At 34.4% G+C, this 140707-nt stretch overlaps 20 protein-coding genes, 4 long non-coding RNA genes and 1 pseudogene across 40 annotated transcripts in view; 15 read left to right on the forward strand and 10 right to left on the reverse strand.

Moving 5' to 3' along the window:
* Positions 1-3084: 3084 nt before the first annotated feature.
* On the reverse strand, positions 3085-4525 carry LOC103852763 (RING-H2 finger protein ATL54). The gene has a single exon (XM_009129662.2). It carries the CDS (start codon positions 4284-4286, stop codon positions 3204-3206), a length of 1083 nt encoding a protein of 360 aa, XP_009127910.1. The 5' UTR covers positions 4287-4525; the 3' UTR covers positions 3085-3203.
* A 1395-nt stretch (positions 4526-5920) lies between these two features.
* LOC103863406 (uncharacterized protein At2g29880) lies at positions 5921-10462 on the forward strand. Of its 2 annotated transcripts, XM_033285505.1 has the most exons (5): positions 6090-6557; positions 6789-6962; positions 7075-7187; positions 7428-7783; positions 7865-10462. In XM_033285505.1, exons 3-5 carry the CDS (start codon positions 7100-7102, stop codon positions 8432-8434), a joined length of 1014 nt encoding a protein of 337 aa, XP_033141396.1. In that variant the 5' UTR covers positions 6090-6557; positions 6789-6962; positions 7075-7099; the 3' UTR covers positions 8435-10462. The 2 variants fall into 2 exon arrangements, with proteins under 2 accessions (XP_033141397.1, XP_033141396.1); XM_033285506.1 differs by lacking the exon at positions 7075-7187 and having other exon boundaries at positions 5921-6557.
* Positions 9210-10331, forward strand: LOC117131945 (putative nuclease HARBI1). Its single transcript, XM_033285185.1, has 3 exons — positions 9210-9458; positions 9531-9759; positions 9844-10331. The coding sequence occupies exons 1-3, from the start codon at positions 9210-9212 to the stop codon at positions 10329-10331; spliced, it is 966 nt and encodes a 321-aa protein (XP_033141076.1).
* Positions 10463-15502: 5040 nt separating the features above from the next.
* LOC103852764 (blue copper protein) lies at positions 15503-16887 on the forward strand. Its single transcript, XM_009129663.3, has 2 exons — positions 15503-15760; positions 16369-16887. Exons 1-2 carry the CDS (start codon positions 15604-15606, stop codon positions 16749-16751), a joined length of 540 nt encoding a protein of 179 aa, XP_009127911.1. The 5' UTR covers positions 15503-15603; the 3' UTR covers positions 16752-16887.
* A 699-nt stretch (positions 16888-17586) lies between these two features.
* Positions 17587-19962, reverse strand: LOC103852765 (glycine-rich RNA-binding protein 5, mitochondrial). 4 transcript variants are annotated; one of them, XM_033284831.1, is made up of 6 exons: positions 19508-19962; positions 19184-19224; positions 18842-18928; positions 18675-18743; positions 18449-18552; positions 17587-18029 (listed from the first exon to the last, which is right to left on the reverse strand). In XM_033284831.1, exons 2-6 carry the CDS (start codon positions 19212-19214, stop codon positions 17874-17876), a joined length of 447 nt encoding a protein of 148 aa, XP_033140722.1. In that variant the 5' UTR covers positions 19215-19224; positions 19508-19962; the 3' UTR covers positions 17587-17873. The 4 variants fall into 4 exon arrangements, with proteins under 4 accessions (XP_033140722.1, XP_009127913.2, XP_033140720.1 ...); XM_009129665.2 differs by having other exon boundaries at positions 18842-18924; positions 19180-19224; XM_033284829.1 differs by having other exon boundaries at positions 18842-18924; positions 19180-19224; positions 19499-19962.
* Positions 19231-21111, forward strand: LOC117131882. The gene is made up of 2 exons (XR_004455313.1): positions 19231-19593; positions 19957-21111. It is a non-coding gene; the product is annotated as an uncharacterized LOC117131882 (long non-coding RNA).
* A 921-nt stretch (positions 21112-22032) lies between these two features.
* Positions 22033-30325, forward strand: LOC103852766 (ADP-ribosylation factor-like protein 6-interacting protein 4). The gene has a single exon (XM_033284832.1). The coding sequence runs from the start codon at positions 26482-26484 to the stop codon at positions 26884-26886; it is 405 nt and encodes a 134-aa protein (XP_033140723.1). The 5' UTR covers positions 22033-26481; the 3' UTR covers positions 26887-30325.
* A 395-nt stretch (positions 30326-30720) lies between these two features.
* Positions 30721-39448, forward strand: LOC103852767 (kinesin-like protein KIN-14Q). Of its 8 annotated transcripts, none has more exons than XM_009129667.3 (18): positions 30721-34189; positions 34274-34331; positions 34402-34566; positions 34632-35179; positions 35279-35450; positions 35616-35683; positions 35769-35979; positions 36062-36138; positions 36216-36315; positions 36420-36506; positions 36598-36774; positions 36855-37140; positions 37335-37496; positions 37576-37791; positions 37897-37934; positions 38048-38211; positions 38298-38423; positions 38503-39448. In XM_009129667.3, exons 1-18 carry the CDS (start codon positions 34109-34111, stop codon positions 39259-39261), a joined length of 3495 nt encoding a protein of 1164 aa, XP_009127915.1. In that variant the 5' UTR covers positions 30721-34108; the 3' UTR covers positions 39262-39448. The 8 variants fall into 8 exon arrangements, with proteins under 8 accessions (XP_009127915.1, XP_009127916.1, XP_033140716.1 ...); XM_009129668.3 differs by having other exon boundaries at positions 34408-34566; XM_033284825.1 differs by having other exon boundaries at positions 30721-34184; positions 34408-34566.
* A 2671-nt stretch (positions 39449-42119) lies between these two features.
* Positions 42120-43969, forward strand: LOC103852769 (kunitz trypsin inhibitor 2). The gene has a single exon (XM_009129673.3). It carries the CDS (start codon positions 43173-43175, stop codon positions 43851-43853), a length of 681 nt encoding a protein of 226 aa, XP_009127921.1. The 5' UTR covers positions 42120-43172; the 3' UTR covers positions 43854-43969.
* A 1970-nt stretch (positions 43970-45939) lies between these two features.
* LOC103249164 (trypsin inhibitor B) lies at positions 45940-46744 on the forward strand. The gene is given in 9 exon segments (NM_001301877.1): positions 45940-46375; positions 46377-46381; positions 46384-46481; positions 46484-46491; positions 46493-46521; positions 46524-46533; positions 46536-46544; positions 46546-46550; positions 46552-46744. Coding segments are annotated over 9 exon segments (663 nt in total). The 5' UTR covers positions 45940-45953; the 3' UTR covers positions 46629-46744.
* A 1168-nt stretch (positions 46745-47912) lies between these two features.
* On the forward strand, positions 47913-55024 carry LOC103852771 (kunitz trypsin inhibitor 2). The gene has a single exon (XM_009129675.2). The coding sequence runs from the start codon at positions 54257-54259 to the stop codon at positions 54890-54892; it is 636 nt and encodes a 211-aa protein (XP_009127923.1). The 5' UTR covers positions 47913-54256; the 3' UTR covers positions 54893-55024.
* On the reverse strand, positions 53302-53937 carry LOC103853377. The gene has a single exon (XM_009130298.1). It carries the CDS (start codon positions 53935-53937, stop codon positions 53302-53304), a length of 636 nt encoding a protein of 211 aa, XP_009128546.1.
* A 6141-nt stretch (positions 55025-61165) lies between the features above and the next one.
* LOC103852772 (tyrosine-sulfated glycopeptide receptor 1) lies at positions 61166-65238 on the reverse strand. The gene has a single exon (XM_009129677.3). The coding sequence runs from the start codon at positions 64603-64605 to the stop codon at positions 61372-61374; it is 3234 nt and encodes a 1077-aa protein (XP_009127925.1). The 5' UTR covers positions 64606-65238; the 3' UTR covers positions 61166-61371.
* Positions 65239-73083: 7845 nt separating this feature from the next.
* On the forward strand, positions 73084-74927 carry LOC117130546. Its single transcript, XR_004453906.1, has 2 exons — positions 73084-73535; positions 74154-74927. It is a non-coding gene; the product is annotated as an uncharacterized LOC117130546 (long non-coding RNA).
* Positions 74928-76734: 1807 nt separating this feature from the next.
* LOC103852774 (RING-H2 finger protein ATL3) lies at positions 76735-78405 on the forward strand. Its single transcript, XM_009129678.3, has one exon. It carries the CDS (start codon positions 77164-77166, stop codon positions 78094-78096), a length of 933 nt encoding a protein of 310 aa, XP_009127926.1. The 5' UTR covers positions 76735-77163; the 3' UTR covers positions 78097-78405.
* Positions 78406-80260: 1855 nt separating this feature from the next.
* On the forward strand, positions 80261-82665 carry LOC103852777 (translation initiation factor eIF-2B subunit alpha). The gene is made up of 5 exons (XM_009129679.3): positions 80261-80846; positions 81435-81587; positions 81671-81812; positions 81884-82125; positions 82194-82665. Exons 1-5 carry the CDS (start codon positions 80364-80366, stop codon positions 82398-82400), a joined length of 1227 nt encoding a protein of 408 aa, XP_009127927.2. The 5' UTR covers positions 80261-80363; the 3' UTR covers positions 82401-82665.
* Positions 82666-85015: 2350 nt separating this feature from the next.
* Positions 85016-86994, reverse strand: LOC103852778 (40S ribosomal protein SA). The gene is made up of 5 exons (XM_009129680.3): positions 86756-86994; positions 85960-86222; positions 85682-85879; positions 85398-85608; positions 85016-85304 (listed from the first exon to the last, which is right to left on the reverse strand). The coding sequence occupies exons 1-5, from the start codon at positions 86898-86900 to the stop codon at positions 85231-85233; spliced, it is 891 nt and encodes a 296-aa protein (XP_009127928.1). The 5' UTR covers positions 86901-86994; the 3' UTR covers positions 85016-85230.
* A 151-nt stretch (positions 86995-87145) lies between these two features.
* Positions 87146-93689, forward strand: LOC103852779 (protein PHYTOCHROME-DEPENDENT LATE-FLOWERING). Of its 5 annotated transcripts, none has more exons than XM_009129681.3 (13): positions 87146-87389; positions 87463-87598; positions 87699-87741; positions 87811-87875; positions 87947-88039; positions 88482-88562; positions 88971-89108; positions 89190-89288; positions 89375-90699; positions 90992-91209; positions 91293-91441; positions 91737-91775; positions 91862-93689. In XM_009129681.3, the coding sequence occupies exons 2-13, from the start codon at positions 87479-87481 to the stop codon at positions 93410-93412; spliced, it is 3921 nt and encodes a 1306-aa protein (XP_009127929.1). In that variant the 5' UTR covers positions 87146-87389; positions 87463-87478; the 3' UTR covers positions 93413-93689. The 5 variants fall into 5 exon arrangements, with proteins under 5 accessions (XP_009127929.1, XP_009127931.1, XP_009127932.1 ...); XM_009129683.3 differs by having other exon boundaries at positions 87959-88039; XM_009129684.3 differs by having other exon boundaries at positions 87962-88039.
* A 2358-nt stretch (positions 93690-96047) lies between these two features.
* On the reverse strand, positions 96048-97211 carry LOC103852781 (auxin-responsive protein SAUR78). Its single transcript, XM_009129685.3, has one exon. It carries the CDS (start codon positions 96600-96602, stop codon positions 96249-96251), a length of 354 nt encoding a protein of 117 aa, XP_009127933.1. The 5' UTR covers positions 96603-97211; the 3' UTR covers positions 96048-96248.
* Positions 97212-103904: 6693 nt separating this feature from the next.
* On the reverse strand, positions 103905-104843 carry LOC103852782 (annotated as a pseudogene).
* Positions 104844-107927: 3084 nt separating this feature from the next.
* LOC103852783 (protein TIFY 11B) lies at positions 107928-109584 on the reverse strand. Its single transcript, XM_009129687.3, has 4 exons — positions 109298-109584; positions 108920-109043; positions 108417-108755; positions 107928-108285 (listed from the first exon to the last, which is right to left on the reverse strand). Exons 1-4 carry the CDS (start codon positions 109449-109451, stop codon positions 108081-108083), a joined length of 822 nt encoding a protein of 273 aa, XP_009127935.1. The 5' UTR covers positions 109452-109584; the 3' UTR covers positions 107928-108080.
* Positions 109585-111714: 2130 nt separating this feature from the next.
* On the forward strand, positions 111715-118758 carry LOC103852784 (pollen receptor-like kinase 3). The gene is made up of 2 exons (XM_009129688.3): positions 111715-116371; positions 116558-118758. The coding sequence occupies exons 1-2, from the start codon at positions 115487-115489 to the stop codon at positions 117548-117550; spliced, it is 1878 nt and encodes a 625-aa protein (XP_009127936.2). The 5' UTR covers positions 111715-115486; the 3' UTR covers positions 117551-118758.
* Positions 118759-118975: 217 nt separating this feature from the next.
* Positions 118976-120722, reverse strand: LOC103852785. Of its 2 annotated transcripts, XM_033285362.1 has the most exons (4): positions 120239-120722; positions 119987-120152; positions 119838-119897; positions 118976-119746 (listed from the first exon to the last, which is right to left on the reverse strand). In XM_033285362.1, the coding sequence occupies exons 1-3, from the start codon at positions 120710-120712 to the stop codon at positions 119878-119880; spliced, it is 660 nt and encodes a 219-aa protein (XP_033141253.1). In that variant the 5' UTR covers positions 120713-120722; the 3' UTR covers positions 118976-119746; positions 119838-119877. The 2 variants fall into 2 exon arrangements, with proteins under 2 accessions (XP_033141253.1, XP_033141252.1); XM_033285361.1 differs by having other exon boundaries at positions 119838-120152.
* Positions 120723-124227: 3505 nt separating this feature from the next.
* LOC117132034 lies at positions 124228-125128 on the reverse strand. Its single transcript, XR_004455424.1, has 3 exons — positions 124942-125128; positions 124512-124590; positions 124228-124348 (listed from the first exon to the last, which is right to left on the reverse strand). It is a non-coding gene; the product is annotated as an uncharacterized LOC117132034 (long non-coding RNA).
* Positions 125129-138681: 13553 nt separating this feature from the next.
* LOC117132137 overlaps positions 138682-140707 on the forward strand; it is an 8666-nt gene continuing 6640 nt past the window's right edge. Inside the window, exon 1 of the long non-coding RNA XR_004455638.1 lies at positions 138682-140707. This exon is cut by the window's right edge and continues 3394 nt beyond it. This is a non-coding gene — a long non-coding RNA (uncharacterized LOC117132137).

The raw sequence follows: 140707 nt of genomic DNA on the forward strand, positions 1-140707 counted from the left end.
ATAACACCACACACAGCAGGAGGAAATAGATATGTATTTGTTCTGATCGATGACCACTCTCGATACATGTGGAGTATTCTCATGAAGGAGAAAAGTGAAGCGTTCACTAAGTTTAAACGGTTTAAAGCTGTGGTCGAGCAAGAGTCTGGTGCAATGATAAAAACGTTTCGTACTGATAGAGGAGGGGAGTTCACTTCCCATGAATTCCAAGAGTTCTGCGAGAAAGAAGGCATAAAACGTCATCTAACCGCACCATACTCCCCACAACAAAACGGAGTGGTCGAGCGGAGGAACAGAACACTACTCGAGATGACACGGAGTATCTTAAAACACTTAGATGTCCCAAACTGGCTCTGGGGAGAAGCGGTACGACATGCGACGTACCTAATCAATAGGCTAGCAACAAGAACTCTTCATCAACAGGTTCCATACGAAAGCTACAAAGGCAAGAAACCAAACGTTGATCACCTAAAAGTTTTTGGTTGTATTTGCTATGTGAAAGTGAACACACCGCACCTGAAGAAGCTGGACGACAGAACACGGATGCTTGTCCATCTTGGAACCGAGCCTGGATCAAAAGCCTATCGACTTCTTGATCCAACCAGTCGGAAAATAGTTGTAAGCCGCGATGTGGTATTTGATGAAGAACGAGGATGGAAGTGGGACGAAACAGAGAAGACTTCAAGCAACGGGTCTAGTGCGTTGAGCTTTAATTACTACCTTGGTGATCAAGGTACACGAGTAAATACAGAGGGAGTTGAGGAAAATAAAGATAACACTCAAGAAGCAAAAGAAGAAGAGGTTGGTAACGAAGCAGATACAGAGGATTTGCCAATGGAGCTAAGGCGCTCCACAAGAACGAGCAGGTTGCCAAGTTACCTTGAGGACTATGAACTTCTGTGTGAAGAAGATGACTTTGAGACGTTATGCGAAGCCGAGTGTGAACATCTTTTGCTTCTTGTCAACGAAGAGCCATGGAACTATGAGGAAGCAAGCGAATTGAAAGTATGGAGAGATGCATGTGATGATGAAATCAAGTCTATCGAGAAGAACAAAACTTGGAGTCTAGGAGATCTTCCTCCAAATTGTAAAGCAATAGGATTAAAGTGGGTGTTTAAAGTTAAAAGAAACTCTGATGGATCAATAAACAAATACAAAGCAAGACTTGTGGCTAAGGGATATATACAAAAGCATGGTATTGACTTCGACGAGGTGTTTGCTCCAGTTGCGCGTATTGAAACTGTGCGTTTGATCATCGGAATGGCTGCATCACGTGGCTGGCAACTTCATCATCTCGACGTCAAGACGGCTTTTCTTCACGGCGAGTTAAAAGAAGAGGTCTATGTTTCACAACCTGAAGGTTACATAATCAAAGGGAGTGAAACTAAGGTCTACAAATTAAAGAAGGCATTATATGGCTTAAGACAAGCCCCAAGGGCATGGAATGAGAAATTAAATGCAGTACTGCGAGATCTAAGGTTTGTGCGATGTCTAAAGGAACCATCCTTATACCGAAAAGAAAATAAGGAGCATCTGTTGGTCGTGGCAGTTTATGTTGATGATCTACTCGTGACTGGTTCAAGCTTGGAGATGATACTAGAGTTTAAGAGAGATATGGCGACAAGATTTGAGATGAGTGATCTCGGTCGACTAAGTTATTATCTTGGCATAGAAGTTTCACAGCGAGAAGGAAGTATTGTGCTAAGCCAAGAAAGATATGCTACAAAGATACTTGAGACCGCCGGAATGAAAGGATGTAACGCAGTGCATATACCGATGGATGCAGGCTTAAAGTTGTGTAGAGCCGATGACGAACGTGGCGTTGACGCAACCGACTACAGGAGGAACATCGGCTGTTTAAGATACTTGATACATACAAGGCCTGATCTGGCGTATAGTGTTGGAGTGTTAAGCAGGTATATGCACGCTCCAAAGGAATCTCACAAGGCTGCACTAAAACAAGTGCTCCGGTATCTACAAGGAACTTTGACGTATGGTCTCGAGTTTGGATCTAAGTCGCAGGAAGGTTTGATAGGCTACAGCGATAGTAGCTATAATGCTGATCCAGATGATGGCAAGAGTACAACAGGTCATATTTTCTATCTTGGTGGCAATCCGATTACATGGTGTTCTCAGAAGCAAGAGATTGTTGCATTGTCATCATGTGAAGCTGAGTTTATGGCGGCAACAGAGACAGCCAAACAAGCAATTTGGTTACAGGATCTACTTGAGGAGATCATTGGACGTGTGGGCAACAAAGTGATGATACGAATAGACAATAAATCTGCTATAGCCTTGACCAAGAATCCAGTTTTTCATGGTCGCAGCAAGCATATACATTCGAGGTTTCATTTTATAAGAGAATGCATTGAAAAGAACATGGTGAGCGTGGAGCATATTGCAGGAGTTAAGCAAAAGGCTGATATACTTACTAAAGCACTCGGGAGAATTAAATTTAAGGAGATGAGAGACTTGATTGGGATTCAAGATGTTTCAAATGGAGACTTCAAGATCAAGGGGGTGAATGTTGAAGTGAACTTGAAGTAGCTTAGGAAACAAGCTACCACTTTCCTATGAGATTAGGAAAGTCATATGTTAGAGTTATCTATAAGAGTAGTTTCCTAATGAGTTTAGGAACTTAAGATTTATATATAAGGATATGCAAGAGTGTTGCATAACTTGTGTGTGTGTTGAGAGCTTTAGTTTTGAGTTATTTTCTAAAGCATTGAGTGATTAATAAAGTGTGAGTTTGAGAGCTTGATTCAATAAAGTATCATTTACCCTTTTTATTAGTGTGAAGTATCCCAATCTATGTAAAGATCAATTTTCAAAGGCAAGAGTAATTCAAGTTCTGAATATTCAAATTAGATTCAAAACATTGTCTCACATCTACGTAGCCACAAAGATTTAGTATAGTGGGGTTGATTCAACCCGGAACACTTTCGTTTGGTTTCCAGTTTTGCAGGTATGTTATTTAGATTTTCAAACTAGCCATGTTAACATTGCAAAATCATATTATATCGTTGTTAAATTCAACAATATACGTATGTAGCAAATATTAAACACGAGCACAAGAGAGGAAAAGAAAACGAAAATGAGTGTTTATTTGCCTTTTTTATATGGATTTACATATACACTTGTGCATTCTTGCTTATGTTCTCTTCTTCATGTATTCGAAAAATGGTTTGGTATTATAGACTTTCCTACACTGGAAAAACCGAACTCTTGTTTGTACTGAAGCATGAGCTTCCTGCTGTCTTCATCGACATGCCTGCCTGACTCTTCTCTGTATCTTCTGTTTCTTCTCCGTTTGGCTCCACATTGAGGCCATTGTTTTCTTCGGAGCAGCTTGCTTCGTCTCCCACGTTTAAATCCATACACTCCCCCAAAACCCTAACTTGCTCATCCGCCTCTGTTTCGAACCCACCACCGTCGTTAACCTCGTTTACAGCTCCAATTTCAATCCTTACATCTGAACTCTGATCTGTGTTACTTGAACTCAACGTCTCTTTAGAACCAGATTCATCATTCTCGACCTCTCCACGATCATCATCAACCACACGAGATCCTGATCCTCCGGGAGGTACATCAACAGGACCAGAACACCGTGGAGTACTGATAGCTATACCAGCTCGACACAAAGGACAGTTTGTATGAGACCTAAGCCACGTGTCAATACAAGAGATGTGAAACGCATGGTTGCATTTTGGCAACAACCTAAGACTCTCGTCTTCTTCAAACTCGTTTAAACAGACAGGACAATCTGTTCTCTCTATCAACCCATCTCCTCTCTTGTAACTACAGATCGTGATCGAGTTTATGATCGATTGTTGCAGACCTGTTGTCCTGATCAACCAGATCGGATGATCTACTTGCTCCGTGTCTTGAAACTCTTCATCTATTGCACCGTCGTGGCCGTCTCTCTGGGACTGATAACTTTCGAGGTTGACTCTGTTAACGCTCTTTGTAACGTATTTGGCTACAAGAAAGAATCCTGTGAGAAGGATGGCTAAGACCGCACCGGTGACGGCGATGATGGTTATGGCGCCTAAGGATGATGAAGAGTCTTGAGATGCTTGATACACGGCTGAGATTGATGGAGATTGTGGTCTGATCGTCTGTGGAGATGACCATGGAGGTAGCTGTGGAGATATGGTGTAGTAATCAGGTTCTTGATAGCAGTTATAAGGGCAAACCGGGTCACAGATTCCTATTGAGCAATCAAATGTTTTGTTTGTCTCTGATGCTAATATTGGGAAGAGCTTTCTATGTTTTCTCTTGGCCATTAAAGAAAAATGGTATTGTTTCTTGGGGTACAAGGAACTAAGATCAAGAGAATTTGCAAGGGCATGTGAGAACTGAAATGTTCATAGAAATTTTAGGTTTTTGACAACGTAGAAGATTGTTTGATTTTATCTTTGGTGTTTCTTTCACATTCAAGAGAAAGGAAGATGAAAATGTCTTCTCATCTTAGGTATTGACTTGTTCTGTGACAAGGTGAAGCATCTTCTAATTGTTTAATTGGTGGTGAGTCTTAGTCATGAAAGCCATATATTACCTTTGAGCTTTTGACTCTTTGGCTTTTGAAGACTTAAGTAATGTTTATCCTTTGTTGGCCTTCGGCAGACTATAATATATAAATATATCCCCTATACATTAATCAAGGATCATTAGAACATGTTTTCGTACCCACATGACATTACGAGAATGATTCTTAGAATTGTTAGAAAAATAAGTTGGTCCATATAAACATATTATATGCTTTTATTAAACTAACTATCAAATTAATTAGTAGTATATAAAAGAATATTGTTTCTTTCCTTAAATAAAAACTACAGAATTACCTAATATGCTTAACATATATATGACAATTAATGATTATTATCAGAACCGGTGAAATAAGTAATTTGTTTTGTTGTTCTAGAATTAGATGATTTTTAGAACGAACTGGTGAATATATACTAGACGGACATTAATATTTCGAGTATGCACTTATATTCTATAACAGCTTGATATATTAGATTTGAAGACTAATATGTTAATATAGTTTGGCGGTGATTTTTTTTCCAAATTTTGATTCTTAGATATGTATCTGGAGTGAAACTAATTTTTAGAGATGTCTATTTTTTAAATTGACACTTATGTAATTCGCCGAATTCATAGAAGAAGTTAAAAAAAGAAATTTAACTCATATCAATGAAACAAAGACGAGAACGAAATCATAATTTTATAGAGGCAGAAAATAAAATCACTTATGGAGATTCAATAGTAAACAAATCGAGAGCAGAAAACTTAATTCCCTTTCGTTATTATACAATCGATGTTGCCTATTTTATTTTGGTGATTTGTGTCAACTGCAAAACTTAATTTCTTTTTGTGCATATGAAATCTTAAAAATAATTAAACGATGATATATTTAGCAGAACAACATTTGTATTCATTATTTTATAATCGATAATGATTTTAATGTTGCAAAAATTTAAAATTATTTAATAAATAAACATTATTATAAAAACTCAATCCTCGCATGCGCGCGGATTATCATCTGGTAGTTTAGTAATTTCTTGAAAATTATCTGATTTTAATATCACACATTTGCAGTGGCACAACGTGATATATATAGCATGTAACAAACACAAACTAAAATATGATATAAATTAAACCTTAAGTGTTTTTTTCTATTGAGAAGAAAAAATATTGAAATCAGACCAGGACAAATAGTATCGTTGCTTTGTTATAGTTCGAACTTCACTACCAAAATAGACATGCGTAAATAGTAGATTATAACTTTTCACTCTCATTTGCAATATGTATAACTCGTTTTACAAAGATCGTTCTACCAAAACTAATGTTTTACCAAGAATTGGCTTGCTGCAGTAAATATTAATAGTTTGGTTTTCGAATATACATTTTGGGGGGTGTATTGAATTGAGGATTTTAAAGTGTTTTGGTATTTCTTTAAAATCTCCTGTTATTCAACTAATGATTTCTATTTTTTTCTTCAAATCCTGTGTTATTGAATATGATATTTATCTAAAGTAGCTTAAAATCACTTGTAATCCACTGTTATTCAATTAACAATTTACTAAAAGTAAATCAAATCTACTGTTATTCAATGATAAACAATTTTAAAAGAAAAACTTTATGAAATGGATTTGAAACTATTTTTTTTGTTATTTTCAGTCAAAACTATCGTTACACAAATCCCACCATTGTACCTGTTATTTGGAAATACCCAAAATCAAATAAAAAATTGACCACACCTATGAGAACAGAGAGAGAACAAGAAAGCGAGAGATCAGAGACGAAGCTTTCCAGAAAAGTACTGAACTTTTGATTCCCTCTTGTTCATGAATCAATACCCAAGTCGACAATTTTGGAAGCCAAAGATTCGATTTTGGAGTCTCTCAAACCTGAAGGGAGCCCTTTGATTGTTAGATTTGATTTCGTCTCGAGCTTTTCGTTGGATCCGAGAAAAAGGTTTTGTGCTCTGAAGAATCTGAGGTTGAGCTAAGGCACACGTCGATTGATTTGTTCCTTTGGTGTTCTATCAAAAGGTCTGTTGTCAAAATCTTCTCTGTTTTGGTTCTGTTTTTAAAATCCCATATTATACACAAGACAGAGAAGATTTTGACAACAAACCTTTTGATCCTGAAGAGTGATCTTAGTCTAGTAAAGTTTATTTGTTCTTTTCATGTTCTACTCTATGGTCAACTAATGTTTGTGAGCTTGAAAACTATGTTAGGTTTTTGATCGTGACTCTCTTTGCTTCTCTATTTTTTCTACAGCTTTGGTTCACCCAAATAATCTTTGCTTCAACTCTCCAAACTCAAAAGGTTGAGGAAGTATTCTTCTACGAGACTGCTTGCCAAGTATGAAAGCTAAGGTAGTAGATTAGAGCTTTGGTTCTGTCCTTCCAAGTATGCAAGCTAAGGTACTGCTTGACAAGTATGCAAGCCAAGGTACGCAATGCTGATTTTCTAATTTTTGTTTTGGATAAATATGTATCTTGTTGATATCTTTATGGGCTGCTCCTTAGAAAATTGAATAATATGATGGGCTTTTTTCGTTTAGTTGTTTAATTAGGGTTTAGGTAGGTATGCACATATATATAAAATCAGTAACATGGAGAAGAGCTTACAAAACTGATAGGATACGAGCATCAATCATCTCTTTTATTTGTCAAAGTGAGTATTCATTTTCATCACTTTGGCTTACTGGAATGTGTAGTTTGAGATTGGTTTCATTATTTTGTTTAGTTTTCATGAATTTGGATGATGTTTGTCTTTGAATATTGTTCCTTTTATGGGTTTGAGTCTTTTGACGATCAATATAAAACCTGTTAATTCACTATTTTAGATATGGTTTTACAAAGACTATAGATTTATTATCTTGGTTCTTATAATCTTGTGGTGTTATATGACTAGTTACCTTCCAAACAATGGGAGATCCAAAAGACGTAAAAGGTAAAGGTCAATACCACTCATGGTCTGGACCTGAGCACAAGTTGTTATTGAGGTTACTAGTGGATGCAATCAATCAAGGTTTTCGTGATGCCAGCGGCAAATTCAACAAACTGACGGTCGAATCCAGAATACTAACAACTCTACAGCAAGAAGTTGGATCTAAAAAAACCTACGGTCAGTATAAAAATAGGATGAAAATCTTGAAGGGTAGGTACCAAGTGTTTGCAGATTTTCTTCGTTGTAGTTCTGGTTTTGGGTGGGACTCTGAAACGAAAAAATTCACAGCAGATGATGAAGTATGGAAGGTCTATCTGCAGGTAAAAAATTATAATATGAAATTCATGCTTATGTTGGTGCTGTTTACATATGATTCTTATTATAGTGATTTTTTTTAATAGGCTCATCCAAATAATAAATATCTGCGTGATGATTCGTTTGAAGATTTTGAAGAGCTAAGGACTATATTTGAACAGAATACTGCAACTGGGCAGAATGCTGTGGGACTAGGTGATTCTGTTGATGCAGGATCCTATCAATTTGAAGAGAACGAGAAGACAAATGATAATAATTTTGTCCACGTGATAGATGAGGGAGGAGGAATAGAACACCAGCAAACATGTGAACCTTCATCAAGAAAAAGCATTGGAGAAAAGCTTTCACATAGAAAGAAAGCTAGGACGGATTCATATAACTCGGAAAGGGTTTGTGAGGAAGTTACAGAAATCAGTAGCCAAATTTTTGACATGATTCAGAAAAGATGGGTGAAGGAAGCTGAAGAAAAAGAAGCTGAAGACAAAGCTAACAATGTTTGGGATGCTATCAAGGAAATTCCTGACTTGGATGATGATTTGCGTTATGAGGCGATGACCCTTGTTCACACCTTAGGCATGAAATCTGGTTTCGTGAATATGTCCATAACAGATCGTTGTGGATGGATTAAAAGAAATCTCCGTAAACCAAGTGGCTGAAGTAACATGATCGGAGTTCTAAAGATAGTTCGTCATCTTGGAGTTTTTATTTCTTTAAAGTTGAGTTTTTATTATTACTTTAGCTATGGTTTTGTTTCTTCTTTGCAGAATTGTTATGATTTTTGTTCTTTATATGTTATGGTTTTTGTTTTTTTTACTACAATGGTCTAGTTTTATTTATTTATATACGACACTATCTTCTTGTTTTCTCCTACAATGGTATAATTATATTTTACATAGGAAAGTAGTATATTCTGTTCAAAGTAAACATTGATTTTGGCGGCTAAATTTGGCGGCTAATTCGTTAGGATACGATTCCTTAATGATTTGTGTAACCTTATTTATTTGTTCTCTTCTTCTCTAGCTAAAGTTCATCACCGCCGCTTTATATTACGTGAGTATCTAGCATTATTTCACACTTTGTTCACCAATTAGACAGTTTCTTATGACTTGTTATTTATGTTTTTGTGCAGAGATTTCAATGGCTCATATTGTTAATGCAAATGAAGAGATACAAGTTAGGAAAAAGAGAAAAAAGATGTCAAATTTCAAGATAGACGTTGATATTCTCTTACTGGTTTTTTCTATCATTGTGAAGGTACGTAATGTCGCTTCACGTATTCCACAAATACAACGTGAAATTAGAAGATCAACTACAACACTTGGACATGAATACATACAAAATGCTTTGGTTGAAGATCCTAAACATTTTCGACATCTATATCGTATGTATCCGGATGTGTTTTTGAAGCTATGCTCTATTATAAGAGTAAAGATGGGATTAAAAGATACAAGATATGTTTCAGTTGAAGAAATGCTAGCCACCTTTTTGTTCATTGTTGGTCAAAACTCAAGGTATATTCAGGCTCAAGATAGATTCAAGAGGTCAAGATTCTCAATAAGTACGAGTTTTCATACAATTCTGAAAGTGTTAAACGCACTTGCTCCAAGTTACATGGCCAAGCCTGAAACAACAGTGCCTCCAAAGATAAGAGATAGCACACGATTCTATCCTTATTTTAAGGTACATGTAGTTCTTCTCTTATGCATTTTTTAAATACCGCAAAAAAATTTACATGTTTCTATATTTTATTAGGATTGTGTAGGAGCTATTGATGGAACACATATTCTTGCGATGATAAGTGGAAAGGATTCATCTAGCTACCGCAATCGAAAAGGACAACTATCACAAAATGTTTTAGCTGCATGCAATTTTGATTTAGAATTTATATATGTTCTTAGTGGATGGGAAGGTTCAGCTCATGATGCTAAAGTATTACAAGATGCTTTAACAAGAAATTTTAACAGATTACAAGTTCCAGAAGGTATGTCTGGTTCTTATGATTAAAATATTGATGTGTTATTTTTGTATTTTCTTAAAATTATTTGTATATGTTATATGATTTCAGGAAAATTCTATTTAGTCGACTGTGGATACGCCAATCGTCGTAATTTTCTGGCTCCATTTCGAAGTACTCGCTATCATCTTCAAGATTTTAAGGGACAAGGCAAAGATCCTGTGAATCAAAATGAGTTGTTCAATCATCGTCATTCATCCTTGCGAAATGTGATTGAGAGAATTTTTGGCATCTTTAAGTCAAGATTCCTCATCTTCAAATCTGCTCCACCATTTCCGTATAAAACACAAGCAGAGTTAGTTCTTGCATGTGTTGTTCTACATAATTATCTTCGTAAAGAATGTCGTTCAGACGTGTTTCCTGAAGAAGTTGTTGTCGCTGATGATAATGAAAGTGATGTTCAAGAAATAGGTGAAGATGAGAACATGGATGATGATGTTCAAAATGGCACTCAAGAACAACAAAGAGTGAATGCTAATAATTGGAGAGCAAATATAGCAGCAACCATGTGGACAGATGCTATGCATATGGGATCTTGATGCAGCAACAGTTTACGTTGTTTTTAGATGTTATCTCTGCTACTATGTTTTTAAATTTATCTTTCATGTTGTGGTTTATGAATTTGGTTTTTTGATAAACAATTTTGATCTATTATATTGGCTTTTAGTAAGTTCTGTAGCTTTCTTGATTATTGTCAAGAGACTGCTGTTCAAACTTGTTGCAGAGATTGAATTGGAAGAAGTACAAGACAAATTGATTATGTAATATGCCATTGGATCTTCTTGTTTTTGGGATCTCGATGAGTCAACCTCAGAAAGTTGGATATGGAAGAGTATCTGCAAACTTTGATCTATAGCTCTCTCTCTCTCGTTCCCACAAACGAAGGAAGAAGACAAAATATTGAAATTTCACGTTTTTACTCTGTTAGTAAAAATAGTGATTAATTCATGTTTTAAAATAATTGGACTTTGAAAAGTACTCTGAAATTTAAGTTCAAATGATCTCAAGTACTCTGAAATTTTTAAAAAATCCTATTCAAATCTATTTTCCTTTTTTTAAATCCCACCCATCGTTTTGGGATTTAACCCAAATCTCTTCAAACTCCAATATTTTTTCAAATCCACCCAAACTTTTAAAATCCACATTTCAATACATCCCCCTTTATGTTGCTGTGATATATTTCCTGTGTAATGAAATCTCTTTTCTTTTCAAGAATCTTAACAATTTTTTAAACAAGTTTCATGGGCCGACACTATACCCAATTCCACAGTAAAACAGGCACGTAGTCTACTACAGTCTGGTTTCAGAAACGAAAAGAAAATAAAATAAAAGCAGGTCCATAGTATGAAGAAGAAGAAGAAAAATTTGAGGTTTCTTGCAAAAGCCTAGGAAAAATCATGAATCATGGTATGGTTGATATATTGCTTTTATGTGGGCAGTCCCATGCCCAGTGGAATTAGTTGCAGGGTCACTATCATATCATATCCAAGTTTTGTTTTGCAGCTTTCGGTGAGATTGATTTCATTTTTCAAACAAACCACCACCTTTTAGTAACTTAGATATTAAATTTGGTATGACTAATGCATTGTTTAACATTTTTCAAAGAAAAGTATACATTTTGCATAGAATCGTTTTATATATTAATTGAGAAACATCATACCATTTTTTGATAGTCATGTGCCATCTAAATTTATGATAAGTTTTTTATTAAACTAACCATACATTCATTATTAATGTTATTTTTTCTAAAATAAAAATTACTCAATTGTCTAATGTGGCTAAAGTATATATGACAATTAATGATTTTGAATAATAAAAATTTGATAAAAATTAGTGTATCTTCTATCATATTTTTTTTAATTTTAAACTATTAAAATAAATTAAACACCCATATAAAAAAATTTAGATTTTTCTTTATATGTTGTATTCTTATTTATTTAAAACGTCTATAAATTACTAAAACTGTTAAAAGTCTCACATTCAAATTTTGTGATCCAAGATTAAAATATTTTGTTATGAAAGATAAAAATGATTACAAAATCATATAAGTCGAAAGTTTCATTTAATAAGTATTAACATTAAAAGATATATATATATATATATATATATATATATATATATATATATATATATATATATATATATCATTTAAAATTAAACTATACACCACATAAAAATATTTTAATTTAGAAATTTACTTTGAACAATTTTTTTGATAATTAAAAGCTTTGAACAAATATTGACAACTTTGTTTTTAAAAATTAATTAAATTACTAAAATTATTAATCCCAGTGATATATTTTATCAGTAATTTAAAGTTTTTGCTATAAAAGATAAAAATGATAAAAAAATCATATGAGTAGAAAAAAATATTAATAAAAAAATATACTATATATGTGTTAATATCATTTATATTTAATTATATACCATATTAAATAGAAAAAAATATTGTTTGGATTAATAAAATTTATTTATATGTTTGCACCAATTTAATTATATACGTAATAGTTACTGACTTTATAATTATTCAATATCTATTTATTATTTTATAATATGTAAAAAATATATATTACATAAAATAATTTATATATATAATATTTATTTCGCGTAAAGCGCATATCTTAACCAAGTTTATACTATTAAAAGAGACTCTCTATTAATAGGTGAGAGGGGTCTTTACTTCGTCCCACACAGTGTACTACTATCGGTCCTACCAGACAACATCTACCTACACAAGCTCAATCAGGAGAAAGGGTCATGCCCTTAGTTTTTATAGATATTTACATGGGAATGTCATTCCTATATTTATGTGACAATGATTCCTGCTAAATTTATATTTACACGTACGTAGTATACATATATAATTCCTATATACTTTCCAAAGAAATATTTTGTTACCATAGTGAATAAAAAAATTGTATACTACGATAGGATGTGTTTTTAAATAGGTGGAATATTTCTATTTAAAATAGATTACATTAGAATATTTATAATATTTGATTATATTATTACAAATTTTGCTTGATGTTTTTACGGTTAAAAGTTTTGTGGGTTATTCTATGAGACATATAAAATAATTATCAAATACAAAATAAACTGAACCAAAAATTTTGATCATTTTTATTATAACATATTAAAATAAGCATTAATCAATGTTAGAAAAATTAAAAAGATTAATTATACCTCATTTCAATTTTTAATCTTTTAAAATAAAACATAACCAATTATACTATTTTATTTTATATAATTATATTCATATGAACATACAATTATTACAATATTGAGTTTCATATCAGTTACCCATCGGTACAACCGCTTAGCCTCAAATTTTAGTGTTTTCTTTTGCAGAATTATTGGATTTTTAAATAAAAAATATTTCCTAAAATTCAAACTAGGTTCCATATCGGATCACCAGGTTTACCAATTAGACTGCTGGGTTGGATCGGGTTTAAAAGCATTGGTTTAAATTATTATTTTTTAAATAGACAAAATTTATACAAATAAAAAAAAATATTTGTAACATTTTTAATAAAAAAATTTATCATTAAATATCTCACACTATTAAAACGCGGATCATAATCTAATTGATTTTGAAAAGAAAAACCTCCTTTGTTTTTTTGTCATACTAATTAAATTTTAGGTACACAGTTTTTAGAAATCAGCTGTAGTCAGGGATGTTAAATCCAGGCTAGGGCCTAACCCGCAATTGTTTAATATAAACCTAATCCTATTTTAGCTCAGCCCTATTTTAACCTTGTTTTAACCAAGGGTTATGACTGGTACTCGGTTTATCTCATTTAAATAGAAAAATCTATTTTATTCATTTTTATCTTTAACTTCTAAGCATAAAATAAAAAAACCTAAGATATGATATGATCATCACTCGTTGCTCTCTTCCGACTTTTGACCATCATAACTGGGGCTTTCCACCAAAACAGCAAAATTAAGTTTTTTCGATAAAATTACAAAAATTAAGTTTCCTGCCAAAATCACAAAAATCGATTTTCCCGCAGAAAAAAAAAGTTAAAAAACAAAATATCTAGTTTTTCAAACAAAACTACAAAAATCAAGTTTTCTGCTAAAATAGCAAAAATCGAGTTTCCCGCAAAAATAAAAAAATGGAGGTTTTAAGACGAAACCACAAAAATCAAGTCTCCCGCTAAATACATAAAAATCGTGTTTCACGCAAAAAAACAAAATTCGAGTTTTTCTGCTAGAATAAAAAAAAATTAATTTTTCCGCCAAAACTAAAAATTGAGTTTTTCTGTCAAAATTAAAAGTCAAATTTTCTCGCTAAAACTGAAAGTCGACTTTTCCGATAAAATATAAAAATCAAGTTTTCACGCCAAAACCGCAAAATCAAGTTCTCACCGAAACAGAAAATCAAGTTTTCTCGCTAAAAACTAAAAACTCGTTTTCCCGCCCAAACTGCAAAAATTGAGTTTTCCCGCCAAACCCACAAAAATCGAGTTTTTTTCGCCAAAATCGCAACAACCGAATTTTTCCGCTAAAACCAAATGTTGAGTTTTCCCACTAAAATCAAATGTCGAGTTTACAGCAGAAACCGCAAAATCAAAATTTCTCTCCAAAACTGCACAATTGATTTTTTCCACCAAAACAGTAAGAATTCGATTTTTTGGTTTTGGCGATAAAATTCATTTTTCGGTTTTGGTGGAAAAACTTGATTTTTCGGCTTAGGTGAGAACTAGATTTTGTGGTTGTGGCAGGCAAAACTGGATTTGCGGTTTTGATGGGAAAATTAAATTTTGGGTTTTGATGGGAAAACTTATTTTTTTGGTTTGGGCGGAAAAACTCGATTTTGTTGTTTCGGTGAGAAAACTTGATTTTGTGGTTTTGACGGGAAAACTTGATTTTGCGGTTTTGACGTGAAAACTTGATTTTTTGTTTTGTTGAAAAAACTCGGTTTTGCGTTTTTGGCTAGGAACTTAATTTCGCGTTTTGACGGGAAAACTCTTTTTTTTTTTGTGGGAAAACTCAATTTTGCGGTTTTGATAGAAGAACTTGATTCTTTTGTTTTTGGCGAAAAAACTTTATTTTGCATAACCAAACAAAATTAAGTTTTTGCGGTTTTTGAGGTTTGAAGAAAAAAATCAATTTACATAATCGATCAAATTAAAAAAAAATATTTATATTTAAATATTATATAATGATAGGGTGAATCAAAATGTGTTAAAATTTAGGACAATGTTTTAAGGAATCAGCTTTAGGCCTGTAGTAGAGCAAGCTTTCGAGGTCTAGAACTCGTAAGACATAATGAGTCACATATCCACTATCACTGAAAAATATTTAAAGAAAATAATTAACGTCACATACTCGATTTCAGTTGTTGCAAAGCCTCAGTGATTGCTCGTAAGAAAAGTTAGTTCAGCTTCTTTTGGTTTGGTCGATTGTATTGAATCATTAAGGGATTTTGAATTTTTGATGACACATCGTGACTACTTTAGTTTGCATCATCATTCATCTTTTTACAAAGAACCCTTAAATGTGACTTTATGATCTGTCACCGAACCCCATGACCCATATTCTTGGGGTCTAGCATCATTTCCTTTGTTGAATATGTTTAAAGCTATAGAGGAGAGGAGGAACAAGTCTTTATTCCAAAATATGAAAAATAATTTCAAAACTAAAATGATGAAAACATTTGTTGGAGGGTAAGTGGACCTAATGCTTTACTAACTCCAACATACCCTTTTGGTTCCATTCTCTGTATAAATTTGCTTATAACTCACAAGGATTTTCCTTAGTCACATCAGTTTTCAATTAAAGATACTGTTACACTCATACAAAAAGATGGCAAACTTGAGTACACTCGTTGGTTGCATTGCCATCATCTTCTTCACTGTCGTTGCACCTGCCTCCTCAGCCACTCATTCTGTCGAATGGTCGCTTGGGAAGGACTATAGCTCCTTGGCTACTGGAAAACCTTATGCCATTGGCGATACAATCGGTATGTATAGTTTATAGAGCCTCTCGTATATATGCATGTCAAATGCTAATATATGCATTTGATTTACATGTGAAATTATCACACTAAGAGGATAACCAATATTTTTGTTTCTTAATGTTTGCATTTATAATTAATAAAGAAAAACTAGTTTGATGAAAACACTTAAATCGTGTTTCATTTAGAAAAGTGTACCTTGCAAACGAAAACAAAAATAACAACGAAGAGTTGGCCTACTATTTTAAACTTTTGGATCACCTAATAGAAATTTAAAAAGTCACATGTTCGATATCCGTTGGAAGAAGTCTTTCTTTAACAAAATAATTAATTTACATAGTTAAAGTCTCACTATAGAGAAATGAACCACCAAGTGGTCTTGGCCTAATTGTAAAAAGCTCACAGCTATGAATACTTTCATAGGTTTGAATCCCCTTTGCCATCCAGAACGCCTTAAATGGTAAGAAAACACGGATCCTGCTTAGAAATTTTTAGGATCAATTATAAAAAAAAGAAGAGAAATGTACGATCTTCACAGTCATTCAAAATAAAACAATAGAAAACATATTTATAGTTGTAATATATATGTATGTGTACATTGTGTCGCATAATAGTGTTCAACTACGGTGCGGGTCACACGGTGGACGAAGTGAGTGAAAGTGACTACAAAAGTTGCACATTGGGGAACTCAATTTCTTCCGACAGTAGCGGAACCACAAGCATAGCTCTCAAGACAGCTGGTTCACACTACTTCATTTGCGCTATCCCCGGCCACTGTGCCGGCGGCATGAAGCTCTCTGTCAACGTAGGTGCAGCAGCCTCTTCAGACGGTGGCGGTGACACTGGTGACGGTACCACCCCCAAAACTACACCTTCTCCAACCGTAGAGGGCAGGAAGGCTGCTCCTTCCGCTTCTGCCACTGCTATGTTGAAGCCGTTCAAAGCTTTGGTTGTGACTTGTGTAGCTGCATTATTATATGCTTTGGCTCTTTCCTAGTTGTTTTTTAATTTCTTGTTGATTTGGTTTGGCTCGTTTGAAAATCCAGGCTAGAGGCAGTGCTATGAGCCCTATTATTATTATACGCTTCTTGTTGTGATTAATTATTCTATGATATTTTCCTCTGTTTCGCATCTGCAACGATTCTGAGCTATTTAGGTTCCGATACAATGCCACTGAGCATGATCGGAGTGTTCTCATCATAATCACCGGACGTAATCTCGCGGAGAAACTAACCGTCTAAACGTAATCACATGCGATAAGTCAATCTACAACGAGTTTTTCTCAGATTCGTATCACATCGTATAAACCAAAAGAGAAGGGATTCTGAGTGGATTTAACTTCGATACTCGGAGAGGAGGAGGAGGAGGAGGAGGAGTATTTAGGGCTTATGAGGTTTTAGTGAATAGACTTTGCGCGCTAATCGATAAGGTCCAATTTGTTGCGAACATTTTAATTTCAAATTACAATTTATCAGAGAAATTAGTGGGTAAAATCGTAATTTCACTAATTACTTGCCGATTTGTGTAAACTCAAGTTCCCTGTAGATCTCGCTCTACGGTCTCTCTCGCTTCTTTTTTCTTTGCAATTATTAGATAGTGATTGCTCCAACTGAACCAAAATGCTCACACGTTACATTGTAGCATGTACCATCATCAGTCTGGGATCCCTCAAGAGAACATGATACTTGTAATTTGTAAACTGAGCATTAGCATAAAAATGCCATCGCTACTCATTCATCTGTGCATTGTAGGGTGTAGACTTGTTCATATGCTAAGCCAAAGCAGATTGGGTCGTTTCAGTTTTGAAAAAAAAAAAAGAGTCTTTTATAAGGTATTACAATTTTTATTTATTTATTTATGAAGATGATAAACAAACCCCAAATATCATGATCAGAGTCACGGGGCGGAATCTTGATATTTCGCTGAGAAACTAACCGTCTTTAGCGTAATCAAATGCGATAACCTAATCTATATAGAGGTAGAATTCTAGATGATAAACAAACCCCAAACGTTAAAAACATTAAAATTAAGAAACTTTCATATGTTTATTCTGAAACTGCAACATTATGGAGGGATTAAGCTCTCGTTCTCTGAACCACCAAACTGCCAGGCCAGATTGTCAATGGCACCAAACAGAAAAATCGTCAACGTAACCACACGGTAGAGGATCATCATAAAAAACAGCACCACCACTTGGACCACCCAACCCCCTTCCTCCAAATCCTCTTCCTCTTTCAGTAGCGAAGTCCACCCTAATTCTTCGACCATGAAGGTGCTGTGTTCCAGAAAACAAAAACAATAAATGGCCTATTGACAGACAACACGAAGCAAAGAAGAATCACAAATAAGCATTGCCTGAATCATCTATACACAGTCTGAAAACAGTGATTTATTTTAGAACTAGCTATAAATAGAATGACATCGCTCTCCGTTTCAGCCATTCATTAACGAAAGATTATTATTATTTCAGGCTAGATGATGCATGATGATACCAATCCTACCCCTATGTTGCCAATGTGTAAAGGCCAAAAAAAAAAACAAACACTTAATTGTTCTAGAAACATGCATTGTCCAGAAACAACCGAGTTGAAAAAAGGTCAAATTAATATGCAGAACAAGACAATGAATGAATGACAAAGGAATAGGCCAGATGACATCTTAGAATTAAAAGAGGCTGGAACATTTGTGTGTTACCTGTCTATCCAACTGCATGGCATTAGTAGCCTCCAGGTTAGAAGTAAATGTCACGAAAGCAAAACCCCTCGATCTACCTGTTTCACGGTCCACAAAAATTTTGGCTGTAAATTGATAAAAAAAACCAGTTAGCTACGAGTGAGTATAAACAAGAGAAACCATTCAGAAGAAAAAGGAAAGGCTAGAGTTTTACAATTAACTTAAAAAGCGAGAGATAGCAAACTACCATCAACAACTTGTCCATATTTGCTAAAAGCTTCTCTCAAGCCAAACTCATCAGTGCTGTAGGAGATACCTACCTAGACAACTCTGAGACAAACAAGCAGAGAGAAACAATACTAAAAAAAGAGAATACTTTAATTTCTCCCACAACCGAGATAGAGTTATAGTCACCTCCAACAAAGATTTTTGAGGAAGACATGCAACGGATGCTCTGTAGCATTGAGTTAGAGGCAGTGACATGGGTGCTAGTCTGCCTAAGAGCATCTCCAATGTAAAACTCCACTTTTTTCTTCAAAATGGAGTAAAAATGAAAATAGAGTAAAATTGCTCCAATCCTACTCCATTTCCCACTCCATAATGGAGTGATGAACAAACAAAAAAGAGATTACTCCATTTATGGAGTAAATTTCATTATGGAGTGAGATATGAAGTTGGGTTGGAGCATTCCTTAATCCATATTCACTTATACTCCACTTTAAAGGAAAAAATGGAGTAGGGATGAAAATGCCCTAAATATCCTTCCAACTTTACTTAAGAAAGCCATGTTGTGTATCCTGGAAGAAAAGAAAATTCACTACAGTGATTAAAACCAAAATACAGATATTGATTTCAGAAAAAGGCAGAATCGATGAAACAAGCGGAAGACCCATCAATTCAGTCGTAAATACAAGTAATAAAAATGCAGCCTTTCATAAAAACAAACAACATACAAACTTACACCGTGACCTGGTGACAAAGATTGAACCCAAGGTCAAACTCACTAAACCCAGCAAACAGAGAACAATCTATCAGCGAACGAAACATCAGAAAGAGAAGCATGGACGAGACTAAACTCACTCTCTAGGGTTTAATGGAGACACATCTCTCTGGAAGCGTCTTTCATTGAGGTTCGCTCATCCTGTCTGTCCGTTCATTATTTTGAGGTAATCTTAACCGTTGATTTGGATTCTTTCGCTAATCTTGACCGGTTAAACTGAACCAATGGTTAACCGAATCTAAATCGAGACCGGGTTATTAAAATAATAGCATTGTGGAAAAATAGTTAACGCGTGCCTTTTTGCAAAATTTCTAAAGTTAGGGCCTCTTTATTGCTTGCGTTCCACGTCTTCATCGTTGTCCTTTCTATTTCCGTTGGAAACAAAATAATTAATTTACAAAGTTAAGGTCTCAGTATAGAGAAATGTACGATCCTTCGGATCTAGAACTTCATAGTCATTGAAAATAAAACAATAGAAATCATATTTATAGTTGTAATATACGTATGTGTACATTGTGTTGCATAATAGTGTTCAACTTCGGTGCGGGTCACACGGTGGACGAAGTGAGTGAAAGTGACTACAAAAGTTGCACATTGGGGAACTCAATTTCTTCCGACAGTAGCGAAGCACAAGCATATCTCTCAAGACAGCTGATTCTCACTACTTCATTTGCGCTATCCCCGGCCACTGTGCCGGCCGCATGAAGCTCTCTGTGAACGTAGGTTCAGCGGCCTCTTCAGACGGTTGCGGTGATAGTGGTGACAGTAACACCCCCAGAACTACACCTTCTCCAACCGTAGAGGGCAGGAAGGCTGCTCCTTCCGCTTATGCCACTGCTATGTTAAAGCCGTTCAAAGCTTTGGTTGTGACTTGTGTAGTTGCATTATTATATGCTTTGGCTCTTTCTTAGTTGTCTCTAATTTCTTTTTAATTTGGTTTGGCTCGTTTGAAAGTCCAGACTAGAGGTAGTGGTATGAGCCCTATTATTATTATATGCTTTTTGATGTGATTAATTATTGTTGCATCTTGATATGTCTTAAATCTCTGTGCATCAGTAAAAACCCAATATTCGTCGGGTCGGACATCTGGGGGGAGGGGGTGCGGAGGCCATAGGCCCCTGCGGTATGGTATGCCTTTTCAGTTTAGGAAATTTACTTTTTCTGGATAAGTATGTATTTCTATAGAAAAAAAAGAAATCGGGTTTTGAAGCTACTATAAATACGGGTCTAAGGGTTTGTAAGATTATTGATTCACATAATAATAAAAAACCCTAAACGGATATTTGTCTCAATTTGTTTTGATCTTTCTTCAAAGTTGATTCACATTTGTTCACAACAATTATTCTATGATATTTTCTTCTGTTTCACATTTACATTTTTTCACGATTATATTTATGTATTGTTAGGAGCCTTTTACTGAAAACTACACCAAAACACATAGCTTACTAGTTGTAAGACTAATACAATGCAAGGTTATGAAAATTCAAATCGAATTATAAAAATATTTAAGCTAAGAATGTCAAAAGCAAGGTTGGTCAATGGTCAATCGATTATTCAGTTCACAAAATAATTTGGTTGGATTTTGGTTTTGAGTTTCTTGAATTCTAAGAATAGATCCTATAGTTTGCCAAAATAAAAGAAAGATCGTATTTTTTACCAAAAAAAAAAAAAGAAAGATCGTATTCAAGATTAAATTTTTATGCTAAAATTTATTAGCTTTTGGATTTTTATTTTCGTACTAGAAAATAAAGTTCTATTTAAATATGATAATATTATGATTCTGTTTTGGCAAACAAAAGAAAATCAATTATGATAAGTAAAAACCAATACAAATTTAATTTCAACGACACTGTGTATTGACAATCGCACCGTTCATAAGTTGCTGATTACTTGAACTTGTGAGGAATATATTCCCCGTTACGCAAATGAATGCACTGAACTGAGCCCGGAGACATCGGCGGAGCATGCCTATTCCGGGGCCGGTGGTTTTAACGCCAGAGATAGTATTTATTCAAAATGGGCTTCACACTTGCCCAAAATTCCAAATATCAAAACGAAACAATTGTCACATGCATATTCATTTTTGGCCCACAATATAATATTCATAATTGTGAAATTAATGTCCAACAAATTTTTTTTTGACAACATTACGTCCAACAAAATTCAGAGGATGATTATGCAATTTTACCCATTTTAATAGAATGAATATTAACCTCAAATAATATAAATTCTTTTAAATAGATAAAATAAATATGCTAAAATATCTTGAAATCTATTTACTTTTGATTTTTTTTTAGTCTTCAAAAGTTTTACGGGTTCCACGAACTTCATAATCTCAGTTTAATGACGGAGCCACATGCATCAAGATGGGGGCCACTGAACTCAACAAAATTTTGAAAATTAGTGTACATTATTGAATTTGAATCTATATGCTCCCATTAAAAAAGAAAGTTTGCCCCCATATTTTTGTTTAAACTTTAAACCCACTAAAAATTTTAGAAAAGATTATTATATTTAAGCCCACTTAATGTATACTAGAGTTTGACCCGCGCACCCGCGCGGGTATTTTTTCAAAATCAGATGTAATTGATATTTGAGAATGCACTCAACTTGAAGGTTCTTGTTTGTGTTGTCGGCGCATATGTTTTTGTTATTAGATTTATAGACCTTTTCAAAGTTTTTAGTTGATAAATTTTGTAATTTATCACGGATTCGCAGATGTTTTCTGTATTATTATATGTGACTTAACATTTGAGAATGCAATCAACTTATTATACTTGTTCGTGTTGTCAATGCATACATTTTTGTCTTGTTTTTAGATTTGTTAAGCTTCTTCTATGAGATTGGTACTCAACTTATTTTAACATAACTATACTATTAAGATGCAATATATTATTTTTGTAAGTACCTTTTATAGTTTTAGTAAATTTAAATATGGTTATTTAGATTTGAAATATGTATATTAAGTATAAATTTAAATTTATGATTATTGTAAACAAAGATATGTTTAGCTTATCTTACTATACTTGGCCATTTTCTTTGATTTTAAAGTAGGTCCAAATAAGCGAATTTATCATTACATAATGGACTTAATAATATAATATTAACCTAAGCCCATTATTTTTTTTTCCGAAAAAACAGGAAAAAAAAGCAGAAACGAAAGCAATCGACTTTTCTTGTTCGCTTGAATATTCCTTACGTGCATTCAATATGCTATCTTTGTCTTATCTTTATCATTTTTAATATATAATTATATTTATAAATATTAAAAATTTTAAAATAGTTTTTGAAATAGTTTCAAAAATCATTTTGATTTTTTTCAAAAAAAAAATTGAAAAGAAAAATCGAACCTTATTAAAATTTATAAAAGTTTGAATTTAAAAACATGTAATTTGAAATTAAACTATGAATGTGAAGAAAAAAGTCGTAAGGCCACGGGAAAAAAATTCATAACTTTGGTGGTTTCCCATATATTTTTGCTTTGAACTATGAGTGTGAAGAAAAAAATCGTAATAGGATTTCACTAAACTATGAATGTGAAGAAAAGAAGTCGTAAGGCCACGAGAGTTGATATAGAAAATAATTTAAATCATATTAAATATTTAGATATTGCTAAATTTTAGCAAAGATATAGGTGGGAATATCCTTTTCTGGTACTTAAAATCAATTGCCATATTGTCCATATTTAGGAATTAATCACGCATAGGATCTATATATTTAGAAAACAATATTGGCAAGTTAGTTGGTTTAGATGAGAATATTCTAGTTTAGATACTTAAATTCGTTTGCAAAATTATAGACCAATTATATGGCAAGATAATAAAGTATTTTGAATCGTTTTGGATTTATATGGCAATGTAGTTTTATATCTATATATATAAATACATTTGAAATAACTTGGAACCTTAAGGTTTTGGGTAAACGTATAATGGTTTTGATCCCAATTCGTGATTGATTTGTTAAATTAGGTTGAGATCAAGTAGAATGAAAAGTTCATCCCAAATGAACTTGATGGAAGCATCCGATTTTGAGCCATTTTCCAACGTTGCTTTGATAATTTTGTTGTTTAGGTTGAACATACATATATCTAATGGAATAATGGATCAGAGTCAACGAAGGAATCGTAGATTGGATAGTTGGTGACTTTCCAAATTTGGTAAAATGTTATGATTGGTTAGTGGTATTAATGATGATCAATAAATACAAATAGTTTTAGGTTAAGGAAAGTGTAAAACTACTGTGTTTAGATCAGTGGCATGTAATTGTAATTATTGTGCAAAACTCAGGGTTAAGTACTAAATGTACTTCTGTTTTAATAGTTTAGATGCCCCCAATAAAAAAATTTCTTGCCTCCGCCATTGTCTCAGTACGTAACATACATATCTTGATACCTAATATATCTCGAAATGTTCAATTGTTATCTCACATTTTTGTCTATAACTGTGTTTGGTTTATAATAAAAGATAATCAATCAAGTTTTTTCTATAAATAGTAGTATACTAGGTATTTCACCCGCACATGCATGCATAATTATATTACAAATATTTATTAGTAAATGCATTATAAATTTGAAGATTAGTATGATAGGTTATTTTAATGATCTTATTTATTTTCATGATAATTTAAACAAACTTTGGAAACACAAAATCAAAATAAGAACAAAAGAAATAAAAGATAAATTCAAAATTAAATTTTATGATAACTTAAAGAAAAACTTAAAAAAAAAGCTAATTGAGATAATGATATTATTTTCTTGATTTATTCTATAAATAGATATACACATACTTATCTTACTATCTTCTAAATTTGAATCTCTTATGAAGGAAAAATAGGTGATGGCAATTTTTTTTTGTTGAGAAAAGGCAATTTTATTATTGTAATTCATGGGATTGCCACATAAACCACATTTATAGTACTATTTTTCATGTTTACACTAACCACTTTTACCCTCACTTTTAATGAAGGGTGAAAAACATTTATATCCCTAAGATTAACTAATCTAGATTTAGGGTTTATAGTTGAGAGGGTTTATAGTTGAGGGGTGGAGTAGAGTTTTTGGAATGTAAAATTTAGGATTGTAATAAATATATAAATAAAAAAAAATTAAAAAAAAAAATATATATATATATATATATATTTTTAAAATAGTTTCAAACATAATTTTTGATTTTTAAACAAAAATTTTTGGAAAAAATATTGTAAATAAAAAATTATAAAAAGTTTGAATTTGAAAAATTAGAATTCGATAACATAATTTTTTATTATTATTATTATTATTATTATTATTATTTATATATATAGAGAACAAAGATATAAGAATCTTTTGCCACTTAATTAATAATGTATTTTGAAAATGTCTTTTTAGTGGTTATTTATATAGTGACAAAATATTCTTAAGAGTATTGATGATTTTAACCAATTAACTTTTAACACAAGATTTCGGAGCAGAAAAACATTTCATAAATAAAATATTTTATGATAACTTAGATACAAATTAAAAAAGAAAATGTGAATTTAGATGATGATAATATTTTCTTCGTTTATTCAATATATATATATATATATATATATATATATATATATATATATATATATATACACACTTATCTTATTATTTAATAAACTTTAAAATTTTGGAAAGAAAATAGGTAATAGTTATGATTTTATTATCACAATAGATTTGTGGTTAATTTTATTATTTTAAACCTAATTATTTATTTTGATGTTTAAAAGGGTTAAAAATATATATGTTAAATTATTAACATGAATTTATTTTTTATAATATACTATGTAATTCATCATAGATGATGATTCATTAATCTTGTAACGTGAGTATTTATTTAAGGTCGATTAAAGTTTATAAGAATCTTAGCCTTTCACAATCTCTAAAACCAAAAATTATTTTATTTAAAACATGTTCTAACTTTTTGATAATGAGAAAATATTTTTTCCCTTTTCGTAAAATCCATATTCCCCTTTTATTATACTTATTTAATATTTAATTTATGATCAATTGTAGAAAAATAAACATATTAATTAATTAATGATATTACCGATATTAATCATTTTAATTTTTAATATTAGAGTTTGAACGCGAAAAATCATTTCGCAAATAATAGTATAGATTATAATTTCTGGACTTTTCTAATAATAATTTAGGAGTGTGAATACTTTAAATAAAGTAAGACATAGGGTTATGATCACGAACGATCGTCTGAAGAATAATGGACTGACAAGTGTCACGAGTAATTGACAGTCTCGGCACGGCGAAAGAGACAGCCAGATAGGTACTTTGACATTGGAACACATTTTTATGGACCCGCCGGATCTCTTAAATGCATCTAAGCCGTCCATCTCATAACTAAACCAAACTAACAAATAACAATATAACAAAAAGTTTTGTCAGAATTAATAATGTTTACATCTACTTAACCGTCTTCAATAGTAGACTGAATTATAGAATGAACAATTGGAGCAAATCTAATTCTATAATAAAGTTACTCTTTTTTAGAGTGAAACATAGAATAAAGTTTTGTGTAACCATTGAAAATGCTCTTAACCAGCACTTTTTCATTCACATATACTAACAAAATCTCTATTTATCTTAAGTGTTAATAAATTCGAAACATCGATTCTGAGTGTTACTTGAATTAGAATATAAACATTTTTGTTAGTGTATTTACTATTGTGTCGCTAGTTAAAAACAAATATCATAAAGTCTATTATTGATTTTGTATTAATGTTATCACTGTCTATATGAATTTTAGACGAAAAAAGCAAAGAAAAATAGTAAATTGTGGGCTCATCCCACATTGATTTCACCTCATTCTAAGTCTTTTATTGTTGTTTTCTTTTTTTTTTCTCGCCTCTTTAAAAATGTAAAAAATTTAAGAAAATAAGAGAATGATCTCGGAACCTTCATGGAAAATCAAACACCAGCTTTGCATTAGTTACACAAAGACAAAGCAGCTATAAATAGTTAGATACAATCACGAGAAGGCAAAACAAAAATAACCAAAACAGAAAATAACACAAAGCTCACAAGATTTAATCAATGGCAAACATCTTCCTCATCGCTAGTGGATCGAGAAGAACAAGAAGAGCAATGAAATCAAAGAACCCTCAAGAAAAGAGATCAAATTCCATTTCAGACAATAACTTCTCATGCAAGAAGCACACGAAACATAGACAGTCTCCTGGAATCTGTTCCTTATGTCTAACTGAAAGGCTCTCTAAGATATCTCTAGAGTACTACGGGTACACTAAAAACGTAGCTAAGAAGGAAGCATCTTGCTGCTCATCATCTTCTTCTTCTTCCACGTCGGTGTCATCTTGTTACTCATCTTCTTCAGTCTCTTCTTGTTCCTCTCCATTGCAATATCGGTACAGAGAGAAGAAGAAGGATGGGAAGAAACATAGCTTTGTCTTCAGATTATTGCTCGGATCTATCGTAGATTAGTTCTTTGATTTATTTAAGCTTTTTATACATACTAGTAATATAATTATTTTTATGCATTCATTCTTGTCTAGTCAAGAAATGCAGAGAATCAGCAAAATTGCACAAGATTTTTATACCTACAAAATTCTCTCCTTTTTTAAAATATTGTTGTAAGCTAATAACGGAAGTGAAATTCATTTTTTTTTCTTTTTAAATGATACATCACAATTCACAAGTCTCTGGTTGTAACCTATGTCGGTGGTAATACTGTATATGTTTTGTTTAGTCACGACATTTTTACTTGTTAAAATTAAAATTTCACTAGATTATATTATCCCAAATTTTTTATTTTCGTATGATTTTTTTTTTCATTATTATCAAAGTGTACAAACTCGAATCCAAAGCCGGCAGTTTTACGGACATACAAACACCAAAAAGGAAACACAGCTCTAAATTATTAATCAAAAAAAGATTTATTGACTTTGCCACCAATTTTAATAGATTACTTTTAATAGTGAGTTTAGAATTTATATATCTCACGTAGAATGAATAAAGATCAACATAAACTAATTCTCGAGATATATGTTCAAAAAAATTTCTCGAGATATATAGAAAGTTGGTTATTTTTCAAACGTTTACTACTAAACAAAAAAAGAAACCATAACAATTTTCGTAGACAGTGTGATTCAATTGTGTTTTTGACATTCGTGACGAATCTAGGTCTTTGTCCTGTCTACGAAATTTGAGCCATTATAAACAGTTGAGTGAGCCAGGCCTTATTGGTCAATAACGCATCAATTTATCTAGATATTTGGGTGCCATCTTATGATAAAATACGTAGGTAACTAGGTAAATCTCAGGACAACAGTTGAAAAAGACGAATAATTCTTTTGACGTTCCATTTTTGTAGTGCACATATATGTGATCTGTATTAAGAACGTCAACAAAAAAAAGAATACACAAAGAGATCCATGACATGATAAGCTGGCGCATGACTTTTACTCTAGTTGCCAGAAATAATGTACGGTATGAGGACAAAGACGTGTTGTACTTTCATACCATATGATTCACTTCATATTACATACAGCTGTTCAAAATTTTAATTAAGCCGTACCAGTAATGTTTGTTGCATGCAATCATAAATATTTACAGATAGATGTGTATGTGTTCCGCGTCTTGGAACTTAGAATATACTATATAGACCACCGGTCCCGTGAAACTTCTTTGAACATTAGTATATATTTTTTAATTCACCAGCAATCATTAATTCGTTTTATAGTTAAGCTCAAATGAAGAACTATAACCCCCATAAGACTATAGTGTCAATGATTGACATTAACAATCAAGTACGTACAAATTCAAACAAAAATAAATTTGAGCCAACCAAATACGATTTTACGGATATGCATATATAATAAGCTATTTTGATTTTCTTCAAACAAATGGAACTCAAAACCGACCTATACTAGTCTATTACTAAGACCAGCCTCGTCTAGTCTTGTTTCAGCGTGATGCGTGAGATACATTACTGATATGTTTTGAGTTGTTGTTTAATTCACTTCCTTCAAGATATATCTATCTTCGACTGAATGGAGAAAAGAAAATATCATTAACCATGTGCCGACACAGATTTCATGTAATCCTTTGGTTTTGGTAAGACTAAAGGGTTCTTGGCCTGAGGGCACGTCTGCATGGATGTCACAAATCATCATAACAAAAGACTAAAGGCTTGGCCGTGGCTGAAAACTACTCCAAAACTTAGGCGGCGACTCTCATGCCAAGTATCAGTCCATTTACTGGAGGTCTGGAGCTTAAATTGCATTGTCGAGGACTAAAAAGAACAAAACAAAGGCTTGTCAATTTCTAGAAATGGATCATCTCAGATTTTTTAACACTTTTCACCTTTTAACGATACATTGAGCCTTTTTAGGAGAAATAAAGGAACCACCCTCTTTAAGACAATGTATCTCTTCTTCAACTAGTGTAACCTTATGCCGTGAAACTAGCAATTTTATTGAAGACTCCTCTCGTTGTCCTTCGAGTTATGATAAAGCTAACCTTGATTAATTTGTACTCTCCTTGGTTTTGCGACTTTCAGTAATCGTTCTCAGATTCTTGATGTCTCTTGCTATTATGTCTTCTAAGATGTAGTTCTGCTATATAAACTTCCTCTCATTCCAAATTTTGTGAAAATACAACAAAATCCATCTTAATAATTTTGAAAATTCCAGATTCAAAGGAAAAATATGTGCATATATGCATTTGTGCTTAAAGCCGCATCATAAAAATGTAATAGACTGGAAAATTATTCATAATTAACCTTGAATTTAAACTATATATATAATAGTGCACTAGTTTTTTTTTTGTTTTTTTGCTAAAAGATCAATCAATATAGTTAAAGCAGGATCATCCTTATATTTGGCCTCACAACTCTGTTGAATATTACTTTTGTGCCATTGAATCTACTTTAAAAGAAAATTACTTATACCATAAAGTGTGTCTTTCTACGCTTACTAGATATTTTTTTTGTAACCACCGCTTTGATCTCAAAATAAACGGGACCCACTTTTCTGTATCTAAAAAGTAAAAACTCTCAACAAAGAACACCGGTTAACAGTTACTAAATAAAAAATGTTGGTTAGTGCTACACCAACACGTACAAAGAGTTCACGGTTTGATTCTTATACGAATTGAAAGTTCATATGGAAGCAGTTGTAATCATATGTATACGTTTTTGATTTTCCACAAAATTAAAACTTAATAATTGCTATAGCTGGAATAAATTACGAGATCAGTATGACCTCATAAAATCTAAATATTCAGCCAGCTATATAAATATATTTTTTTTTTGGTTTTTCGGTTCCAGATTAATGTGTCTAGACCATATACTATTTTATATAAAAATTCATAAATAATTTATGTAAGTCTAAAAGTAAACCCGCCTTTTGATTAAAGAAAACAATATCTTAATCTTTCTTCCTACTGAAACCACAGGATTCTTCAACTCCAACAACTATCTCTATGGACCTTTTCAATTTCTATTGATTTTCAAATTCATTTTGATTAATATTTATTGCCTAATTGACCTTTAATAAGATAAGATCAATCTACATTTTTTTTCAAACAAAATAGTTTCTATAATTTGTTATATATTTTTATTAAAAACCAAAGTAAGTTTACAAATATAATGTGAGCAATTATATAATTGCTATAATTAGATAACTACTAAGAAAATATAATATGTTGCAAATTTTAGAAATAAAGTTTATAACTAATTTGTGAAATGCCTATGATACAAGTGTATAGTTATGCAACTAGACATATTCAATATAGTTAGCAAAAATTATATTAAATTTAATTAATATTAAAAATAAATATAAAAGTTAAATTTCTTGAAATAATAAAAAAATAAAACAAAAAATATACCCGCCTTTGTCAAAATCTAGTTTACAATTAAATTGCAGGAGAATCCCCTATATATATATATTAATTGAAGATCATTAAAACAATTGTAACCTTAAGTTTGTACTAATTAAAAAGAGACCATGCTTAGATGTCACTTAATTATGATGACAATTTAGCTTACCTGATAGCTTAAGAATCAATTGAAAAAAATATTGGTTCAATATCCAATTAATAGAGAACATTATATTAACCCAAAATATAAGAAATGTGTATTCTTTCCTTAAATAAAAGCTACAGAATTACCTAATATAATTAACATATACATAACAATTAATAATTATGAATAATAACGATTTGATAACAATTTTTGCATGCTTACTCATTTATGTTTAATTTTATAGTAATAAAAGAAATTAAACAATCACATTAACCATATAATATAAATTTTTTTTATCTTATATGTTATATTTTGAATTTTTTAAAACGACTTTAAATTACAAAAAATGTTAAAAATCCCTTTTAAAATTTTGTGATCAATGGCTTAATTTTTTTTGTTATAACAAGATACAAATGATCATACAATCAGATTAATATGAATTATTATTTAATATGTTAATTTTGAAACTTTCATTGAAAGAGTATTGGGACCTTAATATTTTTATTTTGAAATTTTCGTCAAAAAACACCACATCGAATTTTTTTGAGATTAATGTTTTATTTTTTTGACTTCAAATATACAAATGTCAATAAAACCATATGAGTAGGAAGTCTCAATAATAAATATTTATATTAAAATATATTATATATTTATGTCAATATCTTTGAAATAAAATTAGATACCATAGAAAATAAATAAAATGATTATTTTGATTTATTTAGCATAAATATATTGTAAATAAACAAGAGATATTGTTTTGGCTTATGTGATTACTATAATCTCATATATATTAATTGAGAAACAATTTTACTTTAGCAAGTGTAAGATTTATTAATTAATATTGTTTGAAAATCTCATAAGAGATCGATACAACTAAGACTTATTTAGAAGTTATTGAAATCACCTAGTGAGAACATGGATTGTACAACAAATTTGCTTTCCTAACCCTAACCCCCTTTATATTCGTCACAATACCGATATAGAAAATTTGGAAGTGTCAATTGACAATCTGAAATGGTAATGTTTTTTTAAGTTTAATCCATTGTTTTTCTGAAATGGGTCTAGAACAGTTTTTAATGATAACTAAATGAGCAGCGTACATAGTAAAATCTGTTTTGGTTTAAAAAATTTTGCATACCCAAAGTCAATATGAACCATCATCATTATCGTTTGAAATTTTATCACAATAAAAATATAAGGTTGGCCAAAAAATCTGAATCCAAAAAACCAAACCAAGGCCGATCCAAAGAATAGTACTAAACTTTAACTAAAATTGCTAGATATCCGAATGGGTTCAAAATTTTGGTATATAAAGAACCAAAACCAAACCCGATCCAAACCGTAATATTTTAGGTATTTGAATAAAGCCTAACAATATTTATATGCTCAAATATATTAATTATTTTTAAATTTATTATCTAAAAGAATATACAAAATATATAAGATTTTTTTAAGTTGTCTAAAATACTTGGAAATATATACAAATAATGTATAAGTACATGTTTAAAATAGCTAAACGATACCTATAATACCTAAAATATTTAAAATCTCTATTGAATTCCTATCCAAATATTTAAGCTAAATCAATTTTTATGTTAAGTTAAAGTATTTTGGCATACATTATTCAAAATTATATGTTATACATTATTTTTATTTTTAGATTTTGAAAAATTTAAACTATATATGAACTTTAATTTTTGAAAAAAAAATTAAATAGTTTTCTGAACCTAAACCCGAACTAACCCCGCAAAGATCCGAACCGAATCAAACCCTCGAGGATCCGAATCGAACCAAATGGTACTCGGATGTTCACCTCTAATCAAATGTAGAAAAAGTTATTGATAACAAAATATATTTTATTTATAATATTCAAGTATAATATGTTTTTTTAAATCCACCCGCGCGCAAATTATCATCTAGTGTGAATGTTACAAAGCAATTTAATTGCTTAGTGGCCAATTGGCCTTAGAACCAAAATTAAATAACCTAATCTAATAGTTAAGAGCCCATAAGTCTTGACGGACCTGGAAAAAAGCTCAATCTCAGAGTAAAACTCCAGCTCTAGAATCAGGAGGTGGAAGAGACAAAGTTTATATAGTGCACTGGTTTAAAGATCCGCCATGTGCGGAATGAATATTTTATATACACATTATTTTTACATTGTTATTTATTTAACGTTTTTACATATTATTAAAAAAATTAATAAATATATATTGAATAATTAAAAGCTAGTAACTGTTACATATATAATTAAATTGATACAAATACATAAATTAAAGAAATCACTTTTGTATCTTATTTAAAATCATTTTGTGGTAGAAAAATTAAAAAAAAAATATTTTCTCTATTTTCTATTGTTTGTAATTAAATTTAAATAATATTAACATAGATATATAATATTTGTTTAATATGACAATGTATTAAATGAAACTTCTTAATCATATGATTTTATGATCATTCCTATTTTTTAACAAAAATTTTAAACCATTAATAACAAAAATTTTAGTCTCGGACTTTTTATATTTTAATGACTTATATTTTTTTAAAAAATTCACGCAAATTTGAAATTAAAATATCAAATTCTCAATACTTGTTCAATGCAAGTTTGTAAATTTAAATATTTATGTAATTTATATGGTATGTTATTTAATATATATATATATTAATCTTCATATCTAGTAAATGTGATTTTTACTCATATGATTTTATGAACATTTATATCTTATTATAACAAAAAAAACTTAAACCATTGGTCACAAAAATTTCATTGTGAGACTTAACAGTTTTTGTAATTTATGGTCTTTTCAAAAAATGAAAATATAACATATATTAAAAAAAATTATTTTTATTATATAGTTAATATAATTGTTAATTTATTTTAAGAATTTAATATTCAACAAAACTAATAGAGGATATGTAAATTGTTATCAAATATTTCTTATTAAAATCATTAATTGTTAAATATATATTTTATTCACTTTTGGTAATTTCATATATTTTATTTAAAGAAAAAATAATAATAATTGTAAATTGTTAATTAATTTTCTGATTAGTTTAATAAAAAATAGATAATATATGTTTAGTGGACCAACATATATTTCTGTGGACTTTAGGAAGCATTGTAGTGATGACACATATCATAACTAAAATATATTAATGCTTCTCTTTTGAGGTACATGGGATGATTACCATTGAATTCAAATTTGGACGGTATTTTAGTTAGTAACAAAGTTCACAAGACTAATATATGTAGTCTTTCATTCTTAGTTGTTGTTTTTATGTCATCTGTAAATTATATTTAAATATATGAACGGCAGTCACACACACATAAACATAACTAATATGCAATGAACACATTATGTATCAGAATTCAGAACTTAAACTATAATATTCGTTGTCTTTGTGAGAACCAAACTAATAATTTCATTTTGGGTTAAGTCCACTTGGAATCCGTTAAAAAGCCACGTGTAAGTAACATAGTCTGGCCGTAAAAAGAGATCAATCACTGCCCGTCTGCCCGACAAAACAATTTCAAAATTTCAAAGTAGTAGTAACGAATCAAACGGTCATCTAATAAAATAACGTTAAGATAACCGTAAAAGGACGGAGAAAAAAGGATTCTTGCCTTAACCACAAAACATCATCTCCTTTTATCTCCTCTTCCGAATATTTGGATACTCTATGCTATCGATGGAGGATTGTTACGATCCACTTCTAGCAACCGATGCTTCTCCCCGACGCGAAAGCTTCTCTTGCTGTGAGTTTTCTTTTTCAATTTGATTCTTCAATTTATGAGTTGCCCTCACTCTGCTTAATTCCTTTTTCGTAATATTTTTCGTTCTTTAGGAAGCTACTACAGTATCGAGCTCAGTGACTATGACAATGGCGGATCTCGTTGAAAATGGTAAGTCAATCGGAAACCTTATTCAAATCTATGAGTAAGTTCTCTCAAACTTCAATAAATATGGATTTAGGTGTAGATGTTGAACAATCAAGATCAGGATTGATGGAATCGGATCAATCTAGTGATCCAATATCGGAATCGGAGCAATCTAGTGATCACATAGCGTTAAATGTTGAACGATCAAGCCCAGGATTGATGGAATGGGAGCAATCTAGTGATCTCATAGCATTAGATGGTACTGAAACCTTTTTTACATTTTCCTTAATCATCTCATGGAGTCTAACATTGATTGTGTTTCAGGAAAGCTTGTGTTAGGGTTTCCTCTAGCATCTCCAGATCTAGTTAATTGCGGCGGTTCACCTAGATATGGAGATTCACCAGATATTTCTCAGAAACTCAGATTCTCCACTGAGCTTTCTCTAGAGAATGGAATCCACCGCTGTAAAACTCCGTCTGTTAGGTTCTCAGCTATTAACCAAACTTTTGGATTTGAGTTGTCTCCTGGGTCTTCCTTTGAGTTACCTTCACCACCTGGAAACTATAGGGAGATTACAACACCTGTGATGAGTATTAACTCGGGTTCTACAACGATGGATGTGAGTGTGGATGATGTGACTTTCTTGAAGGATGAGTTTTTCAGTGGAGGTGAAACTTTCACCACTGATGCTGTTGTTGGCAATGAAGATGAGATTCTCTTGTATCAAACAGCTCGGCTTGGTAATTTCGCTTACAAGTTTCAGTCGTTGGATCCTGGGGATTACTTCATCGACCTGCATTTTGCTGAAATCGAGTTCACTAAAGGTCCTGCGGGAGTTAGAGTTTTCGATATATTTATTCAAGAAGCGAAGGCAAGGCCATCATCGTTACATTGAGCTTTTCTTTGTGGTCTTATTCATCACATATTTATCAATAATGATTTGGTTATGTTTGACTGGCAAATATTGCAGGTTATATCCGGTCTTGATTTGTTTTCCCATGTAGGAGCAAATACACCTCTTGTGATAGCTGATATAAGGATGCTCGTTGGTCTGGAAGGAGAGCTATCTATACGGTTAGAAGGAGTCACAGGAACCGCAATTCTATCTGGCATTTCTATTAGGAAGGAGGCAACAACTACTTGTATGTTGCTTTCTAACCTCTGTGTCTTCTACAAGAATTTTTTTTTTTTGGTTTCTTCCTCTTCCATGTGAGATATATGGTTTCATATGGTGCTTGGAAATTAGAGAACTATCTAACTTGGTTAAGCAAAACTTCAGTTTCTCTGCTAAAATTTTTCATTTTCAGATGTTGAAGACACTGGAATGCTAGCAGTGAAAGGAAACACTGACACTGTTCTGTCTTTGCCACCTCAAGTGAGAGATCTTGCACAATTTTGATGTTTCTAGTTTAAGTTTAAGATTACATAAGTTGATTATTATAGTGTAATACTGTTTTTAGGAAAATGTAGACTGCAGAACGGAAAAAGAGACCCACGAGATGAGTAATGACTGCGAGCAGCAGAAGAAAGAGATGGCAGATATGAAGAGAATGGTTGACGAACTTAAACAAGAGAATGAAAGAAAGAGTAGAGAATGCGAAGAAGCATTGAATTCTCTCCGTGAGCTTCAAAATGAGCTAATGCGCAAGTCGATGCATGTTGGTTCTTTAGGTATGTACATCCTTCTCCTTTTGCTTACGTCTTTCATTGCAAGGGTGAAAGTTGACATTTCAGTACCTTTTTTTATATCTAGCCTTTGCTGTGGAGGGACAAGTAAAAGAAAAGAGCAGATGGTTCTCTTCATTAAGAGATTTGACAAGAAAATTGAAGGTACATGGAAGCAAATTTAAGATACTATCACCAACTGCAAAGTCTTATGCCTCACTTAAACGAATTTGGATTCATAGATTATGAAAATGGAGCAAATTAAGCTGTTGGAGGAGGCATCCACATACAAATTGCTAGTCCAAGACATCAACGAGTTCAGTTCTCACATCCAGTCCAGAGGTGAGTCTTGGGTTTGCTGTTATTTGGACATACCACTAGCACTACAAAGATTTTATAATTTTGTGTTTTTGTGATTTTGATCAGTTGATATTTGTTTACAACAGTAATGCAGGACGCAGAATTGCATGAAAATCTCAAAGCTGGAGAAAAAGAAAGGAAGGAATTATACAATAAGATACTGGAGCTAAAAGGTCTGTGTTTATATCCAATATAACTTCTAGAGGGACTTCATTGGCTAAATATGGCAGTATACCAACTTACAGTGATCATTCTTTTCTTCAGGAAACATCAGAGTCTTTTGCAGGTGTCGGCCCCTAAACTTTGAAGAAATTGAAGCAGGAGCATCAATGGGAATTGATGTTGAGTCGACCAAAAATGGAGAGGTCATAGTCATGTCAAATGGGTTGCCCAAAAAAAGCTTCAAGTTCGATTCTGTTTTTGGTCCTAGCGCTTCCCAAGGTGATCATTGTCATCCATCACACCCTTTCCTACTTCCCTTGCATCATCTCACAACATGTTATTTCTTGTTCTTTTTATAGCTGATGTCTTCGAAGATACTGCTCCTTTTGCTACGTCAGTCATTGATGGATACAATGTTTGCATATTCGCCTATGGCCAGACTGGTACCGGGAAAACCTTTACCATGGAAGGAACTCCAGAGAACCGTGGTGTAAATTATAGAACACTAAAAAATCTGTTTGAGATTATGAAAGAACGAGAAAACCGCTACAGTTATGAGATCTCGGTCAGTGTCTTGGAAGTTTACAACGAGCAAATAAGAGATTTGTTGGTCCCTGCTTCACAAAATGTATCTGCAGCGAAAAGGTACATAAGATTTGTAGAGAGCATGCAAGCTCCATAGTTCTTTAGACTCGTTGATTATAACTTGGTGTTTCAGTAAGTATTACAAGTAACTTTTGTTGCTGTGTTTGAACTAAAATTTGGCGAAATGGTCTCAGCTTAGTTTGACATCCTTTATTCCTTTAACTGAAATTTTCATATCATGGTTTTTTTTGCAGATTTGAGGTAAGGCAGGTGGGTGAAGGAAACCACCACGTACCAGGATTGGTTGAAGCACGAGTGACAAGCATAGAGGAGGTTTGGGATGTGTTGAAAACAGGAAGTAATGCAAGGGCTGTTGGGAAAACGACGGCTAATGAGCACAGCAGCCGATCTCACTGGTTTGTAGCTCAAGTCTCCTTTTTCAGAAAAGGTTTCTGGTGATCAGCTACCTAAACGTAGTTTCTTTTCTCTGCACAGCATTTACTGCGTGATGGTAAAAGGGGAGAATTTGTTGACTGGAGAATGCACAAAAAGCAAACTATGGTTAGTTGATTTAGCAGGAAGCGAACGGGTTGCAAAGACAGAAGTGCAAGGAGAACGGTTCAAGGAGACTCAAAGCATCAACAAATCATTATCTGCTCTTGGTGATGTCATATATGCTCTTGCCAATAAAAGCTCTCACATTCCTTTCAGGTCAGTATGATTCATCCTTTTACTCGAGTTAGTGAGCAAGGTTACAACAGACTACATTCACCATTTTTCATCCAATTTGACGTTTCGTTTGCATTACCTTTGCAGAAATTCAAAGCTCACCCACTTACTTCAGGATTCTCTAGGTACTTTAACTTTGTTTACAAAGCTGCAGCCATTTTCTTTGCTTACATATGTTTCACTTTAACTATCCTGTAATGGTGCTTATGATAAAAAAAAATTGACTGGAATGTAACAGGAGGAGATTCGAAGACCCTCATGTTTGTACAAATCAGTCCTAACGAGAAAGACAACAGCGAAACGCTATGCTCACTGAATTTTGCTAGCAGAGTTAGAGGGATAGAGCTGGGGCCTGCAAAGAAGCAGCTAGACAATACTGAACTCTTGAAATACAAGCAAATGGTAAGCTAGACTCTCAAGATGACATCTCCACATATGTGTATATCCAATCATTCAAGTGTTTAATCAGGGCTGTGTTAAGTTTTTAGGTTGAGAAATGGAAGCAAGATATGAAAGTAAAAGACGAACAGATGAGGAAAATGGAGGAAACGATGTTCGGTTTAGAAGCGAAGGTCAAGGAACGAGACATTAAGAACAAAACTCTTCAAGAAAAGGTAAAACAATACTCCTCATAACCACACGAAGAACATTTTGATCTTTGCTGAAACCACCACATATCACTTTCTTTGCTAGGTTAAAGAACTTGAATTGCAACTGCTAGTAGAGAGGAAGCTGGCTCGTCAACATGTAGACACCATGATTACTGAGTATCAGACGAAACAACAGCACGGGGATGAAAACATCCCATCAAAGAGGCCACCACTTGCAACCATACCGTTGGGAAGCAACAAGAGCTCAAATGAAACCTCAACTTCGAAAGAAATGGTGAATCTAAACCGACCACCACTCTCAGAGAGCACCACCACCACCAGCAATGATCTACCGCCTTTACCTAACGGTAGCGTCAAGTACAACGACCTCATGGAGAAGGAGAACAACAATCCAGAAATGGCTGAGCGGTTGCAAATATCCAAGAGTACAGGGAGATTCTCCGTTTGTCCAAAGCGTATTCTACCACCTCCAGCTCCAAGAAGGAGCACTCTTGCCCCTATGCCATACTTTCCAATCACATTAACTTCACCATCAAGGCCTCATGAAAAGAGCGGCACTAGCCAGGTGCTACGCATCAGCCCCAAGATGCGTAAAAGTAATGGGAAGATGCTGAGCAGCATACTGAGACGGAGCATGCAAAAGAGAATGCAAATGAAACCTTACCAGAGACAGCAGCCGTTGAGAAGAGTTGGCATTAATGTAGGAATGGAGAAAGTTAGGTTGTCTATAGGAAGCAGAGGAAGGTTAGCTCACAGAGTTTTGCTAACCAATGCTCGCAAGGCAGGTCTAAAGGAAACACCACTGAAACAGATACAGAAGGAGAAAGAGAGATGGATCTGACCTTAGGACATAACTTCTCATGTGTTGTTTGTGGATTTGATTTGATCCTACTGTATAGATGTATTTGATTGGCCCTTGTGAGTTTAACATTGGAAATTATTTTATTGGGAGTCTAGTTGATTTTCATTAAGACATAGACTCTATTTTGTTAAACATTTCATATAAGAAACAAAACTTCTCAGACACACACTGACATATTTTGTTAAACTAAATACCATTATCTGTGTCATCGTTATGCGTCCATGGATTATTAGTCTCAACCCAACCTCTAAACGCTATGTTATCTATAGTACGGTCAACCTCAGTCTCTGGACATTCGCGCACACTACAATCACGTAAATGACACATTCCACCGTCTGGCCAGAATGGGCAGTCACACCACAGCTTAACTGATCGCCGAAGAAGAAACTGACATTAGAAACTGTCCTAGAGCTAACAGCAACAGAAAATAGCACAACAACCAAAGTAGCCAAAGGCCATCGTCATGTTCTTCTCTTCCCTTCGCCATCTTCTGCATTGATTGCACCACCTTTTCCCATTACTATGACGAAATTCTAAAAAAAAACAGAAAAATGTCTGATCTTTTCACGATGAACACGTTTTTTCGTCTTTGGACAATTATAAAAACACCAATGTTGTTGTTGTGTCTGAAGATCGGCTCATATTAAGCAAGCAAGCAAATAAGAGTCATGTAAAATGAATGAGTTTGTTTGGTTTTGACATTTTAGCAGCGCTAAGCAGGGTCTGAGTAACGCGAGTTACATTTAGTCAGCGCGTGACATTTATTTCGTTTGTCTGGTGACGTGCTTTAGCCAAATAGGATCCACTTAATCCTAACATAAACATCTTGCTGTTTCAACACGTCTCAGTCAACGCATTGTCGTTGATTTTTTTTTTAACACTAGTTAATTATTCTATTACAAACTATCAGAAACATTACATAAACAATATTAAAACCTACAAATCTATTTACCTTAAGAAGACTTCCGTCTAACTGCATCACCCAGAACCGCCATATGACATCCATTCCTGACAGTACGCCTTGTGTCATACCGAAGATCTCTTGTAAACATTTTTTTCAATATTCTGCATAATTCAATTTTTTCCGAAAATTGAAATTCAGACCTCCTGATGTAGAATCATTAATGAATTTTTGGTCAAATCACTGGACCAATGCGCTTACACAACATAGTCGTTGACTATTATTAGCTTTTATCTATATCCTTTGAGATGTCTATATACTCAAATCGATGAAATATTCGTAAATTTTGGTTCGATTTGATATATGTTTCGATTTGAACCGAAAAATACAGATATCCGTAATTCTAAGAAGCAAAAAAAAAAATTAATATGCATTATCTGTAAAAAACGACACAAATCACAAATATTAATATTGTTATGAATGCATATCCAATCCATTATATACATATATACACATATATTTAGAGAATTTTTTATATTACTTACTTTAATACTATATTTATACAAATTTTACAATATTTTATTTATTAAATTTATTATATTAGTTATTAAAATTAGAAAAGTAAATAAGTTTTTATTTTTGCAATACAATATTGTTATTTTGGATTTTCTTTATAGATTTTTAAATTTTTACTAAGTACGCACTGGATTTTATGACTTTCACCCTGTTACGATTAGGCTTGTTAATTCATTTTTGGGCTTTTTAAAAACTTTATAGTTTGGCCGAACTCTTTTTTCCAAAATTTAAAAACATTTCATTAATCATTTCGAATGGCCATAAACAAGGGAATACAACCATATGACCTTAGACTTGTTAATGCAAGATATATGAGCTACACGAACTAGAACACACAGTAACACATAGATAATTCTTTCCAAAAATACAACTAGATTAATCTTTTTAAAAGTACATACAAGTTCTTTTTAAAAGCAATCCTTCAATCAAGCTCATGACAAACCTTGATTTGTTGACTAGTTTCACTCGTTCACAGACTTATAACAGTCTATGAACCACTCAAGCTCCTAAGCCCTAGATGCTTTGCTTCTTCTTATTCGGACTTACAAAACTCTCTCTTGCTAAAAATGCTCTATGTGCGTTAACCGGCCACCCGGTGCCAAAAGTCCTCTTTATACTTTAGAGGAAAATCCTAGACTAAAAGATCTACCCAATGAAACTTTCCATATTTGGTTCTTCAGTAAATAAGACAAGCTTCCTTATTTCATAAGATCGATTGCTTCTTCTCCAATATCTTCCTTTATACTGACTCCTCAGTTAATTTTCCTATAATGTTTTTTACTCGACTCGTCTTCCACTTGTCTCCTCATCTCGTAACGTAATTCATGTCGTACTTCATGAACTACTACAGTTCCGCCTTGATCATACATCTTCAACACTGTCTCACTACACTTCTGAAATACACACAAACAAGTTACTTTACAAACTCCGGACACAACACTAACAAAAGGCACACAGATGAGTCGTTTTAAAACTTAGGACTCGACATTCCTGGCTGGTTTTTGGCAGTGTTTTGGTTCATATCTTCTATTTTCCAATATAAATATATTTTTCATTTTTTCATTAAAATAAACCTTTTAAATATTTGATTAATTTCGTATTTATTTAAAATAAATGTAAATTTCATTTTTCACTTAAATAAAACTTTTAAATATTTAGTTAATTTTGTGTTTATTTAAAAATTAAATGTATATTTCATTTTAACTAAAATAAACTTTTTGAATATCTAATTAGTTTTGTTATTATCACTAAACTCATGTACAATTTTGTATTAATTTTTTTGAGAAATTGTTTAAGATACCATAAGTTAAGTACCAATTTTCAAAAATACTTTCAATCAAAAATATAATATCATTTGAGTTTAGGCTTTAGTGATTATTTTTAGGGTTTAGTACCAAGGGGTTGGGGTTGGGTTTAGAAATGTTTTATAAATATTTAGAAAAATTAGCTTAGTGCTATTTTATCACAAATTTAGGTTATTTATGAAAATATTCAAGCTATTTATGAAAATATTCATTCATTAATGGTGAATTTGAAAAGTAGTAACAAACCGGTGGTAGAATTGAAATTTTTCCTAAATTTTGATATTAATTTAATATACTACTTTTCAATTAAATTTTTTACCTTTAACCAATAAGATTTTCCAATTTAAAATTTTGTATCACATGATTTAAAATATGCTATCACTGAACTATAAAATTATTGTGTTTTAAAATGCTATATTAAACAATTAGTAATATGGTAAATATTACAATAAATCATGAATTATTTTACATTAACATTTTAGGTTATATTTGGCAAATCTCAATTTTTATTTTATCAATAAAACCTTAATTCAATAGTAAAGTCTGTTATAATATTAATTTTATGTAGTGAGGAATCTCATTTAAAATACAATGGAGGTGCTCTTATGTCTTTTTTTTTTTGCAAGTGCTCTTATGTCCTAGAAATTGTTTTCTCGTTGAAATATTGTTACTATGCTGTATTAAATTGACAGAAAAGTTGTTGGCAGAAAGAAAAGCAGATTTAGAGAATCATTCATCATTGGTTTTATGATTTTATCATTCGTAGCTTTCTGTTTGAAATGTTGTCTTAGTTCCCATTCATTTGATCATCCTTTACAGTGGGCCGTTTTGTTAGTTACAGTGGACCATTTTGCATGTTCCTCGTGCTGAAAATCAAAGTTTGAGTCGGTTACTGATGTATCAGAACTGATGTGGTAATGTATTTATTATAGAAATGAGAGACTAGTCTTTTCTTTTTACTGTCACACGCGGTTATAAATTTTAACTGCGGAAATGTCCTATTATAAATATAGGTGGCAATGTGCCTGATCTCTGCAACACAAGTACACAACTCAAAAGTAAACAAATTAAAAAAACTCATCAAACCCTAAACACAAATATTAATCATAATGATGTCATCATTTCCATTGGTCTCCTTTCTCATCACCCTCATGTTGGCTGCAGCTGTATGCACCCAGGGATACGAACCTGCGCTGGATACGGCCGAAAATCCAATTCTAACGAGTGCACAATACCTGATCCAACCGTACTCCCCGAGGAGTAACGGAGGTGGTCTCCTCCCAGTCCCTGTTAAACTACTTCCCCTTTGTCCACTTGGCATCAGCCAATCCTCGGTTACAGCCTTACCTGGCCTACCGGTTAGCTTCTCATATCCATACCCGCTCATGGACACCTATGTTAACGAAGGGCAAGCTGTAAATATCGAGTTTAGGTCGGAAGCATGGCCGGGCTGCGAAGAGTTTTCCAAGTACTGGGAAGTAGATGAATCCTCATCGGCTTCCGAGGAGCCTGCGATTCTCGTCGGTGGTAAGAAGCGGGAACGAAACAGCTGGTTTAGAATTGAGAGAAAAGAAAATTTTGTAGGAGGAAATGCTTACAAGTTGACCACCTTAGCCGGAACCATTGGAACCATCCCAGGGCCTTGGGAAAATGCACCACAACTAGTTCTCACCAATGATACTGCTAAGACCTTCCTCGTCAAATTCCACAAAGTTCATGGTGATACTACGGCTACTACATCTACTTCACGTCTGGAGAAGTTAGGTCTAGGGATGTTCCCATTCTACTAGTCAACAAGCTAAGAATCATGTAATGTAAAGCCTGGCCTAAAGTAATGGGTTGAGATAATACCCTCATGCATGTACCTGAATTTCCATAAATAAAACAAAACTATGTTTGCCAAAAAGAGACACAACTTTTCATCAAAGCAATGGATTAAAAAAATACACAAATTCTTTCCATATCCTTTTTCCTTATACATAACTAATCAAAGTTTAATTGAACATCCAAAATAAATAAGAAGTCAGTTGTATATTTGAATTTGGCTTTTGAAACACAATTTATAAAGGACCTTGAGATATTTTCTCAGGTTTGGGCTTAACTCAAGTTTCCATTCGATTGAGATCGTAATATTTCACTATATATAACAGTTTGAGATTCTATCAGCTTTATGTTAGTTGGGATCCTGGGGACGTTTATAGTTCCAATAAACAAGAAGAGCTTCCAACTTCGAATCCAAAACCTGTTAGTGAAATTGTAAACTAATGCTTTTCGCATGAGTGAATAAAACCCACTGAGAATACAAAACTGAAAATTCGTCCTGTTGTAGGGGAAAGGTCTTAACTTTTTTGGTAAAGTCATTGGAAAGAGATCATAAGGATCGAAAACAAACACAAAAAACAAATTTCTCTAGCATCAAATAAATAATACATATATGCATGATAATTTGTCACCGAATGTTGTCTGGTCTTTTTTTTTTACCTAGATGAGTTCGGTGTTGATATAATACTGAATGAGATAGACAATCTTGAGGTTTAGAGCGATCATGAGAATAAACATATTGTGTTCAGTATAACCGATGGAGAAAGTGCTGACTATTTCGTGACAAGTTGGTTTAGACTTGTAGCCGAAGCTAAGAACCTCACCATAAGAGCACAGGTCAATCATGGCCTTACATTCATTGCATTAAATTGATAGAACTAATTTGTTGAACTTAGTTCATAATCCATCGAAAAGTAATACTATAGGATATCGAAAAACAGTTTTTATAATAAAAATATCATACAAAGAGAAACATGAGTGGAATAATATTCATTATATGATAAAGCATATATAATTAGGGTTATAGGGGCTTAGCGTTTAAAAGTTAGAATTTATGGTAATAATTTCTTTAAATAAATCTATTTTGTTAATATTTCAAGAATATTTTTTATATTAAATGAATTATAGATAACTTAGTTTTTCCAGATTACTATTTATTTATATGTTATTTTTATAGTAAAAAAATATTTTTTCTGCTCTTTAGGAGAATTGCTCAATTTTTCATGTCTGTGTATTTTGCAAAGTGGTCCAGTAGCGCAAACTCTATTTTGAGAAACTCTAAAAAAGTCAAAGATATTTTCCAATTTTAAAAATTATTAAATAAATACTGAAAGAATAATTATAATAATAATTGATCATATAATTTAAATTCAAGAGTATCTATATATTTTCTGATGAAAATTTTATGTGTATGATACATAAAATTCATTTTCAAATAATAGTTTCTTAGTTTTTCTTATACAAAATATCATTGGGCATTGTACGAAGTTTCTTAGTTTGGATTTACCAGACTTATCACTTATTTATTTTCTAGTAAAATAAAAAATCGTGGTAGACATCATTTTTATTTTGTCTGGTATGGTGTTTTAAATTGACAAAAAAAAATTTAAAAAAAAATTGACAGAAAAAGTTGGAAGCAGAAATAAGATATCTAGGGAATCATTTTTCTGCTTCCAAAATTTTTAGTTGTCAATATATTATGGGTGCACGTGTCCCCATTGTTATTGTCCTGGCTTGGCCACTGTCTATACATTCATTGGTTGTTCAGTATAGTCTCTTTCTGTTTGAAATCTTGCCTGGTTCTCAGGAATTACTTGATCATCCTTTATAAGTTAGTTACAACGGACCATTTTGCATGTTCCTCGTGCTGAAAATCAAAGTTTGATTCGGTTAACCTATGTAGTAAATTTTCAATAAATATCTATATAGAAATGAGAGACAATCTTTTCTTTTTTACCGTCACACACGGGCATATAATTTAACCGCAGAAGTTTCCTATAAATATTGGTGCAACGTTTCTGCTCTCTACAGCTTAACTCAAAAGGAAACACACACAAATATTAATCAAAATGATGTCATCATTCCCATTGGTCTCCTTTCTCATCACTCTCATGTTGGCTTCAGCCGTATGCACCCACGGGGAAAATCGCGTGAATGACACCGACGGAAATCCACTTCGGACGACTGCACAATACTTGATCCTACCACTCTCCCCGAGGAGTAACGGAGGTGGTCTTCTCCCAGTCCCCGTTAAACTACAGCCCCTTTGTCCACTTGGCATCAGCCAATCCTCGGTTAAGGCCTTAACAGGCCTACCGGTTAGCTTCTCATATCCATACGCGATCATGGACACATATGTTAACGAAATGGAAGCTATAAACATCGAGTTCAAGTCAGACGCATGGCCGGGCTGCGAGGAGTTTTCCAAGTACTGGGAAGTCGATGAATCCTCATCGGCTTCAGAGGAGCCTGCGATTCTCGTCGGTGGTAAGAAGCACGAACGAAACAGCTGGTTTAGAATTGAGAGAAAAGAACCTTTTTACGGAGGAGTTGCTTACAAGTTGACCACCTTAACCGGAACCATTGGAACCGTCCCAGGCCATTGGGACCAAGCACCACAACTAGTTCTCACCAATGATACTGCGAAGACCTTCCTCGTCAAATTCCACAAGGTTCATGGTGATACTCCGGCTACTACTTCACGTCAGGAGAAGTTAGGTCTAAGGATGTTCCCTTTCTACTAATCAACAAGCTAAAAATCATGCAATGTACCTGGACTAAAATAATGGGTTGAGACAATACCCTCATGCATGTACCTGGATTTCCATAAATAAAATAGAACTATGTTTGCCAAAAATAAGACACAACTTTTCATCAAAGCAATGGATGAAAAAAGGACACAGCTTTCCGTATCCTTTTTCGTTATACATAACTAATCAAAGTTTAATTGAACATCCAAGTAGTCTACTTCAAAATATACTGCTTCTCAATACATTTTTCTTTTGCTTCTCAATACATATGTACTGCTATTTGACAATACATATATATATACTAGTTGATTTCCCCATTCTCATGCATGTGTATAAATACTTATGAAATAAGTATAGCATAAAATTTTTAGAAATGTTTAGTTGTGTTTTAAATCACTTTGTAATTTAAATTAATGTATGATTTATTTTAAATAATATTTTGTTATTTTATTTAGACATGTAATTTTGGATGTATAATATATAGTCTATTTGATTTTTACTTGGATATTTTGGATTGCATTAACTTCTCCAAATTAAACCATAGAATATTTTTTTTGTTTTGAATAAATTAAAATTTTGATTAATTTGGTTATTTGCATTTAGAATTTTATTTTTAGGTATAAAATTTGGATTGTTTAAGTAAATCATTTTTCTAGGTTATATTGAGTTACAAGAAAAATTGCTATCAAATAATTATTTTTAGTTATTAATAAAAAAATTTAAAATTTCTATTTTTACAATTCGTAACAATACCAATTTTACACTTCTTTTGTTAATTAAATAATTTTTAGTATCATGTTCTTCATCAAATACTCTCTTAAAAATATTACCAAATAAAATTTTACAATTCTCTTTTGGTTATGACTTAAAAATATGATACAAATTTCTTTTTTTTTATGATTTATTTTATAAAAAAAAGAGAACAACTATCAAATATTCTTTTACAGTTCTTAGGATTTTAAAAAAGGAAATTAATATTATATAATATTTTACAATTATATTTTTCTAGAATTTTTAAAAAATATTTCTATCAAATAATTATTTCTAGTTAATATTAACTATTTTGAAAAGTTGCCATTCTAAAAATTCATTTTTTTTTCATGATAACTAATATTTTAACAAATTTTCTTGTTTATTAAATATTTTTTACTATCATGTTTATCATTAATATTTAAGTAAAAATAACAATTAAATAAAATTCTACAATTCTCTCTCGTCAGATTTTTTTTAAAAGAAAATAAATCTTAATTGATTAAGATTTTTTTTTTTTTAGAAATCTCTTTTATTTAGAATTTAAAAAAAAAAGAAGAAGTTATTTTCACATAGTGAAATTTTTTATTGACACATTCACAATCTAATTTTTTAATTGACACATGTCGCAATCATATCAACTGAAATATTTGAAGTTAATTTTGGTTTATATTTTTTTTAACACAAAATTATTAAAAATTAAAGCTAGTTGATTATAAGAAAAATAAAATTATTTTTACATTTTTATTTTATTTAGACTTTTAAAAAGGAAATTAATTATTTTATAATCAGTTTTTTCTTTTAGATTTTTGTACAACTATTTTATTTTAATAGAAAAAATTATGTTTATTATTTATATATTTTTTCTTATACATACAAACAAATATTCATCATATTCACACATACTCATGTACGACAACAACATCAAAATTAAAAATTATTTTAGCATCATTAGATGTAATGAAGATAATAAAAAGTTGAGTTGTATCATGAAATTAAAAAAAAATACTCAGGTAATACTTTTCATGTAAATACTATTGTGTTTTGTAAAAATAATATGTGAAAGCTTAAACCTAAATATAGATGTGAAACATTTATAGCTATTTTGGTCATAATTTTTAATATACAATTATCTATTAAGAAAAAAAAAAATTAGTTACTTATAAGAAAATATTAAGAGTACTTTCACAATTTTCTATTAACCAAGCTATTAGTTACTTATTAACCAAGCTTTTTATATAAATAATAATAATAATAATAAAAATAATAAGACAATTAAATATTATTTATAATTAAGAAAAATCTTTTTTTTTCTTATTTTAGTATAAATATTTTTAATTATGAGACAGTTTAACATATATTACATTTTTAATATGTAACTGACATGTGTCACAGTCATATTAATTAGTAATTTTGAAAAATCAAATCGATATAATATTTTATAATTATATTTTCATTTAAATTTTAGAAAATGAAACTTTTATTAAATAAATTGGTTTCAAATCTATTTTGTAAGATATTGAAAAAGGAAATTTTCTAAAACAAATTACTACTAAATACTTTAAAAAAAATCGTTTCTACTATTAAATAATTTTTAAAAGTAGTTTTTTTTTGAAAATTCGTTTTCTATTATCTTATTATATATATATATATATATATATATATATTTAATCATTATATATTTAAACACATGTCACAATATGAGAAGAAAAATTATTATCAAATAATCTTTTGCAATTATCTTTTGATTAGGATTTTAAAAATTGAAAATTACTATTAAATCATATTTATAATTACTTTTTAATAAAATTCATTTTTGTTAATATCTTAATACATATATATTTTTAATTATGAGATAGATTAACACAGGTCACAATCTTGAAATATATAATTGTCATGTGTCACGATCAGGTTAATTAGCAACTTTGAAGAACCAAGCTTTATATAATAAGAAAGATATATATTTTTCTAATTAAAGTACAACTATTTTTTATTCTTGTTAAACAAATCTGATTAGTTTTATTTATTGCATTAGTAAGTCTTTTTATCTGATTATATTTCCATAATTATTTTTTATAATTTGAGATTTATTTTTTTATAAGAAAAATAAAAAAACTAAAGTGAAGATAAGTTACAAAGTTTCATAGATGAACGTTCCCTATAAAAAAAATTAAAATTCATAAATGGATATCAATATTTACAAAATATTTAATAGTAAATATTTTGTAGATTCTAAGTAACTTTATATTTTTAGATGCTTAAAACATAAATTAAAAATATCCCAAATAATTTTAACCATGAAAATACATATTGGTTTATGTATTTTTAGTTTATGTATATTATGTTGTATAAAAATATTTATCTAGTCTGATAAAAATTAGATAAAAATTTAAATCGAAGTTAAAAATTTCACAAAAACAAATTATGAAAAAAATGAATAACCATCTCAATTGCAGCACTAATAAATATTTTTTTTTTATAATTGCTTTATAAAATTTCTTTCCAATTTTAAATTCATTTGTACACTATATTCTTAGTAGTAAATCTTAAAAATCACTCAATATTCTCTTTTCAATTATAAAATTAGGAAATTTACTTGATTAATATTTATTTATGTTTTCCTGTCTTTCAATATTAATATTTGGTTATATGTTTCTGTTTTTTAATATAAAAATATTTTATTAAATGATATTTTCAGATAACCACACAGTTTATATATAGGAATTTTTAATTTTTAATTTATTTTTAGATTTTGGATAATTCTTATTATCATTAATTTAATCACTTATCTAATCAGATTTTTTTAATTTGTTTATATTTTGTGGTTAATATATTTTTTTCATTAATGGTATAAACGATATTAATCCCCCTAACTTTCAACGGGAGAGCTTCGTTCTGAATATCATTTCGCCAATAATAGTATAAATTTCAAATCTAAACAACCATCTTTAAATTTACTACAACTAGCAAATGTACTTAAAACTATAATATTTTGCTTCTTAATAGTATAGATATGTTAAAATAAATTGAATACCAGTTTCATAGAAAAAGGTTAACAAATCTAAAACAAAACAAACGAATAAAATAAAAATTTCTCCGTTCAGCATGTCGTAGAACCAAATCCATGAATTCGCTTATACCATCTGCATATTCTTGTTTAAGTAAATTTGCTTTTGGATTTATACGAGATATATCCATCCACGAAGGAAAATAAGTAGAAAAAAACATGTTTTGTGTTTTTTTGGTGAATAAAATAAAATAGTATTAATTTATAGATAAATTTGGATCACTTCTTGATGGATTTTTATGAAGAAAACATTCATCGAAAATTTTGAACTTTTAAAACGGCTGTATAACACTTTCGTCGGAAATACCCGACGGATGCTTGACGATCACTGTAGAATCTTGACAATATTCAAATAGTTAATAAAACGTTCTTCTCACAATTTCTATCATATACAATTTGTAAGCAATATCAATCGTATAAATTCCAAAGGAAGGTTTCGTACGTCAAACCGACAATTCTGCTTATCAGTAACTAGTCCTGATATATATTAAATGTCCAAGAGGGGATCCAAGTTGCTGTGCAGACCAAACCACTCCCTCCAACAGGCATCTCCTCCACACATCTCGCTGCTTGGATCATCTGGTCAATCTGGATTGCAAGGAATCAAAAAATCTTTTAAAATCGAATCTTCTCGGGGCAAGACACACTACTCAAAGCTCTTACCAGCGCAAGGGAATGGCAAGAGGCTCAAAGCTACGACCTAAGAACACAATCCCGCCGCCCCACTCCGCAGATCGAAGGCCACTCTGATGCAATCATATGCAGATCTGACGCAGCCTGGCGATCTGGAATATCGACAGCCGGTTTAGCGTGGAGCTTCTACCGCGCAAATGGAGAGATTATTTTATCTCATAGTAAATCAACCTCTTTTGTGATTTCGTCTCTTTTGGCAGAGGGATTAGCACTGAGAGAAGCCATGGAACATGCATGGGCCCTAGGATTGATGAAAGTGATCTTCGAATCTGATTCTTCTCAACTGATGGCAGCAGTTGAAGGCGAATCAAATTTCTTCGATCTTCACGGAATCGTCTCCGATGTTATCTCCTTCGCAAACTCTATGGAGCTTGCTCGCTTTAATTTTCGTAGTCGCATTAACTTTGTATTGGAAGATGGCCTAGCCAAACAAGCGCTTGATGCGTATCTGTACCAACCACATTGATTTCGAGTTAATGAAATTTTCTTTTGACAAAAAAAAAGTAACTAGTCCTGATGATTACTGCCCCGCGTAACATATAATTCATTTTCACAAACGTAAGTATCTAGAAGCTGCAGGCATAAGCAACCATTTAAAACAAAAAAAAAACTATTGAGTTGCTCTACTTTTTATCTTTCGACTTTCGAGCATATCTAGTCTGAAACAATGGGGATTTGGGCCTATCCTACAGGAAGTCAGGAACCTGTATATTGTTCGAAGCAAAAAAAAAGAAGTGAAGAGATCGATTTAATCTGTACAAGATTATTCCTTAAAACTTCTTTGTTCGACATCTTGTTGGCATATATGATACATCGAAGAACAATTAGACTACTGATATATCAGTATTTTTTCTAGCTATAACATATGTTTTGGGATTTTATCGGATCAAATTATGTTTTATAGTCTTTAAGAGTCTTTGGTGTTTTTGTGTTTTGCATTTGAAAATAATATTTGTGAGCAAATTTTTTAACCAACGAGAGCTGATGTTATTGTCTTTTGTGAACCTATCGAAAACTCAAGGTAAAAGACTCTAGAGAGGGCGGAAAGTTTATTCTTCCGTAGGCGTAACATAAGGTAAAAGACAAAACATGTTATGACACATAAACAAGAAAATGTACATCATAGAGTCGTGGGTATAAGTTGTAATAAAGTTACATGTAGACTAACGACATCTTGCTAGAATATAACCTAATGAATTCTAGCTAAAATAGAATATACAAAAAAGTTTTGTTTGCGTTATATACCTATGATAGATCTATGTATAATACTTAATATCCGATTTCTAGATTAAGTAGATGGCCATAATAAAATATTCTATCCCGAGTTATGATATAAAATAAAATATGATTCCACTATTAAGAATATTAAACATATAAATAGTCATATTTATGTTTATAATAGTTATCATAATTTTTATATTTTAAAATTTTAGTTTACTATTTTTTCCATTACAGGAGAGTAAAATATGTCCAAAATGACTAAAAATATCAAAAGTCTTAAAAGGACAAACAAAAGTTGAGAGTGTCTATTTTTCTAAATTTTCCTAATTATTTTATGGTTACCTTTAGAAAAACAATACCAGTATTCCGTCTTATCTTTACTTTATTCTCATAGATTTGTTGTGTAATCTAGTTTTTGTGGATTCGATCCCTTCTATTATACGACATGGTGATTAAAGGGTTATAACTCTTGAGCTATCAACAACAGATTAAAGCAAGTTAATATAAAACTAGAGAATTAAAGAGTTTAGAAAAGCAAAAGTCTCGAACACAAATCTTATTTTTTCTTTGAAACTCATTTTGAAATTCGTGCATAAGTGTGTGAAAGATACAACGAATATGATAAGAAAATATTTTGATACAACTTTTGCATCCCACTGCTTATACACACAAATGTGCTCCTTTGAATTATTCCCATGGACTATTTGATCTTCCTTTATATGTTAGTTTTTTTTATAACACTGAATATTATTAAGCCTTTACGGCAATGATCAAAACAAGGTATCACCACCAAGGGGGGAATAAAAAATAAAACCAAAACACAAAACCATACCAGTAGGTAGGTGAAGTTTAAACAAGAAAAATGGTTGTCACAAAGACACAACACCTTAAACAACCACTCACTACACAGGGGAAGTGAGACGGTGGTGTTACCATTTACGAAAGCGGAGCATCGTTCCTTGCTTCATACGCAATGAGTTCCTTCAACCAGTTAGGTCCTCCTAAAGCAATGTAGGATTGATATCTATGGTCAACGGTTACGCTAGTGGCAATTCTCTGTGCTAACACATTTCTTGTCTCTAGGACATGGTCCAAAGACCAGTGTTGAAACCGTTGTACCAAATCACAGATGTTTCCAACAATTTCCCTGGTTTCACTGCATGAGCTTGGAGATAGGAAGCAAGCCCTTGCGCGCTCACATGAAGATTCAAAGATGATCTTATCCTTACGCATGGAATTCATGCTCTCGATGGCCCAAAAGATAGCTAGGAGTTCCGCAAGTTCTGTAGACTGCACAGATGAAAAGGATCTCCTGCCATGCATTAGGACCTTTCCTCGGCTATTCCTTACAATCCAAGAAGCTCCACTCATACGGGACGTATCAGACCATGAGGCAGCTATGTTACACTTGACAATGTCATCAGCTGGTGCCTTCCAAGAAGGTGTGATAGTTCCTAGCGAGTTACTGGGGGTGGTTGCTCTAGCGTCAGGGTAGTTAAGTTCAAACCAAATGTTGGATCCAAGTTTTGCATGTTCCTCGTGCTGTAAATCCAAGTTTGATCCGGTTACCATAGAGTTTAAAGTCTAATCACCTATTTTCAACCCTGGCTGTACTAGAAAGTTTGAAACCAATGATCATGTACTTTCCCATCCCGAGAATGAATTATCAAGATGTGATGTGAGAAAAAAGGCAATACACATTTTAAAAGCTGATAAAATTAGGGTTTATTAACAAAATTAGAGATTTATCTTTTCTTTCTACTGTCACACTCTGTTTAATTTTAACCGCAAAGGCTTCCTATATATACGTGTTTGCTCTCCATAACTCAACTCACTCAAACACCCCAAACACCAAACCCTAAAGGCTAAAACACACAAGATCATCATCACAATGAAGATCTCTTTTCTCATCACTATCCTCTTGGCGACAGTGGCCTGCACCCACGGACAAGAACCGGTGAAAGACACTGCCGGGAATTCTCTTGAGACAGGTCAGCAATACTTCATCCAGCCGATCAAGACCGGGAGCAAGAACGGAGGTGGTCTTGTTCCAGCCGCCATTAGACTCATTCCCCTTTGTCCACTTGGCATCAACCAAGCAGCCTTTACGTTCTTACCAGGCCTACCGGTTAGCTTCGAGTTTTCTGACTTCGTCCCAGAACCCATCGTTAAGACATCTACTGATGTAACCATCGAGTTCAAATCATGCAAGGAATTTTCCTTTATATGGGCAGTTGAATCCTCATCGGATTCCAATGAGCCAGCAATTATCCTCAGTGGTACCCCGGGGAGCCAAAATAGCCGGTTTAAGATAGAGAAAGCCGGAGAAAGAGCAGGAGAAAACACTTATAAGTTGACCAGCTTAGGCGGGACCGTTGGAAACGTCACGGGGATTTTTCTGGCACCACAACTAGTTCTCACCAATGATAATGCCAAGACCACATTCGTCAAATTCAACAAATATAATGAATCTATTACATCTGCTTCTCGTGTTGAGAAGTCAGGTCTAAGGATGTTCCCATTCTGATAGTCAAGATAATGTAATGTTAAGCCTAAGGCTCGTCCATGGCCAAAAATAAGGGGTTGAGAAAATACCCGCACGCATGTTTTTTTACTTTCCTCATGAATATATAAAATGAAATTATGTTTTATAATGCTTTATGAGACGCACATAAAACTTTTAGAAAAAAATTTTATGATAATGTTTTTTAAGTTTTTATTACAAAAATAGTCATCAATGAAGAAAATGACCAAAATAAGTTTTATTAAAAAGTAAAGATGTATTTTTACCCTAGTGATTATTAAATATTTATTATTTGAGCGAATGTATTCAATCTAAATGACGGCACAATTCATTTTTCTTTTGTATGAAGTATTTAAACAACATTTACCATAAAATTCTAATTGCCCGTTCTCCTCAAGAATTTGCGGTCAACTTTTTCTTCTCTATTCTTGCGGTAGTATCCTTAAAAAAACTAATCATGTTTTGGCTTATGGTCTACTATACTCTCAAAATGTTTTTTTCACGGAAATAGAGATGTAAAACCTCACTGATTGGTTTATTTACTTTTACAAAAGAATTGGTGATGAGTTTGATAACAAGGAACTAATATCTTTCTTTCCGGCACTCCATTTAATTCTGAGTACACCCTCCCCACCCACCCCCCCCCCCCCCCAAATTTATAATTATTCAGAAAAGAAAGCCTTCGAATAGGGTAAGGATAATTAGTCCAGCCAAGAAAATCAAATCTTATGTTACGAATAAAACACTGGATATAATCATCCATTTTACGAAAATTATGTGTTTCTTCTTGATTTTGACTGGAGCAATGAAGATCATAGTAGGGGACATGTACGTGTTTTTATAACTCTAAATCCTTGATGCCATATGTGTTAGGTTTTTCTTTCCAAAAAGAATAGGATCAGATATTATTTGTAAGTATTTATGCGCGTTGCTCTCTACTTCTCAATAACTCATTGAGACAAGTTTTACATCAATCCCTTTCTTCTTCTTATTCTTGTGGCTTTACGGTTACTTACATAACAATGGCTCTGGCTATAACGACACAGATATGTCTAAATCATTCATACGTTGGTTCCCCCATCCCTATCAGAAATATTGTCGTCATCCCATTAATTATTTGACCATCCTTTATATGTTTGTTAACATGATCAATTTTGCATGTTCCTCGTGCTGAAAATCAAAATTTGAATTGATTAGAGCCCCTTATTTTCAACTCTCACTGCCAAAACCAACCCATCACGATTCACGACAATGATCCCAATGTGAAGTGAGGATTAAGAAAATAACAAAAAAAAAAAACTTGATAAAGTTGATTAAATGTAAGGGTTTATTTAACACAAATAAAAGATTAATATTTTCTAGTTACTAAACGACGTTAGATTTAACCGCAGAGGCCAGCTCCCTTTCTACACTTGCGAAGAGAACGCATATTAGGAGGAATAACCTAATCTTCTGTCTCCTTTTATTCCCTTTTCAACAAAGATATATTGATTACATGATAGGGTAAACCAAGATCAACTACAATTTTATGTATTTCGTTATATGAACTAGGTGGATCATAGACCTTTCAAATTTCCCGAATTCTAATAATCTTATTATACTGATAAATAGATCATAGACCTTTCAATTTACGAGTTTTCGTTGTTTCGGGTTGTCGTAAAACCAACTTTCATGAATTCACTTATACTATTTGCATATTCATGTGCAAGTAAATTTGGACAAAATCATGACAGATTCCCAATAATAAAACGTTCATTAAGAATTTTAAAATGGCTATAACGACTATATTCCATCGGAAATTCCTGGATCCCTAACAAATACGGTAGAACTAGGTTAAGACCAGCGCCTTGCGCGGAATGAACATTATATATATATAAATTATTTATATATTATATGTTTATATAATATTATGAAATAATAAATATATATTGAATAATTAAAAAGTCATTATCAACTACTTATATAATTAAATTGGTGCGAACATATAAATAAATTTTATAAATCGAAAAAATATTTTTTCTATTTGATATGATATATAATTAAATTTAAATGATAATAACATATATATATAGTATATTTTAATATTAATATTTATTAGATGATGATTTTTGCTCATATTTTTTTTTATCATTTGTATCTGTTATAGCAAAAAGTCTAAATTAGTGATAACAAAATTTTTACTGTGGGATTAATGGTTTAAGTAATTTATAATATTTTAAAAAATTAAGTTGTCAATATTTTTTCAAATTTTTTTATCAAAAAAATGTTCAAATATATTTCAAAATTAAGATATTTATGTATTTTTATATGGCATATAGTTTAATTTAAAATGATACGTATATTTATATATCTTTTATTTTTGATACTTATTAAATGAGACTTTCAACTTATATTATTTTTTAATTATTTGTATCATGTCATAACAAAAGTTTTAAATGATAGATCACAAAATTTGAATGTGAAACTTTTAACAGTTTTAGTAATTTATACTCGTTTTTAAAAATTCAAAATATAATATATAAATAATTTTTTTAATTTTTATTATATGGTTACTATGATTGTTTAATTTATTTTAATAGCTTAAATTAAACAAATATAATTATAATACACACTTATTTTTATTAAATATTTATTATTCAAAATTATTAATTGTCATATATACTTTAGCCACATTAAGTAATTTCATAATCTTATTTAAGGAAATAATGAAGCATATTAATAATGTATTTATTGTAGTTTAATTAAAAGCTTATTATATATTTAGATGGACCAACCTATTTCTCTAAAGATTCTAAGAATCATTATAGTGATGACACATGGCTACAAAAAAAAATTACAATGCTTCTCAAATAATATATAGGGGATCTTAAAAAAATCATCTGCTAATAGCTAATGAAACGTTCTTCTCACACTTTCTACCATATACCATTTGTAAGCATGGCTATATCCAACATATAATTTCCAAAGGATGGTTTCATATTTTTTTTTGGAAGATGGCAGGAGACAATAGTCTCCTACTTTTTATTCAAATCCAAACTTCGTTACAAGACAATCTGTCTAGCTCTAGCAATCCCATTAATATCATCCGACAAGATGGAAGCAACGTACTCCGGAACAAACTCAAAATAATGTAAACCGTAAGATAAAGAAAAAGCATAGTTAGCTAATCCATCTGCTAGACAATTAGCCTCCTCATACACATGCGAAATTTTGACTAACCAGTCTCTTGATATGAAGCCATAGCACAAACATACTAGGAATGACAGGGGATGAGAATCCTGAATCCATGTCTTAAGAAAACCCACCACACTCTCGGAATCAACCTCCACTTCTAGCCGTCGGATCCCCTTATCCCATGCTATACAGAGGCCGTAATAAACACCCCATAACTCCGCCAATGGGGCTGAGCAAATACCAATATTGATCGCAAAGCCTCATCTCCACTCTCCATATTCATCACGCATAGCCCCACCTGCTGTAGCCAGTCCCGGATTTCCTTTAGAGGATCCATCAGTATTCAATTTGCACCATCCATTTCCCGGCTTACACCATGCGATCTGTCTCTCCACATGCCCACTAACGGTCGAGCGGGGCCGCAGTTTCTTATTTGCTAGTATCACCTCCTGAGTCTTATCTTTAACAAACTGCATCCTATCTCGACACTTCCCAGTTTCACCGAAGACATACCCACACCTCCATTTCTAACACCACCACACAGTCAACGCAAACATTGTGGGCCATTGATCTCTATTAGCCGACGTATAATTTGTGAGATTCTCATACAGCCATTCTAAAAGTGGTTGATTAGAGAACCGCTGTTATTTTCTTAGGTTCACAAGTCTTCTCCATAGTCCCTTTGCAGCAGGGCAATCTCGAAGGACATGAAGGATTGTCTCGTCTCCATTCTTGCACAGTTGGCACATTCCATTATCACTCAAGTGTCTACGCTTCTACTCCATGCTTGTCATGATAACTTGGTGCACAACCAACCATAAAAAAAATCTAACTCTTTCTGGTACTATGGCCCGCCAAACCCGACTGTAGAAAGCCTCCATATTTGGTCTTGGTGCCTCGTCTTTTGTCAAAAGTGCATACGCTGATTTCACAGAGAAGAGACCATTCTTACTTCCTCCCCACGACATCCTATCCCTAGCTCTTGTGACATCATCGATCATCACCGAAGCTTAACGTAATCGATTTTCCGTCGATATGTATGGTTCAATTTGTTGTGCTAACCAACCTAAAGGAAGGTTTCATATGTCAAACTGACAATTGTGCTTAGCAGTAAGTAGTCACGATGATTAGTGCCCAGCGTAATAATTCATTTTCACTATCGTAAGTATTTAAAAGCTGCAAGCATGCATAAGCAACCATTCAAAAAAAAAAAAATAGAAAATTACCAAAACGGAATAAAAAATTTAGCTTCCTCGTACATTTGGTATAAAACATTTTTTGTCTTTTTTGTCTTTTTTTACCTTTTCTATTGTTAAAACTTAATTAAATAAATAGTTTTATGAATAAAAAAAATAAATAGATAAAATACCCATATACACAAAATGGTTTTTTGGGTTAAAAACTTGTTAAATTAAAAAAATTAAGGGAAATTTGCCAAAACAGAAAAAAAATTCAGCCTTTTATCCCTTTGGCATAAAAACATTTTTCTCTTTTTTACCTTTTTCATTTTTAAAACATAATGAAATAAATAGTTTTATGACAAAAAAATATACAAATTAAAGCAATTGATGAAACACCCATACACACAAACTAGTATTTTTTGGTTGAATAACTTATAAATTAAATTTAAAATTATGTTCTAAGAAAAGTAGATTTCATCATCTATGAAAAATGGGTTAGTAGAAATTCAATTCTAGATTAAATAAGTTCATCTACTTGTTTTAGACCGTACAATCAACATTTAATTAAATTTTTTAATATGTGGAATGCGAATTCTACCAATTGTAAAGATAACTATATTTTTTGTGAATGCAATTTCTACTTCTATGAAATATTCTAAAATTTCAAGAATGCAAAATCTAGATACAATTCACATGGCTCCATATGGTAGAATCTACTTATGTAATTTTTGTCTTGTTTCTACGCAGTGTATAAAGTACATTCTACGGATAAGAATGGTCATGTTTATTTACCTATCGTGCGACCTGCGACTGGTCACATATCGACCAGTCGCAAATCGATTAGTTGCAGGTTGTTGTTCGTTTTGCTGTCGCGTAACATGTGACCTGCGATTAGTTGCAAGTTGTATGTCGCAAGTCGTTGTTCGTTTTGATGTCGTGCGACTGATCGATTTTGGTATAGGCGTCCGGGTTTTCGGATCGATTTTGGGTTGGTTCCTCTCAAGTTTAGATTTTTTAGGTCCTAAACATTTGGACCCAATAGATACTTGTAAATTTTCGATTTGGATTCAGATCGAATCGGTTCTACAATTAAAATACTTGTACAATATTCGTAATTTTCGGATCCGTATCGGGCTAACTGAAAAAAAACCTGAAATACCCAAACTCCATCAAAATTTATTCTAAAATTTTTAAAAATAGCATAAAATTAACTATTAATAATTAAATAAAACATTTTTGAACTCTAAATTTTATATTAAAAACTTCATATTACTTGAAAATGCTATAAAAATAATAACAAAGATTGTTAACAAAAATATATTTCAACTAAATCATAAAATAAAAATATATAAAATAGAACACAAAAAATTATAGTTTTGGATATTCTTATTTTTAAGTCGGATATCAATCAATTATTATCGGATCTGGTTTATTCGGATCGGTTCTTTTCGGTTCCAGTTCTTTTGGGTTTAAGAAATTTGGACCCAATAGTTACTTATAAATTTTCAGTTTAGTTTCGGATCGGATATTTTGGGTGGTTTCCGGTCGGGTACCTTTAAAGTCCAAATTAACAGCAAACCTCTGTTTCTCTCGGTCTCTGTCTCTGTCTCTGCTTCTTCTCCAATCTCGATTGATGTTTGTTTAGGTATGTCTCAGATTCTTACCATTTTTTTACTTCCTCTGTCTCGGTCCTCGTACTACTCTTTAGTCTCTGTTTTCTGCCTTGCCTGTTTTTGTCTCGTTGTCTCTCTTCGGTAACTATGCACACCAGCTATTCGATTAAACGCCGCTAACAAAACCCACTTCGATTTCGTAATCATATTCTAAAAGAATAATAGATCTATAGAGAAATTCAACCAAACCCAGTTTGTTTTCTTAAAAAAAGAACTGTTTTATTTTTTAATTCAAAGCTTGTGTGATAAATACATATAAAGAAATTGTTTTGAAAAATACAAGCTGCAAACTTTCTCATGTTCTTTACATCATCAAACCTTCTATTACCATCAAAAATTAATTTACATGAAAATAATGGTTTAACATATGCATTTGACAAGAAAACAAAAAAAATCAAGTGTATATTTACTTCATGCAAGTATGTGTGATGAAAGTATAAAAAAGGCACACAAGTTACATCGTCTCTTCTTTGGCTTCTTCTTTGCTTACATCGTTAAGCCAGTCCACAACTTGTTGGATGCTTGGTCTTCTCATAGGGTTCTGGTTCACACACATGCAGGCTATATCAAGAACACGTATCATCTCTCTTTCATCACCACCCTTCTCTCTCAGCAACGGATCAAAGACCTCCTCAAGTGTCCCATCCTTCCTCATTTGATGCACCCACGCCACTATCTCTCTCGACACCTTTGGTTTAAAAACCTCCATTGGTCTTTTCCCTGTTAAAAGCTCGAGCATGACCACGCCGAAACTGTACACGTCACCTCTCAAGGTAGCCACCCACGCTTGTCCATACTCTGGAGGAATGTAGCCCAGTGTGCCCACAAGCTCAGTTGTGACGTGTGTCCGGTACGGAAGGATCAGTCTTGATAACCCGAAGTCTCCGAGGTAGGCCTTGAAACTCCCGTCCAAAAGGATGTTGCTGGACTTGATGTCTCGGTGTACTATATGTGGTTCGCATGCCTGGTGCATGTAGGCTAGTCCACAGCTTGCTCCTCTCATGATGTGAAGTCTTTTAGACCAATCCAACTGAGCTGGACCTTCGGGGTTTTCGTGCAGCCAAAAATCTAGACTCCCGTTCTCCATGAATGAGTAGATGAGTATCCGTGCACCTTCATGGACGCAGTAGCCTTGTAGATCGACCAGGTTTTCATGTTTGGCCCTGGAGAGGACTTCCACCTCGGCTTTGAACTCTTTCTCCATCAGACCGTAGTCTCCTGTGAGTTTCTTAACCGCCAGGTTCGTCCCATTGTCCAATGTAGCCTTGTAGACAAGACCAAACCCGCCGCATCCGATAATATTAGCTTGGCTGAAGTTGTTGGTAGCTTTCAAGAGCTCGAATATGGTCAGGTCTTTTGCTTCGTATCCACTGTTTCCGAATAGCAGCACGAGGCTTATATCTTTCTCCGAATCTAAAGGAACTTCAGAGTACGAGGCGTCGGAGCTTATCTCTAGCGCGGCGTGCTCAGAGTCTCCTGGATTAACCCTCCTCTTCTTGTCCATCACCCAAAGAGCAAGCATCACCAAAACCAAACTGACGCCGAAAAAGATCCCAATCACAAGCCCCACAACAAGGGGTGTGTTAACTTTTTCTCTCGTCTTTGTAGAAGAATGCTGAGTACTTGGAGCCGTGCAGGAGGTTAGCAGTACACCACCGCACAACAATGGGTTTCCTTCAAAATATGATTTTGGGAAAGCATCAAACTGAGCCCCTGTGGGTATCTGCCCACTGAGAGTGTTGTTGGCAACATTGAAGTAAGACATGAAGTGGAGTCCCGTGAGCGACCAAGGGATCCTACCGGATAAACCGTTGTTGGAGAGGTCCAGCCGCTCTAAGTTTGTGAGGTTTGACAACTCATCTGGGATGTTGCCAGTGAAGTTATTAACTTGAAGCTCGATGACAATGAGAACCTTTAACCGTCCAATCTCCACCGGTATAGTCCCGTTGAGATTATTCTTATTGACGTATATAGCAGGTGGGAGGCTGGAGATCTGATTGTATTGCTGATTAGAGGTGACATTGTTGGGACTGACGAAAACAGGCAGCTCTAGATAGCTCCTCTCTGTTGCATCGTACACCTTTTGGGACATGAGAGCACTCAGCTGAAATAGTTCCTTTGGAAGCTCTCCTGTAAGAAGGTTACTAGAGAGATCCAAGTAAAAAAGGTTTGGAAGTGTTCCTAGCCAGCCAGGAATCGACCCCACGAGCTGGTTTTGTGAGAGGTCCATGAGCTCCACGCTCTTGAGCTTGATCAGCCAAGCGGGTATTACTCCTCTCAATCTAGATCCGCCAGTACCGAAGATTTGGAGCTTTGGAAATGCGCCTGGCGCTAGAAAGTCCTCGTTGCTTGGTAGCGTTTCGTCGTAAAAGTTCCTCGCAATGATGAGAGTAGAGAGCTTTTTACAGTGTTGAAGAATGCTGAGGGCGCCTGTGATGTTGGTCATTTGATTTTGTGAAAATGTGAAGAAAGAGAGGGACTCCAGCTCCAGTACTTGTGGAGATATCTGTCCTGTTAGCTTGTTCCCTGCGAACCTCATCGCGGTGAGGTTCTTGCAGGAGTAAACCGTCGAGGGGAAGTCGCCGGTGAAGCTGTTGTTTCCGAGGTCAAGAACGCTGAGGCTCTGGAAGCGAGAGAAGTCTACATTCGACAAGGTTCCTCCCAGAAGGTTAACTCGTAAGTTCAGCTTCACAAGCTTTGTGCAATTGGATAGAGAGACGGGGACGGAGCCTGTGAGGTTGTTGATATGGAGCTGGAGTCTGCGGAGATTGAAAAGCTTACCTATGTTCTTTGGTATCTCTCCTTGAAGTTGATTGAAATAAAGGTCAAGCAGTCTCAGTTTCGTGAGGCTAGTGATCCCATCATCGATGTTTCCGGAGAGTTGGTTGGCTGGTAGAAGAAGCTCCTCGAGGTTAGAAAGACTGTAGATTTCTTTTGGGATTTCGCCGGAGAGTTTGTTGAAGCCTGCTCGAAGAACGCGTAGCCTGGAGCATCTGCCTAGTCCTTGAGAGATAACGCCTGTGAATTTGTTATAAGAGAGATCCAGTTTGGTGAGCCGCGGTGAAGATGTGCAGATGAAGGAAGGGAGTGGACCGGTGAAGCTGTTGTTGCTGACATTGAAACTGGTTAACCTGACAGCACCCTGAAGGAAAACAGAACCGGTTAGGATGTCTCCTTGGAAAAGATTGCTGGAGAGATCAACGGTCTGAATTGGGAAGTTTTGGTTGCTTTCATTGGTTGATGATTGTTCAAACGGCGATTTACCGTTGAAACTGTTGTAACTGAGATCAAGAACCGTGAGCTGGTCAAGAGCAGAGAAGAAGCCTTGTGGGAGAGGACCAGAGAGACGGTTGTAAGAAAGGTTGAGTTGAGAGAGACGGCGGAGATTCAAAACAGAGGGCGGGAGAGTGCCGGAGAGTCCTCTAGAGGGCAAGAGAATCGCAGTGACTCGGTTTTGGGGAGAATCATCGCAGGAGATTCCTTCCCAGGAGCAACAATCAGTAGACGTGTTCCAATGCAAAGGAGAGAGCGGAGATGATACGTTGGTGGAGAACAAAAGGAGAGAGTCTCGGTCTTGGAGGTTGCATACAGCTTCTGAAACTGTAAGAAAGAAGACAGAGAGGGAAAGAACGTGAATAAGAATCACAAGGAGACCAGTGGATTTTGATCTCATCTTCTCGTCAATCATGGCGAGAACAAGAGAAGAAGAAGCTGAGAAAGATTGAGTAAGCGTAGAGAAGGAGGAGGAGGAGAAGACAAAAGAGAGGGAAAAGTAGCAAAAGACATCATTATCCAATCTGGGTTTCTGACTTTCTGTGTCCGAAACTTGTAAAATGGTTCGTTGACCAAAGGGAATAGTCAGACCAAAGAGAAGAAACTTTCTTGTCACACCCAAAGTTAAATTTTCAATGCTTTTTGTTATTTTATCGTTTTATCTGTTGACCCGGATTGTGCTTTGTGGCCCGTGTCTTGTCACTTGTGTGTATAGATTTTTGCCCTAAAGTTTTTTAAAAATTATTATTCCTTTTGTAGTAAAAGTCTCTAAATTTTATTATTCCGCAATCAAGTACAACCTTATACATATGCAACTATTATTATAGACAAAATTGCAAAAGTTGCACATTCAACCGTTAAACATAGTTCACAAAGATACGAAATTTCTAATTTGGACAATAACCTAAGTTAGGTGTTAATATTGAAGTCATCGCTCTGTACATTCATATTTAGTTTAGGATTCATCCTTTATATAGATACTTATGAAAATTAATATAGTTATTTTGTGTGGTTATATTTTTTTTCATTTATTCATGTTATGAAAACGTTGTTTTTGTCTATATGCGTTTTAGTTATTGGTCTTCTCAGATTTATTTTAGGGGAGAGGGTCATTTCGTGCTTGAAGATAGAAAGGTCTATACGTGCGTGCTATGATGTTGATCATGAAAATTGAAATTTGAAGAATATTATAATCATGACGGGCACCAACATTATGATATGAAAAAAGGGAATAATATAGGATGGTTCAGGAATAATCTTCTATTTTTTTTCTTTCTATAAAAGATTGAAAGACGTTTACCTTTTGGGGCGGCATGTTAGTAGTGGTAGTGGTGTTACACCTTTTCTAATATCCCTCTCAATGTTTGTATTTTAGTTTTTCTGTTATTTTATTTTTGTATTTCCCCTTTTTAGTTTTATTGATTTCTTGCATATCTTATGTTTTCTATTATGCCAAGCGGAAGGAACAATTAACATTAGATAGTGGTCATAAAGATCGATTTGCTATTTTTGTTAGAAAGGGCAAACTGTTTATTTTGTTTGACTTCTAATTTTTGTGGATTATAAAAATCCTCGATGCTGTTCAAGTCTTGTTTAAAAATAATAATAATTTACTAATGGGCAGATGGCGTAATATACTAATATGGTAGCTGACAAGTTCATTTAAACAAATATCTATACTATACTAAAAGGGGATATAAGCCATGGAGAGGGTGTCCACATAGGATATAAAAATCAACCAATCAGAGAACCCGAAATTGCCATGTCATCTCATTTTTTTTCGTAAAAAATAAAAAAACAATGCGAAGGTGAGACTCGAACCCAGGTTAGTATGATATATATATAGGACAGTTACCACTAAGCCATTGAAACTTTCTTGGACACATATACAAGAACCACTAAGTATATAATCACAAACTCTTATGTACATTTACAATAATATGAATTCAACTTTCAAGACTCCGATACTTTATTTTGTAAAAAAAAAATAAGTAAGTGACTAAGCTAATATATTCTTAGAAAGTGTGAGAACGTTGACAAGTATGAAAAAGCATAGATTTTTGTTTTCGTGACAAAGTTAAGAATTTTGTAAAAGTAAGTTTAACATATAAATTTTCGTGATAAATATGAAAAAACATAGATTTTTGTAAAATTTTGACAAAACAACTCATAACATACTTCTCTAATGTCTTAATAAAATATTATTTAAGGGTGCAATAATTAAATATATTAATTCAATAAATTTTGTAATTTATAGACAAAACAATAACACAACAAATTTTGAAACATTTGTTTAACCTATCGATTTTTTTTTCATGAGAATCCAACTAAACAAGATAAAAAAATAATTAGATTTACAAATATTTAATTACCATTTTATTCAATTTTGATTAATTTCAAATTATCATAATGTATCTTTTTGAAGTTACAAATATGAAAAAGCATAGATTTTTGTACAATTTGACAAAACAACTCAAAACATATTTTTCTAATGTCTTAATAAAATATTATTTAAGGATGCAATAATTAAATATATTAATTCAACAAATTTTATAATTTATAGACAAAACAATACCACAACAAATTTTGAAACATTTGTTTAACCAATCGATTTTTTTTTCATGAGAATCCAACTAAACAATTAGATTTACAAATATTTAATTACCATTTTCTTCAATTTTGATTCATTTTAAATTGTAATGATGTATCTTTTTGAAGTTACAAAAAAATAATGTTCTTTCTTTATTACACTAGAATTATATATAGATTCTATATACACAAAATAAATATAATATAACAACATAAATTTACTTTCCCCGATTCATATGAAAACTTTTTCAGTTATCCACCAAAGCAAATTAATTAAATCAATGAAATTGTTAAAATACAGCAAATTAATATATAATTTTATTTTAAATTAAATTATTTAAAAAGTGTATTTTTGTTAAAACAAAATAATAAATAAGTAAAACTGATTTGATGGTAATTTTATGATATATATATATATATATATATATATATCAATTCTGTGAAAGAAATAGAAGCTTAATATGGAAAAAAATCTTAAATACAAAAACCTCTAAAAATTAATAAAAAAACTAATAAATTAAACTATGATATCACTTAAAAGCTTCTTAGACCATATTAATAAAATATTTAAGCGATAATTAGACAAATTTGATTTTTTTTCCAGCAAAAAGTTTATTATTAATTAGCATCAGTTATTTCAAGATGTTTAAGAAATGGTGGACAAAAAAATAGGATGGACATTAATGATATATGAACTATGAATAGTACTTTGTGAAGCAGACTTAGATAACATATATGCACATACATTTTCAGTCCTTTTTGATGCCTAAATTCAATTTCTTCAGAGTAATTATTTCACAAATAGATCGTATGAGATATTGTTTTGATATGTAGATTTGTTTTTTCAATGTTAAGAAGATTGATAACTGTAAAAATGTCTCATTCGTATATGATATGTCTATAACCGAGTCCCCAACATGAGACAAGTTTGTTTAAAAAGTAAATAATTTTATTTTTCTTATATTATATAATAAATATATATTATTTACTGATAATAAAAATATAGTTATTCATCTATCACAAATATCTATGCAAATATGTGAATCAAGTACAACAATCAAACAACATAATGATTTCCACAAAGAAAATTTAAAAAATATATTTATGTTATGTAATCATATTTTATATTTTTTAAATAATATAATACAATATTATACATTATTTTTTAGAATTGAGAAATACATATAATATCTTATCCGCGCGTAGCGCGGTTAAAAAATCTAGTGGTATTTAACACCAGTAAATTTAAAGATTCAATTCGAAGAAATAAAATTCAAGTTGCTATTTAGATCAAATCATAACAATAAGTCAATCCTACTATATAAAAGGGACTACTATATAAAAGGGACTAAATTCAAATTAGCTTTTGGGACTATCCACCTCAGCCAAAATATTCTCATCAAAAAAAAATTAGAAATAAATGTTATTTAAAAGATAATTAACTAACATACAACTTTCGATATTTCTAAAAATTTCAAATTTGTAACTGCTAATTTATTAATAGAATCATATATCTATATTGAATTATGTTCTATTTTTAATCGTTAGACTTCAAAGGTAAAAAATTATTAATTTATAATATATATAGTTTATAACTTTATATTGTAGTTATAAATAAAGAGAAAATAACAGGGGAGAGTGAAGAAACTCATGTAAAATTATGTAATTAAAATGGTAAAATGGTGAGTATGATGAGGTGAATCTAAGAAAATTTGTTGTACAAATTATGGTGTTTTCTTCGTCCAGTATAATGATTTAAAATAAAATATATATTCACATAAATAAGCCAATATTTGTTTTTTTTGGTAAGATGTTAAGATTATCATTTTCTGAAAGGTTACACTGTTGTTTTTAAACAACTTATTACAGCAAGGAAACAAAAACAACCAACAACAACTCAAGGAAAAAAAACCTTAAGAAAGTCTTATACAAGAAAGATAAAAAGAAGTAGAGAAGAGGAGAAAGAAGAACTTGCCGGATAAGAGAGGAGACGGTCACGCATCATACGGTCGAGAGAGGCAAGGATGACAGATGAAGGTGAGGACACAGCTGTGAACACACAAGCATTACACTCTTTCCACAGCAAGTAGATGGCTGACTGAAAGTAGAGCTTGATGAGTGGAGTAGCATGCGCATCTGCGTTGATGCGAGGTTGATTGATCCAGGCTGCAACAGAGTGTAGATCAGCCGGAGGAGAAATCCAAACTTCAGCAGCAAAAGGCTCCCATATTATGATGGTGAGTCTCTATTTCCAGATTACAAAGGACGCACGTTCTTGAGACATTTAATTCCCAACGCCTCAAACGATCCTTGGTTGGCAGTCTTCTCCGCAAAGCCAGCCATGATATAAACGCATTACGTGGAATATGTTCCTTGAACTAAATAGTCTTGTGCCAGTATTTGTTGTTGATAGTGTTTATATTCTTTTCTGACATTAGTATCCATATTTTTTAGTAAACTGATCCAAAGAGATTAGTTTGTGGAGTTAACCAAACGAGGATTATAGTGTTTACTTTGGAAAAAATAATAGATTGAATGATAGATGGCTTTTTCACATGGAAATCTGCACATATATTAAAATTGTAAGATTTGAATCATAGAGAAAATATAATGTATATGACTGAAGTTGGGCCATTCTGAAACTAAAGATGGCTAAAATTCTTCTTTGTCAAAATGCATAGATGTGAATCTTATATGAATAGCGTTCTCCATTGCTTATAGCAGTGTAATAACTCCGTGTGTAAAGGAAAAAAAATGTTATATAAGTGAAAACAAAAATTATGATTTTTTTTCTTGTGCCTATAGGCTCTTCGCAATTTGAAGAAAAAATAACATATTGTGTGAAAATCTTTGGCTCGGTCAAATTTTATCCAGTTGTTTATAAAACTATTGTTATCTGATTCATGTAATTTTTTAGTGTTGATTTAAAAGCCCAAAAAACCTATCTATACTGACTTTTTGATATATTTTTTTGTGATTTGAATTTAGAAAGAGATAAAACTTTCGATAAGTTATGTAAACTCAAAACAAGTATTTAGCTTTAGAAAGCATTTACATGTTTCAAACTTATAATATATACATATATAATGTTTAAAATTATGCATATAAAACCTGTGTAAAATGTGCATGAATATGTTTATCTTCTTTAATGTGTTAATCGTACTATATATAACATTATTTTAAAATTTCAAAAAGTTTATGTCACATACAAAAAATCATCAATAAAAAATATAATTCTCCATCTATAACAAGAAAAATAAAAAATTATAAACATATAAATTTAAATTAAGAAAAACTAATATTGGAAAAACAAGAAGTTAATGTAAAAGAAAAAAACTGACAAATAATATTATAAATAAAATAAATTTATAAGACACAATCCGCACGAAGCGCGGAAAAAATCTCTAGTAGTATGTAAATAGAACACATATATAAGCGTTTTGGAATTTGATTGAAGCTTAATGATGTCATTTTACAATAAATAGGGTTTAAACCAAAATTATGATTGTGTTACATTAGAGAAAATATTTGGAGTCTAATCAAAAGAAGCTATAATTAGTTATTAACACGTTTAATACTTTCATTAGGGTTTAGTAAAAGTAAGAATGGTGATATGTTACACCAGAAAAAAGAATGATGGTGTGAATTTTTTTTTATGTAACATATTTACATGAAAGATTTTCGAAAGACAGAATTTATCTTTGCAGTGGATTATAAAGAGCTTCTTTTTGCTTGCTTTATTTATCTCTATCATCTAAAATAAACAAAATCCCGAGGCTGGTATTAATAAATTGTTAAACAACTTTGTTTGTGAGTTGTGACTTTACAACACGATAACATAATACTATTAACCCATTAAATCTAATTTTTCATGTAAATAATAATAGGAGCATTACTTTATCTCCGTTATTGTTTTCCCACTGTACTCTTACAGGTTAAATCAAATATAGGGAGTCTCTAATAGTTTATTCTTAATCCGAGTAATTTGTTTTATAAATTGACTAATATACCTCAATACAGGTTAAATCTAGATTGTCGTTTTCTCAGCTCACGATGGAATGAGGAATAGCCAATATATAGCTACTGTATTTTTATTTTATTGATAACTTTAAAAATAAAAAATTTGATAACTTGTTTTCGGCTACTTACTTAGAAAATGTATCCATTTCAGAACACAGCACATCAACTTATCTGTACTATTTTTTTCCCAGCCGGCTTATCTGTTTACCTAGCTTGAAAAAGGGAACTTATCCAAATATTTTTTGTTAGTCTGACAAATTCTTCTCTTTTTCTTCTTAATCTATAATTCAATTGTTTCTCATTTTAAAAAATTTATAAATAAAAACAGCTCAATTCGACGACTTGGATCAGGATATTCCATTTTTCTGCATACAATTCAACTGAAAGATTATAACATGTCCTGGTTTAGATTGTACAATTCCACTAATGAAATACATTTATTTATATAATTTCCAGATCTAGATACAGCTATTTATTATTAGAATATGATATAACGTCACCATTTCAGAATTTTGAACCATTCGCATTTTTTTTAAAATAAGGGTAATAAGATTTGCAGATATAGTATTTTAAGTACTACTTGGAATTTTAAATAAATCAACAGAAAAATACAGTCAAACGGTAATAACATAAACTCTTTTGTTTTGTACGACATGTATGACAGCAATATTATGTTATGTATATTTTCTAACGACCTGAATTATATGCTCTCCTCGTGAATTTTCATAAACCAAGGGAGAGAAAACGTTTGACTTTATGCAAAATAGTAATTTATTTGCATTCATATATGTCTACACATACAAAGTTGTTGTATAGCTTATCTCTCATACATTGATGGTTTAATAAAAGACATATTTTTTTTTGAAGAAGAAGAAGGGTTTATAAAAGAAATAAAAATAGTATATGTTTGAGTCGGACCGGTAAGATCATGAAAAGGAAGAAAATCTAACAAGTTGGCTTTTAAGAATAAAATGCATATAATTTGTTTGTGTCTCCCAAATTATTGCCTTTAATGGCTGGCTGTACTTGTAGATGTCTTTGTTTCTATTTGTGTCTTCCAAACACTTATATAATCATTCAGCCTCTTTTATTTAAGAAAATATATCCTAAGAGGTAGGAGTACGTTTTAGAATTTTAAATTTAGTGTGCAGGTTTCGAACTTAAATTAGTTTGTATTTTAGGGTATTTCTCAACTTTGTCTCATTTTATTTTCATGAGCATGGTGAAACAATCCTAAAAAGATAACATTGAAAAAACGAATACCAGAAACCTATCTAGAAACTAAACCCAATAAAATGTTTGATTATGTGATCAGTTTCAAAATGTTTTAATGATTATGTGTGCAAGATTCCATCTAGTTGGTATATACCCAAACAAATAATGAGATGAGTGAGTAAAGTGAAAGCAAAATTAGCCATATATATAGTTCGATCACCCTAGAAAAGAGCCAAAAAGAGGAGACAACGGAGTCCAGCGACCATTTTGAGTGCAAAATTGACTTCTGAAAAGACGGGTCAGTTAGAGACCGACCCGTTAGTTCAATTAGAATCTATTTAGGCATAACGAGATCCGGCCCACACAGTAATTGCGATATCTACTTGCCACTTGTGGAACTAATCAGCCATGATCCATTTAATAAAGCCTGTTAATGTTCAATATAAAGCCCACATAAAATAAATGTAAAACATGTTTATTCAAGTGGGTTGTTGAATTTATAATGCGTCAATGTCCATCATCCATGGAACGCATCGGCATCACCAACGACAATACTTATTTTTTCTCTCTTTTCTTTTTTTGCTAAAAACCAACGATAATACTTGTCGGTAAATGTTTATTAGATGTTTATTTAATTGGAGTGATTACAAGTTCTTTGTTGCCAAACTATTTAATATCTCAAAGTGTTGGCCGTAGGAATATAGGGAGAATGAGTTAAAGATTAAAGAGGAGAATATGTTACAGGAAGGAGGTAATCATTCTAATCTCATCATTTTGCCTAGTAACCATATTCTTTTGACTTTTAAGAAAAAAGTATAGTTATGATATGATTGCTCGCAAAGTATAGTTTCCTAATTCCTTTATGGTAATGAGAGCATATGGGCAGTGAAGACTTATTAAGCCACTTTTTAGAATACGAAGTTGTTGCTTTTAAGGTTGATGATATGTTTGTAGGTAGAACTTTGATTATGATCTGACTTCTCGCAAAATCTGACTAAAGGTTCAACTGACTGAGATACCTTTTTATACAAAGTTAATTACATGAATGTAATTACAAGCGACGATAAGGACGTCGCTGAGGGCTTCTTTCTCGTCATGTTTTCCCAACAACTACCCTGGCCTTTCGTTACTTACGGATCTGTTTCGGTGCTTTGAATCTTTCAAAGGGTTTCGTGCTGTTGCCATGCGCTTTCTTCTTCGCTCCAGAGCTTGGTCCTTCCAACTCTAGCGGTTGTTGATGAGAGCCTCGTTCTCTTCAGTCTCTTAAAGTTCCAGAAGGGTGATGGCTGCAACCTTCTCTTGCCGTTTCAATGTTTTGAAGCTAGAATCTTTTTGTGCTCTGCTCGCTAGGAGGGACCAGAGTCGAACCACTAAACCTCTCCTTGCTCCTGCTAGTACCCACCAATGCTGGTATTTCCCCTGTGATGGCCGGACCAAGACTTTGTCAACCTTGCTTCGCCTCTCATCCTTTGGGAGTCGCCTTCGGGACAATTTGTGGTTCTTCAGATTGTTCTCCGGCTGGTATTTCTCTTATGATCCTTGTCCTTGTTGTATGTTCCGGCAATCAGTCAAATCATGGATCTACTGGAACGCAAATGGTTGTTTATGGAATCATGGTTTATTAGCAAAGCTTTAATCAAAATTTTAGGGGTTTGATTAAACCTTTCTCAATTTTAGATAGTCTTTTATCTTTTTTGGCAGGGTCTTTAAGACCTCTGATTTCATTACCTTATTAGATGCATTAAGATTTGATATCTTAGAGATTAATTGTGTCCCTTATGTCATTATTTGATAATGAAAATTCACACATACTTATCAAAAAAAAAAATCTAAGATTCAAACTTAGGCTGATTATATATTTGCTGTTGTTATTTTAGTAATACACCATTTCTTAGAAGAAAAAACTGCAAATAATTAACTTTAAGGTTCCACTTCATGAAAAGACAAGATCCTTGAACATAGTACTCAAGCAGGAGGATTGTTTTACATATCTTTTGATCTTGAAAGAATAAAAATGTCCCTCATTAGCTCAGAATATGTAGATATAATATGTGATTTAATCATCTAATTATATAAAGTTAGTGCATGATATATTCACATTTGACTTACTTTGCTTGCTTATTCAAAATTTTAACGCAGAAAAAAAAAGAGAAGTAAAAGTAGTGGAGGATTACCGATATGCAGTGCCGTGCTTAGCGTAATAGGGGCCTAAGGCAAAATAGCTAATTTTATTTTTAATAATAAATATCTAGTAATTTTAGTATAATAATAGTATTTTTAATATACGTTGACAAATAAACAACAGCTTAAAAAATTATCAAAAACTTAGATTGAAAACATTATATGTCTTGTTATTAGCAAAATTCTACATAGACAAAGAAGTTTTCAACATTAATAAGAAAACCAGAAGTTAATGCTCAAAAGAAAATATAAATTGATGTTTGATTATTAAAAGAAAGCATATTATCACGTGTTTATGTCATAATCTATAAATTTGGGGCCCTAAAATGAACTAATATGATAAGGGGCCTGAGGCCAATGCCTCAAAATCAATAGGGTAGGCACGCCATCATATTACCTTATAGCACTCCATATTCTTAGATTATTTTCTTCTTTAGAAATAAAATAGTTGACATTCATGTTTGTTTAACAACAACTTGACCTAATGTCATCCATAAGCTGTAATTAGAAAACTATGGTATGTTTTAATACTCAATTTGCATGTTCAAACATAAATAGACTTAAAGATTTCCAGTATATAACTCTCTTTTTTTCTTTTCAAAATGGAACAATTCCATAATAGAGTTGAATTGAATTTCACTAATCTTATTTCATTTTAAAATAATATGTAAAAGTAATTTTATTACTCTATAAAAATAATATCATGTTTTACTTAAATTTGAAAAAAAAATATAGAGAACACTTTACTTTAAATTTCATTTTAAAATAAAAGAATGAAATGGACTCAGCTCAAAAACGGCAATGTAGTGATTGGTACAACCGCACAAGTACTAATTAACGGATTCACATTAGCAAGATGCAAAATGGTCTTTTTAGTATTCATAGATTAGTAAAAAGAAAATTAAAAACATCTACTTCTTATCTATTAAAAGAGAAGTCATGACTTCTCATTCATGTGTGATTTTTTAAAAAATGAACTATCTACTAGAGTTGGTCACATTACATTATTAATTTGGGTATTAAATAAAAGACATTATTATAAATATCTTTTCCAGAGACATATTGATTGATTATTCACAAGATATTTATGGTATTGTTTTTATTTGCGCTTAGACGAGAGTGTGTGCACGGTTTTCATGTAATGTTTGACATTCACAGATGTCTTCCCAGATTATTTGTTTAATCATTGTGTTTTTGAGTTTTGTGTTTGCAGACAATAAGTCACAACCATGATTCATGTGTGATTTTTTTTAAAAATGGACCTAATGGACCTATTCATAGAAATTCATACTATATTTTAATTCAGACTAATAATAAATATAATTTTTAAAATATTTTAATCATAGTATCTTTTGATATCTTTTCATTTTAAATATAAATATATTTATTTTAAAATTCTAACAAATCTGTTTAAAAAGATTTTTACAAGATCTTCATTTTTGAAATTATATTTAAATATTTTCACTAAATTCGAAATTAGTTTAAAATATTATTATACATTAATATATTCAGTTATATAAAATGAAAAATAAAAAAAATCTATAATATTTTAGTTATTATATAATCATAATCAATCATATTAAATTAAAATTATTAGATTGAGCTAAATATAATAAAATTGTATTAAATTTATATATTTATATATTTTATTTTAGTAATTATAAAATATTTATGTTCAAAAATAAAATCTAATATGTTGGTAAAATGGGTTAACATTATCAAACTATATAATGCATGTATAAAAATTAACATGTATTTCTTTAAAGTTAATAATATAAAATCTTTGTAACTACTTTAATCATAATATATTTTCATTTTAAATATAATATATATTTATATTATTATATTTTAAAAATTCTAATAAATCTGTGTAATATTTAAACAATAACTTAATGTATTTTAAGTTATCGTTTAGAAATGAAAATAAATAAATTATATCATATTTTATCTACTTTTATAGTCATGATCATGTTAAAATATAATTATTATACTAAAATAAATATGATAGAATTATATTAAATTGATAAATTTATAAATTTTATTTTCATAAATATAAACTATTTAGTTAAAATATAATATGATGATAGAACAACTTTAAATTAACAAACTATATATTACATGTCTAAAAATTAGCATATCTTACACTTTTATATATACAATAATAAATTATCTAAAATGAATAAGCATAAAAATATTGGTAAAAAGAAATCCAGTTTTGAAATACGGGTCAGAATTTAGCATAAATTAAATACAAAATATTTTTTTAATTTATTATCTCATGAATATATTAATTTTCTTAATAACTAAATGCAAATACAATAAGATAAATATATAATAAGAAGTGGCAAATACATAAGGTTTAAACAATTAATTAATTATAACATGTAAATTATAAAATTATTGTATTTGAAATAGTTATATAAATATTTAAGTATATGATTAACATTAAAAATATATACCTTTTTTGTTTTAAAACAATAATTTATGTATAGAAAAATGAAAACAAACACCCGTGCGGTTGCACGGGTCAAAATCTAGTTTTACTTAAAATTTCTTTGTTTACTAAAATTTAGCATTTTACTTTACAATGTTTCTAAGAAAAACATTGTCAAAATATAAATAAATAAGGCTCGCTTCCGGTTTTCTATACTTAAAAGTCTAAAACAACAATCAGAAAATAATAAATAATTTAAGTAATTTGTAATGGAGAAGAGAATACCAGAAAAAACTGAGTTTAAGTGGAGGAATTAAGAAAGCATTAACGGTGGAGTAGAGATTTTATAGGAAGAGTAGCTGCCCCAACCCCATGAGCTTCTATGGGGCCCCTACTCCTCGACGTCATCTTCCTCTTTTACTTAATTCACTTGCCTTCTTCTTCCTTCCATAACCATGACCACTGCAACACACCAGATCTTTTCATTCTTTTGCATTTAACTCATCTCTTTAGCTTTGATCTTTTCAAGAAACCATGGATGATGATGGATCTGCTCATAGCTCACTGTTCGGAGACTTATCCACCGAAGAGGTCACAAGCAAGGTCATTCTCACAGCAATCATTGTTCTCTTCATGGCGGTTCTTGTCGTCCTTATCCTCCACCTTTACGCTAAACTCTACTGGTGGCGAGTAGACCAGCTCCAACAACAGCAGCAGCAAGAACAAGAACAAGATGACCAATCTTCCATAGCTCCAACTGTAACCACTCGCCGCCAACGACGCCGTTTCATCTTTGTTCCAGGGCAAGACGGCCTGTCCAGCACCGGTGGTCTGACCCCTTTTGAGCTCAGTTCATTACCGATTGTATTTTTCGGACAAGATGGTTTGGAGTGTGCTATCTGCTTGTCTGATCTTGTCAAAGGAGACAAAGCCAGACTGCTTCCAAAGTGTAACCATAGCTTCCACGTTGAGTGTATTGACATGTGGTTTCAGTCTCACTCAACTTGTCCCATTTGTAGAAACGCTGTTCTTGCTCTTGAGCAACCTATCTCAAAGCAAATCCAACTAGTTTCTAACAATGCAGTAGATGCTTTGTCTCAAATTTCGAATTCTGTTTCAAGTTCTTCTCCGGAGTTCCCCACCAATGTCTTGGTATGGGGTCGTCAGGACCAGGTAAGTACCAGAACCACCAATGTTGGGTCTCAAGAAGATGGTACTACTGGCAATGCTGCTTCACAGAGTCAAGATGATGTTGTTCTGGATATCAATGATTCTACAATTAGTACTCATAATGTACCGTCTTCATCATCATCATCATCAATGAGGTTTATTGTTGAAGAGGAAGAACCAAAATCTCCAATGACAACGAGGTTGAGGTCTTTAAGGAGGTTTCTGAGCAGAGACAAGAGAGTCTCTTGCAGCAATAGTGGTAGCTCCAATGCTGCTGCATTTTCTGTTGATCCTTGAAGATTATGATTATATTAGCTGAGTTGAGTTAAAACAAAAAAATTGCCTGTATATGTCAAACTGTGTAGTGGTCTGGGCTTGGCTTTGTGTTTGAGAGAGCTTTCTTTGTTATCCAAGTAATATCATGTATCTATTCCAATTTGGAATTCAAAGCTTTTGTTCTCTAATTAACTCCTGAGATTAGTAGTCATCAAATGATTGCAGGAAGCTACACTACACTAACAAAAGATATTTTAATGTAAAACCATATGATCTTAAGCTAAAACGTTGCTCAAAGATTATCAACTCTAACAATGAGCTTACCATGAGTGAGACAAGAGAACTAGCAACCGGCTGGTAAAAGACAAAATCAAAGCTTGTAATTGGAAAAAAAAAAAAACAGTAGGTGATTATTATAAAGACATGTTCTATAAACCTGCAGTCTCATGAAGGTGGACTTAACTAATACTATTAGAAAGAGCATCAGTAACCACGTGCCTTTTCACATGATCCTCATCTCAATGACATATACTTTCTTGGCTAATACGTGTAAACAAATGTAGTATGCTTATATTAATAACTAATATGTATATGTGAGGACTAATCAATCATCAGTGAATGCTCTGGAAATCATCAGATCCAAGATAAACATCCTCACTCACCATCTGAAACACAATTGAGAAAAAGGTAACATTATTGGCACATGAGTCAAACCAGATCACGTGATTAGATCCCAAAATGTAACTTAGGACAACAATAAAATCCACAAAGCAGCAAGAGTTTCAATCTCTCTGTCTTCCTTCTTAACTTCAAACACAGCTAGCTACTCAAAAAAAATTCTCAGTTGCAGTCTCAAGAACAGAAGAACCTAAGAGCTCCAAAATAAGAAAAGAACAAAAAAAGAGGATTCACAATGAAGAGATTCCTTACATGGGAGTCGATCTCAACAGCTCTGATTCTGTTGCTTCTAGCTTTGTATATCAGCAAGAATAATGTAGAGGGTCGTCACATGGCGCCAGCTTCAAGTAAAGCAGTGAGAGATTTGCAGATAAGCAAGGAGATGAAGGAGGAGTCACTAACAGGTGAAAAAAATAGCTTCAGAAGAATCCCAAGGAGTGGCTCCAGCCCTATACACAACAGGTAAAAGACAAACCACACCCATCAACTTTCAATCTTTATTCAAATGGTTTTTACTTTTCATATATCCCTCTGCTAGAGTTTTATGATTGACACCAAGATTTTGTATTTTTTTTGTACCAGCTACGTCCCTTAGGAAGTAGAAAACAGCAGATAACCGCAAGAGAACCATAGTAATAACTTTTTTTCCCTCATGAATCTTTATAATTTTTTGTTTGTACTGTACTATAGGGTATTTACACTTAATAGTGGATGATGTAATGTAAATGAAGTATAAGAAAGTTTCTTATAAGCTTTGTACTGTTAACAATCTCTAGAGTAGGCTTAGATCTCTACAAGTTTGTTTGGTAATGTAATATTGAAAAGACTGTTTTAATTAGCATTCTTGTGAGGGCAGATCAAGCAAGAAAAAATTAGAAGGATCACGTGATTAGATCCCAAAGTAAGTTTTGTGAATAAGATCTTACCCATCGGTATCTAGTTTCCTAAGCAGAAAAGACCCTTGCTTTGTTTTCGAAAGATCAGCTTTCACATCCAACAATTCATTTCCTATGGCTTCCCTTAGTGTCAAGTTACAAGCATCAAAGCACTTCTCAACGGTATATAAGTCAGATGTGGGTAATGAGAGCTCGCCAAAATGTCCACCTAACCTGCCAGGAAGTCATCGCTGAAAAGAAACAACTGCTTGAAGAAAACTAAAAAGTAACCAAGAGACTGAATAAAGAAAAAAAACAAAATACAATAGGATTCTAAAACACAAGCAAAAACATAATACAAGAAGATTCTAACTTCCCAGATATTCCCTATGCTTCAGTTTTGTGTATTGTAAATCATATAAACAAAGCTACACTGTGGAAGCTGACGTTCTCAAGTAGACGAATAACATAAAGACGCAAATGCATACTTTATAATTAGTCGGCGCTTCTGTTTTGTAGCAGCATTTGAGGCAACAATGGCCTCGATAATAACATTTTCTCCGCTGGAATCTTTTGCTGTTTCAATCGTATGTCTCCCGCGTCGGGTGTTCGGATTTATGATCGGGTCGGGTCGAATTAAGTGGAGAAGGAGAACCATTTATTAGCGGTCTGTTAGATCACCGTTACGTATGACCGCTTACACGCACACTGACCTCGCGGTTGAGTAGGAGCTTAATGGGCTTATTAACGGGCCTCATGGATTTTCTCGAGAAAGCGACGGAAACTCATCTTCAAGAAATTTTCTCGAGAAAGCAACTGAAAAGAAAAAAAAAAAAAAATCAAAAATCAATGTGGCGAAGGTCAGCGTCGTTTATCCTCGACCGAAGCTCGAATTCACCTCCCATGGCCGACACCACTCAAAAACCTGACGCCATCTCCGCCTACTACCAAACCCGAGCGGCGCATCACGGCGTCATCACAAGCGACTGGCTAGCCCAGGCTCAAGCCGCCGTTGAGCAGCCTGACTCATCAGTCTCTGGTCTCGGGCCTGCGAAGTCGTTTAATGTGATCGATGAGTTCAACGGATGGAGAAAACAGCCTGATCTGGCTGAAGCCGTGGCAGCTATCAGAGCTATGGCTGCTGTTATTCGTGCCAGCGAGGCTACCACCATGATGGAGCTTGAGATTGAGCTCAAGAAGGCTTCTGATACACTCAAGGTGAAGAAAAGATTGAATCTTTATCATCTATTCTCATGCTCTAGTGATTGAAAAGAAAAAAGACAAAACTGAAACTAAAACTTTCAAACTTAAAAGACTTCGCTGTACTAAAAATTGTATCCTTTTTCTTTTTATCAACTTTTCATTCTCTAGTGATGGATTTAGACATAACTTCTATGTTCTGTTTCGGTTTTGTTGTTAGTCATGGGACAAAACTGAAAGTAACTTTGCAACTTAGGAAAGATTGTATCTGTTATCATCTCTTCATTCTCTAGTGATGGATTTAGACATAACTTGTGTGTTCTGTTTCACTTTGTTGTCAGTCATGGGACAAAACTGTAACTAACTTTGCAACTTAGACTGTGGAAAAGATTGAATTTTTATCATCTATTCATATGCTCTGGTGATGGAAAAAGACAAAACTTGTGTGTTCTGTTTCGGTTTTGTTGTCAGTCATGGGACAAAACTGAAACTAGCTTTGCAAGTTAGACTTCACTGTAGAATAGATTGTATCTTTAATCATCTATTCAGTCTCTCGGGTGATGGAAAAAGACATAACTTGTGTGTTCTGTTTCGGTTTTTGTTCAGTCATGGGACAAAACATCAATCTCCTTGACTGCTGGGTGCGATCTGTTCATCAGATACGTGACGAGAACGTCTGCTTTGGAGTACGAGGATTTCAATTCAGCCAAGTCTCGTCTCCTTGAACGTGCTGAGAAGTTTGGTGAAATCTCTTGCAAGGTTTGTGAGTCCCCTTGGCTCACATGAAAATCCATTTTCATAGAAGAAGAAGAGGATCTAAAAAATGTTCGCTTTTGTCGCAGGCTCGTAAGATTATCGCAATGCTTAGTCAAGACTTTATATTCGATGGCTGTACCATATTGGTTCATGGACTCTCTAGAGTTGTTCTCGAAGTACTCAAGACAGCTGCACAAAACAACAAACTCTTTCGAGTTCTCTGCACAGGTGCCTTCTCTTGTTCCTTGTTCTCATTAATTAGCATCTTGCTGAACCCTTTTTGAATGAAAACATTACAGAGGGAAGGCCGGATGGAACAGGAGTTTTGTTATCTAACGAGCTGTCAAAGCTCGATATCCCGGTGAAGCTGCTGCTTGATTCAGCTGTGGCGTACAGCATGGACGAGGTAGACATGGTGTTTGTGGGAGCAGATGGAGTTGTGGAAAGTGGAGGTATTATCAACATGATGGGTACTTACCAGATCGCACTCGTTGCTCACAGCATGAACAAACCGGTCTATGTCGCTGCAGAGAGTTACAAGGTAACCAAAACGGTTCTTTAAAGATTCAAGTTAATGATTAATGATACAAAGTTGTTGTGTATTTGCAGTTTGCTAGGCTTTATCCGTTAGACCAAAAGGACATGGCTCCGGCGCTGAGACCGATCGAGTTCGGTGTAAAGATTCCGGCAAAGGTGGAAGTAGAAAGGTCGGCTCGAGACTATACTCCTCCTCAGTACTTAACGCTACTCTTCACGGACCTTGGCGTTCTCTCTCCCTCTGTTGTTAGTGATGAGCTTATTCAACTCTATCTCTAAGTTTTAACATCCTAATTAATTTTTGATTTTGCGTCCACTTAGATTGTGCTCCTTTCAAAGTTTCAAGTTTTGGTCTATTAACCTTATTTTTGTTTTTGGATTGACAATGAACCGGTACACATGTGGCCTATTTGTTTTTTTCTTTTTCTAGGGTCGTTCTTGTGTCACTTATTTGATAATATTTTAAATACTATCATATTTTAAAATGTTTGTAACACAATAATTAAATACTCCTTTTGTTTTAAAATGTTACATATTTTAGATTTTTTACACATTTTAATAAAACATAATGTCCACAACTTTTATCCACAACTTTTGTGATTATCTTTTTTCCATAATTTTAAGCCAATAAAAATCTAATAAATACAATTAAGTTTTTTTGAAATTTACAATTAGTTAATAAAACATTCATTAAAAATGCAAAAAATAAATCATAATATGTAACGTAACTTTACGGAGGAAATAGTATACATGTAAAAAAATATTGACCCATACGTCATACTAAACATTCAACAAATATTGATCCATTTATATCAAACGAAATTGTTTCTCAAATATAATAATATTTAAAATATTTTGATTAGATATATGCCATATTGCGAGATTTGAATATCTCAAAAAATGAATATTCAGCTATAAACATTAAATATTATTCTACAAGTAATTCAATGATATTTAAATCTTAATATATATAGACTTTATTGTTGAAAATAATTAATAGTGGTTAAAAATATATGTTAGAAATATTAGAAATATATATATTTTAGGTGAGATTTAGATAGATTAAAATGAATATTCTGTTATAAAAAATCCATATTATTCTACAAGTAATTCAAAAATATTTAATTCTTAGCATAAATTCATTGTAACTGTCAAGTAAAAGTCTCATTGTTTCTGTAGATTTATAAACACAGTTTAGTTATAAGATATTTTTGAAAACTAAAGTTATGATGTTTAAATTTATATAGACTAACACATACCTTTAAATACTCGTCCCACACTTCATCTGGAGCAGTATACTTTTTCAAGTCAGGATCCCATCCAAATCCAGAATTGCAGCGTTGAAGATCCAAATGGTTTTGGTATTTTTCTCTCAAATATTTAATCCTACTTAGGTAATGCTTGTGTTCTTTTTGGCATCCAAGTTTTTCATTGAGAACAGGCAAAATTTTTTGTTCCACCGTGAACTTATTTATTAAACCATTAGCATCACGCCAATTTCGATGAATTGCATCAACAAGTAAATCAATCAGAAGTTTTGTTTCCTCTGGTCCCCATTGACTATACCCACCTTTTTCTTTATTCTTTTGTGAATCCCCCATTAGCTAGTTATATAATAATAGTATCACAAAATCAACATAAGAAACTAGACAAGAACCATAAATGAAATATGAATGAAGAACTAATGCATATAATCATTGAATTATACATGACATAAATGTACCTCAGAGCTGCAAATTTTGGAGAAGCTTCTGAATTGTTGCGTCTTCACATGGATATAATTTATAGAAAACGAATAGCCAATGCAAAAAATAATGGATAATTACGAATTCGTTGCAACACAATATTGTAACACGATACTATCTTCTTTATTATGCAATACTTCAAGATAAACTCTACAAAAGTTTATTATTATCTCCTCCCTAGAAATCTACACTAATCTATAAAACTCTCGGTAGAATTCTAAGTAAATCTAAATTCTGTTAAAATTTGGTAAATTGTTTTTATAAAAATAATCATTAAAACTCTATTATACTCATAAACCAATAACAGCCCCTAAGTTGAAAATAATTAATGGTAACCGAAATGGTTAAATATATATTTTTGGAATATTCGAAATATATATATTTTAGGTCTTACAATCTAAATGTGTGGGGATATATGATACTTGGAACTACTATTACATAATATTATATTTGTAATCGTTGTTTTCAAACTTAATTGCCATATCTAACAGCGACATACCCCTATAGGTTGAGGTTAACAACAGGTCTTTGGTGTTCTATTTGTACAAATGAGTTCTTGTTCTGCTTGTGTGTACCGAATGTCTTGACTCTTGAACTGTTGTTCTTCGCTCTTGTCAGTGACACACTTTCTAGATTTGGGAGTGGCACATCTCTCCATCATTTTCTCTATGACCCATCCACATTGCATACCAATCACCTGTGTGAGGAGACTAGTTAACCAAGGTTAGGGCAGAGGAACATTCACATGATCCTTCTGGCGCACTGAGCTTGCTGTCGATGATCCCATATGCTCCATGGCCTTCTCATTTGCAGAAAACTGCATGCCATTTTAGATGAGCTAATTTCTCATTTTCCGTATCCACCAAATCATCCAAGGACAGAGCTTCGAGGTCACTATCTTCCAGGGTGATTGTGAGGGATGAAAAAAATAAACAGCCTGTGAACTGTATCTACCATCACACCGTTTGGAGGACATAACTAGTAATAACTCTTGAACTAGTCCGTTTCTGCCCTCCATAGCTACTGGAACAATGATAAAATCGTAGATCCACAACGGTTAAATCCCTTCTTCTCAGTTTCAATGCTTCAGATAAATTATAAACGTTTGATTTGTTTTGGTACCATAGATCAGAACGTACAGAGTTGATATAAGTTAAAACGAACCAGAAGCTCAATTAAGACATAACGAGATAGATATAGTAGAAATTTCATTCAAAACAAAAAGCGCAAAATAGAACCAATCTAAGTGTTTTTGTCTTGAAAGAAAAGAGTGCAAAAAGAGAAACAGTTGCGGTTTGAGAACTCTTCAATCCCAACAGTAACTAAAAAACAATGTCTATAACCATTGTAAAGGCTTGTCAACTTTACTCCCAACCGCTAACTGCAGCATTTGTGGGTGGCACAGCCGTGTCCCATCCACCTTCTGCTGCTGGAGCCGCTGGAAAAAAAAACCAAAATAACAAAACATTAAAATCAACATCCAGAGAGAGGACCCAAAATAGGGTTTCAGGTTGTATCTGTCACTACTCACCGCCTGATTCGTTCCATGAAGCACCGGCAGGAGCAGCAGCGATTGGCGCCTGGGCTTCTCCAGGCCATGCAGCATCAGGGATGGCAGCAGTGGTCCACTGGTCACCACCACCATACTCAGGAGCAGGTAGTCCAAACTCTGCCTGAGGGGCAACTTCATCCTCATCCTCTGGCTTAGCCTCTTCAGGCTCCCTGTAGAAGAACAGGTCAACCTGCACAACACACCATTTAAACAAGTCACACACCAAACATGAAAATGACTTTAAAAAAATGATTTTCTCATACCATGACATCCCACTTCTGAGCAGGGCGGATGGTTCCACGCATCTGAAGGACCATGCGAGCAAGAAGCCAGAAAAGACAACCAATGCTGTGCTTTCCCTTGTTGTTGGCGGGGATACCAATGTCAACAAACCTCATAGGAGAGTCAGTGTCACAGAAGGCGATGATTGGAATGTTTCCCAAAGCACCTTCCTTGATGGGCTGCAACACACATACGCACAAGATCCATGTTCAGACAACACCATCGGTTAATACAATTTTTTATAAAGGAGTTTTTTTACCTGGTGGTCGGTACGTGGATCAGTAAGAATCAACAGCCTGGGCTCGCTGAACGAGGTCTGCATCTGATTGGTGAAGGTACCAGGAGTGTGCCTTCCAGCAATGGCGTTGGCTCCAGTGTACTGAGCGAACTTGAGGACAGCTCTCTGACCATAGGGCCTAGCTGACTGAACAATGATGTCCTGTGGGTTCTCAATAGCAACAATAACTCGTGCAGCCATCTGAAGCTTCTCCCATGTTTTGCCCAGGTTAAAGATGTAAATACCTGACAAGGATAAACAAACATTAGAATACAATGCTCGGTTTAAGAGTTCATAGAAAATTAAATCAAATAGAAATAAGAAAATTACTTCAAAAATAATTTCTTTTAAAACAAAACATCAGTTGAAGAACTCAAACACAGCTAGCTTCAGTTGAAGCAATTTTCCAATTTATAAGCTTAGAATGTTATTTAAGAAATGAAACCCATGTCCCACTCGTAACTTCATACAGACAGAAACCACTCGAGCAAACAAGAACAGCACTATTGTTGTTATCTTCTAGACTTATTATTACAAGAAACGATGATAGAAGTAGCAACTATTTTAGGTCCATGGTGGCGGGTAAGCTCTACGTTATGAACTAAACGACTCATAAATTACAATCACACATCTAAAACAACAGTACCAAATCACAAACAGACAAAGGGCACATAAGCATACAAATGGACCATACCAACACAGAATCATCTAAATCATCTATATACGCACATACATATAACATAAAGTGAACATTTTTAAGAAGAGGAGAAAGTGGTACCGTCGTTGCGTCTCTTGAAGACGTAACGCTCCATTTGGTAGTTACAGTTCTTGGTTCCGAGGTGAACTTCAGCAGCACACATCATCTTGATGTCAGCTTCCTTCTGTGAAAGCTGTCCCGTCGTAGCTGATCCGTTAGTCGCCATTCTCTCTGAGACCTAACCGCCGAGATAAGCTTTTGCACTTTATAAATCAAATCAAATCACACGAGAGAGTGGCCAAAGAGCCGCGAGGGAGGGAGTCACCAATATATCTCAACCAAAAACCCTAATCCGTTAAAAGCCCATTTTACCCTCGCCCTTCAATTAATACAAACCGGGAATTAATTAAATTGACTAAACCGTTAATTATAAAACAAAGTTTCCGGTTTATATCTTAAACCGAACTCCAAGTGTGCATAAACTTGTCAGCAAAATCACTCTCTCTCACTCTCTCTCTCTTTCACAGACTTCGTTTTATTTTTGTTTTCTTCCTGCAGACGTTAGAACCCTAATGATTTCTCTACCCTTTCTCTTCCGATCTCCTCTACTGTGCTTGAAACTCCATCGCCGTTTCTGATTTGCCGACCTTTACATCTTCGATTCCTCTCCGATCGAGTTGTTTTATGATCTTCTCCGGAACGAGCTCATAATAAGGTTTCAATTTCACACTCCGATGCGAAATGGTTTCTTCAATTCTGGGTCTCTCATAGCTCTTTTTTGGCAGCAGGGGTTGAGCTTGATCCATGGGTGTCACGTTTAAGATTTCGAAGATCGGTAGAAAGTTCCGGCAGAGGGTTTCTTCTGAATCGCCTGCTCCTGACTCTCCAAAGCCTCTGAATCCGATTCTATCTGGGAAATCAAAGGTACCTTCACTGAGAAAAAAGTTTCTAAATTTTGAACGCTAAGTAAGTGAAACTGAGGTAAATTTTATTCTTTCTTTTTTTTTTTCTTGTCTTGCTTCAGGCCATTGATGCTCTGCAGCCATCTTTGCCTGATATATCTCCAGGTTAGCAGCATCTAAACCAACTCTCCTGTGAGCTTTGTTGAATTGAGTGCATTTGCTTTCTCTTTGCAGATCATGAAGTTTCCTTCGTATTGAGCCTCTATCCGAATGGTTACTCTGTAGTAAACTCCTCTGAGGTATGTCCTGAGAGTCTATACCTGTTTGTTGTTCTTTTGTTTTTTTTTGTATTTAAATTTATATCCTTTAGATATGTGAGAAGCAGGCTGTGCAGCAGGCATCCTTTCGAGATACTCCAAAGGCCTTACATCCGTATGGTATGGCAGCAGAGACTCTACTTTCAGTAAGTATTTCATTTTCACATGGGGAACTAGTATGAATTCAGAAGAGTATTATTTTTTACCTGATTCGAATATATTGCTTACTTTTTCGGTGAGTGACTTCAAAGTACTTCGAAAATAATATTTTTTGTATTTGTATTTGTATTGTTGAATGGAGCCACTAGATCTGTATTCTTAGTGTTGAGCTGTGGTTTTGCTCCAAAAGTTTCTCAGGTCTCTATTATGACCCCGTCGGTTTCCAAGAATTTATTTTGAGTTGTAACGCTAACAGCTGGTATGTGTTATTCCAGTGAATGCTAATTTCTGTAGTAAATTAGAATAAGTGAGGTTGATGTTTGTTTTCTCTACTTTGATTGCGCTGCACTACTTGCTCTCGTTAAACACATTTTCAAGTTCTCATTCTACTGGGTAAGTGTTTTTACTTCCTCTGGTTGCTTTTTATAGGCTATTGAGGCTGGCAGACTTCCTACTGACATTTTGGAAGATATACCTTGCAAATTTGTGGATGGAGCAGTCATATGTGAGGTCAGTTATCTTCAGTTCAGTCGTTTATTTGGATAGAACCTAAGCCTTCCCTGACCTGCCATCTAGTCGAAGTATATTAGAAGTCCCAAATTTTCGTCCCAAAAACTAAGAATTTTTTCCTGAGGTTTATAAGATAAAAATAAAATAAAATAAATTTATAAGTGCATGGGAGTTTGACTTCCAAACTCATTCTTTCCTCTTCTTTTTCCTTTCGAGGCAGATAAATTATTTGATTGTCTGTTGATTGCTCCTATAATGTTTAATTTATGAGCTTTCGAAACACGCTGGAGTAATTGGAATCAGAAGAAAACATAAAATGAGTTTTATCATATCTCTGTTTCATTGCTGAAGTGTCATCTTACATAAAATTATGTTTAAAAAAAAACATTTGGGTACATGGTATTGTAGGTGCATGACTATCGGAAACGTACCCCAGAGGAAGCCTCTCCTGTGATAAATAAAGTGCGCCTTAAGATGTCACTTGAAAATGTGGTAAAAGATATTCCATCAATGTCGGACAGCTCATGGACATATGGTGATCTCATGGTAACCACGGTCACTCTTGGATTACAAGTCGAATATCTGAGCACTGAAACTTTTCTGTACTAATCCTTTCATTAACTGTAGGAAGTGGAATCAAGAATATTAAAAGCCATACAACCTGAACTTTGTTTGGATCCTGTACCCAGACTTGATAGGCTGAGTAAAAAACCTGAGACCGCCAAGGTAATAGCTCATTAAAATTTCTACGTGTGCTTTCCCTTATCATTTGCTTTTATAATGTCTAAAAAGGTTTTGTTTATGCTCCATAGCTTGATTTGTCTCTTTCTACTTTGCGGAGAAAGAGACTGATGCAAATGACAGAAGCGACTGTTATGTCTCTGAACAAGAGCCATGGGAAAAAGGTTTGCATTGATCGGCTTCCGGAAAGTTCAGAGCGTGTAAATATGCCAGGACATTTGTTAATGCATCAAACCCATAACAACCAGGCTATTCAAAATCCGGGTACTAATATACTGGTGGGATTAAGAAATCAGACCATGCAAGATGCGGCAACTTCCTCACTGCCTTTGGTACCACCTCAGCAACAAAGGTACCTGGGAACTGGACATATTAGAAACATTCAAGATCAAGGATCAAATTCTGCCAGTGTCTCTGGAGGTTTAGATGCAATGTTGCCTTATGGCTCTGATAGTATGAACCCAGGTGCATCTTTCCAAAGAAAGAGACAAAGTCAAGAAGCGCAAGAGTCTTCTATGCCTGGTTCGAATAAGCGGACAAGGGTTTCACACATGGGTCCTCATGGGGTTCCACAGCAACAGCCGGGGCAACGCATGGATGGCATTCAGGGAACCGATACAAATTGGAAAAATGCGGTTCTACAACAAGATATACTAGGCAGAAGTAGTCAATATCCAAATCCAAGTCTTCAGAGGTTTTCACCACAGCAAATTGAAGGAGTAATGAATCAGGAAGGTGGTCCCATGCAGTTTCCAGCTTCACAACAGGGGACATTGCGTTACACTTCGAAAGAGGAGCCATTTGAGAGTAAAATTGATGGTAGTGTCAGAAATGATATGCCTGGGGTGGGAAGCGATGCAAATAATGTGGATCCGCGTATGCAGTCAAGGATGCCCCATAATGGATTGTTAAGATCGAATTTCTCTCAAGCATCCTGGAACGTGAACCCAGGCCAGAAGATTGAAAAAGATCTGAGAAAAGAAGAACAGTTCAGTAGAAGGATATCGGCTCAAAGCCCTCGTTTATCAGCAGGCGCTCAACCACAGTCCCCACTTTCATCGAAGTCTGGTGAGTTTTCTGGTGGTTCAATGGGGACCCACTATGGAGCAGTTGCAGCAGCTCAAAAGGACAAGGCTGTTACTTCTATTCCTGCTATTGGTGCTACTCAGTCAGTGGGTTCTAGTCCTAATGATGCTATGCAGCAAAGGCAACACCAAATGGTTGCAAAACGGAGGACAAATTCTCATCCTATGACACAAGCTATTAACACTGTTGGTTCTCCTGTTAGTGTCAATACTGTGAGTGCCAATGCTGTTGGTCCTCCATTGGGAAACCAAACTACTGGCGATCACGCAATCCTCGATAGATTCTCAAAGATTGAACGAGTTGCTGCAAGGTATGAATCTTATAAAACCTGTTTTGTTGAGGTTATATCCATTAAATTCTTCTTCATGTGGCTAGTGGTCTGCTTTGAACTATATGCCAGCTATGATTGAGAAACAAGTAATAGAAATAATTGCCTTTTATAATCATACTTTTCCTTCTGATTTTGGCTTTACATTAGACCATTGTCGGCATTGTCCCGCCATCCTTATCTCATTACATACATCCATATAAATTAAGAACTGTTACTGAATGAACAAGTTTTTAATGCTGTATGTTATGAACTTTTTTTTGTCTATTTCTAGGTACCAACTAAACTGCAAAAAGCATAAGGTGGATGAGTACTCGCGAAGACCTCGCTCTTATGTTCCTCAGCGTCTGATGGTTTGTTTTTCGGGCTTGTCTAACAACGAGGACTTCAAAGACGAAGAGAAAGCCTTGTCAAAATCTATTCTTGGTGGCAGCATGAATACATGCAAGACAAGAGTCATAAACTTCCTTCGGATGGAGCGTGTGATGCAAGGTCGATTTTCTGCTCTAACCAGATACCTGGCGATTGATACATTTTTTTTTTTTTTTTATTGACTCTCGACTCCATCTTTTCAGGTAATGTGCCTGCCGCCGTCCCTAAAATAGTAACAAGACTGGTGATGTCAGAGAAGCCCGTGGACGGGACAGTAGCATGGTATCAAGGGGAAATAGATGATGGTGATGGTTTTCCAGCTGAAGATCATATGTTAGGATTGCCCAATACTGTAAGTTCACTGGAAACTTGACACCCACTGCATTTTTTTCCGACCAGCAGTATATCTTCAACTTGCATGCACTAACAATGAATGTAATGCTGACATTACATTCATCATTGTTTATTGGTTGTTGGGCCATTGAACGCTTTGTGTAATTTTGAACATGGTTGGTTTATGGACACATCTCTCTTGTTAGTTGCTTCTGTTTGTTTCTACTTCTCTTCCATGATCGAAAGGGGGTGGACAAAGGATGAATAATTCTCCTCTTACGCTGACTTGTTTATTTGTCGTCACTTTGTTACAGCACATCGCCGATCTACTTGCTGCTCAGTTTAAATCACTGGTAATTCTCGAATTATGAATCGATTATGTCAAAATCTTGGTTCGAAGAGGAAAGCTACTTACAGATTGATTTATATGCTTATGCAGATGGTCCGTGAAGGATACCGCATAGATGAACATATTCAGGAGAAGCCAAGTCGCGGGGATGCTGGTCCAACCAGCAGTCAACAGAATTCTGCGGGTGGTGTTCCAAGAGGCAACTCTGCAAATGAAATGCAACAGTATGGGGATGCCGTTGCTGGACAAGCGCCCAATGAGGCATCGAAACAAGGGAATGCTGGAAGTGCACCTATGAACTCAACCCAGAATGTTCTTGCAAATGCAAGGATGCTCCCTCCGACAAATTCTCAGGCTTTGCAAATGTCTCAAGGACTGTTGTCTGGTGTCTCCATGCCTATGCAACCACAACAGCATGACCCACAACAGTCTCCGCTATCACAGCTACAACAGAGAAATCAACAGTCCATGTTTACACAGCAGCAGCATCCACAAATGCAGAGAGCGGCATCTATGATGTTGCCTACAAATCCTCTATCAGCGATCAACTCGATGAGCCAGAGCTCTGGCATGGCGCTGGGTGGTCAGATGACCAACAACCATTCGCCTCATCAACTGCAGATGTTACAGCACCACGCGGCGATTCAGAGGAAGATGATGATGGGGCAACAGGGGTCAGGTGTAGCCATGAATATGGGAATGGGAAGCATGGGCAACAGTATTGCTGCGCTTGGGGCTTTTGGCAACCAAATGAATATGGCGGGAAGAGGGCTTGGAGGAACCGGAATCACATCGTCAATGTCTCTTCCTGGCATCAATAACATGGGGCAGAACCCAATGAATCATCCAGCGTCAAATTTGAATGTTATAAGCCAGCAACTCCGATCTGGTGCTTTAACACCACAACAGAGTGCCGCTGTGTTTACAAATCTTAGGTTGGCGAACCGAGGAGGTGGAATGGGTGCTCCCCAAGCCGGGATGAGTGGCGTGTCAGGTGCCAGGCAGATGCACCCCAGCTCTGCTGGTCTATCTATGATGGATCCGAATACATTAAACCGAGCTAACCTGCAGCGAGCTATGGGTAACATGGGTCCACCTAAGCTGATGCCTGGAATGAATCCTTACATGAATCAACAGCAACTCCAGCAGCAGCAACCCCAACAGCAACAGTTGCAGCATCAGCAACAGCTACAGCAGCCTATGTCTCAGCAGCAAGCTCAGTCTCAGCAGCTACAACAACATGAGCTGCCTCAGCAACAACAGCAACAGCAGCAACAGGCAACAGCCTCGCCTCTTCAGTCTGTGCTATCACCACCCCAAGTAAGTTCGCCATCAGCTGGAATTACACAGCAGCAGCTGCAACAGTCCAGTCCCCAGCAAATGAGCCAGAGAACTCCGATGAGTCCCCAGCAAATGAACCAAAGAACTCCAATGAGTCCGCAACAAATGAGTCAAAGAACCCCTATGAGTCCTCAGATAAGCTCGGGTACGATGCACCCCATGAGCACAAGCAACCTGGAGGCTTGTCCAGCAAGTCCACAGCTAAGTTCTCAGACACATGGATCTGTTGGTAGCATCGCCAATTCCCCAATGGAGCTTCAAGGTCCCAAGAACAACTCTGCTAGTACTAATAATCCCTAATCAAGAAACATAATATGATTAGTTTAAGAAAAGCCATTTTATCTTCAAAACATGGGTTGTAATTGAACTTAGGGACTAGCAAAGCATTTGAAGTTTTTTGTGTCACAGTTTTAAGTTTTGCGTGTACATAAATTAATTAAGCTTGTGCTTGTAGAGAAAGTAAGCAATCCTTTGTGCTTTGCAAGTGAAAATGCTAGCCGCTATTATTAGGTTGTTGATATGTAATGCTATCTAGAGATTTTGTTGAAGCTAGATTTGTAAAACTGTTTTTGGTTCATTATTATCTTATAACTATAGGATTTTCATACAATGTATCACCCATTCACGGAGGCTTGCCACAATGGACTAAACCGTGACATTCTTCTGATGTTCCTGTAGCACTAACTGGTCAGTTGATTTCCCTATACGATAATAGGGACGTCATGCGATGGCTGCAAGTTCTAACATTTTATCATGAAATCATACTCGCAACCTAGAGACCCTGTAACAAAGACTACAGTCCCAAAGGAAAATTGAGCAAAACTGATTGTAAGCAAGTATAGTTTAGTTTAGCCCACTAAGGCGGTAATGTTATGTTTAAAACTTGTTAAAATACTTAGTGAATGAAATATTTGCCGACTAATCAGATTTAGGCCCAGTCCACTTTCTAATTATTAAGAAAAAGAGACCAACCTAATATAGACATAACAATATAGCAGAAGAGTGTAATGACAAGACAGAAGTAGAAATCCCCATGAAGTTTGCGGAAAGGACACACCGACTGACTTTTCAATCATTAGCATGTCGGAAGCAATTAATAAATTTCATTAAACTTAACAACCATACTTCTCCTCTTGTATAAACGAGTATATTCTTATATCTATACTATTAAATCAGAATTCTAATCTCTTTTTTATCTTAACATGCCATTTTCTTTACTAACATTGTATGTTTCATTAAGGGCAATCAAGTAATATTAATAACACATCTATATTGGATCATTTTTTCGGATCTAACCCACATCAGATCTCTCTTAGGCCATTTAGACCGATTAAGAAATCAGATCCAATTCTCACATTTTTTTTTTGGACCATTGAGTCCAAGTTCAAATAATTTTTTTCAACTATTCTTAATTATTATTTTTTTCTTTTCTTAATACAATTTAGGCATTCATAAAAAAAATTGAATTTTTTCATTGAAAAGTATAAATCTTTATTAAAAGTATATAATTTTTTTTATTAAAATATTAACCACATAATAAAATTAATTTATCAGAGTTATACCAACTTAATTCATTAAAGAAATAAAGTTTAATTTTTTAAACATAAATAGTCATTTAAAATGAAATACGATAAATAAAGATACAAAGTTTAAGTCTTTTATAAAATAAAACACAAATATATGAAAATATGACATTTACTAAATATTTGTCAATTGAAAAAAAAAATCTGCGCTTTAAAAGCGCGAGTCAAAATCTAGTAATAGATTTAAAGCATATACTCATTATTTTCTCTTATTTATTACTTTCTGTTGAAATAAAATCTTCGAGACTCTTAAATAAATATTATGTGCGCCATTATAGTCACGAGTCCATGACATTTTTCAGCTTTTAATTAACAGTTTTTTTGCTATAAAATTTATACATGTATTAATGTATGTTAAACTAATGGTAAGTAAGTATTATTAACCATGATATTATCATGTTGTCATGTTGAATAATTAATCAGTAAACTTTTTTTTATAAATAGTAAATTTTATATGGCTAGTAGTTTATAAACATTAAATATAGAAAAAATTTTCATCTCTGGTATTAGTTGTAAGGTATTCCGAATTCGGACCAGACATTATGATAACCAATCTATTTTGTAGTATTTTTTTCTATCGAAGTCGACTGAATCAGCCAATATGATTTATTAGAAAAAAAAACTAAAAACTAGAAAGAAGAATAGGACCATGAAATTGGGACCAGGTCACCAACGCGTCATGAGAGCGACCATTATCATTTCCAATTAAAAAATTACAATCTTAGTTTATTTGTTAAACAAAAATATATATTTGAAATGGACACAATATTACTTATTACATATCACAGAGGAACGTGTCTCAGATATGCGGAGTTTCGACGTTTTTTTTTTAAAATAAAAATTGGGGTTTACTATTAATTAACGTTATAAAAACACAAATAGTATTTCTTTCAAATAATCACAATGTATTTTAGTATCTTTTTGCATTCATTAAAATTTATTTTTATATAAAATGGATCTTTCAAAATTCTGAATCATTTTAGACTGTAGTGCTAATGTATCTGTATGTTTTTAGTAGTATTTTTTTAAAGAGAGAAATATAACTTTAAAATCTAATTAATTTCGACTAGTCATCACATTCAACCAATTTTTTGTTAATTTTTTTTAATTCAAGCTATTTCAAACATTGCTAGAGTCCTTTTTATTATCATGAGACTCATGACTCATGGAGAAAGATTCCGTTGCAAAAATAGAAACACAAGTTATAAAACCGCGACACTAAAATAAACAATATAAACAAATGCGACCATAGATTAAGTTTCTCTAAAATTATCATCCTCGTTCAGTTGTCTATAACAGTTAAGAGATATATAAATTAGTATATATTGAGAAGCAAATATAAAGATTTGTTGTGAAGAGAAAAATCATTATTTGTTGGTCGTAACAAAGTAAGAAGCTACATATGCTCATCATCATCATGATAAAATTTACGTGATCACGTTTGGGTCACACACCGCATCGAAACAAATTACAAATCAGCAGCAACAACAAAAAGACCAATAAACATAGTATATATTATACGAAAGAAATGTGTAGAAATCAAATGGTCGATGTCAATAAGTATAGAACTCAGCCAATTCTTCAACGGATCCTCCTTCTTGACCGGTCTTGAGCATCCACAACAAGTGCTCGAACAAAACAACTTCACAAGATACAACAATCTCACGATCTTGTTCCATGGACCTCGACCGATCCACGAGTTCTTGGAAGAGTGGGTGAGAGATGATGTCGGGTCTAAGCATGTAAGGTCTTCGAGTCGGACCAACATAAACAACATGGAGATTGTTGTCCTCTGAGAGCTCATTGGAGACAGCGGCCGAGGAAGATGAGTGGTGGTGGTTCTTGGCGAAGGAAGGCCATTTCTTTATCGCCGACTTGAGCTTTGTCAGCTTCCCAACTTTGGACATTACTTATGAAACTAACCTTTTTCTTGGATTTGGAACAAGAGAGTTGTTGAAACTAGATAGGGTTTAGGGTTTATGAGGATATATATATGATTATATGAGTGTGTGTGGGTCAAAAGATTGAATGAAGAATAGAAAATGTTTTGAGATGTTCTTGGGAGGAAACAACGAGGAAGGTTCGTGTATATATATTGAGTGAGATAGAGAAACGTATAGATGCATTGCATGACCCACCGATTGATGCATAACAGCTAGGAGAGATGAGGACATAAATAGCAAAACTAGTAGTATCTTCTTTTGCCATTGTTTTTCCTTTGTTCCTTTTATATCTTTATAATCGGATTTAAGAATTTACATAAATAAATTTTGTAAAACTATATTTTTTGCACAGTAATTAATTTATTGTTATGCAAAATATTACATCTTTTAGTTTAAAATAGATTGTATTAAGTAATATTGATAACATGAATGATATAATATAATATACCATACGAGATAATAATACTTATTTAACATAATATATATTGGATTAGTATATAAGTTTAATTTCTATAAAACTCAAAAATATATATTACCCACACGAATAAAACACTAACTATATATATATATATATATATATATATATTTAATATAATTTAAGAAGAATATATTATATTTAATCTATATTAACCGGAAAAAAAACTCCCAAAAAACTATTGCATTATATGTATAGTATTATTCTAGCTATGACATTTTGTTTTGTCTACATAGATGCCACTTGTCATAAATCGGAATTTGAAAATATTTGATAAACATATAGTACATGTTTACTACTATTTGTTGTATATTACTGTATAAATATAATAAGTTTGTAGGTGTGTACATATACATGTGTAGATGTGTAGGCAACCTCTCATTGCGTGTTGTTGTCTAATGATCGACAAAGAGTGATAATTTTTAGATAACGATTACATCCTGTCCACAATTTTGTTGAATATTACCCCATAGTGCTAATTGTTTGTCGTTCATATATACCAAAACAGCAAATATAATCTTCGTCCACCGACTAAATTTATTTATTTATCTGTATGAACTAAACATATGTTATATCCACATTTTCGAAACCATAAATCCAGTGACGAATCCCAAATTATAAAATCATACGAATAAAATAAAAGATTGTAGTTAAGCAATATATGACGGATGCAACCACCAATGACATTTGATTTTTTGGCAAAATACAATCCTCTTATTTAGTGCAAAAGCATATTTCATTATATATTAAAATATATGGTATTTATCAAATGTGTGTTAAATTATTTAAAAATTCGTTAGTTTGGTATTTCTGAAGAATTAGGTAGAGAAGACCTTAGTACCTTACTGTCTGTCTTTATCGAAGGAAAAAAGTTGTGGATGGTAAGCTAATCATTCGAGGAATTTTAAATACTTGAAAAAATGGTCGAGAAGATATACTTATTTATGGCAAAATAAATCAAATAGTAAGATAGTTCTGGCGCATGATTAGAAATTAGATAACTGTCCAATGTCATATACTTATGTTATGTAGACATCAAGCTAGGCCTAATAATTTGATCAAGGGTGTTTTTTATTAAAGCACGTCTTTGTCTAAGGGGCAATTTACTGAATATTCATAAGGGCAATTTACTGAATATTTATCTTAACATTTTACCAAAAAATATTTTTACTGAATATTCATAAGGGGTCTAAATATGAAGAATATAAGCATTCTACAGTTTAAGTGATGAGACAATTAGTGCATAAAAGTGACAGTAATCTCCAATAGCAAGTGTGCATGAAATTTGACAAAATACATTATATATATTTGTTAACAAAAAAAAATTATATTTAAAATTAAAAGACATCAAAAGATATTATGACTAAAGTAGTTCAAAGATTATATATATTATTAATATTAATAAAATACATTTAAGATTTTTTTAAATGGTTCTAATTAAAAAATCACACATGAAAGAAGTCATGATTTCTATTTTAATACAATTCATTACATATACATATATATATATATATTGGTTAAATTATTTAAATCGGTTCAGTATTTTGAACTATACAATGATTTATATTACTACTATGTATAATTTATTAAGGAATTAAATATGTGTTTGTTAATCAATCCGGTTTTATAGGAGTCGGTTGTTATATTAGGAATGATATATTATTAAGTCATATTAGTAGGAACAAATAAATCATAACTGATTTCTAGTGAGAGTATATTTTTAAAAATATCACACATGAATTAAGGTTGTGACTTCTGTTTTAATATATAAGATGGTTGAACAAAAAAAATGAAAAAAATTGTAACATACTATATTATTTCATTAAAATAGAATAGTATAATTATTTATAATATGCGATATAACTAGTCGGTTATTCGAGGAGAACAAATAAAAATATAGAAAATATAAGAAAAGATTTAGAAATTTGGTCATGGAACTCTAAACAAATCAGTTCAATCAAATTTTCTACAATCTATATATCTATGACTGTCCCAACCGAAGAGAAAATTAAATTAAACTATATCAATTTATAATGTAGTATAGACTTTAAAACTCGATTTTCTTAATCTAACATGATTTGTCAAATTATATATATATATATATATATATATATATATGTGTGTGTGTGTGTGTGTGTGTTGTGTGTGCGTGTGTGTTTTAAAATTTCCAAAACATATCATAAACAAAAATATATATATGGTTTTATGAGTAATATATAAACTTGAATAATTGTTTTTTTAAGAAATCATAAGTAATTACGCAAATGGGAGGAAGCATGTAAGAAGAAAAAAGAAAGATTAATTAGTATACATAAAGGTAATATGTCAATTAATACATAATATATATAGAATATTAGCACATGACTTGTTAATTTGTTATGGTTATTTACTAAATTTTAATATTGTTATGGTTATGTGATCTTATATCTCTTTGTTTAATGAGATGACTTTATTGAAGATTAAGAAAGGAAAATGACAGTACTTCCTTCTCTCAATGGTATCAAAGATTACATATGGTTGCTAGACACAGCTCCGAAGATTAAAATGTTTCTGTGGAAAGCGGTTAGTGGAGCTCTTCCGGTGACTGATAACCTTTTGAGTAGAGGTATGAAGATTGATTCTAGATGTCAGGTCTGTGGTATGGAAGGAGAGTCCATAAATCATGTGCTGTTCACTTGCACTTTGGCTAGACAATTTTGGGCCATTTGTAACTTTCCTCGGCCTCACTCGGACTTCTCTGTTTCCTCTATATATTCGAACATTTTCTATGTTCTGAAAGCAAAGGATATCCCCTCCATCCCTTTGAATATCAGTAGAGCGGGTCCTTGGATCATTTGGAATATCTGGAAGAACAAAAACTCTCATTTCTTTGAAGGTTGCGTAACCAAAGCTCCAGATTTCCTTGAGAAAGTGTATGAAGAAGCAAATCACTGGTTCCTGATCAAGACAATTGAAAAAGAGGAAAAAGCCATTGACCTCGATCGGAAGAAGAAAATAATGTTTGGTTGGAAACCTCCACCTTCGGGTTGGATCAAATGCGATATTGGTTCTGCTTGGAGCAGTTCCAAAAATGAAAGTGGAGCTTCATGGGTTCTTAGAGACAGCGATGGAAATGTTTTGTTACATAGTAGAAGATCCTTCTCAGCTATTTACAGTCGTATGGATGCTTCTATGGAAAGTTGGTTATGGGCTATCGATAGTCTCAAAAACCTTCACTTCGATTCAATTATTTTTGCAAGTGATGATAAAGATCTAGTTGCGGCAGTTACTAAACCATCTGCTTGGCCATCACTTAAGTTCTACTCTCAAAAGATCTGCATCCAGCTTCATAATTTTTTGTTCTGGCGTGTTCAATCTTTGAAACGCTCAGATATCAGAGGAGCTTCTCTGATTGCTGATAGTGTCATCAAAGAGGATCGCTATCAATTTTACATTGCTGCTGGATATCCTGGTTGGTTAAGACATCTCTTTGTTTTATCATAAGGTTGGTTTGTAATGTTTAGATTCTGGCTGATCCTTTTGAAAAATTCTATCTGATCGATACCATGTATTTGTAATACCTTATTTCAATGAAAAGTGTTAAAAAAAAAAAGAAAGGAAAATGACACACACACATGCATTAACATGAAATAGACAAACAACTTGAATTCTTGAATACTAATGACTTCTGGTTCGTAATCATTGTAATGATTTGCTTAAATCGAATTATGATATTTAAAACAATAAAAAAGTGGCGTCATAATTCATATAGATATTACTCAATATTCTAAGGTCATGTTTTTAATATACAGTGAAACCTCTATAAATTGATAATATTGGGATCACATCAAAACTATAATTTTTTTATTAATTTATAGAGATATTAATTTATCGATATACTAATTGAACTAAAAACTCAATTTGAGACTATAAAATTATATTATTTTATAGAGGTTTTAGTATGAATTAATTTATAGAGTATTAATTTAAAAAGATTATATTGTATCACTAAAAAGGTTAGAAACTTATTTTTTTTTTTTGGTTGAAAGGTTAGAAACTTATTTAAGAGATATACTTAGCTCATATCTTAAACTAGAGTCCAAAAATTAAGTAGCGACAAGCCAGTTGGGATGGTGTTGTTTATGGAACTCTTGTTTATGTAAGGGCGCGACAATTGTGCAACTAATCTACTACTTTTTTCTAGACTTGGTCTAAATATAGAAATCTGTATTTCATACATTTATTACATGTCTCATAATGAAATAACATAAAGTTTCGTTATAACTTAATAAGTTATTGTTTTCTTAAAGTATATGTCTATAAATGCTTAATGTAGTAGTTGTGATATATTTTTGCTGTAATTGTTGCCGGATATAAATGTATGTTATGAGTCATTAATATATTAATATAAAAGTCTACTGGTTTATATTGATTTGACCCATAATACATACATTTGTGAGTTTGGGCGAGCTAATTTTCTTTTTTTTGTACTAAAATAAATGTTTTCAATTCTACCTTTTGATGATGGATAGGTTTGCAAATGTTTTAAAACTTTAAATAAGAGGTGAGCTTCTTCCCCCCCCCAAAAAGAAGGATTTTAAGGTTAGACTTGATCTAAGCATGTCTTAATCATTACCACTCAATTAAAGATCTAAGATGATTTAACTAACCACCCAATTACTTCTATATCAACTTGAACTTGAACTCGCACGCCTGCCCATACAAAGGGGGAACTGCATCAAAAGTCAATATAATATAATATGTACGTAAAAATTCTATAAATTAATAATGACGAAACTATATTATTTTATTAATTTACCAATTTCTTAATTTACAAAAAGTGTTTTTAGATTTATATATTTCAAATTATGTTTTATATAAAAAATAAGAAAAGAGTTAATTTCTAAGGTTATATATTGATTAAATTTTATAAATTCAAAATTGTTTTTATCAAATTATTTGGTGTATAAAAATTATGTATCTCAAATTTCAATGCATTTTAAGTGTAAAATAATGAGATGCCATTAAACTATTTGAAAGTGTTTTAAAATTAAATATACTCCATCGTGAATAAAAAAAATACAATACTACAGTTACAATCTATAGGTTATAATACATAAAATTTATAATAATTAATTATTAAATTATGTTTATATTGATCAGTGTAAATATTAACTAATTATTTTATCGAACTGTATCATATTTACACTGATCCAACTTAGGATTGAAATTTTTAATTTAATTTATAGAATTTCTACGGTGATTACTGTGAATGTAAATAATAACAACTCAAAATTAATGAAACATTTATGGGTGAAAGGATAATTGAATAATGATTTCAAGTAGTAAGTTATTAAATTAAAATATACTTAAATAAAACTTGTAGTAGAAGAAATTAAAAAAATAACATACCACAAAAAAAAATAGATTATAATTGGCCACACTGAGTTCGCCCTAATATTCTCCCAGGCACGAACTCCAAGGCGCCTCCAAGACCAATGCCCTTCGGCACCGGCGACGCGTTTTCTCGCCGGCGCTGGGCCCGCGTCACTGGGCCTCCTCGCCGGCTCTGCTCGTCACCTTCACCCTTTGCTTCCTGTTTCACGTTTTTCTTTATCTATTACCGGTTCATTTTTTGTGGATTGTCGGACGTGTTAGATCCCGGCGGATGCTACGACGGAGACAAGAGCTTCGACTCTTCGTTGGGCTTCTTCCGGTGGTCTTCCCTACCGGTTTGGCCCTTCCTCCAGCGATGGTCGAGAGGATTCTCTCGCCGCCGCCGCTCTGCTACGGGCTTCGGGTTCAGATCCCGTAGTACCTCTGTATGGTTACCGTCGGTCAAGTCAAGCTGTCGACTTGGTCCAAATCTTTCAACCGCGTATGGAGCTTCGTTTACAACTGCCTAACTCAATCTCTCCGTCACTGGAAAGACTTGAGTCACACGGGCCACCGTGCCTTGCTGCTCCTCATCTCACCGGTACCAGATCTCAAAGCACCACAAGTTCAGATCCGAATCTCTTCGGTGATGCTTCAGTTTCTCCAGCCTATAAAGTGATGCTCTCTTCCCCCCGTGGTTCATCCTCGACAGTGGTATGATTCCGCTCCGGCGACCACCTGGTTGGTGCCGATGTACGGTACGTTTCTCCTCGGGTTGTGTTGACAACGCTTTACAAATTGATATCCACTTTAACTTGGGCCTGTCCCAGTTGTGGAATGGAACCTGTCAGCCCAAGGAACTTCCTGACAAGACCCAAATATTTAGAAAAAAATGAGATCCAGCAATTTGTGGCGTCTGGGTATTGGGCTAGGTTTTCAGAGATTCCGGTTGGGTTTACCGGGATCTCACCTCGGTGTATACTGTCATATCTTTTCTCTAGGAAGAAATTACCCCTGGATTCAGGGAACACAGTTCTATTTTGGAAATCCTCTTCTTCCAAAGAGAAATCTCTATCAGCACATCCTCTTCCTATGGCAAGAGGTACTTTTTTGGATTTGTGGCCGAGTGTTTGTTTCAGTTTCTGCATCGTTTTGTTATCTTGCGGAGCGGTTTCTACGGGACCAGAAGATACAAGCGAGACTATCTTGGTAGTTCTCGTAGATGGGGTCTGGACTCCAACGTTACTTGTGACTATTCTCCAGCTCTCCGACATTGTCGTGAAGTTTTTACCGACGTATTCGAGCATCGTCTCGAATTCGCTGTCATCTTCTTCTGAAAACCTATCTTGTTTAGCTTATTTATATGTTGTAGTTTATGCTTATTGCCAAAAAGGATGGATAATTCCCTTTTGCCCTTGTATTGAAGAAGATCAATATTGAATGAAAGTCAGTTTGTGTTCAAAAAAAAAACACCACAAAATTGGAGTAATTATCTCCAGTGTTTCTGTATAGTACTAAGACAAACGTAGGAAGCCTTGAATAGCAAGCTATCAACAACGCTGAAACTTTTCTAATCTAATGTTTTGGTCTAAGTTGCTCAAAAAAAAAATGTTTTGGTCTTCTTCTCTGCTGTTACTTTTCTTTTAGACTTTGAATCATCTATCTCCTCTCGGTCTATCAAATGCTCGTACTCTTCAAGACTTGCAAGTGGAGATTTACGTTTTAGTTTTTCTTTCTTTTTCTTGTTACCACCAAGATCATCACCACCACCATAATCATCATCAACATCCTCACCATCAAGCATATCCATTTCTGTGTCCATCTTTGCATCACTCGCATCCGCCACAAGCTCATCATCATCATCATCATCATCATCATCATCATCATCATCATCATCATCATCATCATCGCCAACTACTTTATCTAGATCATCATAATCATATTCATCATCATCCAACATATTCTCAATCTCCTCATTGTGACTCTCATCACCAGCCTCGAATTCAACATCACTATCGTAGGTTTCCCCCTTCACCATCACCATCATTCACATCGTAAAGTTCTTCAGCAGCTTGTTCTTCAGGTAGCTTCTTCCTCTTCTTCTTTTTGTTTGATTGTTTTGTACTACTCATCTTGTTCACATAGAACTTATGGAAGACTAGATCTTCAGGAGACACATCCTCTTCTGCTAACTTGATAATCTCAGATCCAATCATATGGTTTGACATTTCAAGATGCACATAAAGAAGAAGAAAAAAAGCATTACAGGTGAGTAGATAATTAAACGCAATGTTCAGAAAAATCGCGGTGGTTAGGCGCCAGGATAATTTAAATTGATTTTTTGAATGCGTAAACTGATTCTTTTTTAAAAATCGGTTTTAGAAAACTTGATTTGCCATTGAGTAACATGAGAAACCCATCGATAAACCTAGTCCATTATTAATAGTAAACTTTAGAGATAACACATAAATTTTCAATAGTGTTCTAATGGCATCACTCTTTATGTGTTAACATCATTAATCAAGATAACTAAAGAAACAAGATTCTTGCATATATTCATGTAACCAACCTGCAAGACTCTTTTGGAGATACCATTTCCTTTATTATCCTTTTGGTTGTAACTAATGAAACAAAACTCATATGATGAAGCATTAGGAGTTACCAGTTTAAAATTAAAGCACCAGCGTCAGGGATTGAATTATATCATCTGCCTCGTCAGTGGAAATATATGGAAAAGCTTTGTTAAACTCCCTGCAATAAAAGGATTAATCAGGTGAGCTGTAAAGTCTCAAAGCTCTGTTAAATTGCATAAGGTATGCAAAAAATAAAAACACATCAGGACTAACCGTCAGTAGAGCTGATAGGATTCTGGAATCCAACTCAAAGGAAGACATTTGGGGGCAGTAGAAGTCTCAAAAATTACAAATAGTCCGAGAAGACCGTCAAAATAAGCTTCAATTTTGCACTCATATATAGACTTTAGACGCCAGTTATATTACCTTAAATAGAGCAAAGTAATACATCAATCAGGCGTTTTGCCACCTTTGGATTATCTCCTTTGTGGCTCAATCGAATCTGACTCAAAAAGTTGACCTGTGAAATTTACAATGGCTAGTAAGCATGCATGGCTGAAGATAACAATTTGATAATTTCAGTAGGCGATAAGCGTGAATGAGGACAATAAAGCGTGGTACTTTGCACGTACGTAACCTAAGATGAGGACGAAAGAGAAAGGAATCAACTTCATCAATCCACCACAGCCTGCAGAAAACTTAACTTACGTTTTAAGCGAAAGAGAAGAACCCAAACAACCAAATATATATGTTAAAAGCCATAAAGATTGAAATGCCGCAGCTACATATTAGGATATCAGCGAAAAGATTTGTTAGGTGAGTAATCAGCATTAGATGCACTCTTGTTTTGAGGATCTCCCAACTGTGAAAAGTAAACAATTAAAGGGATCACACAGTTGATAAAATTTGATTACATATAAATATTCCGAAGAATAATTGACACAAGCAAGTTTCGCTCCTGTTCTGATTTGCTTGTCAACATGAAATATATAGTCTGAAACCAACAACAAATAACAATTACTGTGGTAAAGATTCGGACCATGCAAAATAACCCATCAAATCTATTAGCAACCAGACAACTACCATGAAATCTTGCATCATCCAGTAGGCAGAACTACATTTTATATTACTCAAATGTCTAATATGAATATATATTATAAGTTATAACTCATCAAGACTCAAAACCTGGAGAAGTGTGCTTAGTAATGAAGCTAGGGGGTGCAGAGTGGTATTTAAGCTGGTAAAAGGATATACCTTTGAGGTCACCATTCCTTCCTGCAATGAACATCTCCAACCAAGTCAGCAAGTAGATAACACAAATGAGACATCAACATCAACTAAAGTAAACCTAGACATACCCAATAAGAAATCAAGAGACCTAATGTTAGCAATGGGATTCTTTCAAACCATGATCTCCAAGGCAGTGATTTTATCAGCCACCGTCCTTGACTTCTCAGAGCAGGGATCGCCATCTTCATATCTCCACTCCACTCCTAACTCCTAACTCCCTCTTCTTCTCCACCTCCCCTCCTTGTTCGTCCAGTTACCTCCTCCGCCTAAAACCTTCTCCTCAAGCTCCTCTGCATCATTGTACCACTCCAAGCTCAATAAACTCGCTTTTACTAACGGTAACTTAGGTAAAATCTTGAAATTTTCGAAAAGTTTTGTCTTAAAAGGCACTGTTCTCATCGTCTACACACACACACAAAAATCAGTCTTTGGCTTCTTCTTTGTGTCTACTTGTGTAACCTTGTTCTGTTATTGTTCTTCTGAGCATTGGTGAAGAGATAGTATCTGTGCATCACCTGGGGGTACTTGATGCTTGTCATGTTGCAACTGGGCTCAGCAACTCTCAACTCCAGCTATGGAACTCTGCATCCAACCGGTAACTTAGAACATTTGAGGCACAGCCGGATAAAACATTCTCTTTGACATCAAATTTAAAATAGTCAATATACATAAATTTAGTGATCTATAAGTTATAAAAAAAAAACTATTTAACGTTATACTAAAATATTTTTACTTTCCAAAATCTAAGGATGGACCATGAATGGAGGGTGTCCAACTGTCTGTCCTGTCACCATCAGTCTAGAGTTGGATCATCGACATGGAACAATCACATCATTGACAGCGGAAGGGATGGATGGACAGATAATTGTAACAAGTAACAATGATATCCATAAGGTCACATGTTGTAGGAACTTACAGGGGGGTCACACTGGAAAGATATGTGTGCTCTGGAAAGCAGCCAGCAGTGAGGCAACGACAATTTGGTAGTCAGTCTGTTGGGTCCTCAAATTCGACCACAATATGGCTGCACATGCTTGAAGAAGATCCTCTCTTGTGGAAGCTCTTTACGTGGTGCCTTTTTCAAGCGAGTTTGCTTGCAACCGGTAAAGCCGGTCCTGGTACTATCACATAAGAGCTTTGCTTGAATTCGATAGACACTAGCTCTCAAGTATGTTCTTTGCAATAGAGCAAGAAAGAAAGAAAATTGCTCAGCTCACATGGTAGAGCTGGTCCTGGTAGCAAAGTAAAACATTGGTTCTGGACTCCCGAAATTTTAAGGGAATATATATATAACTGCCAAATTGTTTAAATTTTTTTCAAAGTTCTTACTAAATATTCTTTGCCTTTAAAATCTGAGGACCAGCCTTGCACATGGATTTACATAGAATTAGCTTATGCTTTTGAAATGCACATCCATGCATGGTTAAAATGGCTAAGTTCAGTGGTCATACAACAAGTGTTCTATGTATATTCCAATAAGTTTTTTTTTTTTGAACACCATATTCCAATAAGTTGTACCGTCACTTCAGCAGCTGGAGACGAGACTTCGGGGGTTCTATAATGTTTTTGGAATAGATTCCACTATCTTCCGTCACATAAGAATATAAACGACAATTCAAATTATAAACATATATTTAGAAACGAGTATGTATGTATGACTACGTAATACAACCTCAAAGAATCTAAACATTTATTATGTGGCTTCGAATCCTAAATAAGTTAAACTCCAAACATGACCTTTTATATGTACTAGAGCTTGAGTTCGAGATCTTTTGAACACCGTCCTTCTTCTCCATCCACTTCCATCGACGCATCGTTATGTCTCTTTGGTTTTGAGGGAGTCTCAGGCTGTCGCGAGGGTTGTCCTGACTCTACCGATGGACCAACCTTTTGTGGCTTGGGAGGAAGATGACCACCACTTTGATTCACTTGATACGGAGCTCTAGCCACAGCCCTGAAAAATTCAAACACACCCAAAAACTTGTAAGTTATGTTGTTCTTGTACTATATAGAAGCATCAAAACCATATAGTATTTGTATAGAACCATAGTTAAGGTTTGGTTTTATGCTTCAAGTTTAATTTACCTGTCTTTTCGTTTAGCAAAGAAACGATGAAGAGAGGCTCTTCTTGCAATGCGTTCCACGACTTGATGTTGCTGTCCTGTTTGATGATCATCGTTGTTGGTCCCGGAACTCGTTGGCTCGTTCAGATCAGGAATCACAACGTTGGTTTTGTTGCTCATGTTCATGTCTAGATTCTGAGTGTTTTTTGAATCAACAGCAACATGATGTGCCTCTCTCGCTGCTGCCATTATCTCCTTTGCTTTGTCTTCAGGAAACTCGTCGTAAACCATAACTTTTCCGCGGAAGAATATGGTCAACTGGGAGTTTCCAGGCTCCGGTACTACTAAGCTTGCTGGTTCACTGAAACCAAACCAAACCAAACCAAACCATTGTTACATTGTTCAAAATCCACACATCTATACATACACACGTTTTGACACTTCTCTAGTTTATTTCCAACAAAATGTATAAAGCCAAGACTTTTATTTAATACCACAAGAGATCAAGCCCATATATGTATGTACCTTAGATCGACAAATCTGGGTTTGCCTCCGGAAGAAGTAGAGGCTTCACCTACTAAAACCTTCTGAGACAAAGCGAAGGGTCTGGTTTCAGAAATGTCTGCCTTCTTTATCTCATTTTGTTGTCCTATAACCAAAAAAAACACCAAATTTACTTAAAATGAAGATTGAAAAATTAGATTAATTAAAATTTCTATATTCATCTTCAAACTAAAATATGTTAAAATTTTCTGATTTTACATTTAAACAAAAAAAAACGAATATTTAATATACTTTTCCCTCGTTTGTAAGCCAATATCTATTACGCAACTGAATAAAGAAACAAAAACAAAACTGGGTCTTTGTCGGCGGCGGCCGTCAGAGGAGGAGAGAAAGACATACCACTGAGATCGGATTTTCTGACGAGTTCAAGATCGAGGTTTCGAGACAACCCTATATCAATATTCCCCAAATTACCCTTTTCCTTCAAGTAGCGGCTGAACAAACTACATCTCCGGGAAAAACTAGACTTCTCCGGTGCTTTTCCGTTCGACATACTGCGATGAGATTGCAACAACTCGAATGGTTTCAACACGTTAAAATCGAAGAGTACAACTTACAAGCGGATAAATGAGTTATTTATGCCAATATGTTTCTGTGGCTTTAAGCTTTCGCGAATATAATATTAAGTCAAACAAATAACGTGTTTTTTTAATAATTTGTTTATTATTTTTAATGGAGTGACAGTGATCTGTGGCAATAAATAAGATTTGGCACGAGGCTATTTCCACCTAACATGCATGCACAATTGTTAGTAGACTAATTCAATTTACTAGAGATGATTTATGATGGGTTAAGTTAGACTAGGTCGTATCTAGAAAAGATAAATGGGTAAGGTCATATCACTGTAGATAATTTTTTCTTCTTTCTTTTTCGTTCTCTCTCTAGGATCCTTCACGAAGAATAGATCGAGATAAAGCTCCTTTGATTGTCGCCCGTTCTTTTGGCGACTCTGCCTCTGGTATACTCGGTCAGTTCGACGAGTATAGCCGGCTTTTGCTTCCGGTGGCTTGCGGTCTTTTCGACGGAGCTTTCCGGCTTTTGACTCCGCGTTGCGCTCTTTTCGATGGCGACGGCGGCTTTACTTCGGGGTTCTCCCGGTTCGTTGATCGATGTTTTCCGTTCTTCTGTGCCCAATCGCCTCTCTTTCCTCAGCCTCGATGTCATCGCTTCCTCTCCTCGTCCCGAGCCGGTTCATCTTCGCGCTTCTATCTATCATTAAACGTGACAGTTTTCTAGCAGGAAGATCGAAGGTAGTGGGATCGATTGTAGCCGATTAGTTCTTCTGGAAACATAGATCTGGTGTGCGGCTTGTACAACCGTGAAGATGGTTCCTTAGTGAGCTGCTCTTCATCGGTAAGGCTCTGCTTGACGGCGGAGTTTCGTCGAGTCTCCCCTCTTCACCGGTGGAAGGCGGTCCGCTCTCTCCTTGACGCGTGTTTCAGGATGCTGGACGTTCGTCCATGTGGTGGGACGCCTGGAAGCCTTCCTCAACGGGTTTTCTCCTTTTGGGCTTACGGCCCAAGGAGTTTATTATGTTTGGGCCTGTAGTTTGGGCCTTTGTTTGTTTGTTATGTTGGGCTTGGTCCAGTTTGTACTATGACCCGTTTAATAAAATTCCAGTAGAAAAAAAAAAGACTAGGTCCTATTCCGTCTAAAACATAAAAAGAAAATTTTATACTCGTAATTTATTATACCACTTTTTAATATTTTAAAATTTTATATAATTTTTTTGAACGTTATTTTTTTAGCAAGAAATCTTAATGCATTAAAAAATAAAGAGTTTAGAGGTTTAGAACTAGATGGGTTGCTAGACAAGTCTTTGCAAGCCCATTAGCCTGTCCATTATACAAATGAGAAATGAAAAAAAAAGACAAGATATGAATGGAGAGTTTAAAGACGAAGATAGATTGGTAGATATAGAACTCCATAGAGCTCCATCGATCGCCGGCGAGAAAAGATAGCTCTGACGAGCTCTTAAGAGTCTGTGCAAAGACATATATGTTGGTAGTTGAGTGAAGTCGTGTGGAGCAGTGCCTAGGGGTGGGCATTTTACCCGAAATCCAAAGTGGCATCCGAATCCGATCCGAAAAACCCGAACCGAAATCCGAACCGAAGTAGCAAAATATCCGAACGGATATTGAATTAGGAGAGATTGGATATCCGAACCCGAACGGGTAATATCCGAACCCGAATGGATATCCGAAAATAACCGAACATATGATAATTAATCTTATATTTATAGTTTACATCTTTCATTTTATATAAAATATTTATATTGATACTACACATACTTTAATTTCATATGATATACATACAATTACGTAGAAGATGATTTGCTATTCGCTTAAAATGCATGTCAAACTTCTTATTTCAGCAATTAACAAAAAGTTACATCCAAAATTTAAAAACAATAACCAAATTAATGTCTTTTTAGTTTGAAAATGTTATGTCCAAATATATTAACCATGCAATCTATTAAAAATAAAAAATAGTTAAGTGAAAAATTATATATTTAAATACAAGAAATTTGAGAAATGAAAATTTTCATTTTTTTTTCTTCAAAATCTAAATATCCGAACCCGATCCGAAATAACCGAAACCGAACTTAAAATACCCGAACCCGACCCGAAGTACAGAAATACCCGAACGGGTTCTACACCTCTATACCGAAATACCCGAAAATCCGAAATACCCGACCCGAACCCGAACGGGTACCCGAACGCCCACCCCTAGCAGTGCCTCTCTAATGGCAAAAGCCTACCCCATGCAAGAAGAGGAGACAAATTGTTGGACGTAAGATCCTCGATTCAACTCCACAGATGCCAGATCAGTGAAAATCCAAGCTAATCCCGTCGATTTGTGGTCGGTTCTCCAAGAGGCGTCGGTGTTGCAGTAGATCTCATGTTCGATGAGGGCATATGGTTGTGGAGGAAAAGGAATCATAGGGCGTGGGGAAGAGTGAAACGATTGGGCAGATTCCCATTCTTTGAGTGCTAAAATTGCTTTAAGAAAAGTTTCATGGGGGATTGGGATCGACTGTCGAAGATGAGTTGGTTCCTTGAATTCCATAGTGTCCAACAGATCCAAGGGAAGGTGTTTCCAGTGAAGCCATATGGTGAGAGAGGAGTCAACGCTAGGGATTCACAGAGAATATCAAAAAAACTCGAGGCTTGAAAGGCGTTTAACGGGGAGTTCCACGGACCTTGGCTCCACACATCTTTGGCGAATTGGCAATGGAAGAGAATGTGAGAGATAGATTTTTCTTCTCCGCATCTAGGACAGTTTGTGTTGGATAAAATGCCTCTCATGCGAAGGTTATCGCCTGTTGGGAAAGCTTGGTTTCCCACTTTCCAAAGAAAGAACTTCTGTTTTGGTGAAAGGGGAGGATTCCAAATAAGTTGCTTCCAGTTACGTGTATTCCCTGTCAAGAGTCTTTGAATCGATTGGTATTTTTGTTATTGGATGGAGTAGTAACCTGATTTTGCTGTGTACATTCCAGATTTGTTGAGGGGCCAGATGAAGGAGTCTCGAGCGCTTAGGACAATTGGTCTTAGCGTCATGATCATCGAGGAGAGCTCAGGTAATAAATTATCAATAAGAGCTTTGTTTCACTCTTTAGTTTTTTGGTGAGAATGTCTGATACCATTAAATCTTTATATTTTATTGATACAGGACCAAAAAGTTTGATGTTAGCTTCAGGACATATCCAGAAATCAGACCAAAGGGAAGTGGTCTCACCATTACCCACTGCTTTACTCAAGTGGTTCAGTAGGAGGTCTCGGCCTAGCAGAATACTTCTCTACCCATGTGAGGTGGTCGTTGGAGTCTTGAATTTTAAAAAGGAGGTTTTGCTGTAGTATTTTCCAGCAAAATTTTAGCTAAAAGACTATATGGGTTCGTGATTAGCCTCCATTCTATTTTTACCGTCTAAAACATAAAAAAAAAATTATATTCATAATTTATTATATCAATTTTTGATATTTTAAAATTTTATATAAATTTTTGTACCTATAATTAGTATTTCTGAGTTTTAGCCCAAAAATAAAACACAGGTTACATATTTTCCACTGTAATACAGTAATAAATTAATAATAATGAATTCTAAATATTATAATAATGGTTAATCGTCTTATCAATTTATCTTTACTCTGATGGTTAAGATTAGCTGATGAAAAAAAAAAGATTAGCTAAAATATTCTAATTTATTTGATATTGATGGGCGATCAATATAAGTTTAATAAAAGAATTTGTTTTGTCACGTAAGAATTAATAAATGAATCATACATGAATTCGTCTAATTCTAAACCAAACCAACGGTTCGTTACACTTACAAGTTACAACTTCCGGCACGTTTTCCTTACGGCTGCAGCGAAATGTAAACAGAAAATAAAATTTGAAAAGAAAGAGAAAAAAGGTTGACGGCGACGTTAGTGGAAGGCGTTAACGAATTGTCCTCATCAAATCGTCGGGTCCCGAAAGTACTACTATTTACGATATTGGTGGTGGCATTTTCGTTATTAAATACATAACCAAGGGTGTTACACAAGCCATAGTCCGCGTCGGCTGATGGCCGTTTATAAATGCAATAGTGGAACCCATTTGCCACTAGTTACCAGTCGAACTTGTATTCTGTAAATCGACGAATACTTATCCCCGACAGAGTTTTTGGCACGTGAAAAATCTGTTCTGTGACTGGATGCAACCACGTGTCAAAATCTTACGGTAGACCCATATCGGTCCATGATCTGAGTTTTTCCCCTTTTTAATTTTAAAATTTTTAAAAAGGCTTCAACTATTTCCAAAATTATTGTTTTCTTTAAACTGGGACTCTCTTTAGGTTGAGGATCAGCTCTTATATGACGCTTATATGACGTAATGTAAAACAATCTTTCCAACGTAAATCGAATTAAGAGCACAAAAGAATCAATTTCTTGTAAGAAACCACTAATTGTTGCTAAAAGTGAACGTTTTTTCACCATAGCACAACCGTGCATTAGTTACAATTTCACTAGTATATCAAGAGTGTAATGAGATATCTGAATAATTGACATGTAGACCTTTCTGTTTGATGTATGTGTTTTTGAGAAAATTCAACTGCTCAAGAGTTTTGCTTAGTCCTAAATCCTAATATGTTTTTTTTTTTTTGCTCAATTAAGGTTATCCTACGACAAAGTTAAATTTTAGTCGTTTTGTTTAATGAAGGTGTGCGTTGAATTTTCGTTAAAATAAGTTCCAGCACCAACAACAAGAAACTAAAGAATTTAACATGTATGAGACGTCAAAATATCATATAACAAATGTCGTAGACGATAGTGCCAAGAAGAATAAAATCATATTCAACACAACTTGCAAGATTTTTTAATGAGAATACAATACCTTGAACTTTGAAGAGTATACCATATAATGCACATCTACAGTTGAACAACATCTCGAGTCTATATATAATAATATATACATAAACATAATATATGTTTTTAGTGATGCAATGCAATATAGAAGCATTCAAGCAGTGCTTCTTTTGCTACACAAGACCATAGCAATATTTTACATGACGATCCCTATCTATGTTACACTCCTGTAGCTAAGGTAATCCAAAAATAAATAAAATGACTGCAGATCGTATAATATACAAATTTATGTGATGTCTGATAAGCAATGTTTGTAAATGTTACCATTGGTCCATTTGACGTTTCATTCATATATAGCTACGTCATTCATATACGTTGCAAATGGTTATATGTTGAAATATAATGTAAACAGTCATTTGCATTAATGTGTGACGGCGAAATAGAGCTTTGCGTTTCCATCGTTAGTTCGTTACCCAATGGAAGTAGGTCCGTTACAAACTTTTTTTTCTTTTTGCAAAAATGTCCGTTACAAACTTACAACTAGTGATAAAGCAAACCGAATCTGACACCGACAGATACTTTGAATGTGAACAACAAAAAATTGGAACTTCTTCACAGGCTTCATACGGAATGTTAGAAACGAAAAGCATGTTTTTGAAACACATTCTGGTCCCGAGTATTCATTGAACAAGTTATTTATTTAAATTTTGTTTTAAAAATACAATCTGGGCACTAAATATTTAGCATTTTGAAATGCACGTATAACAAAACTATTATTTACACAAATGCAAGTTCTCCAAAAAAGTTAAAAAAAAAATAATTGTAAAACCAAACTTCAATATGATTATAGTTTCTTAGATCAAGTTTGGGCTTGGACACTAACATCAAATGGTAGCCATATGGGCTACTAAAATGCATAGGCATCTAGTATTCGTAATTGCTTTTGCCATTCTCAATTTTGACTCTTTCAACGACCATTCGCGCCATAAGCTCTTTATCCCCTCTCATTCAATGGATTACAAATGACAAAGAAAAAGAAAAGACAGAGCGAGAAACAAGACAGGAACAAAGAAAATTAGTAAATCACATCAGCAAAAAAAAAAGGAGAACTATTTTGGTTATTACGGAAAAAATTAAACAACTTTTTTAGAATTCCGGCGGCCTAGCACCTGTTAAGTAAATGGCCGTGGCCTGGCTAATTTGGCCGCTCATGCTATCTCTCACAGCACTTTCTGCTAACTCGTTAACCGAAGCAGAAGCATTGCTGAAATTCAAGGAATCACTAACAAACACCAAGTCTCTCGATTCTTGGACATTAGATTCAGAACCTTGCGGAGGAACACAACGATGGTTCGGATTGCTATGCAACAAAAACTCTGTTTTTGGTCTCCAAATCGAACAATTGGGTCTCACAGGAAACATTGACGTTGCACCCTTAGTCGACCTACCCGGTTTACGCACCATAAGCATAATGAACAACTCCTTCTCCGGTAAAATACCAGAGTTTAACCGATTAACCGCTCTGAAATCGATTTACTTATCAAACAATCGGTTTTCTGGTGATATCCCTCCTGATTATTTCACAAGAATGCTTTCCCTTAAGAAATTGTGGCTGTCGAACAACGAGTTCTCAGGCCACATCCCTCTCTCGCTGGCCACTACATTACCAAAACTGATGGAGCTACACCTCGAAAACAATCAATTCACTGGGATAATACCGAATTTCACCCAACCGGGTTTAGCTGATGTCAATCTCTCAAACAATCGGCTAACCGGAGAAATCCCACCCGGTTTGTCAAGATTCAAGGCGAGCAGTTTCGCGGGAAATTCTGACCTTTGTGGTGCAGAGCTAGCAACAACTTGCACGCAGCCGGGAATTTCGACTGCATCGATCTCAGCAGACGGAGACAAGAAAGATGAGTACAAGAGCAAATACTACATAGCATTCGGTACCCTAGGCATCCTTTTAATCCTTATCATATTCTTCTTATTCTTCCTAAAGAAGAGGAGGACGAGTATGCTTCGTACCTCTGAACAAGACAACAACGAGGATCAACAAATTCAGGTTAGTAGCAATACTAGAAGTGCATTTCTTTAGTATCCCGTTGGATCTATGCTTAGAGCATTTCTTTAATAGCGCGTTGGATCTATGTTTAGGCTGCTTAATATATCACCTGGCAACTTCGCAGCTTAAACACATCTAAGAGAAATCTGAAATTAAACAAACATAATTCTTGATGTGGTTTGATAGGTAACTGTTGACGGATCAAGAACTGGAGCGTCGAAGCATGGTACGCCGAGTAGTTTCCGCGAACTGAGGACAGATTTGGTGATGGTGAACAAAGAAAAAGGTGTTTTCGATTTAGACGAGTTACTAAAATCATCAGCTCACGTCCTCGGAGCTCCCAACGGCCAGCCTAACAGCGGGGGAAGCGTGGGATCCGCGTACAAGGCGGTGATCGCGAGCGGAGTCAAGGTGGTAGTGAAGCGAGTGACAGTGATGAATGAAGTGAGTATAGGCGTATTCGCACAAGAGATCAAAAACCTAGGAAGCTTGCGTCACAAGAACATACTAACGCCCCTGGCTTACCATTCCAGGCGAGACGAGAAGCTACTAGTATTCGAATTCATCCCTAATCTAAGCTTGCTTCACCGATTACGCAGCGATCAAAGCGAGGAGGATTCGCAACTAAACTGGCCTTCACGGTTTAAAATCATTCAAGGAATCGCGAGAGGGATGTGTTACCTCCACAGAGAGTTATCGTTTCTAACCTTACCTCACGGAAACCTAAAATCGAGCAACGTATTCCTCGCCGAAGACGGCGAGCCGCTGATCTCCGAGTTCGGTCTCCAGAGATTGATCAACCCCGACGCTCAATCCCAATCCCTCGCCGCGTATAGCTCTCGCGACGCAACCGTCTCTGCGAAATCCGACGTTTATAGTTTCGGAGCCGTGGTGTTTGAGATCTTGACGGGGAAGTTCCCGACGCAATACGGGGGATTGGATCCGGCCGGTGGCGGGAATCTGGCGGAGTGGATTGGCGCCGACGTGGATCTGCTGCATCCGACGGTTGTAACTGCCGCTCGCGGTGATAAAATGGCGTGGGATGAGATAGAGAATGTTTTGCGGATCGGTGTGAGGTGTATCGGAGAAGATCCAGATCGGCGACCGAGTATGATTGAAGTCGTTGAGGAACTAACGATGGATGATTCTAGCGACGACTTCATTTCTATAGAAACTTAGCTTCACCGTTGATTCTGGGATTCGATGAATTCCAACCGTTAGATTCATGTAGCACCATTTTTTTTGTTTTCATTCTCTTTTCTTTAAATTTATATATGATGAAAAAAATAGCCGAGGTTTACTTGTAACAAAAGTTTGTTTTAACGTTTTGGGCATATATGTGATGGATGCTCGATGTAGTTTTTTTTTGTACGCTAATAGTATACAAACAAAAAATAATAGCATGACAAAGGTGAATATTAACTTGTATTGCCTGGACCAAGGTCAATGTATTTGAAAAAAAAATTCAGCTAATTTGATTCCTAATACAATATATATTACCATGTAATAAGGTTAAATACAATACATACATGAAGTCCAAATAGTTTTGGCAATGATCATAATCAAGTTAAATGAAAGTGTAACACCGCCACGGATTGACAATGTGATTTTCTGTGCATTTGCATGTTAACAACATATGTTCTGCAGTCTGCAGAAAACTAAGCCAAATATTGCCATGGATTTTTTTTTGTGCTCTATTTATTATAAACGATTAGCCATGGATTTTTTTTATGTTTTTCGTCTTTTCAGCTCTCCATTGCTTACAGACACTGGAAGACAATGTCAAGACGAAGCTACATTAGTGTCGCCACGAGAAACAATTTGTTCTTTGCTCCTTTTCGAAAGCTATATGCTTAATTCGAAAATGTTGATTTTATAAATCCCTGGAGTACATTTACCGTGATGTGTTCACTTACGTGCTGCCTCTTTTATTTTAAAGTGTTCCAAATGAAATATTTAAGTATTCCAATTTAAGTTTAGTGTAAAATCATCTTAACCATTAGTGATACCATTGAAAATGTATGTTCCCAGTAGTTCTAGTAATAAAAAGGTGTTCTTAAATGAAAGCTGAGAGAGAATGTGTAGCCGTCGGCAAAAAGACAATGTGTAAATAAGATACCAAATCAATACTGTATTATTTTTTCAAATTGCTACTTCTTTTCAAATTACTCCAAGATTTTTTTTTTGTTAGCTTTCTAGGGATTTCTAAAATCAACATTTAAGAGGATAATTATTTTATAACTAGTCATTGACTAAAATTAAAAACGAAATAGTAAATTGTTAACAAATAAATGAAAACCTAACGGTGGGCATTTAAAATTAACGTTTTCCACTCATTTTTAACTGTTGATTATTTTAATCGTAATTATTAGAATATACGGATATAACAAGAAAATGATGAAAAAGACTTAGATAAATATATATACATATATATATATGATAATATATCACAGAAAATTAATCATTAATTTGAATCTGACAATCTGTAGTTGTCTTGTCTGAGTTAGAAGAAAAAAACATGGATACATTAAAGACTGAAGAATGACAGAACAGAGTGTTGAAAGAGAGGAATTCTTTTAATATAAAATAAGGTTATTCATCTGAAAAATATACTCCAAACGTGTAAATATATACTTCATTCCTCAGTTCCCCGAAATAAGTATTTTCTAGAGTATTCATACATATTAAAGAAAGAATTAATTTTTTACAATTGAATTTATTATTTATTTTACTATACATTTTCCAATAAATATAACTCATTAACTCAATATTATTCAACCAATTCAAATATTTTCAATTAATATTTCTTAAAAGTATACAATTTTCAATATTAACTACTAAAAGTACTTTCAAATTTTAGAAAATCTATAATTTTGGAACAAAAAATAAATCTAGAAAATTTTACTTTCAGGAACAGAGGGAGTAAAATTCTTTCTTTGCACACATGTATGTACGCATATCTCAGAGCATCTCCAACTCCACTCTTTTTTCACTTTAAAATAGAGTTTAGAATAAAAATGCTCCATTGATACTCTATTTTCTACTCTATAATAGAATAAACACTTTTTTTTTGTTAATAACTCCATTTTTTACTCTAAAATAAAATACCAGTGAAGCAATATCCAACTCTATTATAGAATTATTCTATTTTAAAAGAAAAATAGATTAAACCGTTGGAGATGGTCTCACGTACTGTATTCTATGTTTGAATTTCCTGAACATGTTTGTTTTTTATGAACACAAACATGCAAAAAAGGACACTTATGGGATCTACATATAGATGATACCCAAAAAATTAATCAAAAAGAAAAAGAAAATCGATTGATCACTTCTTTCTGATTTTTCTTTGTCTTGATATCAATGAATATTCTCTATCTGCAAAGACATAAGATCTAACATCAGATTTAGCATTAAAAGATGCAAAATTAATGAGGTTGAGATTCATTGTTCAAATTAACTATATTACCTGTACTTTCCTGTAAGAATCTGAGTAGGGGTAAAGTGAATCAGATCTCAAGAACAATGACTGCAACCAAAAAGAAGATGATGAAAATAGAATTAGTTCATGGACGACTTCTTTTGTTTTGAAAAGAAATAAAAAGATTTTAAACTCACAGTCAGAATCTGTTTTGACCCATGTACTCCCATCGCTACTACTTCTTCCTTCTTCTTCCTTATTCTTTAATGAAAGTTGTTGCCTGTCTTGCACGTATCTACACGTTGATGTTTCCTTTGGACAAGCTCGAGTATTAATCTTCTTGAGTAGCATTACTCTCAGAAACTGTATATATCATGTAAAAGCAATAAGGTACATGAACAAAACACTTTAACTAGTATCCGAAATGGTGTTAGGAGATTAAGTTGTACCTTCTCCATTCTCGATTCTTGAAACGTGTCTCTCAAGCCAGGGTTAGGAAGAGGAGAGTGCCCCTCTGTACATACAAACATCTTCTTGAGGAGATAAGAAACAGAGGTTTTGCTCCAATCTCTCTTAGCCTTCATCTTACTTTTACTCCCTGTAGAAATAGCTTTGCATCTCCCCAAAATAGTACTAATCGCACGCTCAATGTCTTCTTGGTTCTCATCAGAATCTCCACCACCTGAAAACGCGTTGCTGATTCGTCTATCGACTTCAAAACTCGAAGGACAATTCAAGAATCTATCCAAAGGAAGATTCTCAAGTTCTTTGTTCACATCAGACTTCCTCTTCTTGTTCTTTCTTGTCAAGAGCTTCGTCAGCTCATTTTGTAGTTTCCCAACTTCCTCGGGAGTAAAATCTTCAAGATCATCGGATAAAGAAAGATCGTGATTTCTATCTTGCGCTTTACCTTCCACGTGCATGTTAGAAGTCTTCTCTGTTGGATAATTCCAAGCTTGTGGAAACTTAACATATTATTAGATGTTTAATATGTTAAGATAAACACAATAAGGAAACCTAGAAATAGGAAAAGGAAGTTTCTATTTAGGTTAGGTTTGTGTTTTCCATATCCCACATGTTAAAGGGAATTGTCTTTCATATAAATATAGGTCTAATGGAGAGGTGTTCCATATGATCTAAGTGAAACATATTGAGAGCTTTAGTTTTGAGTAGTTTCTAAAGCTAATAAGAAAAGTTGTTCTTATAACTCTTTGTGTTTCTAAGAGATCTGAATTGGTATCAGAGCCTCAGGTTGGAGACTCGATCTAAGCTTAAGTTGTAGCTTAAGATCCTGGTGCTTGTGAACAAGAGATCGCGACGGCAAGATGGCTGACGTGACTAGGGCTCCACGCACGAAGGACTTTGGATCTACATCCATCCAATGTCCGATGTTGTCATCGACAAACTACACAGTTTGGTCGATGAGGATGAAGGTTCTACTACGTGTTCATGAAGTGTGGGACACAATCGAACCTGGTTCAGATGATCAAAAGAAGAACGATGTTGCGATAGCTCTTTTGTTTCAATCTGTTCCCGAAACATTGATTCTCCAGGTGGGAGAACAAACCGCATCAAAAGAGATCTGGAACGCCATCAAGTCGCGACACCTAGGAGCTGATCGTGTAAGGGAGGCGAGACTTCAGACGTTGATGGCGGAGTTTGACAGGTTGAAGATGGATGATTCAGATACGGTCGATGACTTCGCGGGGAAGATATCGGGCCTATCATCCAAAGCAACCTCTTTGGGGGAAAACATAGAAGAATCCAAGATGGTCAAGAAGTTCTTGAAGGGTCTTCCAAGACACAAGTATATCCAGATCGTAGCATCACTTGAGCAAGTCCTAGATCTCAACTCGACGGGGTTTGAAGACATAGTTGGAAGGCTTAAGGCGTACGAGGAGCGTGTAGGAGAAGAAACTCAGAAAGAAGACCAAGGGAAGCTAATGTTTTCGAACAATGAAGAGCATAGTCAGAGGGGCTATGAGAATTCCCGTGGTAGAGGAAGAGGACGGAACGGTAGAGGCAGAGGTCGAGGTAGGTCACACAACCAAAACCGTGCGTCACACACCGAAGATAACAACTCGGAAAAGAATCGTTCAAAGCTGATATGTTGGAGATGTGACAAGCCTGGTCACTACGCAACTGTCTGTCCCGAGAAGTCAGAGAAGGATCAAGAAACCAACCTAAACGAGACAGAAGAGGCCGATGCACTCTATGTACACGAGGTGGTGTTTTTGAACGAAGATAAGGTGATTCCGAAGAATCTTGATATCAACAAAGGCGATGCAAGTGTCTGGTATTTGGATAATGGAGCGAGCAATCACATGACAGGGAATAAGGAGTTCTTTTCGAGTTTGAATCTCAACACCAAAGGGAAGGTGAAGTTTGGTGATGGATCGTGTGTTGACATTGTAGGAAAGGGTGTGGTTACCTTTGTGTGCAAGACTGGAGAGAAGAAGGCACTCAAGGACATATACTACATACCCGATCTGAAGCACAATATATTGAGTCTTGGGCAAGCAACAGAGAACGGATGTGAGGTTAACATGAAAGATGTCTACTTAACGCTCACAGATTCGCATGGAAGGTTGCTAGTTCGTGTGACAAGATCTCCAAACCGTCTCTACAAGACCCCTATGGAGATAAGCTACCCGGAGTGTTTACATGTCAGGGACGATGATGCTACATGGAGGTGGCATGCTCGACAAGGACATATATGCTATGGAGTGATGAACAACATGGTAAGGAAGGAGATGGTTGTAGGAATGCAGAGTGTAACACACGAAGAAGGCGTGTGTGACATATGTCTCGCAGGAAGCAAACAAGACACCCATTCCCGAGTGTAACACACGAAGAAGGCGTGTGTGACACATGTTTCGCAGGGAAGCAGATCAGACATTCATTCCCGACTAAGGCCATGGTTTGTACATCAAAGCCAGGGAGATTATTGCTTGGAGATATGTGTGAACGAATCGCACCACCAACGCCAGCAGATAATCGTGAGGCATTCTATCGGTTCAAAAGATTTCACACCGATAGAGGAGGAGAGCGTGCCTCAGCTATGTTCAATCTAGGTTGCACCGATAGAGGAGGAGAGGTTGCCTCAGATGTGTTCAATCTAGGATGCACCGATAGAGGAGGAGAGATTGCCTCAGATGAGTTCAACCTATCTTGTGAAGAAGATTGGGTTGAAGCTATGGAAGACGAGTTGGAGTCTATCACAAGAAACAAGATATGGGAGCTTGTAGATAGACCGACTGGTTCTAAGAAGAAAAGAGAAGAGGATCGAGTTTGTGTGTTACACAAGACGTTGCATGTGTTACGCCAGGCACCCAGAGCATGGAGTGTAAAACTCGATCAGGTTCTCAAGGAGATGAGATTTGAGAAGTGCACGAAGGAACCATCAGTGTACTGCAAGACTGAAGGAGGAGACGTCTTGATCATTGCCATCTACGTTGATGATCTATTTGTGACAGGAACTTCACTTAAGGTGATTAGGCAATTCAAGGAGGAGATGTCTAAGAAGTTCGAGATGTCAGATCTAGGTAAGCTAACGTACTACCTTGGCATAGAGGTGATTCAAGGAGCAGACGGAATCAGAATAAAGCAAGAGAGGTATGCTCAAGGAATCCTGTGTGACACAAAGATGGAAGTGTGTAACACGACTCACGTAGGAGTGTGCAACACGACTCACGGAGGAGTGTGTGACACAAAGGTGGAAGCGTGTGACACAACGCACGTACCAATGGAGTCAAGGTTCTCAAAGGCTGAAGATGAACCAGAGATAAATTAGTTGGGTGTTGAGCAGAAGGCCGACATCCTTCCCAGAGCTCATGTACGCAAGATGGCGGATGTGACCAGAGTTATCATCGCAGTGAGCTTCAGCCACAAGACTCATCGCAACTTAAGTGAAGAGGTCATGAGAAGGTTCTACAAGAACTGGGCCGATTCTAAGAAGAAGCAGTACGGAAGCAAGGAGAGCATCCGGTCTAACCTTGAGAAAGATGTGAATCCAATGGGTGGATTTGCACACCATGGTGTGGTGGAGGATGATTACTTGATGATTGAGTTCAAGCAAATGAGGAGCTTAATCGGAGTTCAAGAAATTGATCTCCCTAATTCAAGTTGGAATTAAGGGGGTGAATGTTGGATAATTCCAAGCTTGTGGAAACTTAACATATTATTAGATGTTTAATATGTTAAGATAAACACAATAAGGAAACCTAGAAATAGGAAAAGGAAGTTTCTATTTAGGTTAGGTTTGTGTTTTCCATATCCCACATGTTAAAGGGAATTGTCTTTCATATAAATATAGGTCTAATGGAGAGGTGTTCCATATGATCTAAGTGAAACATATTGAGAGCTTTAGTTTTGAGTAGTTTCTAAAGCTAATAAGAAAAGTTGTTCTTATAACTCTTTGTGTTTCTAAGAGATCTGATTCTCTTCTTGAATCACTTCTTGAACAACATGTATTGGGGTTTGATCTTTGATCAAGGTACCGAACGTTCCAATGGCAAGTAATCCGTGAGGCCAATCACTGAACTCTTCTCGTGATTGATCTGTATGAAACATAAGGCAAACAAAAATGATCAGAGAGCCACTTAATTAGGAGGGGTTGCTTTGCACATATCCAAGTAGACAACTACTTTGGTTATTTAAAAGGTGTTTGTTTCAACGTATAAGTCAGACATTAGATTATAATTTATGTGATCTTTAACTTACGAGAACAAGCAGATGATGTTCTTGGTCTATGAGTATTCGCTTGTTTACCATGTAGCTTATTATGCATCCACCCAAAGAGCTGAAAAAGCAACAAAAAACATTTATGGGTACTTAGCGCATCAACAAGTTTTTTAACCATGGTTTCTCATCAATTAATATTTATATAATTTAGTAATAAAATTTTAAATAATTACAAAAAAGTTCAACCACTAATAAGGTGATACATTGCAAACCAATTCTCAACATTTTCCGTAAGTCTATAAGAGACTTTTCTTTCTACAATTCTGGTTTTCTCAGCTTCTTCTTTTTCATTTATTTTATTGTTTAAACTGTGAAAATTTTGTTGAACAACCCATAAATGATGATGTTCTTATGTTCATTTTCAGACACCGTCTAATAAATCAATGAATATGAGTGTGATGAAACGAACCTTCATGTCTTACTGACCCCGACGAAGAAGAAGAGGAAGAGGTGAAAAAAGAAATGAAATAACTCCTGTTCTTGCTGAATCAAGAAGCTTAAATACACGTAGAAAATCAAAACTAAGATCTTTGAATGTTTTTGATGAATTTGATGGTTCAAGTTCCAAAATTGACGGCCTTATTATTAGACCCAATGGATCAGAAGACATAAAGAAGCTGGCCCATCAAGATGTGAAGCCCACGTCCTGCTCACAGTTACCTGCAACGGTAACAACACCAGTAAGACAAAACAGAGAAAAGGAAGGAGACAAAGGTACGGTTCTACCAGCCAGTCAAGTCACCCTCAGTAACCGCTTTGACGCGCTATTGGAGCAGGAAGAGTGAGCTGTCAGGGCTAGCTGTCATCTCTCTAGAATGGTTCTTATCTTTGTATAAATAGAGATGTTTAGGGTTGTATCAAACCAAGTTAATAAAATCGTAAAACTTCAATCTTTACATCTGAGGTCTCCTATACTCTGCTTTACCTTTATGGTATCAGAGCTCTGGAAGTAGATCATGGATGAAAACGAAGAAGTTCTTGCGGTTTCTGCGCTTACCATTACGCAGGCTGTAACCTTGAAACTCAAAGAGGGAAACTACCTTCTATGGAAATTACAGTTTGAGCAGTTTCTTTCGAGTCAATTACTTCTGGGTCACATCACTGGAGCAACACTGCGGCCTCTTCCGACAGTCACCGTTCGTCAAGGAGATGAGGTTACTGACGCTGTCAATCCCGACTACAACAAGTGGATGCAGAAAGATCAACTCATACTGGCTTGGTTGTACGGAACACTGACGGAAGATGCTCTCAAGTCAATCTATGGCTTGCATACTTCTCACGAGGTGTGGCTGGCTCTTGCAAAGAAATACAATCGTGTGTCTGCTACTCGCCGTCTGGAACTACAGAGGAAGGTTCAGACCACAGTAAAAGGAAACAAGACTATGTCAGCTTACCTCGCGGAGATAAAGTTACTCTGTGATCAACTTGATTCCATAGGAGCACCCATTACAGAACATGAGAAGATTTATGGGGTTCTCAATGGCCTTGGAAAGGAGTACGAAGCTGTGTGTACTGTTATTGAGCATTCCATGGACAGTGCTCCAGGTCCTTGCTTTGATGATGTTGCGTACAAACTTACTGGATTTGATGACAAACTGCGAGCTTATGAAGCAACTGTTGAGCCTTCACCACATCAGGCGTACTATGTGAATCGTGGTGGCTATTCAGGCAGAGGAAGAGGACAAAGCAGAGGAGGCTATCGCGGTCGTGGTGCATACTCAACTCAAGGAAGAGGCTTTCCTCAGCAGTTTGGTCAAGGGGCTTATCAAGGCAGAGGCTCTTCAAACAATCAAAGACCCACCTGCCAGATATGTGGAAAGTATGGACATCCTGCATACAAATGTCACTACCGTTTTGACGAAAGCTTTACTGGTTACGACCCTCCTCAAGCAAATGTCCTCACCACAGCTGGAAACAATCGCCAAGCTGGTGCAGAGTGGTATCCTGATAGTGGCTCTTCTGCTCATGTAACAAACTCGGCTCAACACTTGGACACAGTTCAGGAGTATGATGGTGGTGATCATGTGATAGTAGGCAATGGAGATTTTCTGCCGATAACTCACGTTGGAGCTGCTTCCATTCCTACTGCATCAGGTAGTATCCCTCTCTTGGATGTCTTAGTTTGCCCTGATATAACAAAATCCTTGCTGTCTGTGTCTAAGTTAACCGATGATTTCCCTTGTGAGTTTACGTTTGATGCTAATGCTGTGTATGTAAAGGACAAGCTCACCAGTCAGGTTCTCAGTCGGGGAAACAAAACTAAGGGGCTGTATCGGTTGGATGATCCGCAGTTTCTGTCATTTTATTCTTCAAGACAGCAGAGTACAAGCGACATTGTGTGGCACAGGAGACTAGGACATCCCAATGATCAAGTTCTGAAGCATCTATCAACAATCAAAGCTATCTCTTTCAATAAAACTACTCAGTCGTTATGTGAAGCATGTCAGTTAGGAAAGACATGTAAACTTCCCTTTTTTAGTTCAGACTTTCGTTCCAGCAGAGTTCTTGAGAGAATACACTGTGATGTATGGGGCCCTGCACCTGTTGTTTCAGCTCAGGGTTTTCGGTTTTACGTTGTATTTATTGACAATTGCTCGAGATTCTGTTGGCTTTATCCCCTAAAATTGAAGTCTGATGTGTTCTCTGTCTTCAAATCATTCCAATGTCAAGTAGAGAACCAATACAAAACGAAGATAGCTGTGTTCCAGTCAGATGGTGGTGGTGAATTTGTTAATAAACGTCTGATGGAACATTTTGCTTCATGTGGAATAAAACATCTAGTCTCGTGTCCACACACTCCGGAACAAAATGGAATAGCAGAGAGACGCCATCGATACATCACAGAGCTGGGATTATCAATGATGTTTCAGAGTTCCTTGCCGCAAAAGCTATGGGTGGAAGCGTTTTATACAGCTTCGTTCCTGAGTAATCTGCTACCTACCTCTGTCAATGACAAGATGATCAGTCCGTTTGAGATTCTGAATGGTAAAGCACCGGTCTACACAGCTCTCAGAGTCTTCGGTTCTGCATGCTATCCTTACTTGCGCCCATATGCAGAGAACAAATTTGATCCTAAATCTCTGCTATGTGTCTTTGTTGGATATAATGAAAGATACAAGGGGTATAGATGCTATCATCCACCAACGGGGCGAGTCTACATTAACAGACATGTTTTGTTTGATGAGGAACGACTTCCATTCAAAGACACATATAAACACTTGCTTGCTTCACCAACTACTCAGTTGAGTGCTGCTTGGAGACTTCAAGAACCGGTTGTGCATCAGCAAGAAAGCTCTGACAACATGTCTTCGCATGAAGAGATTGGCAGAACGGTCTCAGTTGTCTTACCTAATCCAATGAATACAGCTCCTCATGTGAATGCTGATAATCCTCAGGAACAGACGACATCAAGTTCTTCACGATCTTCTCAGACTGGTAGTGATTCTGACCTTGATGATCAAGCTGCACCTGAACCAGTACCACCTCAAGTCCCTGAGAACAGTCATCAAATGACAACACGAAGAAAGGCTGGAGTTGTGAAGCCTAACCCAAGGTATGCCCTGATAACAATAAAAGGCGTTCCAACAGTTCCAAAAACTCTTACTGAAGCTTTAAACCATCCTGGTTGGAACGGCTCTATGGGAGAGGAGATAGACATGTGTGATGAGACTGGAACATGGGACTTGGTTCCTCCACCACCAGATATAAGACCTATTGGATGTGGATGGATTCACAAGGTAAAGCTGAACGCTGATGGCACTTTTCTCAAGCTGAGATCACGACTGGTAGCCAGAGGAAATGAGCAAGAAGAAGGAGTAAATTTTTTAGAAACCTACAGCCCTGTGGTTAGAACAGCTACGGTACGTATGGTACTTCATTTCGCAGTTACAGAGAAATGGGACATCAGACAACTCGATGTGAAGAATGCGTTCTTGCATGGAGACTTGTCTGAAACCGTATATATGAGACAGCCCCCTGGCTTTGAAGATAAAGACCATCCTGGTCATGTATGTCTTCTGCGCAAGGCCATCTACGGTCTTAAACAAGCCCCGAGGGCATGGTTCGACAAGTTCAGTTCATACTTGCTAGAGTTTGGGTTTCTCTGTAACACAGGAGATCCATCCTTGTTCGTTTATTTGAAAGGAAACGATGTGATGTTTCTTCTACTGTACGTAGATGATATGGTGATCACCGGTAATAACAAAGATCTTCTTCATCAGTTACTACACTCTCTGAAGAAACAATTTCGAATGAAGGATATGGGACCATTGAGCTACTTTCTTGGCATTCAGGCTCAGTTTACTCCTACTAGATTATTTCTGAATCAAGCAAAGTATGCTACAGATCTACTACAGGCAGCTGGTATGTTGGACTGTGCTCCCATGCCCACACCTCTGCCACTGCAACTGGACAGAGTACCTCATCAAGATGAAGCCTTCAGTAACCCAACTTATTTTCGAAGTTTAGCTGGAAAATTGCAATACCTGACGCTGACCAGGCCTGATATACAATTTGCTGTCAACATGGTGTGTCAAAAGATGCATCTTCCCTCTGTTGCAGACTTCAATTTGCTCAAACGAGTCTTGAGATATCTTAAAGGTACGATTGAGATGGGAGTTCAGCTGGAATCAGACTCAGACTCAAGACTGCGAGCATACTGTGATAGTGATTGGGCAGGGTGTCAAGACACCAGACGTTCAACAGGTGGCTTCTGCACCTTTCTTGGTTGTAATCTCATATCATGGTCAGCCAAACGACAAGATTCAGTGGCTCGATCATCCACAGAAGCTGAGTACAGAACGCTTTCTGATACTGCTGCAGAGCTTGCCTGGATTAGCTTGATGTTGAAGAGTATAGGAGTTAAGCAAACTGATCCAGCAGAGATATATTGCGACAACCTATCAGCAGTTCATCTCACGGCTAACCCTGTGTTACACAGAAAGTCGAAACATTTTGCAACTCACTATCACTTTGCAAGAGAGAAAGTTGCGGATGGATCACTGATTGTCAAGCACATTCCAGCTGCTCAGCAACTGGCAGATGTGTTTACAAAGTCATTACCTCAACGGAACTACTTCAGTCTGCGTTCCAAACTCGGCGTTGCGTTGTCACCCACCTCGAGTTTGCGCGGGAGTATTAGACCCAATGGATCAGAAGACATAAAGAAGCTGGCCCATCAAGATGTGAAGCCCACGTCCTGCTCACAGTTACCTGCAACGGTAACAACACCAGTAAGACAAAACAGAGAAAAGGAAGGAGACAAAGGTACGGTTCTACCAGCCAGTCAAGTCACCCTCAGTAACCGCTTTGACGCGCTATTGGAGCAGGAAGAGTGAGCTGTCAGGGCTAGCTGTCATCTCTCTAGAATGGTTCTTATCTTTGTATAAATAGAGATGTTTAGGGTTGTATCAAACCAAGTTAATAAAATCGTAAAACTTCAATCTTTACATCTGAGGTCTCCTATACTCTGCTTTACCTTTACTTATTTCTTCAAAAAATAAAGCAGGAATAATTTTTTTTTTCTAATGAACTCTGGATTTGATTGGTTAACTTCTGTTCAATTCTCACACTCTTCTTTATAGATAGACCTCACGACGTACGGCTCATATCTCCATGCAAACGATCGTGGTCCAACGAAACATTTTTCCGAGCATATTTAATTTGTATATAGCTTAGTTAATATTATAAAATGCTTAACTATATTATAAAAATTTATTTTGTATAGGAGAGAACGTCACGGCTTTGAATATAGCGGCATTTCGTATGATCATATACCGTCTCAGATCTCTTTTTACCAATTTTCGACTATCTATAAAAGGATATAAAAGTTAGATCGAATCCCAAGATAAGCATTAGTTTTGTCATTGAGTGGTTACTATGTTGACACGAATATATAGAGGCTTCTACACATTTTGTTATTTGTGTGATCTGTATCCTTTTTTTGTGTGATCATATGAGATATATACGGTTATGTATGTGCATAAATTGGCTTAATTTTCGAATTAGTAGCAGAGATTGCCATATAAGTTTTAAACCAAATAAAGCCGTTACCACTTGGAAAATTTATAATATTATTACTTGAAATAAAATATAGATTAATCAATGGTTTAGTTGATGTGTAGATGGCCTTCTTTCTTCCAGTCTGTTATTTCAGTATGACAACTCAGCCTCGGCGAATGAAGGTACGTTATTGTAAGATGATAAGAACTTATAAATCTTAGAAAAAATCTAATGAATAAAAATGTGATACTATCGGACATGGTAGGGCCAGTTAATTTGAAGCAAGCGTTAGTGTTGTTGTTCTCCTGATTTGAAAACCGGTGAGAAGAATGTTTTACGCCATCAATAATATCAGTAAAGGCTTATTCCGGACAATGGAAAAGACTAGGATCCAAAGGCCAAACTCCTCTTAGTTAATAAAAAAAATGTAGCAGATGGCGTGCAATTTCCCAAGTATAAATTAAAAATAGCTTTCGGTGTCTTCTTTAGTTAGTTACCGTATAAATCAAACAGCATAAAATATTTTATTGAACATCATTTGTTTTAATTCTTTCAAAACAAAACATCCATTCGTTCTAGTTTGTGGCCTTAAATTGTGAAACGTGTTCTTAAAATTGCACTTTAATTTTTTTGATCCACACGTAATTTCTGACATGTTCATTATTATTGTAAGGCTAATATGAAATTATCAAAATTCTAAAAGGGAAAGAGACAAAAAGAAAGGGTGAAATTTTAAAGGGCAGACCCCACGAAGAACTCATGCCATTGCCCCCTTGTCCTCTGGAATTCTAAGATCATAGTCTGTCTGTACACTTTTTCTTTTTTTGATCTAATATTGTATCTCTATCTTCCAGCAAATAATGTATATAACTTATTTTATCTAATCATATTTTTGATGGCAAACTAATCCTATATATTACGCTTTCGATGATGCCAGGTTTGTATTATAAAGTTATATTAGCTTTTGAGTGCGGATAGTAATTTTTTTTTATGTTCACTTTTTATTTGTTTCTCATTTCAACTGTTATGTATTTTTGATGTTTCAACCACTACAAGAAAACATCGGTATTCTGACGGACGTTCCGACGGAAAATGAATTCCTCGGAATATACCGAGGAATGTCCGAGGCAATTCCGAGGAAACACAAAATTTGGCTTCCTCGGAATTTCCTCGGAATATTCCGACGAAATTCCAAGGAAAATTCATCTCGTCGGAATATTCCGACGGAATACCGAGGAAACTAGTATTCCTCGGAAAAAACCGATGAATTCCGAGGAAATATTATAGACGTTAGAGAGCCGTTAGAGAGCCGTTGGGGGATTTTAAAAATTCCGAGGAAATTCCGACGAACTAGCCGTTTGCATCGGAATTCCGTCGGAATTTCCTCGGTCCGTCGGCAGGATTTCAACTATAAATACAAGTACCCCTCTTCCTCTTCATTCACTCCATATCTTCATCCTCCCTCTCACTTTCTTTACACACGAATTTCATTCATAAAAAAACATGTCTTCTTCAAATTATTTTCGTTCTTGGATCGATCGACCTCATTTAGATCCGAACACGAGATTGCTTACGGAAGAATACCAACAAGGTATAACCGAATTCATGGGGTTAGTTCACCGACAACCGGAAGCAAAAACAGGTATGTTAAGATGTCCTTGCTCTAATAGTAAAAATAAAAAAGTTATTAAACAATGGGATGTTTGGACTCATCTATATTTGAGTGGGTTTACACGAAGTTACAAAATTTGGTATCATCATGGAGAAACTGATTATGAACATGGTAGTACTAGCGAACCTCAGCCAGCGGTTAGATTAGAAGATCCAATTAGAACGGATGTAGATTACGGTGTAGGTACTGAGCAGATGGTAAATGATCATTTTAGAGGGGAAGATTTACCCAATGCCGAAGCTAGGAGATTTTATGATATGTTGGATGCTGGAAAGCAACCATTGTACGAAGGTTGCAGAGATGGTCATTCAGCTTTATCATCTGCTACAAGATTGATGGGCATTAAGACGGATTATAATTTGGCTGAAGACTGTGTGGATGCGATTGCTGATTATGTAAAAGGTATTCTACCCGAAGATAATGTAGCTCCTGGCTCATACTACGAGGTTCAGAAACTCGTAGCTGGTCTTGGTTTATCGTATCAGGTAATAGATGTATGCAGAGACAACTGCATGATTTATTGGAGGGCGGATGAACAGCGGGTTTCATGCAAATTTTGTGGGAAGCCTCGTTATAAAGATACGAGTGGAAGAGTTCCAGTACCATATAAAAGGATGTGGTATTTGCCTTTGACGGAAAGGTTGCAGAGGCTGTATCTGTCTGAACGCACAGCGCAACCAATGAGATGGCATGCAGAGCACTCAACAGATGGTGAGATCAGACATCCTTCAGATGCAAAAGCGTGGAAGCATTTCCAATCAAAATATCCCGACTTTGCATATGAGAGAAGAAATGTCTACCTTGGATTATGTACTGATGGTTTCAGCCCGTTTGGCAAGAGTGGAAGACAGTATTCTCTATGGCCAGTCATTCTTACACCATACAACCTACCCCCAAACTTGTGCTTGCGACGAGAGTTTTTGTTTCTCTCGATTCTCGTCGCAGAGCATCCTAAGAGATCACTTGATGTGTTTCTTCAGCCACTAATATATGAGTTGCAACAACTATGGGCTCAAGGTGCTGAAACATACGATGTTTCGTGTAAAGAAAACTTTCAAATGCGGGCAGTACTAATGTGGACAATAAGTGATTTTCCAGCATATGGTATGTTATCTGGATGGACAACGCATGGAAGGCTATCATGTCCATATTGTCAAGATAACACTGATGCTTTCCAACTAAAACACGGAAGGAAAACGTGTTGGTTTGACTGTCACAGGAGATTTCTACCACCAGATCATCCATATCGTAGAAGTAGGAATTTGTTTACGAAGAACAAGAGGGTGTTTGACAGTCCACCTCCGGAAATTCGTGGGAAAGATTTGAAGACACAACTTAGAGATTTTGGTGCAGAAAGGACGCCAGACGTCGGTGGACTTGAGCGTTTTCCGGTAGATGGTGTTGGAAACCTACATAACTGGCACAAAAAAAGTATTTTTTGGGATCTGCCATACTGGGAGGATCATCTACTAAGGCATAATTTAGATGTCATGCATATTGAGAAGAACTTTTTTGACAATCTCATGAACACGATCCTTAATGTTCAAGGTAAAACAAAGGATAATTTGAAGTCAAGACTGGATTTAGTCGATATATGTGATCGTTCAGAACTTCATGTTGATGAGAGTGGTAGGGCTCCTTTTCCCATATACCGACTTGATGCAGCGGGAAAGGATGCGTTCTTTGATTGGATTTCAAACGATGTGGAATTTCCAGACGGTTACGCATCTAATTTGCGTAACTGTATCGACAGAAAGGAAGGAAAGTTTACTGGCTTGAAAAGCCATGATTGTCATGTAATGATGCAGCGCCTCCTTCCGTTTGCCTTCAAGGAACTATTACCACGAAATGTTCATGAAGCAATTGCAGGGATAAGTGGTTTCTTCCGCGATTTATGCACAAGATCAGTGACTCTTGAAGGTATTGAAAATTTGAAGACTAACATAGCTGTGATTCAGTGCAACCTTGAGAAGATATTTCCTCCCTCATTTTTTGATGTTATGGAGCATCTTGTTATTCACCTGGTAAGAGAATTGGAACTTGGTGGTCCTGTGCAGTATAGATGGATGTATCTGTATGAGCGGTATATGTTCCATTTGAAGAAGATGGTAAAAAATTTAAGTAGGGTGGAAGGGTCTATAGTCGCACAGATGCTCAATGAAGAAACTTCAAACTTTGCCGAGTACTACTTTCCAGCAGAAGTTCATGCCAAAAACAGAAGACCTGCTCGGCATGATGATAGAGGCGAACGGGCAACATATCATTGGAAGGTTCCAGACATTTTCACAGACGTTGGACGACTTAGCGGAAAACCAAAGGACCGTCGACTTACTAATCAGGAGCGCAGTCATTTGCAAACATATTTACTCACCAACTGCGAAGATGTTCTTCAATATGAAAGGATTTTCATGGCAGAAAAGCGGTTCGAATATAGATATGCCACAGAGGATGAACTAGAAGAAATGAAGCAGAGAGAATTTGGTGGATGGATGTTTACTTATGTGAGTGATGGTTTGGCAAGAGGTGAAACATTTGACGATTGGATACGCGAGATGGTCGTTGGACCAAACTTTGTTGTGAAGTCATATCCGAGATTTTGTACTCGAGGATATGCATTGACAACTCAGAAGAGGAGACGTTCGAGTACGACTTACGATGTTGGTGTTTGTTCTGCATCAGGAGATGATGTATACTACGGACACATAAATGAGATTTTGGAAATCAAGTATTTGGGCATGGTTGGATTGCGCTGTACTGTTTTCTATTGTGATTGGCACGACAACACTCCAGATCGAGGTGTGAGAACAGATGCATTTGGTGTTACATCAGTAAATTCAAGACGAAAGCTGCAATATTATGATCCTTTCATTCTTGCTTCTCAGGCCGATCAGGTTTGTTATATCAAGTACCCCCGGGTAAGGAACAGAGATGATCCATGGGTTACTGTTACAAGACTCAACCCGAGAGGCCGAGTTCAGGGATGTTCTGAGCTGGAAGACCCACTACAACCAAGCACATCCGGCAACTTAAGTGCATCAGAAGATTTAGGTGGAGTTGGCCTTGTAGTCGATTTAACCGACTTCGGAGAGGAAGCCGCCGTTCACGTAGAGGATGAACCAGTGATTGGAGAGTTTCACCAAGATCCAGATTCAGATTCATCTGGTGATGACGACTCGGAAACAGACTAGCGTCGACCTTTTTTTTTTTTTTTAAATATAAATACCGAGGAAATTCCGAGGACAGATAGGTTTTCCTCGGAATTTTTTCGGAATAGATCTTCTCGATTTAGGGACTTGATTATAGATTCCTTTTCCTCGGAATCTCCTCGGAAGTTTCCGAGGAAATTCTGACTAAGTAAAGAATTCCTCGGAATTTCCTCGGAAATTTCTGAGGAAATCCCGAGGAACATGGGGATTTGATTATAGATTCTTTTTCCTCGGAATCTCCTCGGAATTTTCCGAGGAAATCCCGACGAAGATAATTATTTCCTCGGAATTCCCTCGGAAATTTCCGAGGAAATTCCGAGGAACTTGGGGTTTTAAACCGAAAACAACGTTTTACGGATTGAATAACACGTATATAACCTTCATTAAGTGTCTTAACCAGATTATGATGTTTGGAACTAGGAACTTTGGTGTTTTATCCAATAACAAACACTTTTACGATTCCATGAACGAAAACCACACAACATAAGAGAAACACTTATACACTTTAATAAACGGTAAAGGGAATACTTACAATTATTTTTGAAATTGTGTTATTTCATGGTTTATGATCATCTATACAAAGAATCCTCAATGGTATGCATTATAATTGTATAAGAAATGAAATACGGCGAAAATAATCGATGTTTTAAAACCCTAAACCCTGGTTCCTCAGAATTTCCTCGGTAATTACCGAGGGTATTCCGAGGAATCCTGGTTCCTCGGAATATTTTCATTTAACCGGGTAAACCAAGCCGCTAAATATTTCGCGAAAATTGAATCAAAGAATTCCGAGGAAATTCCGACGGAAATATAAAATATATCCGAGGAAATTCCGACAGATAGTTTCCGTCGGACGCCTCATAATATTAGGGCGAGCCCGATCTTCTTCCCCATTTCTCTCTTTCTCTCCGGCGCCTCCTTCCCTCCCTCTCGCGATTTCCGGCGCCTCGACCGTTCTCTCTCGCGATTTCCGGCGAATCTCCCCTAATCCTCCCCCATAATCATGTAAGAACCCTATCCCACTCTTTTAGGTTAGATTTGTATGGTTTTTAAGTAGATTTGATGATTTTGGAATGAGATTTATAGATTTTGTTAGGGTGAATGGTAGATTTGTGTAAAATCGAGTTTGATTATGTATTTCACTTGATTTGAATTTTTGTTTTAGTTTTTATTAATTTTGTGGTTATAAAAATCGAATTTGTAATTATATATATATATTGAAAACGTTTTTTGTATATAAAATCTATTTTTTGCATTTTAAATTCATTTATATATTTATTAAACATTTTTAAAATCTATAAAACTTTTTTTGTGGTTATAAATAGTTTTTTTTTAAAATATAAATCATTTTTTGTGGTTATAAATCGTTTTATGTATTTTATATATAAAATATAAATTTATTAAACATTTTTAATATTATGAAAACTATTTTTTGTAATTATTTAACATTTTAAATATTTTTAAAAACTATTTTTCGTAATTATTTAACATTTTAAATATTTTTTAAAACTATTTTTCGTAATTATTAAATGTTTTTGGGATTTATTTAAACTATTTTTAAAATTTTTAAACTATTTTTTATTTATTAAAACTTTTTTTATTAATTATTAAACTATTTATATTTTTGTGATTAAAAACTATTTTTTTAACTATTTTTTATTTAAACTATTTTTTTAATTAAAATTATTAGAACTAATTTTTAAATTTTTTTTTTTTTAATTTACAGGTCTAATGATGATCAGATCCGGTCTCGCCAGCGTCGTAGCCGGGGTGGTATGGGGAGCCAGTCTCGGGGTTCGTCCAGCCATGTTCAGGATTCCGTTTCGCCCCACAGCTCCTACCATAAATCTCCCTCTCCATTACTCGCTCCTGCTGCTCCAGCTCCCGCTGCTGCACCCGTTCCTGCTCCTCCGGGTCCTCCGGGAGTGATGAGTGTTGCGGAGTTGGTTCGACAGCCCGGTCGTTACCATCTTCCCTATCTCAATGAGTATCCACATGGACATGGTCAAACATGGTAATTTAACTTTTATTTTTTTAACTATTTTTTATTTAAACTGTTTTTTATTAATAATTTGTTTTTTTATTAGGTTCAACCTATCCGGGAACGGGATCAGCGCATGGATCAACCGTATGATGTACTCGGCCCTCGACAGGGGACATCCGACTTTCACTCACTTCCCTATCGAGAAGCAGCATCTGTGGTTTCGTGAGTTTACGGTAAGTATTCAAATTTTTAACTTATATTTTTTTATTTATTAAAACTATTTTTTGTAATTATTAAACTATTTTCTATATTTATTAGACATTTTAAATATTATTAAAACTATTTTTTGTAATTATTAAACTATTTTCTATATTTATTAAACGTTTTAAATATTATTAAAACTATTTTTTTAATTATTAAACTATTTTTTTAATTATTAAACTATTTTTTATTTATTAAAACTTATTTTTAAACTATTTCAGCAAGAATTCAACTGGAATTCCGATGATACGCTCTCTATCTATCACCATTTTGTCCATAAAGTTATGGACAACTATGAGAAGCAGATGTACGAGTGGAAGAAGAAGTGGGAAGTAAACAAGGTAGTTTTTAATTTATTAACAATTTTTAATTTATTAAACTATTTTTTAAATTATTAAACTTTTTTTTTTAAAATTAAAAGGTCCCAAAGTCGATGAACGACACGGTCTGGAAGGAGTTGTGTGCGCATTGGGATAAAGAAGAGACGAAAGAAACTTCTTCCACCAACTCCAACAACCGCGGGAGCGACCGTAAAGAAAGGGCATCTACAAGCATAACTTGGGTGCTCAATCTATTGCCACTCTGGCGGATCGCATGGTAAGTTCAACCGCTTTTTCTTCAATTATTTAAGTTTCAGAATTTTATTTTTTTTGCATTTTTTCAAATTTCTAATGTTTGTTTAATTTTTTTTTTTGAAAGCGGAAGAAAATGAGGGCGACCCGGTTGATGATCTCGCCCTTATGAAAAGGGCGTATACCAACAAGAAGACCGGCCAGATTGATGATGGTCTTGTGAGGGACGTGGTCGACCTGGTCCAAACTCAGGTGTATGACGAAGTGTCTCAGCTTCAAACCGATGATGACGATTCGACGGCCTCGACCAACTTATCCCGGGTTCGAATCAACGAAATCGTTGAATCGGTAAGTTTTTTTTTTTAAAGTTCAATTTAATTATTTCTTGATTTTTATTTTATCATCAATTTATATTATCTAAATTTGGTTATTTATATTTCAGTCGGTTCCAAAGAAGAAGTGACGTTTGGTCGGTTTGGGTCGTTGCTCCCGGTCGGCTGCTCCTTCTTCTGCACCACCGGCATATGTTGATCCAGAAGTTCTTACGGCTCAGCTGAAGGACAAGGATGATCGGATATCTGCGTTGGAGACCCAGATGGCAGCTCAACAGGCGGGCTATGAGACCCAGAAGAGGCTGAACGAACAGATGATGGAGATGATGAAGAGGATGTATCCGAACGACGTGTTCCCGAACATTCCAGACCAGTAGTTTTTTTTTTTTTTACCAAAAACTCTGAATGTTTTATTTAAATTTGAATATTATCTACTATGTTTTAATGTTTTATGTTTTATTCAATTTTAATTTTAATTTTAAATTTTTGAATTTAAATTTTATTTAAATTTTTTAAAAAAATTTTTTTTTAAAAAAATAAATTTTTTCAAAATTCCGAGGGAAAGGAGTTCCTCGGAAAATTCCGACGAACGTTAAGTTCCTCGGAATTTTCCGAGGGAAGACTGTTCCTCGGAATTTTTCCGAGGGCTCGACGTTCCTCGGAAATTTCCGAGGGAAAAGCCTTCCTCGGAAAATTCTGAGGGAAGAAATTTCCTCGGAATTTTCCGATAAACATTCCGAGGAATATTTCGTCGAAACTTCCGAGGATTGGACCATCGGAATTTCCTCAGTATATTCCGAAGAACCTTCCGACGAACATTGTGTCCTCGGACTTTAATTTCCTCGGAATTTGTTTTCCTCGGAATTCCGTCGGAAATTTCCGACGGAATTCCGAGGATGTATGAATTTCCGAGGAGATATTTCCGAAGACTTTTTTCGTCGGTATGTCCTCGGAATAGCGTTATTCCGACGATATACCGACGATTTTTTCCCTCAGTGTCCCGATGTTTTCTTGTAGTGAACATAATATAAATTACATATTATTATATTTACAAAACATATTTTAAAATATTTATGGTGATCGTATTATTTCGTGTTTATAATTGACGTTTGTATCATATATTCGTCATAATATATTAGTTATATTAAAATGTTTATTATATACTAAATAATAATATGCAAAAAATTACTGATTTACAGTGACAACATCTATATTACTCTACTGAATTAAATATTTTTACACAATTTTAGAAGCTTTCTATTAACAATATGTAATATAGATTCTTAAATGATTTTCTAAACGCTAGAAAAAATTACCAACAAAAAACAATTGAGATTATAATTGTAATTTGGGCTGTAGATAAATATTATTTTGATTTGTGGTAAAATAATATATGATGAATAAAAGGTCCATCAGGGTCCTGTTATTTTTTTTCTGAGAACAAACAGATCAGTTAATGGTTCAAACGCATGACTATACATGTTTAGTATCATGATGTTGTTTCGAACTCAGGTCACTTAACTTCTCAAACTCCGCCTACCACTGGACCATCATATCTGATTAAACATTTGTGTATTTAATAATAACAAATACTTGAATCGATTCTACATATCTATCTTTTTTGTGCACATTACATATCTATCATTTTGTTATATTATATACATATCTATCATTTTGTTATATTATATATTTATATATACGACATATTCCATTGCCCGTACCAAATACACTACGATTAAGTTAAACAGTAATCGGAGTGTATCTGTAACAATCCGTTCTGTGGAACCCGACTGGCTCTGCAGAGCATCGACCCTAACTCTCACATGTGAGTCCCTCGTAGTTATACATATAGGTTATTGGTGCACTTGACGTTCCTCTAACCCAAGACTTTACCTTTTAACAACCCTTCTACAGGACTAATTGATCTGCAATTCAATTGGTGACAGCTTGTCATGTGGGAGGATTGTTAAATGGTGAAGGTGGGTTCGAGAAACGCCGTGCGCACCAATAACATATATGTATGACTGTGAGAGGTTCACATGTAAAAGATTAGGGTCGATACTCTGTAGGGCCAGCAGATATCCGCATGTTGGATTGTTACAGTATCATACCCCATTGAGTATTGAATCTGAATACGTATAACTAATG

Source organism: Brassica rapa, chromosome A02, assembly GCF_000309985.2.
Source record: "Brassica rapa cultivar Chiifu-401-42 chromosome A02, CAAS_Brap_v3.01, whole genome shotgun sequence".
NCBI classification, from domain to species: Eukaryota; Viridiplantae; Streptophyta; class Magnoliopsida; order Brassicales; family Brassicaceae; genus Brassica; species Brassica rapa.

Bases quoted from the DNA above. Each gene is read 5' to 3' on its own strand.
- LOC103863406 (XM_033285505.1), top strand. From the start codon at position 7,100: ATGCACATATATATAAAATCAGTAACATGGAGAAGAGCTTACAAAACT. The intron at 7,188-7,427 runs GTGAGTATTCAT...TTATATGACTAG, and splicing joins CATCTCTTTTATTTGTCAAA to TTACCTTCCAAACAATGGGA. The intron at 7,784-7,864 runs GTAAAAAATTAT...TTTTTTTAATAG, and splicing joins TATGGAAGGTCTATCTGCAG to GCTCATCCAAATAATAAATA.
- LOC103852763 (XM_009129662.2), bottom strand. From the start codon at position 4,286: ATGGCCAAGAGAAAACATAGAAAGCTCTTCCCAATATTAGCATCAGAG.
- LOC103852781 (XM_009129685.3), bottom strand. From the start codon at position 96,602: ATGTCCAAAGTTGGGAAGCTGACAAAGCTCAAGTCGGCGATAAAGAAA.
- LOC103852784 (XM_009129688.3), top strand. From the start codon at position 115,487: ATGGCCGTGGCCTGGCTAATTTGGCCGCTCATGCTATCTCTCACAGCA. The intron at 116,372-116,557 runs GTTAGTAGCAAT...GTGGTTTGATAG, and splicing joins ACGAGGATCAACAAATTCAG to GTAACTGTTGACGGATCAAG.
- LOC103852778 (XM_009129680.3), bottom strand. From the start codon at position 86,900: ATGGCGACTAACGGATCAGCTACGACGGGACAGCTTTCACAGAAGGAA. The intron at 85,609-85,681 runs GTATGAGAAAAT...TGTGTTGTGCAG, and splicing joins CTCAGAAGTGGGATGTCATG to GTTGACCTGTTCTTCTACAG. The intron at 85,305-85,397 runs GTGAGTAGTGAC...TTTTTTTTCCAG, and splicing joins TTCATGGAACGAATCAGGCG to CGGCTCCAGCAGCAGAAGGT.
- LOC103852771 (XM_009129675.2), top strand. From the start codon at position 54,257: ATGAAGATCTCTTTTCTCATCACTATCCTCTTGGCGACAGTGGCCTGC.
- LOC103852772 (XM_009129677.3), bottom strand. From the start codon at position 64,605: ATGATTGACGAGAAGATGAGATCAAAATCCACTGGTCTCCTTGTGATT.
- LOC103852764 (XM_009129663.3), top strand. From the start codon at position 15,604: ATGGCAAACTTGAGTACACTCGTTGGTTGCATTGCCATCATCTTCTTC. The intron at 15,761-16,368 runs GTATGTATAGTT...GTCGCATAATAG, and splicing joins TGCCATTGGCGATACAATCG to TGTTCAACTACGGTGCGGGT.
- LOC103852766 (XM_033284832.1), top strand. From the start codon at position 26,482: ATGGCAAACATCTTCCTCATCGCTAGTGGATCGAGAAGAACAAGAAGA.
- LOC117131945 (XM_033285185.1), top strand. From the start codon at position 9,210: ATGGGATTAAAAGATACAAGATATGTTTCAGTTGAAGAAATGCTAGCC. The intron at 9,459-9,530 runs GTACATGTAGTT...ATATTTTATTAG, and splicing joins GATTCTATCCTTATTTTAAG to GATTGTGTAGGAGCTATTGA. The intron at 9,760-9,843 runs GTATGTCTGGTT...ATATGATTTCAG, and splicing joins CAGATTACAAGTTCCAGAAG to GAAAATTCTATTTAGTCGAC.
- LOC103852769 (XM_009129673.3), top strand. From the start codon at position 43,173: ATGATGTCATCATTTCCATTGGTCTCCTTTCTCATCACCCTCATGTTG.
- LOC103852774 (XM_009129678.3), top strand. From the start codon at position 77,164: ATGGATGATGATGGATCTGCTCATAGCTCACTGTTCGGAGACTTATCC.
- LOC103852777 (XM_009129679.3), top strand. From the start codon at position 80,364: ATGGGCTTATTAACGGGCCTCATGGATTTTCTCGAGAAAGCGACGGAA. The intron at 81,588-81,670 runs GTTTGTGAGTCC...CTTTTGTCGCAG, and splicing joins TTGGTGAAATCTCTTGCAAG to GCTCGTAAGATTATCGCAAT. The intron at 82,126-82,193 runs GTAACCAAAACG...GTGTATTTGCAG, and splicing joins TCGCTGCAGAGAGTTACAAG to TTTGCTAGGCTTTATCCGTT.
- LOC103852767 (XM_009129667.3), top strand. From the start codon at position 34,109: ATGCTATCGATGGAGGATTGTTACGATCCACTTCTAGCAACCGATGCT. The intron at 36,507-36,597 runs GTCTGTGTTTAT...TCTTTTCTTCAG, and splicing joins TAAGATACTGGAGCTAAAAG to GAAACATCAGAGTCTTTTGC. The intron at 37,792-37,896 runs GTCAGTATGATT...TTACCTTTGCAG, and splicing joins AGCTCTCACATTCCTTTCAG to AAATTCAAAGCTCACCCACT.
- LOC103853377 (XM_009130298.1), bottom strand. From the start codon at position 53,937: ATGGTAACCGGATCAAACTTGGATTTACAGCACGAGGAACATGCAAAA.
- LOC103852785 (XM_033285361.1), bottom strand. From the start codon at position 120,712: ATGCACGTGGAAGGTAAAGCGCAAGATAGAAATCACGATCTTTCTTTA. The intron at 120,153-120,238 runs GTACAACTTAAT...TGATATATACAG, and splicing joins AAGAATCGAGAATGGAGAAG to TTTCTGAGAGTAATGCTACT.
- LOC103852779 (XM_009129681.3), top strand. From the start codon at position 87,479: ATGGGTGTCACGTTTAAGATTTCGAAGATCGGTAGAAAGTTCCGGCAG. The intron at 91,210-91,292 runs GTCGATTTTCTG...CCATCTTTTCAG, and splicing joins GATGGAGCGTGTGATGCAAG to GTAATGTGCCTGCCGCCGTC. The intron at 91,776-91,861 runs GTAATTCTCGAA...ATGCTTATGCAG, and splicing joins CTGCTCAGTTTAAATCACTG to ATGGTCCGTGAAGGATACCG.
- LOC103852765 (XM_033284831.1), bottom strand. From the start codon at position 19,214: ATGGCTTTCTTAAGTAAAGTTGGAAGGATAT. The intron at 18,929-19,183 runs TTAGGGCATTTT...TTGGAGATGCTC, and splicing joins AAGTAAAGTTGGAAGGATAT to TTAGGCAGACTAGCACCCAT. The intron at 18,030-18,448 runs GTAACACACAAA...TCTGGAACACAG, and splicing joins CCATGCAGTTGGATAGACAG to CACCTTCATGGTCGAAGAAT.
- LOC103852783 (XM_009129687.3), bottom strand. From the start codon at position 109,451: ATGTCGAACGGAAAAGCACCGGAGAAGTCTAGTTTTTCCCGGAGATGT. The intron at 109,044-109,297 runs GTATGTCTTTCT...TTTTGGTTATAG, and splicing joins CAGAAAATCCGATCTCAGTG to GACAACAAAATGAGATAAAG. The intron at 108,756-108,919 runs GTACATACATAT...GTTTGGTTTCAG, and splicing joins CCCAGATTTGTCGATCTAAG to TGAACCAGCAAGCTTAGTAG.